Source organism: Saccostrea cucullata, unplaced genomic scaffold (assembly GCF_032062105.1).
Source record: "Saccostrea cucullata isolate Sc308-1 unplaced genomic scaffold, CSIRO_AGI_Scuc_v1 ctg365, whole genome shotgun sequence".
In the NCBI taxonomy this organism is placed as follows: domain Eukaryota; kingdom Metazoa; phylum Mollusca; class Bivalvia; order Ostreida; family Ostreidae; genus Saccostrea; species Saccostrea cuccullata.
This window is the reverse complement of record NW_026936150.1, coordinates 311840-416182: the sequence shown is the minus strand read 5'-3', so window position 1 is coordinate 416182 and position 104343 is coordinate 311840. Positions and strand designations below refer to the sequence as shown.

At 33.4% G+C, this 104343-nt stretch overlaps 5 protein-coding genes, 1 long non-coding RNA gene and 1 pseudogene across 6 annotated transcripts; 6 read left to right on the top strand and 1 right to left on the bottom strand.

Moving 5' to 3' along the window:
• Nucleotides 1–5904: 5904 nt before the first annotated feature.
• Nucleotides 5905–61614, top strand: LOC134244916 (sushi domain-containing protein 2-like). The gene is made up of 16 exons (XM_062727182.1): nt 5905–6166; nt 6238–6531; nt 6609–6746; nt 8909–9071; nt 11653–11910; nt 12277–12419; nt 12653–12798; nt 12903–13175; nt 15286–15578; nt 16041–16184; nt 16314–16472; nt 16562–16711; nt 16918–17043; nt 17173–17418; nt 60321–60660; nt 60912–61614. Exons 1-16 carry the CDS (start codon nt 5975–5977, stop codon nt 61045–61047), a joined length of 3201 nt encoding a protein of 1066 aa, XP_062583166.1. The 5' UTR covers nt 5905–5974; the 3' UTR covers nt 61048–61614.
• On the top strand, nt 20704–45004 carry LOC134244911 (protein mesh-like). The gene is made up of 16 exons (XM_062727150.1): nt 20704–21115; nt 21210–21503; nt 21679–21816; nt 22403–22565; nt 26439–26705; nt 34412–34554; nt 34747–34889; nt 34997–35269; nt 39499–39779; nt 40104–40247; nt 40350–40508; nt 40591–40740; nt 40984–41109; nt 42120–42365; nt 42487–42937; nt 44013–45004. Exons 1-16 carry the CDS (start codon nt 20924–20926, stop codon nt 44137–44139), a joined length of 3297 nt encoding a protein of 1098 aa, XP_062583134.1. The 5' UTR covers nt 20704–20923; the 3' UTR covers nt 44140–45004.
• Nucleotides 45539–60543, top strand: LOC134244913 (protein mesh-like). The gene is made up of 14 exons (XM_062727152.1): nt 45539–46904; nt 46983–47279; nt 47449–47586; nt 51454–51616; nt 51707–51964; nt 52465–52607; nt 52777–52922; nt 53087–53356; nt 53555–53844; nt 54338–54481; nt 54568–54977; nt 55247–55372; nt 59968–60213; nt 60460–60543. The coding sequence occupies exons 1-11, from the start codon at nt 46710–46712 to the stop codon at nt 54735–54737; spliced, it is 2214 nt and encodes a 737-aa protein (XP_062583136.1). The 5' UTR covers nt 45539–46709; the 3' UTR covers nt 54738–54977; nt 55247–55372; nt 59968–60213; nt 60460–60543.
• Nucleotides 61615–63482: 1868 nt separating the features above from the next.
• LOC134244882 (uncharacterized) lies at nt 63483–65799 on the top strand. The gene is made up of 2 exons (XR_009987310.1): nt 63483–63835; nt 65481–65799. It is a non-coding gene; the product is annotated as an uncharacterized LOC134244882 (long non-coding RNA).
• A 196-nt stretch (nt 65800–65995) lies between these two features.
• Nucleotides 65996–69901, bottom strand: LOC134244896 (uncharacterized). Its single transcript, XM_062727130.1, has 3 exons — nt 69868–69901; nt 66865–67569; nt 65996–66510 (listed from the first exon to the last, which is right to left on the bottom strand). The coding sequence occupies exons 1-3, from the start codon at nt 69899–69901 to the stop codon at nt 66098–66100; spliced, it is 1152 nt and encodes a 383-aa protein (XP_062583114.1). The 3' UTR covers nt 65996–66097.
• A 3222-nt stretch (nt 69902–73123) lies between these two features.
• Nucleotides 73124–76135, top strand: LOC134244881 (uncharacterized; annotated as a pseudogene).
• Nucleotides 76136–97553: 21418 nt separating this feature from the next.
• LOC134244880 (probable cytochrome P450 49a1) lies at nt 97554–103872 on the top strand. Its single transcript, XM_062727118.1, has 9 exons — nt 97554–97745; nt 97871–98096; nt 100314–100495; nt 100625–100812; nt 100921–101091; nt 102419–102582; nt 102774–102855; nt 103058–103264; nt 103638–103872. The coding sequence occupies exons 1-9, from the start codon at nt 97565–97567 to the stop codon at nt 103782–103784; spliced, it is 1548 nt and encodes a 515-aa protein (XP_062583102.1). The 5' UTR covers nt 97554–97564; the 3' UTR covers nt 103785–103872.
• The last annotated feature ends 471 nt before the right edge of the window (nt 103873–104343 follow it).

Below are 104343 nucleotides of genomic sequence, written 5' to 3'. Positions count from 1 at the left end.
TGCTTCAATAATGTATAACAAAATTTTCACGATTATTGAATTATTAAGAAAAAACTTTTGGCCCCTCTAAATCACTGACATTAGGGGCCAGCCATTTGATTATATTGGATGAAAGATATTGTAATTTTGCACAGGTTTTGTTCAGTATGTCTTTACAAATTATTTACAGGAAAAGAAATATGCAAGAAAAGGCTTTGAAATTTTTGACATTTTTAATATGCCTTTTTTTTCAGACGATAGCGAGCGCCGACGTGCGGCATTTCCGGTAAAAATGACAAAAGTTATACATATATACAAACATGGGTCTATCATATCTGAAAGTTTGATGTTTTTATATAGAGCCATTCATGAAAAAATCTCCGGACATCCCGATCCTTTATAAAGCATAAAATATAAAGCAATATCTTGGAATGGAAGTGAAGTAATAAAAAAAAAAGAAAAAAAAACGCATAAGGTTCAAATGATGATACATAAGTCCTGAAAGTTTCATGAAAATCCATCCAGCCGTTTTCGAGAAATCGCATGCACAAATCGGTAAGAAAAAAACAATATTTAAAGTGAAAAAAACCTAAGAATAACAGAAAGGTCTTCCGCTGAAGACGAAAGACCTTAATAATCTTAACAAACAGAATAAGTAGGTCTTGCGTTGGAAACGAAAGACCTTAAAAATGAAATTATCTTCACTTTTAGCATATATCTGTACATGTTGTACAATCCTCTCCCATTTCTATTCTGGAAGGAGAGAGCTATATGCAGACTCTGGCTTGAGACGATGACGCGTTAGACATTCAACTTTCTTTCGCCGCTACAGTATATTACAAAATAAAGGGGCATGGGCAGCTAAAAATGTATTTCAATTTTATATTTATTTTTTATGTTTACAAATACTTTACTACGATTTTTCTAATGATCGTCAAAATTTTGAGTTTTAGTTGTTGAGATACAGGCAGATTTAGAGCTCCAAACCTTTGCTATATAAACAAGGTCTGTGCCTTGTTTTTGTTTTCAAAGGTTAAATATGCTTATATATTTTCTCTCAAAGCAGATTTGTTCATTAAAGAAGTTAATTCTAATTACATTTAGCCAGTTTCTAGTGATTTTCTGAATCTCGTTTTATTATTAACATGATATTTTCTTGTAAACAAAAACAAGGAACGAGCCTTGTTTACCTTATTAAGAATTTTATGTTCTCTATCTTCTTTTTAAATCAACAAATGGTGTTCAAATATTTGCTGATCATTAGAATTGCCTTAATTATGCATTGAAAACATTAAGATTAAAAAATAATCGGTTGAAACTGTGGCCATGTCCCTTTGAAGTACCATATATGAATGGTTTAACTATGATACAACAAAAGTGGGAACCGACCAGCCTGTCTACAAACATTAATTTTCAACAGTTTGATGTTTCGTTTGAAAAATGAGTGGCAGGGGCACACTCTTGATCCCCCCAATGCCTTTCACATGCAGCAATATTTATACTTTTGTCACCTGCGGAGTTTATATATCTTAAGCCCGGTTTACACGCTCTGCTTTTGCAGTTACTCTGCAATGCAGACAGAGATTTAACACCGGCTGCTTACCATGCCTGCTCTTACATTTACCCATATAGTTTCCTATCAGAATGGTCAGTTACGTTTGCTTTGCAGACTGAAATAGAGCAAGTTCTATTCTGTTTGCTTGCATGACTGCAGTGCAAACCCCTGTTAACACGCTCTGCTTTTGCATCTCTGATTCAAAGCAGCTGCAAAAGCAGAGCGTGTAAACCGGGCTTTAGTTGATAAGAAACGGAATAGCAGGTTCTATATATGAACACTTTCTAAAACGAGGACAGTTATCGACAAACAAGTTGACAAAGGAAGAATTTCTCAGTCTCGTTTCAAACCATCGTTTTGTAAGTTATACATATGGTCGATGCATTAACCTTAATTGTCAGCAAATACAATTTAGCATTAAAGTAAAGTGCTGACTGATGTTTTATGCTGAATGTTAGGCCATTATTTACACACTGAGATGTCCATGGATTTTTCTAGGTTCCCCTGCAAATGACGAAGAGCACATGGCGGCTGTGACCTGAAAATAGGGGGTGCTTTTTCCTCTATGGCACCTGATCCCACCTCTTATGATTTGGAAGTCTGTGTTTGCTCCACTCCTATTTTGTAAAGTTTAAAGGACATCTGCACTCGAATACTCTTCATTATTTCCACATATTTCATGCAATATCAAACTGAAGTTATCGACTTATCAGAGTGTCCCTGCCCTTTTTAAAATCAAATATTGTGCTGTTTTAACAAAAAACTGCAATCATTTATTCCTATCTGTTATCCGCACGCATGTGAAAATTGTCAGTAAATTACACGTACATATATTATTTCATGAACATTATTTCCAGCTAGTGTGACTATAGAGAAACTTTGTCTATTGAATTAAATATACTGTATACCCAAGTGCAACTATTGCATAATCAACCTGCGCCAAATATACATAGTAACTACCAGCAAAATTTGCGTATGTGTAAGTTTAAAATTTTTGATTTTGTACATGATGAGTAAAAGGTTGATTTAATTGGGCTATATAGTTTCACTAAAAGCCAGCCAAATTAAGCGATCAAAATTTTATTATACAAATCTTGGCCTTTGAAAAGGAAATGATTGTAAGGAAGCTTTTGACAAACAAGAACGTTAATGTACCGGTGTTATCTAAACTTCGTATATAATTTTTATTGTACATGTACCATTAGTGATAGCATTTATATTATTAGTCTTAAAAACACAGGTGGCTAATAAAAACATGTGATAGGAATTTGTAATAGTTTGGATCTCATGCTTATCATGATTTTTTTTTTCTCAAATTAATGTAAACATAAATTAAAATAATATTTTATATATTGTTTAACAATTTAACAAATTTATCTGAATCTGAATTATAGTGTGGTGTCACAATCTATGGTATCTTTTATCAAAAACTCACCGGGATATATCGTATCGACTTGAATGGAAATTACCTCTGTTAATTGACAATGCGTCGTCGATATATCTAAATGTCGAGTTGAAGGTCACAGAAAGTGTTTCTTCTTTGGACAAATTCTGCGTCATATGAATACAAAAAAAAAGGTCTGCTAAATTCGGGCGGTACCCATGGGAAATCCAACAGACTGTTGGAAAATCTGATCTCTAAAAAACACAAAGGTATTGTCAATTAGAAACTCGAGCAACTTTTTGATATCGACTTCAGAGTACTTGTGTTTACAATCAGAATGTTTTTTAACAAAATAATTTTGCAAACGACCAATAACACGGTGAGTAGATCTACGAGTTCCCTTTGTATGGATAAAACAGAAGTAAATGATGTCAAAAAGCATGGACTTTAATTTATCGCGTGACATGGTTGTGTACATGTGTATAATGTCAAAAAGTCGTAAGTTTTTAATTTGTTGATTATGATAAAATCCTGTGATTTCAAATTTTTCCCAAAGGTCCTTGAATATTTAAGTATCCACATCTGATTTAAACCTCTTCTTAGAACTATATTGTTGCACAATACTCTTGAAGTTTCTCCTTCACTACTGTTAATATCTTAGTGAAGAGTAAAGAAAAAGGCTTGGTTGAACATTTTCTGGAACCCGCCATGTATCTTTGTTTGTAAGGATTTTTATGAAGATTCGGAATCCTATATATATTTATGTTAATTTAAATTCATTTTGATTCTTTGGGATATGAAAAAGATTCAAAACTAACATAATATGATTTTGAAGAATTTATTCCTTAGAAAGGGAACTACTGTATGAGTATAAGTTGGATGACCACTCGTAGAATTACCTGGTAAATTCAAGGTCTTGTGAAATACAATATATATTTGTCAGCAGGGAATGTAACCTATCTAACCTATCTTTTTTTCGACTTCTGGGGTATTGAATACAGAGGGATAGATGGTTTTCATATTGCCCCTCTTTCCTTTAATACAATCTTCTTATTTCACAATTATTGAAGGGCACGCTAGTAGATAATTAATGTTCAACACTTTGGCTTTTTTCCTGCTCGATAGAAAAAAAAAGAATTGTCTTAATTTTTACCTCCACCATTAACATCTCGGGGAACGGAGACAACAAAATTCATAAATTTTGATACCATTTATGTCAGAAGAAAAATTTTCAATAGAATTTTTATAACCTAAAAATTAAAACATTCTTTAATATTTTTACTTCTGTTAGCAGTTAGATGATTAAACTGCCATTTAATTGTCTGCTTGGTAGTAAAAACTTGTCACATTTCTGAATGAAAAAAAACACCATCAACGGTCGACAGATTTTGAGGCAAGAATGAAATTCTTTGGGCGACATTTGGCAGTTTAGAGGCCGTTGTCTTGCCCGATTTTGACCTCTTTTTTCATCTGGCGACCATTTTTTCGTCCTTTTGGCACAAGTTCTTTTCCTTTTCATGTGTCCTGAATTAAAGCAATTAATGAACAGTCAAATAGTAATTGACCACCCTCAATCATTATCTCGCTGACGATCATCAAACATTTTGTTAAGCCGGTCTTTGGTCGGTCGAGAAGAAGGTACTTGGTTTATTGTATATGTCGACCGACAATGAAAATCTAACTGTGGGTCAGAGCTTGAATTTTTAAAAATCATCTGTGTTACTGGGAAATAAATGTGAGTAAATAATATCTCAGGCTGACGGTTTGTCTAATTGTGTCACCTGAAAATACTTTGTTTTTGGTTTTTTTTGGCATGTGATCCCAAAGAACCTTTTTTTTTAAAAAAGCATAAGGATGTCCAACTTCAAAAATAATTTAACCTAAAACATGTTAATGCTTTTAACATTCCCTAAAGTTGACATGTTTAATATTTGATATGTAGGCCTTTTAACATGTTCAACTCATTACTGAAACCTTTTAGAGCAAATCCAAGGTATCTAACTGTTTATAAAAAAAAAGTCAGTTTTTAGCATTCCCCAAGTGTTTCTTTGCTGTCAGTAGAATTCAGTGGTTTTAAAATTTGGCACTAATGTTTAACTTATTTGCTATAAATTGCGGATACGTTTAATAACATATAAGTAATTTTTTGAATTAAAATAAAAAGTGATATCTACCCTCCTTTTTAGTTCTAACCTGATTATTTTTTTATACTCAGTCGTTCTTCTTCGTGCTTGATAACACAAATAAGATAATTAATTGTTGCATTTACTTGTAAATATAAATATATATTTATGTAGAAAGCGCAAAAATGCACACGCAAAAAACATGACATTACTATTTTCTTCTTCATAACAATCGTCATAGAGTTTTAAAAATATTAAATATATAGTCTGTTCCCATTCAATTCACCATGTTATTTCAAGTAGAGTGAAGACATTCTCCTTTTTTTTTTGGTCACACTTTTGTGTACAAAACAATGTAAGGAACCCTTTTGCGTACATAACAATACCAATGCTCCTATAAACGATATTTCAAAAATCGGAACTTAGATGGTCATTTTTCCACACTTGAGTTACCTGTCCTTAAAACACAACATCGTAGTTGTCAGCTATAAATAAATAAACTTTTTGATGTTTTGATAAAAGGAATGCATAAGTTATTATCTCATTTGATAATTTCATGTACATATAAATCTATATAAGAATTTTTTTTACCATATGAGCAACTTGAAAAATTAGTTGAGAGGCCTATGATGTTTGTTTGCAAACAAACTTCCCTGATTGGAATTCTGATTCAGTTAAGCAAATACTAGTAACTTGAAATGGACCCCGAAGTGCGTAGAAGCATTACGCTTAATTTCCTTTCAGCAGGTTAACTATTATATCTTTAAAATAACTATCTGTTTTACAACTGGCTAGTTGACAAAAGGGAAGTTTACATAATGATTAAAAAATTGATTTTATATGTTATATATTCTATTCGTATATGTAACCAAAGTAAGACTTAAAGTCATTATTAAAAACACAACGCAAGACGTATTAAGAGGATTCTAAAACATGATTTTACTTATGTTCCTGCTGTGGTCAGTTTGTCTGGTCCATGTGGAGAGTTTGACAGTCTCGGACTTCTATCCTTTTGGAGTGGACCACGGTGATACTACAATGGCAGCAAATGATGATGGGAGCTCTCCAAATATTCCAATTTCCACAAAATTCCCATTCTTCAATCACCAGCACGAAAAATTAATTGTAGGTATTTTAGAAGATCACTTTTTCAGTACAATGTTGAATAGTTGATCAGTATTGGCTTTTTGTTCTAGGTGAGTACTAATGGTGCCATTTCATTTCTGATCCCAGTGAATCAGTATACGCCAACTCCTTTCCCGTTGGGTGGGGACCGTAGACTTATTACTCCCTTCTGGGGAGACGTGGACACAACAAGAGGGGGGCATGTCAGATACAGAGAAACTACAGACCCTGAAATATTAGAGAGAGTTTCCAATGAAATCAGGGCGTATTTCCCCGAGTTTTACCGTTTCCATGCCGCTTGGGTTTTCATAGCTACGTGGGATAATGTGGCCTTTTATGGATGTTCGCCGACTGGTTGTTTAAAGGTACTTGTTCTTCCTACTCTGAAGATTGCATACGCTTTGTTGCAATTTTATCTTTATTTTTTTTAAAACCATTTCAGAGAAACACGTTCCAGGCTGTCTTGATCACAAATGGACAACATTCCTTCACCATTTTTAACTATGCAAACATTGTCTGGACTACCGGGACAGCAAGTGGTGGAAATGCAGAAACTGGGCTTGGCGGAACACCTGCACAGGTCAGTTATTTGTCCCCAGATGGATGTATTTAAGTCACTTAGTAAACCTACAATTCATGCGCTTGATGTTTTTAACCTTTCTTTTATAAATAAAGAAATTCCTAATACTATATTTTTATAAATTCATATTCCTTATACTATATTTTTATAAATTCGTGAATAGAAAAGGTTACCAAAAAAACGTCAAGTTCCTGTGTTCATTTTACGAGGGATGTTCAATAAATAATGTCCTCAGTGCTCGGAAAGAAGCAAAAGACACTTTTCAATGCTTAAATCTTAACGATTTAACTTTATATTCTCTTTTAATTAAAACACATGTCCGTAAAATTTTTTCATCCAATTTCTAATTGTTTTTAGAACTCATTTTTGGGTATGACCCTTTGTATACTGGAAAACGCAGATCTTAAGATTTCCTGGACTCGTTTCAAACAAACGTGGATAACTACAATTACTGATGTTTTAAAATAATTATTTAGATATTCTTACACGATGTCGTTTCCACTAATTTTTCACAAGATAGAGTGACCTTTGAGTACTAAGTTTTTTTTACTGTCAAACGTTTCTTTAAAACAGTGTGAACTACTCCCGAAATGATGTCTATCAAATTTGCTGTCTGTCTTATAGTCAATCATACATCATCAGTGATTATTTGTTGAAATATGGCAAACAGTCCATTGATTTTCATAGTTTTTGTTAGCAAGGACGGTACCCATTTTTGATGTCCATTATATTATGCTTTTTATCATTAAAATCCACGAGCTAATTTGTCAATAATACAGACATTGGTTGCCGTAAATTTTACATATTATATTATATTGAATATTTCTTTAGAATTCTTAACGAGCTTTACGGCATCTTTAATGAAGCGTTTAATTTCACTCTAGTTTACTGATTCTTTATCATTCATTTTTAATGCAGTGTCTCGAATAGCCCTTGTTTTCCAGCTTCTCACAATGAAACTATGTGATGAAAAGTAGTCACATAAATTGTTACAAATTCATTAAAGATACAATGATGCAAAAATGTCAAGCCTAACGTCATATGTTATCTGTATGTCATACAGTTCAGGAAATTATTTTTTGAACAGCCCTCGTATAATATTTTCACTTTCGGTAGTTTTTCAGAATAAGCTTTGAGGCTTTTTTAAAATATTTTATAGGGCAATTAAATGTATTTTTGCGATGTTTCTTTCACGTTGTTTATAAAAGCTTTTAGTGCACTTGCCTTAAAATGGATAAGAAGCAAGTTTACAGAATAAAAGAACACTCCGAGATTTTAGTATCTAAACTTATCATTATGGTCGTAAATAAACTATTAATGATTGAATTTATTAGGACAGCTTCGATTCATTGTGAATATTTGATAAGATGTTAAAAAGATTGCTTATAAAATAATAAAAACAAGATACATGTTTGTGAAACATTAATGCCTTCATTTGGCAGCTCATGACCATATGTTAAGGGCAAAAATCCACTATTACAAATCAAACTCAAAGGACAACAGATTAAATTTGTAGGTACCTTTAGATAGGTCTTTCCACAATATATATATTCGTAAGATATGAAATCATTATCACAAAGCCGTCAAAAGATAATCAAGGTGAAACGTATTACAGTTTTCATTGCAAATCTCGAATATTTGCACTGTTGACTGAAATATATGAAACGGTGGAGATGGGTAGTTGAGGAATTAGTCCGTACTCTGTTCAATGTTTTTCTGATTAATTAAAAAATTAAAAAGTAAAAAACAAATATCTAAGTATAACTAGAGTTGAGCTCGTTGCAAAGCAAAGAGTATGTCTTCCGTCCGATTTTCAGATGGACTGCTGGCAAGATGGGTATATAAAAATACTGCATTCTTTAAAAAGGCCTCCAGACAAAATATGAAGTTTTTCTGTATTTTAATGGTGAAAATCTCCTTTTATTCTCATGATAAAGGAATTTATAATTGAGACCGAAATTTGCCCCATCAGACAAATAATTGGATCGGATGTCTTGGTTGAAGTAAATCATTTTATTTTATGATAATAAATACAGAAAAACCATTCCATGCTTTTAAAAAGGATCTCTCAAAGTTAAGAACTTGTATAAGTTGAAAAATTGTTCATACATATTTTTTATCTTAACTCTTTATTTTTGTACAGTATTGAATCATGAATTTAGGTTGGTTTTAATGCTGGTGATGGGAAAGTATATTATGCAGTTAATGGGTCCCGAACAGCAGACATAGTCAACATAAACAGGAAGTCCAACGTGGATATACCTGGAAAGTTCGTATTCAGAATAGATTCATCGGAAATAGGAGGAGGAGGGTGTAACACGGAAGGTATAAGGTTATATATAACTATTACATACACGGTATATTATTAGTTATCCAGGTTCAATCAAGGGATTACGGGGATTTACCCCGGATTTTCTTCTATATACCCTGAGGCCTTCGGCCTTTGTAAATAAATTCGCTATTCAGGTCCAATCAAGGGTGTACGGGGATTTACCCCTGGTTTTATTCCATATATGGAATTTATTTTCTATGTACCCATAAAAACTCGATGTAAATATCAGAGTCTAATCAATTGTGTTTCAATCAATTGAAAAAATAACTACGCATTATAATGCATCGTGACGTCATTTTTTTTGGGGGGGGGTTATCGTAGAGAAAGTATACATTGTGATGTCACGTTCTATTTACTCCCGGCTCAAGTAGTGTGCACGGAAATTCACACCCGACTTCCGAACCAATCAAAGTTCGTGTTACAAGCTACATAGGAAATATTATCTGGAAATAAACAGTTGTATACTATAATCTTTAAGTGACCAGTAATTCATGTACTTTCACAGCACCCGATAACGTTAAAATGGGCAAGGATGTGGGTTGTAACAGGCATATTTTGTGCTTTTTATATATTGAAGTCCCAAGTTATACATGTATATGGAGATAATTAACATTGTTCAAACTCAAAAATCCATTAAACAATACAAAATAGGAGCAGAGCAAACACATACGGAACTCCAAAACATCAGGGAAATATATAGGATCAGGTGCTATGGAAGAGCGACCAGTGACTTTCGTCATGTCATGATAAGGAAATAACGGAATCCGTCGTCAATTCGGTGTGTAAATTACGAAAGTAATGAAGGGACATGGGAATTTTCAAAAATGTATGAAAGTAAACCGAGTTTTCGATTATATTATCCGTTCTCTTGGATTTATTTTTTAAAACGAATTGCCAATTCGTTCTCACAGATTATCAATTCGTTCCCTCAAATTACACAATCCGTTATCTCGAATTGTAATTTATTCTCTTGGTTTAAACAATTCGTTCCCTCGGAATGTAATTCGTTCCCACGATTTAATTATTATTTATCTTACATATTGGATATGACAATACGTGTCAAATGAAATAAAATATGAATAAGTTTTTACTTCTTGCTTTTTATTATATATCCAGTCATCAATGAGAAAATAACATAAATATTTTTCAAATCCATATGCTAGTACAGATATCTACACAAAAAAGTCTTAGATTTCTGTGTTACATGTGTAGTACAACCATTTAAAGTCCTGATTAACGTAAACATGGGTTTCTTTATTAATTATTATTTCTAGAATAAATAGATATGGCGTTTTAAATAGGAACATATTTTACAAGATTTTGAACACACATAACCAGATGTTAAATATACATCAGAAGATTTTGAATTTACATCACAAGATTATCGAATAAAGCAACATTTTACACGCTATGAATATACGTAGACTTAATTATATAAAAAAAAGTTGGGAAAGACCGGTAATACTGAAAAAATATATAGAACGCATTAAATGATACAAAGGATTGGATTTTCCTAACCTTTATACGTGTAGTCGGATATATGTATATGTAATGAAATTCGAGAAAACGGTTTGCCAAAATCATAAGACTGATTACATTGATCAGTGGAATCGGCCTGCGTTATTTGAAATCCTAAATTACAAATCGAGATCTCGAATTATTAATTTGTAAAAAACGAATTATATAAATCGAGGGAACGAACTAGTTAACTGTGACGACGATATATGTAATTCGAGATTACGAATTATAAATCGAGGGAAAGAATTGATAATCTGTGGGAACGGATCGTGTAAATAGAGATCTCAAATTAGATTTTACTTTTTTGAGAAATCGACGTGTCCCTTCAGGGCTTTCATAGTAAATAATGGCCTAACAAGAAGTAGGAAAAAAAGTCAGTCAGCAATTGGTTAACTGATAAATTGTATTTGCTGACAATGTCTAACAATTAGTATGAAAAACGTCAGTAAACATTTGACTCAATGATAAATTGTATTTGTTGACAAGGTCACTGTATCGACCATAGACCTTACGAAATGATTAATTTAAACGAGACTGCTTATTTTCTTGTTTCAGCAACTTTTTTGTCAATAACTTACTTCTTTTTAAAACTTGTTCATTCGTAGAGCATGCTCAAGATTGCATATCGAATCAACTGAAAGATATAAACCCGTATACAAGTGGTGAAGGTATATTGCTGCATAATTAAGGTAAATTGATGATTGAAAAGTTAAAGTCATCTCATTTATTTTTTTTCATACTGAGTTTTAGGCCATTATTTACTAACTGAGTGGAACATACGTTTTCCGTTATTTCACGATCATTGAACCCATGGGTATGACAAGGAGCACACGGTGGGTGTGGCTGGTCAGCAAGAGATGTACACTCCCCCATGTCACATGATCCCACCTCTGATGTTTCTGAGGTCAATGTTTCTTCTTTTTTTAATGGACTTTTGATCTCGAATACTGTTTGTTAGCTTAGCATATTTCAGATATAGCCTATTTGGGTCGTTATAATCCAATATTGAGATTGATTTCAAGTTGCTTCACTGTTCCCTTATTTATTCCTATTCAGGAAATGTCATCATAACGCCACGGAGCGGCCCAATGTTCGGTGGTCAACATCTGACATTCAGTGGACCTTGTATAGAAGAATACACTTCATTCAAAGTCAAGTTCTCCAACACAAGATATACATTAAGATGTGAAAAGGACTCACCTTACAGCTTTTATTGCATTACACCTCCGTTTGACAGCGCTGGCGATGTCCAAGTTGATATCATATTGGCTAATGAAAACAAAACCAAAACATTCAGTGGAAAATACACTATTTGTGAGTACATGCATATGTATCAAATAATGTTTGAATTACTAACTGAGTGAAATCACTGAGTTTGAATTACTCTACTGAGTGAAAAACTAGAACCTCACATCAAAAATGCACAGCACGGTTGAGATTGCATTAAATAATTATACCCGGTAGTTCATTTATTAAGTTAGGATTTTCTTTCATTATCCCTAGTTTCCTACCTATGATAATTCTAAAATATTGTTTTCTAGAGAGCATATTGAATTTCATCCATTATGTTGCATGCTAAATGCGTCTACTGATACATGTATGTATATAAACTTACATTTTAAACTGTGCATAAAAATTTATAGATAAAAGAACATATTATTATCTGCTAATTACTTTCAGTGAATCCTGCTTTCAGCAAAGTCCTTGTAAATCGCCAAAATGGAAACAGTTGGGGAAATGATGAACATAATATATCATGGAATGAAAACGTCAAAGAACTTCAAAACACTAGTACAGTAGATATCTACGTATACAAAATCAAGGTACAAGAGAAACAAAACACAATTGATCATTGCATACTAGTATATCAGAAATGGAAACATATTTAATGCTTTAAAAAGAGAGAATCGCTATACACAATCAAGATACAATCATTACAAAATCAGTAGTGCGGGATACATGCAAATAATTAAGGAACAAAATATTGTTGTAGAATATATTGTTTAAATATATTTTAGATAAATGTCATATGTCTTTCTTTTTCATCAAATCAAAGGAGGAAAAGGGTGAGATAAAATTAAACCCTTTTATTGCAAAGATGAATGTGACTAACTCAATCGCTTGGATGACTTTTAGTTTAAAGATGACTGAACAGGTCGCAATTATACGGGTAACATCTCGTGTGGAGACTGCATTCAAAATGTAAGTTACATGTAACATCAGGAGTTTACCATTTATTTGTTTATATAATTAATTATTTTATTTTTCCTTTTGCTACATGAATGTAATCTTATCTTCTCGGTCAGGCCACAAAGAGGAATATGGTCAGATGTGTTCCCACTTACCCCTTCTAAAGCTGAAGCAAAACGTCTTTGTAAAAATTGGATAGAAAAGGAACGTACTTTTACAAAGTTAAATGTTGCAGAACCTTGTCCATGCACCCTCCAGCAGGCACTGTTAGACATTGTAAAGTACCAGCCCGATCCTGACTGTAACATGCTCCACGTGGGAGCAGAGGGGCGGGGCAACTGTCGTTATAGACGTGATGCACAGCATTGTGTGAGACTGACATTACCAAGGTATCGTTTCCTCTAACAACAAGTCCCCACAATGAATTAGACATCATAGATAGCTGCTTTTTAGATAAAAATGAAACTCATAAATTTATTTGCCTTGTCATTGATCATTTGTAGAATTAAGGTATGTCACTCGTGAATTTGTTAAATCAAGGATTTATTGAGAAGTATATTTTGGATAGGTACTTATATAGAGTGACTCAAAATCGCTGAAAAAATAGTGGGTCAGTGTTCATCTTACTGATCTACGGTACAATGAAGTTGACCTTTTTGCACGTAAAATTTAACTCTCTGGTTAATTACGTATACCTCTTTTTTATTTTATCAGATGTAACCATGGCAAAAAATGTTATCTTATTATACGTAAAATATTTTGAATAATATTTATCATTGAAAAAATCTTGCAATTTAATGCGCGTAAATTATTGTGTGACCTTTTTGCACTAAAATGTAACATATTTTGGGGTATTAAAATATAAATAGGCAATAAAATATTTTCATAAATCCAGCTTTTTACGACTTAAGCGCTGATTAGTCACAAATATTGAGTACTTTAAAATTATGAAAGAAAAAGTTGGGGTCAGTGATGTTAATTTGAAATATTGATTTTCAGGCCAAAAATGGTGTTAATTTTATGTTCACTTATTTGACATATCTTCATTTTTTGGCAAAGTTTGTTGAAGGAAGTTGTAAAACTTGTTCTACAAATATAAATTAATACCTGTATTTAATATTCCTAGCAATATCATAATGGAAAATATTCTCCGAGTAAAAGTATGTGAGGCTAAAAGTCCAAGATATTAAATTTAATAAATGTGCAGATTTGCAGAATTATCTGCTAAACATCCTTCCACCACAAAAAATAGTCCTCACAAATCTTGCTTCTTTGTAGCTTTTTGAGCAGTTTTTTTTTTGTTGAATGTTAAAACATTAACATTGATGAAATTAAAAATGTTATAAAAATTGAATTTTGATATATAGTTTTGAAGTAAGAGGTACTGTGTGAACTTTTCCAAAAAGCTGAGGAGTGACCTACCTTAATATGTTTAAAAACTTTCTGATTGTACACAAAAATACTCTGAAAACTGTTATAAAAATAATACCGGAGTTTCTGATTGATAATATCCAAAAGGATTTGGGAGACCAGGTTTTGCACAATCTGTAAAAATTACAAGATACAAATTTAACCCCATAATTAGCAGACCTGTTATGAAGCATAATTTATTCAAAATTTCAAAATTTTATACATAAACATACGAAATTCAGATATATCCATGACATTTTATCACTTAACAATGCATACTTTCATTTTTATGTCGACACTAAATATACCAGTGAGCTTGAAATAAAAAGATTCAATGGAGTTTGACACATTTGTTTCATATTTGGAGTTACTAGAAAAGGACGTTAATGGTAATCTAATTACCAAGCTTTATAAAAATCTTGACGACGTAAATTTTTAAAACTTGAATTCCTTACCTATACAGCAATATGCCCTTATCACAAGAACATGTGGTTTATATCCCGCAGATGATCAATTTCGACTTTAACTTTTTTATAGATTGTCAAAGTCATATAAAAAAACATAAAACTTGTAAAATGTTGACTTAATGGGACAGCTGATTTCCTTGTTTTATCAAATTCATTTATTAAAACCTTTGCAAAATTTTGACTTAAAGGAAACTGTTGTTTTCTTTGTTTTATCGAATTCATTTATTAAAGTCATTATTTCTCAAATTCTATGGTCTTTATAAAGATATGTAAGCAAATAAATCCTTGATCATGGTTGGGAATTTTTTCATACAACTTATAGGCCTTTGTTTTATATTTAAATTGACTCTGTCACAAGGTTCAAAGTGTGACCAATCAACTGGGGATGTTTTTCCTCCTATAAACCTGATCTCACCTCTGAAATTTCTAAGGGTTCCGTTTATTATGCCTTCTTAACGGATTAGTGTAACATTTTTTTTATTTATGAGATCACTTTTTGTTATCTTCGCCTTTTTCATTTCATGTAACTCTAAACAATCTTAGAAATTTTCAATCATCCCGTCTTTTGGCTCTTCCAAAATAATCGTCTAAGTTATTTCTCTTGCTTTTCTTCTCTCTAAAGTGAAGATGGCACCGACAACGTCTGCTGTTTCAATGAACAAGGAAACCTAATAGACTCTAGATCCCACGAAGGCGGTACACAACAGCGGTATCATTATCGAGGTGACAACCATAACAATATGCCCTATGTGACAAACTTTTGCATGGACGTTGTTCCGTTTCTGCATTGCTGTCGTTTTTCTCAGACGTCCCTGAATGAAACTAGCGATGAGGATGAAACATACAGTCTCTGCCAGGACTTTCTGACGCTACGGAGATACAGTTCCTGTGAAAATTACGACCCTCCTAAACCAGGTAAAAAAATCATTATTTTGTGAACTGTATGTATACGTTTCCAGGAACCATAAAACGTTTTGTTTGAATATGTTAATTGTTAATGAATCCAAAGTTTAAACCAAAACGGATAGAAAAATTTTATCAAGGTTAAGCTTTGAACTCCATACAAGGCTTTCGAATCAAAAGGCACAAATGTGCATATATTAACACCTTTCCTTCAAAAAATACTTCTGTAACATTTTTTTTCTGCAAAAGGTCTATATAACTACTCAATTATTTATCACAAATATTAACACAAGAAATAAAATATGTCAGTTTTGAACATATTTAGGGATCGGTCACATGATCATACAGCTTAAAGAATTTATCGTATATTTGTAGATTATTATCAAAACTTTCCAGATCTTAGCATATGTCTATTTTAAATCTTTGTTATGTGTGTAAGTATGTGTAAATATGTAGAGTTCCTTTTTGTTTCAGCAAGAACTAGTGGTGACCCTCATATCACTACATTAGACGGACTCAGTTATACGTTTAACGGAGCTGGAGAATTCGTGTACATTTACATGGAGGATGACCTATTTAAAAGCCAAATCCGCTTTGAACAGTTCAGAAAAGTCGATGGTAGGGTCTAACAATGTACTTCTTGATAATTCTTGCAAACATTTCATGTTATAAAGAAATATATTAAATGTTCGTTATAAGTTATCTCCATATGCTTCATGGAACTAATTTACTCGTTCTTTAAACAAGGATCGCTTGTTAAGGCAACTGTAGCGACAGCCGTAGTGATGGAGTATGAGAATAGCTCTGATTGCATAGAAATTAGACTTAACTCGATAAGAACAGCTGATGTCCTCAGAAACGGAGAACTACTTGATTTTCAAGATTCCAGATGGTTAAACGTGAAAGGTGTTGTATTTATCCAATTAAATTGATAGAACAAATATTGATTGATTTCACTGATTATGTTTGTAATATTGGGGATTTTTTTTTTTTAGGTGCAACCATTGTATCACTCCCTACTAAAGGAAATAACACGGGCAAGTCATTAATGATCATGTTTCAAGATATCAAAATTGCATTCAGCATCGAAGCCTCGAAAGATATCTTAAACGTCATGCCAGTTGTTCAAGGAAAGGAACTGAATGGTACTTATTTGTTTTTTTTAATTGAAATGGTTCACAAAATAATGTTAGCTGAAGCTAAAAAAAATGTCCATGAAGAACTACTGTGAAAATTATTATCTAAGAATATTGGCCGCATAGTAAATTTATACACTACATCCTATCGTAATATGTTTTGTAGAAATGTGTTCATAAGGTTGAATAAGTCATATTTTAATTTGATTATGAAGGAACACTGAAAGGATTGCGGGGAAATTATGATGGCAGTCCATTGAATGACTTAATGTTTTCAACACATCAACAATTTCAGCAAAATGAAACTGACGATTCCTTTATTTTTGAATTTGGGATGTCATGTATGATTTTGTTAATCATTTATTATTTGTTTATAAACTGTACTTCTTTGAAACTACAAATTAGAATTTCAATGGACTATGAATATGGTATAATGTAACGGAGAAATGTACTGATTTTTTTGTTTGAAGGGGCCATCAACGAGACAGAGTCCATGTTCACGTATGAGCCTGGTAAGAGTTTTTCAGACTATCATCAGCCCTCATTCCGTCCCGTGTTTGAGTCCTCCGTGTCGGTTACAGAGGAAGTGAGGGCGGTGTGTGGAGAAGACAAAGATTGTATTTTTGATTTCTCTGTCACGGGATCACGTGACGTGGCAGAACAATCCCGAACATTCCAGAAACAGTTTCAGGAATCTCAAAAGGCGGCTGTGGTAGGTAAAATAGTTATCTATATATCAAACCTATCTATATGCATTAGATACATGTAATATATGCATAATTGTTACAAATGGATTTGTAAGCTAGAATAGCCATCCTGAGTTTTTACCCCATCTCCAAACACGTATACACTTTCATTACAGTGGTGACATGCGATGATTTGCCAACAATACCTGGTGGAGTCTGGGAATCAACCAATGGGAATCTGGAAAACTCGTCTGCCTTTTTTGTTTGCAGAGATGGATATACGATTTCCGATAACATAAGAAATGTTTCATGCCAAAATGGGCGGTGGGAACGATATGAGAACGTTTCTTGTCAACTGAACAGTCTTCAAACCACCTTGCCTGGTACCCAGCCTGGTGCAGGTGTCCCAATGAATCCGGAAATGTCTCAGAATGCGACGTTACCTATCTACATAGGAGTTGGGGTTGGACTTTTCCTACTTATCGCATTTATCATGGTTTTTATCCTATATCAAAGACAAAAAGCAAGGTGTGTATCGTTTATCTCCTAATCAATGCTGATAGGTCCAAAATAAAAAAATATTATAGTACGTGTAAAGTTGCAGCTCAACAGTTTTTTATTTTTCAGGCGTGGTCATTGGAAAGTCTTTTCTAATGAAAAATCTCTGGCTTTCCACAAAACTGGTAATACGGAGGAAAACAGTGTTGCATTAACTCAGCTACCAATGGAACAAAACACAGAGAAATGTTGACATTTTTGCCATTATTCGTTTAAATTGATTTATTGTCGCTATATTCTTTTGAACTGACTAGTCTGATTTACTCATGTATGCAAAAATATCAATTGAAATATCAATGGCTGTCAATGAAAAAATTTCACTGTGCATATGAAGCAATATGTTTCACTGATACACATTGTACCTCATCATGATCTTGGGATGACCTGCCTAATCAGCACGTATTAGATATTGTTGTACTACGGATATCTGTGTGACGTACCAGACTTATTGGGAAACCGAAAAGGGGTATACATACCCTATACATATACCTAGGTTCTATCATAATATTAATTGTAACAATCTCAAAATGAATTTAAAAGAGATTAAATTGAATTAACGTTCAATTCATTGGGATATAGGAATAATTGATTTGAATATGAGTATAATTATTAAATGAACGGAAAGAAAAGTAAAAATGAACTCATCTTCAAACTATTGCACCTATCTTCTAAAAGGAAATAAGGAAAGGTGCAATTGAGTTGAAGACAGGTCTTAATGAATTACTTGTCATTTAATAGATGTCACTCATCCATGACACCTGATCCTATCTCCGATTTTTTTAGGTCCGTGTTTGCTCTGCTCCTATTTTGTATTGTTTTATGAACTTTTGAGCTTGAATACTGTTTTTTATCTCCATATATTTCATAATTGAACTCTCCATATATTTCATAACAGAATCAAGGTTCAAATTAGTTATAGCTATTTTTGATTCCATGACAGATAAGTTCAATTCAATCAAAGATAGATTTAATTGAATTATACCTTTTTTTCATTTGAAGATTATGTACAGTTGATTTAAAGTTTGGAACAATTAATTTAAAACTAGGAACTATGAAGGTACATGTATAAATCAATTAAACCTAGGTTCAATTCAATTCCATATATTTAAAATCAATCATACCTATCAACAATTCTGGTATTAAATTTTTTATGCTTTTTTCAGATCAGTTATAACTATCGTCAAATAAATTGTACATATCTCTAAATGAAATAAAGATAGGTATACGTACTTGAAGCAAAGCATTGTTATTTCTACTGCAACTGATCTGTAAATGAGGAAAATTATTCGTATATTTCCCTCTCGCAATTGCAAAATAGATGAAGCACTACTTAGATGTTAATGGTTATTTAAAAGTTACCTGCATTATTTACTTTCACACTTTTTTTATAAAAGCTTTTAGTCAAAACCTGAAGCCTAATAAGTGTTCTTTAACTTTTCAAATTAATATCGAAACATGTGATCAAAAATGTCTTATCAAAAGTCAAGGCAAATACAATACTGAAAGAAAAAAGAAATGAATACTTTAGTAAACTTTCGAATTCTATTAAAACTGTTATTTAGATAGTTTTTCCAGTATTGTTATCAAATATTTTAATTCATCTTTTATCAACAAGTTAGCAAAATCTAGCGTGACTTTAATAATTCATGAATTATTGAAATTGATATGTCGATACCCCCCAAAAATTTAAAGAAAATTTTCATTTCTCTTGAGCATCAGTAACAGCCTTGATTCTCCCGTGAACTGAGTTCTACAGAGCATTTATCTTTCTCACAGGAATAATATTCAACCCTTCCGACGGAAGTCTTAATGGTTGAGAGTAACTGAAATATTCTAAAGCCAACAGATCCCCTCGCGAATTTTCGAATTAGGATAGAATTTACAGAATCCAGCTGGTTTGGTACACGTGAATGTTTGTAAGAAAGTATCGACAAACACTGGCTACATTTTCCCATGCTACGCGTGTGAGAGTAAAATCGACGTAAAGTTGCGAAGCTCACGGACAAAATTATAACAGGGAGTTTCTCTCAGTTTTAGCCTGAATGTTACGAGTATGATTGCCTTCTGTAAAGGAATTGAAGATCAAATTAATCAATTATACCTTAGTTCAATTCAATTCCATCTATTTTAAATCAATTATACCTATCAACAATTTTCGTATTTGTACTTTTTTCAAATAAGTTATAACTCTCTTCAAATAAATTGTATCTGTCTCCAAATGAAATAAAGATAGGTATGAATGTAATTGAAGCAAAGCACTGTTTTTTTTCTACCGCAATTAATCTGTAAATGAGTAAAATTATTCGTATATTCCCCTCTCACAAGTGCAAAATAGAAAAAGCACAACTTAAGATTTTAATTATTATTTAAAAGTGATCTGTATTATTTACGTTCACAGTATTTTATTTTCTTCCTCAAAAATGTTAGCCAAAAAGCGAAGCCAAATAAGTATTCTTTACCTTTTCAAGATTAATATCGCACAATGTGATAAAAAAGTCTTCTTATTAAAATTCAAGGCAAATACTACTAATCTTTGGTTAAGAAATACAAGGAGTTATTGATAAATTAATTCTAAAGGAATTTGAAGATATTTTTAATACATGCGGAAGCTTTCAGAAAATCTGGTCATTCAATAGAAAAATGAACTGATCATATATACTATTACTCAGTGCTCAGTGAAGATTGACCTTGAAATGAATGTTATAAATATCCTAGGCTCTATCAAATTGCAGCACAATTTGATAAAGAAACATGTCCAGAAGCATCTGGTTTCGGTTTCCTATCACTTGGAACAAATTCAGAGAACTCGAACGACTTAAATGAAAATGACATCTAAATGATTAATATGTGGAATTCCATAACATTTAAGCGATGCTCTTTTTTCATTGGTTCGTTTGCAAGACAGAATGCGTCTGAAATTTTTTTTAAATCAAAAAGATTTCAACACAAGAGCTGCTTGAGACGTTCATGACAGAATATGTTGTGCCTGTTGTATTTGTTGGGGATAAATTGTCTGGTTTTTGTGGACACAGTGAGAGTGTCCGATTTCTATCCTTTTGGTGAGGACGTGGGTGACACGACAATGCCTGAAAATGATGACGGGAGCTCGCCTAACATTTCAATTTCTGCTAAATTCCCATTTTTCAACCACCAACACGACCAATTAATCGTAAGTTCGTAAAGTACAAAGTCTTTGCATAAGTACGGAGACTTTTTAAGATAGAGAATATTGATTGTAAAAAGACTTATGTGTTTTCTGTTAGGTGAGTACCAATGGTGCTATTTCATTTCTGACCCCGGTGTCTCAATATACTCCGGATCCTTTTCCGCTGGACGGGGACCGTAGACTTATCACTCCCTTCTGGGGAGACGTGGATACTACTAAAGGGGGGCATGTCCGGTACAGGGAAACTACAGACCCCAATATTCTAGACAAAGCTTCTCATGAAATCAAGTCATACTTTCCTGACTTTGGTCGTTTTCATGCTGCTTGGGTTTTTATAGCCACGTGGGATAATGTCGCCTTTTATGGGTGTTCAAGTAGTGGATGTTTAAAGGTAATGAATTCTTCATTTTGTTTGTGCTATAAATTAAAAATTATTTTTCTTGCGTTTCATGTGATCAGTTCCGTATGGTATGTATCCATTATATATTTTAACGCATTGCATGATTTATGTCCCTGATGATATTCTTTCTTCTTCAATTTAATTCTTATAATATCATCTGTTGAAGCAAAATACCTTTCAAGCTGTACTGATTACAAATGGACAACATTCCTTTGCTATTTTTAATTATGCAAACATTGAATGGACAACCGGAACGGGAAGTGGGGGAGACAAAGACACTGGACTCGGAGGGAAGCCTGCTCAGGTCGGTTTGTCTGTCTGTCTCTCAGTCTGTTTAGCTGTCTGTCTGTCTGTGGAATTGTGAGTGCTCTATACAAAATAACATGGTAGCCTTTTATAAAGCACTGTTCATTTTATATTTTGTCTTAAGACTTTTTGCAATTGATATTCGCTATTTTTACCATTTTTACTATTTTCTTCTGAAGGTTGAATAGTTAGATAGTCTTATCCTTGTATTTATGAAGATTAATGTTACACTTTTCAATGTCTTTACACGATAATCTTAAGTTTGTAATTAAAAAAAATGTTAAACAAATTTGTTGTTTGTACAATGTTACATTAGGACACATTCTGGGAATGAGATATTGATAAAAACAGAGGTTATCAGTGAAATCATTACGAGTTTCCGTTTAGCGCATGTGTGTTTTCTTGAATTAAATAGGTTATCATTAAAATGCTATATTTTTCTCTTTTATCTTAACTTCCATTGATCATATATATTAAATTTGACAGCTGATAAGTCAGTAAAAATATATATATTAAATTATGCAACATGTTTGTTTTTGTTATTAATGTATTCTTGACAAAAAGTAGTTTATAATGATTAATAGGCAGGATTCAATGCCGGTGATGGGAAGTTGTTTTACGCAGTTAATGGGTCACAAACACCAGACATAATTACGGTAAACGAGAAAACCAATGTCAATGTACCAGGAAAGTTCGTTTTCAGGATAGATTCGTCGAAGGTGATAACAGGGGGATGTAACACCAAAGGTAAAGCATTAAAACATTATACACGAAATATGTGGAGATAATGAACAGTATTCAAGCTCAAAAGTTCATTAAACATCACAAAATAGGAGAGGAGCAAACACGGACGTAGTAAGCATCCCCTGCCGATCGGTCACATAAGTTTTTAAATACTTTTATTCAGAGAATGATTACAGTTCATCATCTTTACTTATTTTAATTGAGAAACTCTCACCATTGATCTGTATTTTTGCATTTGCAAATCGATTATCAATTCTAAATACATATCAATTTTCAATTTTAAATTTTTGCTTGAAACATGCAGAGATAACAAACAGTATTCAAGATCAAAAGTCCATAAAACATGACAAAATAGGGGCAGAGAAAACAAGGACCTCATGAAATACCGGTATTTGGAGATAACGAACAATATTCGAGCTCAAAAATCCATTTAACATTACAGAATTAAAGAGCAGAAAAAACCTCCAAAACATCAGAGGTGGGATCAGGTGCTATGGAGGAGTGAGCATCCCCTTCCGACCGGTCACACCCGTCGTGTGCTCCTTGTCATGATCGGGAAAATATGATGGCCGATATGAGCCGCCAAATTACAAGTAAGAGTAGTTTTATCACTGGCGGATTTAGAGGGGGCCAAGGGGGCCCGGGCCCCCCTTTTGTGTCCAAAATTTTTTTTCAATATTTGATAAATCAATGGTTTTTTTTTTGGTATGGCTGTAGGCCCCTACCCTGACCTCAAACAGGTCGCCCCCCCCCTCCTTTTCAAAATTTCTGGATCCGCCACTGTCTATTATGTACGCAGAATTATTTGACTTTAATAGAATTACCTGTATCAATTTGTACATGTATAGCTTTGTCAATGGCAAGACACATGTAGTTGTAATAGTAATTTGTACATGTACAAATCTTGAGACAAAATACACTTGAGACTACTTAACATTCCTTAGATTTATTGGGAAGATTATTTGTATACTAAGAAGGGACAAAATCAAAAACAAGTGTATCTACTTTTCTTCTATTTCCTCCAGTTCCTCTCATTTTTACTTGTTAAATTAATATTGTTTACCTTACATTAATTGATCACAAAATGAAATGAGATTGGGGTTTGTTGTTTTTGGTCTTTGATCTCAAATTTAATTTTTTTCACCATAGAATATTTGAAAGTGTCTTTATTTAGATTCCTCTTGGTTTTGTTAATTCTCTAACTTTAATAATAAAAAAAATCTTAACCTTCATTTGTAGGCCCAAAAATACTGGTGAAAGATTCCAGAAACAAAGGAGTTGCATCTTTATTGTTTGTTTTCACGCCAGATGAAAATCTGGTGCTTGGGGATCTGCGTAAAAAAATATGTTTATTTTTCATTCTATGCTTTGCCCTGTTTCCATATTACTTTTTTCTTCATTATTTTCTTTCTCATTGGAACTAGGAAAAAATATAACTAGGAAATACATAACGTTTTATATAAAGATGCAGTGATTTACGATGGAATTGGAAAAAAGACTCTCACAAAATATGCCTTCAATAATGGAAAAACCCGACAGATAAGATCACTGAAAATATTTGTAAGATCAAAGTCAGTCTTGCTGTTTTAAATATCATTAAAAGAATTGGAATACAACATTAACATGCATTTACCCACCCTCAATCAAAAAAAAAAAAGAAACAAACAAAAACACGTGTATTTATTTCAGTCTCCATCCCAAATTACAGATATCTAAGGAATATTTTCTCAATCGTTCGATCAAGGGACATATTTTCATCTGGCTGGAAAAAAAATAACATAAAGATGCAGCTCAATAGTTTATGGAATCTCTAATCAGTATTTTGGGGCTACGAATGGAGGTTAAGATTTTGTTATCATGACAGTTGAATTTGAAAAAAAAAAGAGGAATCTAAATCGAAGCAAAATATTCTATGATAAAAAAAAATAATTTTGAGATCAAAATAAAAAAAAACAATGTCGTTGCATTTTTTTGATCAATTAAAGTAAGGTACACAACATTTATTAAACAACTAAAATGAGGGAGGAGGGAACAGGAGAAAAAGAAGAAAAATCGGATAACACATGTTTTTGATTTTGTCCCTTCTAAGATTTTAGATAACCGTCCAAATAAATCTAAGAAATGTTAAGTAGTCTCAAGTGTATTTGTCTCAATATTTGTACATGTATAAATTGATATTACAATTACATGCTTTTTGACAAAGTGTACTTGTACAAAATGATACAGGAAATACTATTAAAGTCAAATAATTCTGCGTACATAATAGAGCTACTCTTGTAATTTGACGGCTCATATCGGCCATCGTAGGAAATAACGGAAAAATCCGTCGTCAATTCAGTGTATAAATAATGAACTAACAATCAGTAGGAAAAGCGTCAATCAGCATTTGACTCAATGATAAATTGTTTTTGCTCAGAAGGTCATTGTATCGACCATAGAACATTCGAAATTATGACGCCCCGTGGGAATCCGGGTTAGAATAGGTCCTCAGTACCCCCTTGCTTGTCGTAAAAGGCGACTAAATGGGGCGGTCCTTCGGATGAGACCGTATAAACCGAGGCCCCGTGTCACAGCAGGTGTGGCACGATAAAGATCCCTCCCTGCTCAAAGGCCGTAAGTGCCGAGCATAGGCCTAAATTTTCAGCCCTTCACCGGCAATGGTGACGTCTCCATATCAGTGCAATATTCTGGAGAGGGACGTAAAACAGTATACAATCAATCAATCATTCGAAATGATGACTTAAAACGAGACTGCTGATATTTTTGTTTTATCAAATTGTTTGTCAAGAATTTACCTTGTTTTAGAAATTGTAGTATATATAATGTAGTAAGTAATAATATATATCAACCCTAATTGTGTTTTTAAAAAATAGCAGCTTTCAGGACAATACCTCTTGGATTTACAATAAAAATCGTGATTTACTCGATAGCCTTTTTCAATTCTATTTAAATTTTTTTTAAGATAAATAACCCTTACGCTTTAAAATTGAGAGCAATTCTTTTAAGGGGGCCGACTATAGTTTCCATTGCGCAATATTTCGCGCATCATAGTAAAATGACGCGTATTTACTGTTTTAATGCAACTTTTTTTGCTTAATTATTAAAATTAAACAAAATTAAGAAATTATAGGTATAAAAATGTAATTACAATAAGATATAACTAGTTTTTTAACCGATTTTGCAATTAATAGGTAGGTTGACGTCGTTGCAGTGTGTTTTTGACGTTATGATAATCTGTAGCTCTTAAAGAAAGGGGTAATAAAATCTTATTAAGGAATAAGTAATAAACATACGCTCTTGAAATTTCAAACATAGAAATTTGAGAATATCTCCAATATTTTTATCATGTTTTCATGTGAATTCATTGTGTACGTCATATTTTGTAATACTCCATAAAAAATAGTAAAATTTGCTATTTTTTGCATTTTGAGATGCCCCCTCTGGTAACAAGACGGTAGAATTTTGTGTTTCTTACATATGTTGTATAATATAGTATAACTCATCAAATATTATAGTTTGAACAAAATGTCTATTGTAGTATTTGTAGAATTTGCTTTAAAGTGCTAAAAATTGGCATTCTCCTATATAATCCTATATTAAATGTACCTGTATTTTGAGACGGTCCCTAAAAAATACCTGGACAATAGATTTCCCACAAACTTTGCATGTACACTGAAGTTAATGTAAGTTATATATGGTATAAAAATGAAGAGTTTCGCTATTGTAGTTTTCACACAATAAAACTATAGTCGGCCCCCTTAAATACCATGTCAAGTATGAGCACATTTGGGCAAAAAAAAATATTTTTGGCAAGCTGTGTAATCTGAAAGCAATTTTATTGACATCTAATAAACTCCCAGTTACTTATAATTTCAGGGACGATGATCATATCACCGAGAAGCGGCCCTATGTTTGGAGGTCAGCATCTTACATTGAGTGGACCTTGCATTGATCAGTACGACGTCTTTAAGGTCAGGTTCAACGGAATAAGGAAGACTTTGACGTGCGAGAAGAAGAACCAGTATAGCTTTTATTGCATCACACCTAGGTTTGACACCACTGGAGAAATCACAGTACATGTATCATTACATAGTAAAACCAAACGGATGAATGACACGTATTTGAAAGGACACTACACTGTTTGTAAGTATTTAATTTTACTTAAGGATATTTACCTCTAGAAACCATCAATTTATTTGAATCAGCATGTTCTGGAGAGATCAAAATTTGAACAGGACTCCAATTCAGTAACGGAAGAATTCCACAGAAGTTAAATATTTTACTTATTTTCTCGTTGGCTTGCCAGCATCAATAACAGAAGATGGCACCAACTTTTTTAACAACTTATTTTATAAAAACAAAATCAAATTGCAAACGAATAATTAAGTTAGTATACTATAGGGTTATCGAATAAATATTGGTGAATAATGGCACAAGTTGGCTGTTCAAATGCACGAGCTTGCGAGTGTATTTGAACGCCATCGAGTGCCAATATTCACCAATATAAGTTCAATAACTCCTTTATTATATAGCTAAAACATTTTCCTCATATTAATAATAATTATTCGAACTAAAAAACTCAGATTAATGATTTTTTAGTATCAGTATTCAAATTAACGTTTGTCCTGTAAGTGATCAATATTGTATCATTCTGATGAACCTACCGAGCTATATGATTTGCTTCTTTGGGTTTTAATGGGTCATATACGTACTAAATTTTTATTAGATAATTTCATTTTGTGTGAAAAATAAACACATCTTACCTAGATGCCACTTCCTTTCTTTAATTTATCTCTGAGAACTTGACCAGACGACTTTTTTGGTTTACAACGGGGCGTTCGATATTCAACGCTCGTATTCGGAATATTTTGGTTAGCGTTAAATAAAATGTCAAGATATTGAACGCTAAAATTCTCTAGATTTCGGTAGTATTTTATTAGAGACTTTTTATTACCTATATAATAATTCTATTAATTAAATCTTGGTTCCATTTTGCAATTAACGCATCTTTCCAAAACCATTTAGCCGAAATATGGCTGAAATACCGGGATATTGCCGACTCGGCGTTAAACACCAATCAATCAATCAAAACCTTTTAATTCATTTCAACACGAACCATGAAGCTCAAAAATCAAATTTCTGTGGATTTCTTTTTACAACATCATGGGAAAAAATGAAGTATTTGCTCATCTGTTATATATCTTATCTTAATGCCTGGGCAAAGAACTTAAAATAAAAAACTCCTCTTCAAAAAACAGGAAGGGTTAAGAAAAAAACGTGTCTGAAAGATTTTAAAGTGTAGAAAATGCTCTTTTATCAGTTTTTGTCAAGACACTTTTGAGTGATTAGAGAAATGGTAGAGTTTACTTTGATTACGAGTTGATGGACATCAACTCAGTTATGCTCTTACAAATGTTGACCTAATTTTGACCAAAAAACACACCTCGTTTATTCAGTTCCTTCTACGATGAATTGTATCACATCTTGAGAAACTCCACATAAATAAAAGCGAACATATATATTGAAGACATGTCAATGTTTCTTTTTTGAAAGGAAATTTATTTTTTAAGTACCATAACATTTTCATTGACATGCCTTATTGTGTCGGTCTGACAAAAAAATAGTGCATTTTAAACCGCCGAAGAATGATAAAGTATTTCGTCATTTCATATATTCCTATATGTGCATATATGCCTTGTCGATTTTTTAAATTTTCAAACTAATTGCATAAAACATTGGTTAATTTTTCTGTGCCAAGTTCGTTGGGATTTATGCAAATGGCACATTAGGCCTAACATAGAGATGAACTACTTTTTCATATTCATACGCACCATGCTACTTTGCTTAGTAAACAAAAACACGCAAAATCGGCAGCACAACAGTGACTTCAAAAGAAATTGACAGGACTGTGGAGGCTTACTATAGTGGAAATTTTTAGAAGGTACGTAAACATGGTAAATGTAAATACATGTAAATTTAAGTACAGTTGCACGTGTTGCTCTGAAATATAAACTTAGCCAGTAGTTTATCGATAGGACTTCGTATGGTACTGACCGAGTAAACATTAGCGCCACCTTGTTTTTGCGGCTTTAGGGGCCTGATTCTATATAAATTTTTCTCTGTGTTTTGTCCGCAAAAGTAGCTTCCATTGTGGTAATGAGGCAACTGCCTCACTAGAAATATTATTTCAAGTCTTTGAAAACACACAAAACAGCAGTCGTGCGACAGGACATGCCATTGAACATGTTGAAATTTCTACTAGATTTCCACTTTCTTGAGAGAATCGGCCATGTTTTAGTGAAAATCGAATGAATATTTTTCTGCATGCAATGATACGAAACGAAATTATCCAAGATAATATTTCTACTTGTTGTATCATACGAAAAATACGATGAGAACGAAGCATCTGTTGGAACGACGCCATTTTTATTTTAGCCAGGAGCGGATCAAAATCCACCACACGCACCTGTTCATAATCAATCTGGAATAAGTTATTTTAATTGATTTATGTTTACTCATATCGCTTCAGAAAAATATAGACCACTTTTTTCATGTAACATAACAGGGTGAAAGTGTCTAATTTATTAATTTTCATTATAAAAGAAAAAAAATCATAAATGGGAATATGTGAAAAAAAATACACATGTTCTGGATGACATGCGAGTACACAGGCATCCTGTGTCATTAAACTGTGGAATTAACAATTTAAGATGTAAAAAAAAAAAATAAAGATCAGATCGAGATTTTGATGGTCTTAAAGATGATTATGTTGATGATGTCAAGGGCTCAAAAAAGAAAAATACAAAATTTTCTGGAAAATATCAGGTTCAAAGAAAAATTGTCAAAGCCAGTCTCAGCTATTACTTGCATTGCAGCAGATATGCATCAAGCATGAAACAATTTCTCAGAAGATAGTAGAGGTAGACAGTGTACGTGTTGCTAATGCACTTGTAAGCATTTTGTATAAAGAAGTGGTTTGAATTCCTACAGACGATTGGAATTCAAGTGATCTAAATTTATTGCTCTGGAAAGATGATGATTTACATTTAAGATGTCATAATGAATAAAATACTCTTCAAATCTTCCATTTTACTTGTTATTTTGTATGTTGTTTTAATTTAGAATTTAAAATTTGTTATTTTTCTAGAAGTATAAACCATAAGGGCCAGAGCATAATGGTTCCTGGAAGGATTTGTTTACGAAACCTTTTTCACTGCTTCTGGAGGTTTGTTGGTTAATTTCTCATTCCGGAGAAATTTAACTCCATCACTACCATGTTGGGGGTTCCCTAATGCCAGATAACATCTCCAGGAATTTAAAATGTAATAATAAATAAAATACCCTTCAGATCTTCAATTGTACTTGTTATTTATATGTCGTTTTAATGATAATGTAAAATATTTTATTTTTCTAGAGGTATACACCACAAATGGCAGGGCATAAAGGATGGCTGGGAGATTTGATAAACTTACTGTTGTAGGAGAACAATTTCAAGCATTGATATATATTAGAAAATTGTGCTGTCAGTCTTTTGAATGACTTGGAGGACAAGCTTCCCCTTGAAAACTGGAACAAATGTGAAATGAAGAATGTGTATCTTCATATTGAGAACTTTTCCTTGTAAAATCACCTCTGGGAAAAAGTTTATTTCGTATCAATTTATTGTGTTCATTGTCTTGTCTAATTTTATATTTGTAATTGTTTTAAAATTGCATGGCGAAACACATTTTTGCTCACCTGAGTCAAAAGCTTTAATGAGTTTTTTGATCCGATTTCTTTGTTGTCTGTTGTGTTGTAAACTTGTTACAGCTTAATTTTTGTTCAAATGATGCCCCTCCCCCCCCCCGGGGGGGAGCTTGAGACCATTTATAAAGTTAAACTTCTTAAAATGGAACTGACATATTCTTTTTTTCAAGCCAAGATACTCAGGTGATGTACAGAGTGTGTACTTTGTAGTGACATCAATTAGAAGCAATACCATTTTTAAACCGCAGTTTGATAGCAGAAATTTTATTTTCAAGAAAATGTTGGTGGCATATGTTTATTTATATCATATTAACTTCATGTTTGTGAATTTCAACACCGATTTCAGCTACAATTTACATTGGAAAAAAATGCAGTTGTCCAACTTGTGTCTATTGTGTGTCATGAAAGAAAAATCTTACAGCTTATTGTGATATGCAACAAATATTTTACCGTGACCATGTGTTTTTGCAACAGTTGTAAAGTGTATATGCTCAAGAGTATAATTATTAGTTTTCTCCTGTGTCCCAAATATAACAATAGTTATTGTCAAATTGATAATGAAAAGTATTTAAGCTCACCTGAGCCGAAGGCTCAAGTGAGCTTTTCTGATCACATTTTGTCCGTCGTCCGTCTGTCTGTAAACTTTTCACATTTTCGACTTCTTCTCAAGAACCAATGGGCCAATTTTCACCAAACTTGGCACAAAGCATCCTTGGGTGATGGGAAGTTTAAATTGTTAACATGAAGGGTCAAGTCCCCTTGCAAGGGGAGATAATCAAGAAAAAACAAAAATAGGGCGGGGTCACTAAAAATCTTCTTATCAAGAACCACTGGGCAAGGAAAGCTGAAACTTATGTGAAAGCATCCTTGGGTAGTGTAGATATTAAATTGTTAAAACCATGACCCCGGGGGGTAGGGCGGGCCACAATAGGGAATCCAAGTTTTACATAGAAATATATAGAACGAAGCTTTTAAAATCTTCTTCTCAAGAACCTCTGGGCCAGGAAAGCTGAAACTTCTGTGGAAGCATCTTTGGGTAGTTTAGATATTTAATTGTTAAAATCATGACCCCCGTGGGTAGGGCGGGGCCACAATAGAGAATCCAAGTTTTACATAGAAATATATAGAACAAAGCTTTAAAAATCTTCTTCTCAAGAATCACAGGGCCAGGAAACACCCCTACTAATGTTATTGTGATTTAAATTCAAGACACGTGATTTAGGTTGATCTATTCAAAGGTTATAGGGTAGAACCGGTTTTATAAATAAAATTGGCAGTAAACATGATATTGCTATAGCCTGTTTCTTTTGAAAACATGTCCTGTAATAAATGTTTCCAGACCTTTCTGAAAGACTTTCATGATTTTCATCACAAAAAGGGTGGCTTAAGGAGGGGGTGTTAAAATAACAATATATCTTATACTTTTCGGCGAAAATTAGAGCTCACTAGTGACCGATTCGCTGGTAAAAAATGTGTATTATCATCTACACTGACGAACCTTTGTTTGCCTTATATGGCTATTGTTATAAATGCGCACAGAGGATCTTACCACGAGCAACTGAACAATCGTTGAATGAATACAATGAAGCGCATTGAAGTGGTAAAATTTTCCGTTCGAATGGAACGTTTTGAGCTATTTTTAGAGTGTTTATTGTCATCTTATGACACGCCCATTTCTTTAGAAATGGATAAAACAGTCAAGTTGTTTCTTCAAATACCTGTAGAACAGGTTTTCCATAAATATAATAGCCAATCAAATTAAGGATCTAAATAAACACCAAGTAAACACGTGTCCGACCGAAACATGTGTTGTGGTAACTTCAATAGACATGATAAGTTAAAAAAATATGTACATATTCGTTGCAATTTGTGTTTTACAGAAGCGGGGAGTCTCTAACTCCCTCTTCTAATTTTTTTTTAAAGCTCCAATTCAGTGTAAATCATGATGCTTGTCGCGAAGAATGGGGTGTCCTAAAACTACGACGAATATTCCTTTTTCGTTTCTAAAGAAATGGGCGTGTCATTATGTTATTATTGGCGTTCAAAACATGACTCAGAACTTTTCACCCAAACGGAAAATTTTACCACTTCAATGCGCTTCATTGTAGCAACGTTTACACCAAATACATGTTTACATTTTATTTCGAACACGTAGTTCAGGTCAATTTAGGATCATGTCAATGGACTGCAAAATAACAAAAATATTCTTACGAACAAAATACAAAGATAAAAAAAAAACTATGAAAGATGTTAGGGGCGTTTTTAATTTGTTGTTAACTGAAAAGAAATGTTCAAGAAAACGTAGTTTGTGTCCAGTTCAGAATACCAGCGCTTCAATGGTAAGGAAAACGAGCAGCATCTTCTATGCATTTAAATGGACAAAACTTTGTTTACGTTCGTGATCACGTGTTCGGTCAGGGAATTCACCTGGCAATTGTATTCACCGATAGTACAACAAAGGAATTAATACAGACGCAAATCGCTTTTGCAGTACGACTTTCAGAAACCTAGACTTCCACCGCTTATTAAACAAATGAATTGTTTGTCATTATGAGCATGAAACTAATATTTTTAAAAATGCTTTTCATTTACCTTAAGATTTTCCTTTTTTTTCAAGCGTAAAATTCCTGTAGTATTCATAGTAACCCATAATGCAATACCCATTCAGCTGATTGGTCAGTTAAAATCATGCTGGTGCCTCATTTGCTAATCTGACGCCAAAAAATATAGTCCCGGTTCCCATGCAAAAATATTTGTCCAAAAAGAAATTTTAATTCATGACTGCCGAAGATTGTACTATGGAGAAAACTTATTTAAGTTTGAATGAATGAAAGAGAGATCGATTGATTGAAATACATTTCTACAGACATTATCATATTCTAGGGTGGTGAAAACTGAAACGCAACATAACTTTTTTGTTTACCATGCCTCCACGTGCTAGTCACTTCCTAGCCACATTTCCGTGAATAATTTACCCTATCTCGCTGAAGTCTCGCTAACTCTCGCCAGATCCACTGCCAGAGCTACTCTGAACTCATCGGGTTTTATAATTTACAGAACACCGAAAAATAAAAGGTTCCGAACACATTAGTAGGGGTGGGAAAGCTGAAACTTATGTGGAAGCATCCTTGGGTAGTGTAGATATTGAATTGTTTAAAATCATGACCCCCGGGGGTAGGGCGGGGCCACAATAGGGAATCCAATTTTTACATAGAAATATATAGAACAAAATTAAAAATCTTCTTCTCAAGCTAGAACCACTGAGTCTGGAAAGCTGAATCTTATGTGGAAGCATCCTTGGGTAGTGTAGATATTGAATTGTTTAAAATCATGACCCCCGGGGGTAGGGCGGGGCCACAATAGGGAATCCAATTTTTACATAGAAATATATAGAACAAAATTAAAAATCTTCTTCTCAACCTAGAACCACTGAGTCTGGAAAGCTGAAACTTATGTGGAAGCATCCTTGGGTTGTGTAGATTCTAAATTTTAAAAATCATAAAAGGGAAGGGGTTAGTGGGCATCATAGGTAAAGAAAGAGAGGGAATCTGGTAAAGAACTGCATCACCGAAGTTACTCAGGTGAGCGATGTGGCCCATGGGCCTCTTGTTTTAACGAGATATTACTTTTGCTGTATCCACATTAAGGACATTCAGATACTGTTGTACCATGATACACTGTAGGTATGAAAGAGCGTTTCATTTCATTTGTTAAAATAGGGCACTAATACACAATAAATGTATAATTATAATGTAAAAAGAAATGCTTTCCTTATTATTTCACATGACATTATTTGTTTATGGGATTTAATAATACAGTGCATCATCTCATGAACTTGACATCAGAAATCAAATGGAAGTCTAAATTTCTGCAATTTTTAAATGGCAATTTCATTTCCTTATCAGTAAAGCAGTGTTCAATTTATAAGCTTGAACAACCATCAACTCGTTTCAGTACTTTCAGCACTTTGATTTTTTATTTTAAAAATGTTTGTTTCCAAATTAACTTAATTTACGTTAATCACGTTGGATCAAAGTATCTGTGTTCGACTATGATTTTTCTTGCGATTATCATGTTTTTTTACAATGTCTAAATCATTGCAGTGAATCCAGTCTTTTGCAAAGCTAATGTAATTCGAAATGACCCGGACAATTGGAGAAATGGTTCACAGTCAATATCGTGGAAAAATGATATACCGGAACTAGAAAATAGTAGCACGGTCGATCTTGAAGTACACGCACTGAAGGTAATTTATACCCACATTAAATTTTGAATTTTTCTTGTTTTTAAATATGTTTTTATAAACATTTTACTGCTAGATAATTGTAATTTTTTAAAAGTCATATTTCTTATATTAATTGAAATACATCACATCAAATGTAAATTAAAAATACCATGGTGATAAATCAACTTAAAATCAGTTTTATTCTTATTTCAGGAAAAAAATGGAAAATTGGACTTCGAATCCTTAAATACAATAACAAATATTTCAAATTCAATTGGTACGACAAACTTTAATTTCAACATAACTCAGCAAGTCGCCTTACTTCAGATTAAGTCACGTGTAAAAAGAAGGGGAATGTAAGTTTATATTATTTTGGACTCCATATTTGACATATATCATTGCAATTGATAAACGCACACTCATTAATGTGTGCACTTGCAAAAAAGGAATTAAATTTTTGTAGGCCATCCCCTGGAATATGGTCTGATGTTTTCCTAATATCCCAATCAGGAGAAGAAGCCCGACAGATCTGTAAAAAATGGATCAATTCGGAAAGTTCCTTTCCAGCAGTGGACCCCGGTGAACCCTGTCCATGTACGATACAGCAGGCTCGTGTAGACAACGTAAAATATCAACCTGATCCTGATTGCAACATGTTCCAAAAGGAAAGAAATACAAAAGTTAACTGTCGCTATAGACGTGATGCGCAACATTGTGTAAGACTTCCAAGACCAAGGTATTTACCTAACAAAATATTCTATTGATTTTGATAATCATTTGTTCGTCCACATGACATTTCTAGTACCAGTTATTTTTCTTTACTCATTTATCATTACGTAGCAAACGGGACTTTTGGTAATATAATGAATAAGTGACACAATCTGAGCATTTCAAAAGTTACATTTCCCTTAAGGCGATCTAGCTTGTAAAATATACTATAAAGCATTGGATTGTTTTAAAAAGATAAAAGGGAATATATATTTAGGGAATATATATTTCAATCAACGTTTTTAGTCATTTTCTGAAAACTCGAGACTAAGGATTATTCTGTCTACCTGCTCATTACGTAACGTTTTACGGCGGTTCTGAACGTTTGACTTGGAATACTTACTCCTCCTAAGCATCTGAACGACCTCAGAAAATTTCGGGGTTAAAATTTTCATGCCATATTCACTTTAGTGTTGTTTGTAGGTGTTTTAGTTTGAATTCATTAATGTTCATTATCTACACTTTTTATACCCGCACTTTCTAAAGAAAGTTCGGGTATATTGTTGTTACTCATGTCCGTCCGTCCGTCTGTCACACTTTTCTTCCCTGAACTCCTCCTACATTTTACACAGTAGCTTAATCATCTTTTGGGAGATGGTTGGTGGGGTCATGTAGATGTGCAGTAAGCTTTTGGAATTTTGATTTTGCCCCGTGGGGTCAAATGGGGGTCGAAAAATGACGTTTTTTAAGCAAAAAGCTCCGTCTTCCCTGAACTCCTTTTACATTTTATTCAGCAGCCTAATCATCTTTTGGAAGATGGTTGGTGGGATAATGTAGATGTGCAGTAAGGTTTCGGAATTTTGATTTTCCCCCGGAGGGTCAAATGGGGGTCGAAAAATGATGTTTTTTTATGCAAAAAGCCCCGTTTTCCCTGAACTCCTCTTACATTTTACTCAGGAGCCTAATCATCTTTTGGGAGATGGTTGGTGGTGTCATGAAGATGTGCAGTAAGGTTTTCGGAATTTTGATTTTGCCCTGGGGCGTCAAATGGGTGTCGAAAAATGACTTTTTTAATGCAAAAAGACCCTTCTTCCCTGAACTCCTCTTACATTTTACTCAGCAGCCTAATCATCTTTTGGGAGATGGTTGGTGGGGTCATGCAGATGTGTAGTAAAATTTCTGAATTTTGATTTTGCCGCAGGGAGTCAAATGGGGGTCGAAAAATGACGTTTTTTATGCTAAAAGCCCCATCTTTCATGAACTCCTCTTACATTTTATTCAGCAGCCTAATCATCTTTTGGGAGATGGTTGGTAGGGTCATGTAGATGTGCAGTTAGGTTTCGGAATTTTGATTTTGCTCGGGGGGTCAAATGAGGGTCGAAAAATGACGTTTTTTATGGAAAAAGCCCAGTCTTCCCTAAACTCCTTTTTTGTTTTAAACAGTGGTCTTATCCTCTTTTGGGAGAGTTCACTCTTTTGAAATTTTGTTAAAACATCAAGGTCAAGGGGTAAAAAATCATAACATGTTGGGAGCATCTTGTTATTGGTAATGTTCACTTGAAATGTGAAAGTCGAATCTCTTCTCAATGAAAAGGAAATACAACATTAATGAAAACTAAGTTAAACTTCAAGGTCAAGGTCACAGAGTCAAAAAGTCATGATACATTTGGAAAGGTCTTATCACAGGTAATATGAATGCCCTTTCATTTATCTTTCAAAATGATCAATTCAAAGCAATTAATTTGTTAATGAAATTAGGTCAAACTTCAAGGTCATGGGTAATGAAAATCATAGTGTATTTAGAATGGTATTGTCCCATTTAATACTAATACACATGTTTAATATAAAAGTCTTGTCTCTTCTCATTCAAAATATATGACCATGATGACCAAGGTTAAATTTATTGTGACAGATGGGCAGATTGACAAACAAATGAGATTTAATGTACCCTACCTTTGGCAAAAATGGGGGACAATAAATGTCTTTGCTGTTCTTGAGAAGAAGATTTATGTTGGAAAAAGTCCCCTGCATATTTAAATGTAAATTGGTTGAAATTGGCCCAGTGGTTCTTAAGAAGTTAATGTGAAAAGTTTGCAGACAAACAGATGGACAACAGAAATCGGTACATTTCAGAAAACAGTATGCTTATAAATAGTTAATCAAGGTGCTTTGGGTAGCAAAATAAAGCTAAACTGGTATATATAATTCATCCGCAGAGCTTAGTATATTTTAATATTCACAACCTTTTCAACTCTTATCATAATTATTTTTTAAAATTTATATCACCATGTCTCATTCAAGGGAGAACTAGAGATATGACCAGATGTATATCTGTTGAATATAAAATATGTACATGTATACTGTGTTTTTTTAGTAATTTGTTTGATTGTTGTGACAGCAACTGTTATGGCAGCTTTTGGCAAAGGTTGAAGTTTTTCAAATGTAAGTCAAACTCCAAGGTCAAGGTCAAAGGGTCAAAATTGTTGGTATCAAAGGGAAAGTCCTGTCACAAGGAATACACATGTGAAAAAAGAAAGAAATCCCTAGAACTTCCTCACCTGTTCAAAAGTTATTGCCAAGGTTAAAGTTAAATTGGGTTCAACTCTAAGGTCTAGGTCAAAAATAATTATACCTGTTGAAAGTTCACAATGATTACACATGTTAGAGTATGAAAGTCCTAGTACCACCTGTTCAAAACTTAGGCCAAGTTTAAGGTATTTTTCTTGTAAAAGTGGGTCAAACTCCAAGGTCAAGAGATCAAGAGGTCAAAATTGGTGGTACCCATTAAAAGGTTTTGCCAAAAGAAATTTACCTATGAAATATTGAAGCCATGTGTATAGCCCAATCCACTTAAAAAATATGGGCAAGGTTAAAGTTTCCGTGAACAGACAAACATACATAAACATAGGAAACAAAATATGTATATATACTAGTAGTCAAATGAAAAAATTTTCTACTATTATGGAGTCATAAGATCAATTGTCATTTCAGGTACAGGGAGTCAGTGGCTAGGGAGATCAGACACCCCTCCCCCCATGGAATTAGCAGTTATTTAAATAAGACTATGTACTGTAGAGAATAAAAATGACTTTGGACATCCTCCCCCTTAGAAAACAGGGACTCCACCATCATTGTTTTTATTATTATTTTTTATTTGCTTCTCAGGAAATCTTGGGCTGATTTTTTTGACTGAGGTGTGATACCCCCCCCCCCCTTTCTGAAAAAAAATTCTGGATCTGCGTCTGTATATACTGAATGTCCGCAACGGGAGATAACTTGACAATGTGATATTTGTCGACTGTGGCATGCGATGATCTTTGACCCTTTTTGAACTTCAACCTAACCATTTGCATTTATTTATTTTATGCAATCTATACTAAATCTTGTACTTACCGAATGTCATAGGTCGTGACAACGAATTCATGAAATATAATCCATGTAAACCAATTAAAACACAAATGATTTTAACTGACCACACTGCATCGTCAGCATACATGTGCTAAATAATCTCATTCGACAAACCTTTGCTGATTCCGTTGTCAGTATGAATCGGCCGAGGTGTGCCGAGAGGTGATATCTATAAATATGATAATGGGTGACGCAAACCCAATGTGAATGTAGAAAATAAGATGTTCACACGTAAAACTGTCTAGTACAAGAACAAATTTCAAACTATCATAATAAACTATGTTTTAACATAACTTTGTCATCTAGGTGTATTTTTAAAAAATGTGAGAGTGAGAGAGTGTGTGTGTGGGGGGGGGGAGAGGAGAGAAAGAAAGATATGCATTGACAAATTAATCGGGTTGTATTTTCAATGGGTTTTTTTCCCGAGCAAGTACTAAAATCAGTTTGCACATTTTGATAAATTCATCAAAAACGCTTTGTACTAAAATAATATTTTATGTCGTTGAGAAAGTAAATTTAAAAAGTTCCAAATTATTGGCAAAATATTTATCTGAATCTATTTAAGTAATTTACTTCAATCATTAATTAAATTCTGTTATTTCAGACTGGTAATGAATTAAGTATTCAAAATACATATGTGAGGCTCATAGATCATATTATCTACGGGTATTACTGTCTCATGACAGCATCTAGTTTCATTTTAGATTGCATCTGAATGTATTGTTCATGATTTATTTAATTGTTTAATTATTCAAAATAATTATTTTACAACGTTTATCAATTATATCACTTGTATCAAAATTTAATTCAGATACGAGTTTAGTTATTTCAATTTTCATTTTTGGAAAGCAAAGGAGGCAGTGACAACGTTTGTTGTTATAATGCAAATGGGAATCTAATAGACTCCAGGGTAGAAGAAGGAGGTACACAGCAACGATATCACTATGTTGAGGGTGTTCCTTACGTCAGCAACTTTTACTATGACGTCATGCCGTTTATGCAGTGTTGCCGTTTTTCACAGACGTCCGCGAACGATACTACTGATAAAGAAGATACGTACAGCCTCTGCCAAAATTATCTGAAATTAAGGAATTATAGCTCGTGTCAAAATTACGAGCCTCCAAGGCTAGGTAATTAAATTGAATAAGTCACATATTAAACTTTGTGTAATAAGAGATAGTATATACTTTGTCTCCGTATATCCCCTACTATAATAGCACTTGCTTTTGTGAATACAGCAAAACAATCAACTAAGTTTACAAAGAATATTCTAAGAGAATTGATTGATAGAAGAAATTTACTTTCCTCACAAAAAGCACACAATCGCCATTTAAATATATATATATATATATATATATATATATATATATATATATATATATATATATATATATATATATATATATATATATATATATATATATATACCATTATTCTCATTAATTGGTTTTAAGCTAGAACGAGCGGTGACCCTCATATGACTACCCTTGACGGGCTCAGTTATACATTTAACGGAGCCGGAGAGTTCGTGTACATATACACAGAGGATGACCTATTTAAGAGCCAAGTCCGCTTTGAGCAATTCAAAAAATACGACGGTAAGATAAAAAGAGATTACCTCTTTTGAGGCATTAGCTTTTAAAAGTACTATGGATTATAAAAAATATCTTCATCTTTGAAGTACTTTTATTTATAAAAAGGATCGTTTGTTCCTGCAACTGTAGCGACGGCTGTGGTAATGGAGTATGGAAATAGTTCCGGTCGTGTAGAAGTTCACCTTAACTCGATCAGAACAGTTGATGTTCTCCATAATTCTGAACTTCTAGTGTTTGAAGAATCCAATTGGATGGATCTCAACGGTATTTAACCAAAAACTTTAAGTTTATTGACGCTACCTAATGTTCTACGCTACATTTTTTCTTATCATTCATTGATTTTTAGGTGTGTCCATCCTCCTGCTCCCGGCTGAAAGCAATAGTTCAGACGCTTCACTGATGGTCATGTTCAAAGATATCAAAATATCTTTTAATATCCAAGCCTCAAAGAGGATAATGAATATTCTACCGATTGTTCATGGGGATGAGATCAAAGGTTTGTATATGAATTGCAGGAGTCAAGTCATAATTACTGGTTAGGTTGGCTATAATATAGAAATCATTTCCTTCATTTTAAGACATTGTATAAATTTTGAATCATCTTTATACTATAAAATAGTTTTTTTTGCTCTTTATAGCTTTTAATTAGTCAATGTACATCAAATTTATTTTTTTTTCTTTATTTCTAATTTTTATATTGCATTTGCATACTCCTAAAATTTGTGTTGTCCATTTAAAGGAAAATTAAAAGGGCTGCTTGGAAATTATGATGAAAACCCATCAAATGATCTTTTCTCCTCGGATGATCAACTATTATCGCCGAATTCCAGCGATGTCGTGATATATAATAAGTTTGGAATGTCATGTATGTTTTTTTTTTCTTTTAGTTATCTTTTTTGCAAAACTGTTCGTTATCCCCACATATTTCGTAAGGACAATTTTAAAATGTATATTTGATTAATATTTGTAAACATTTCTAATGTAATATTAAAGGTAATATTAAAGGATATACAATAAGGGCTAAATTAGGAACTCATGTATAATCTTTGGTTGCTGGATGATTTCAAACATACAGTTCTGTGAGAAGTGGAGACCGGTCCCTTATATGAGACTATATAGACCGAGGCTCAGTATCGCAGTAGGTGCTGGCACTAATAAGACCTCTGACTGCTTAATGACCGTAAGCGCCGAGTATAGGACGAAATTTGCTCTTCACCGGCAAGTGTTGGCGTCTCCATATAAGTGCAAAATTCTCTAGAGAGACGTTAAGCTGCATACAATTAAACATACTGTTTTCCAATTTACTTTCATTAAGCCCCTAGATAAAAAGCCCTGCCCTTAATACCTGGTCCGTATACCCCGTCATGCGGGTTTTACCAGTCGGCAGGGGATGTTCACTCCTTCATGGCACCTGATCCCAACTCTGATGTTTTGGAGGCCCGTGTTTTCTCTGCTCCTGTTTTGTATTGTTTTATGAACTTTTGATTTTGAATACTGTTCGTTTTCTCCATATGTTTCATGCTTCGAGAAACAGACTGGGGTGCAAGCAGCTTAAAGGTTTTCAACCTAATCGTGAAAATGTAACGTTATAAAGGTGGAGAGGAAAGCAAGATCCCTTCCAAAGTCGCCCCAGATATTACGGGCCTTACGTTAATTTACGGATTAAAATCAATGGCCATAGTAACAGATTCCCATTATTAAGCTTACTGTTCAAACTTTTGAATTTATGGGAATATTTTTGACATAACCACGATCTTTTCCAATAAAATTTGTCTCTTGTTCATAACTTCTTATGCAAGAGAGTGTCTTCAGCTTACAAAGACCTTCACCACTCCCTCAAATAAACTAGCTGACTATATAATTTCATCATTATAGGGGCCATCAACGAGACGGAGTCCCTGTTCACGTATGAACCTGGTAAGAGTTTTGCGGACTATCATCAGCCATCATTCCGTCCTGTGTTTGAATCCTCCGTGTCGGTAACAGAGGAAGTGAGGGCGGTTTGTGGGGAAGACAAAGATTGTATCTTTGATTTCTCTGTTACGGGATCACGTGAAGTAGCGAAACAATCCCGAACATTCCAGAAACAGTTTCAGGAATCTCAACAGGCGGCTGTGATAGGTAAAAATAAGTATATATTTATCAAACATAAATTACATCGTTATCCTAATATTAGATAGTCTAAATCTTAATAACGGAATTTTATCTGCTTATGAAGACTGAGTATGTATTTTTATTGCAGTAATTACTTGCGATGACTTGCCAACGGTCGCTGGAGGCGTGTGGAAATCGACCAATGGAAATCTAGAAAACTCGTCTGCCGTCTTCATTTGCAGAGATGGATACAGTTTGTCTGGCAGTTCAACAAATATTATATGCAAGAATGGGTACTGGGAACCTTATGGAGATATTTCATGTTTACGACATGATAGCGTTGTTAAAGATCAACAAACCAACGCCTCGTCCACATCTTCACCAATCACTTGGATTCCAAATAGAACAGAAAACACATTATTAGAGAATGTTACGGAGTACACTGGAGATGGCGGAATTATTTCCTCCACTCTGGGTACGAAAGGTACAGACACTACACCTTCAACAAATGTTCCCGTCTACATTGGAGTTGGAGGGGCACTTCTTTGTATCTTCATCTTTTGTGTAGTTCTTTTCATATCTATGATGAAGAGACGGAGGTAAGTAGAGTTTAATAATACCTGATAATTATCTTCAAATAACGATTCCCCCGTGGGGATCGGGGTTAGAATAGGTCCTCAGTACCCCCTTGCTTGTCGTAAAAGGCGACTAAATGGGGCAGTCCTTCGGATGAGACCGTATAAACCGAGGCCCCGTGTCACAGCAGGTGTGGCACGATAAAGATCCCTCCCTGCTCAAAGGCCGTAAGTGCCGAGCATAGGCCTAAATTTGCAGCCCTTCACCGGCAATGGTGACGTCTCCATATCAGTGAAATATTCTGGAGAGGGACGTTAAACATTATACAATCAATCAATCAAATAACGATTAGAAAAAGAGAGATTGGATAAATATTACTTAATCCTTTAAACTATGCTATTACTTGATATTTTTGATTGATATATTTTCATATTGATCAGACAATATGTTATTTTAATTTATGATTTAATAATACAATATGAATGTGCCTTTTCAGTTTTTCTCGTTAGTATAAAAAATTGAATGTTTTAAATCATTTCAAATATTTTTAAACATTGGAAAATCAAAGTTCTGTGTTATTCAAATGAATTGATCTTTGTTATTGGTACAAATAGAAAACCTTATCAAATGTTACAAATATTAAAATTAAAAAATGCTTCCACCTGCTCTGCTGGACTAGCGATCACAATTCGCTATTGTCATTTTTTTAATCCCATGTTTTCCCTTTTATCCCGTTGTATGACTCATTTTCTTTTTTTTTTTTCATATCCCACACTTAAGTACAAATATGACGTCGCAATAGTTTATGCGTTAGTTTGATGAAGTAAAATAAATTGGAATCCTATACAAAAACAGTGTAATATTTTGGTTGTGAATTATTAAACATGGGATGAAAAGAATCTCCCGTGATTTAGTTAGATGTGACTTTTATCCAACTTGTTGCGCGTTTTACCCCTCCCCCAAGGCTCAGGGATAAAAAAAAAAACAACAACACACAACTCGTTCGATAAAAATCATATTTAACTAAAAATCTTGGGATATCCTATATTTATCACACTATTAATTAACAATGCAGGATTAATGCATTCTTATTTACAGGTTTAGGGAATTGAATATCCATTCTGGAATCGGAACATCGAAGATCACCCAAGAAGCCCAGGAAGAAGGTTTAAGTGCAGAGTTATCTCAAATGAATGTTGATAAATCAATGTCTCCTGCAAGTTAATTACTTTTTACAACTTAAATATTAGAAAATGAAATCTTCATTGACATTTTATTCTACAAGTGTAAGATTTTGAATAGAAATGATACTTTTTTTATTTACTTTTTTGTATACACTTTATAAGAATGTTCAGTTTGCTGTTATGTTTTGCTGAAAATAAACCTTGTTTTTAACCAAAATATATATTTCTAGGGAGATTGGATATGAGATGAAGAGGGCGATATTAAAATCAGTATTTGTTATTCCCATTAGCGTATCAAGTATGCAAATATCTTTTACTTTTGAAATTAAATGATTCAAATCTTGAATTGTTTTTTTTTTTCTGCTTCCTTTTTTCTTTATCTCTTTGGATTCAGAGAGTGTTTATTGGATCTATCTGTTTCCATTCTTAGTGGTCATTATTTACAAAATTAACCCTATCTTCTAACTGTAGGACTATGCTATGTCAAATATTACTTATAACTTTTCTTACTTTTGATGCAATAGACAATTCGTATTTTGGAAGATGAATGGGAGTGTTCTGTAGACATAAAAGGATGTTCTGGGTATTGCTTATGATCACGCTCAAATCTACATAACTTGAGAATCCATTCCAGATTTGTCTTTTGTGTTCCTGAGAAAAAAATAGATTCTTTTTAATTTATCCTGCAACTTTGCCTTTTGAGGCCCAACCCTTCCGTTTGTGGTCATTGCATTACGTAAGAAAAAGCTTTATAGGAGTTTCAACTTGACTTGTCCAAAAGACTTGTAAAGAATATTTTTATTCATATAAAAACGCGTGATGTGTGGCTTCAACCTATTGCAGGTTATTGTGTTTGAATAGACTTGAATCTGTACTTTGCAATAAAGCTTTCAATTAAGTTTTAAATTTTTCTAGTCCAGTTCTAATTGAACAAACTTTATCTTTATGCCACCGTGGAAAACTTTGATCACCCGGGGACATACTTACAACACTTGAAGCTACTCGACAGCAGGATTCTTTCATATTCTTATGATTAATTATTCATTCCTGATCATAAGAAAATGATATGTTTTTCATTCCAGTACAATTCAATGCTTTAAAAACTATGATCACTAATTTTGGTTTCTATCCGATACAATGAAGCTTTCACATAAATGTAGACTTGTCTAGCCCCGTAGATCCTGAGGGTGTGACAATCAGGTAAGCTATTTGGTCCATTAGAATCTGTAACTATTTTTCGTAGATTTTAAAAAATCGTGTGATTTAGTTTTCACTGGAACATTCCCAGATGAGCTGCCGTGTGAGCGATACACATTTAGAGGGAAGCTGAGTTTTGCAGTATAGGCAGTACATTTTATGCACTAGTAAACGTGCAATATCACAAGCATAAGAAGGGCACGGAAAGCCGATTGTGGTAGGTATTTTGTATTTTTTATTGAGATTTAGCGTGTATTTGTAAGTATTCTTGTTTATCAATGAGTATTGATATAATTTTGGTTTTTAATAAGATGTGTAACATACCTGCGTGAGCAGAGATAAGTTACTTAAGTCTTTCTTGTCGACAGAATTTTGGTTGAAACTTGTATCACTTCTGAATGTTTCTTTAAGTTCAATTTTTCTGTTCGATTTTTTATGGATAAATTATATTAAATGAATTGGGCGGAAGTAAATAGCCGGAAATTGATCGCGATTGTTTTGATTGTACAATAAAACAGTTCATTTTATTTGCCTAATTTTTTATTTGATTGCTGAATTATTTACAACGACATATATAATTAATACTTTAGTTAGATATAACATCATTAAGTGTTGCCATCGGAATGTGTTGCCTAACTGGATGTCTTGAAAAATTGTAGCGTTAGGACAAATAGTAGCTGAGTTTACCAGTATTCAATGGGGGATCTTATAAGAATATAGGAAAGAAAGCATGTACAAATGTGCACGAATGTGAGTGTGCTTATGAAAAAAATATATAAAGTTTTTTTGTTAATAAATTCTGTTTTTTGGGTTAGTTTTGGAGATGTGTAGCTTTGCTCAGCAACGTTTCAGAAAAGAAGATTTATAAAAATATGACATATTATGTATTTCACTCTTATCTCCCCTCGAGAAAGACTAGAAATCCAAAAGGTCTCAAGATAGAAATTCACAAAGGTTAGTCTTTAGTAGAATTGCCCTTAAATTTCATTTAACAAAAAGGGCCTTAAACAAAAAATAGGATGTGCACACTGTTTTCCTTTAAAACTGGTGTCGCATTGCACATTCGTTAATGACGTGAAAGAACATGTCATTCATTTCATTCCTCATCAAGTGCTTTCTTTCTAACGTTTGATTGGAAGGTAAGAAAGATAAACAAACGTCGGCGGCTTGAGTTTTTAAATCCCAGGTAAAACACAAATAATGCACAAAGTTTAAAAAAAAAAATAACGTTTATGCAATCCTAGTAGTTTCTCGTTTTGGGGGTAACAGGATTTGACCCGATTCAAAAACCTTCTTTATTTCTATCTGTGACAGGTGACCGTTAAATGATATGTTCTAAATCTATTTTTAACAATACAAACTGCATTAGTCATGAGAGTAATTTAGACGACTTGCTCCATTTTATAAAGGTGCTATGGATATGCTTTACCTGTTAATATCATGGACAATTTTTCACGTACCTGTTGAGTCACTTTCAGTTTCGGACTTTTATTCTTTTGGAGGGATTAATGGGGATACTCTCATGGCTAAAAATGATGACGGAAGTTCTCCAAATGTTTCAATTACCACAAAATTCCCTTACTTTAATCATCAACACGACAAATTAATTGTAAGTATTTTGACAAAGATCATTATCTCTAGAAAAAAATGTTAAGAAATGTTAAGATAGCATTGGTATTTTTTCTAGGTGAGTACCAATGGTGCTATTTCATTCCTGACCCCAGTGTCTCAATTCACCCCGGATCCTTTTCCGCTGGACGGGGACCGTAGACTTATCACTCCCTTCTGGGGGGACGTAGATACAAGGCAGGGAGGACAAGTCTGGTATAGAGAAACTACAGATCGGGATGTGCTAGACAAAGTTTCCAATGAAATCATATCGTATTTTCCAGACTTCTACCGTTTCCATGCAGCTTGGGTTTTTATAGCTACATGGGAAAATGTCGCTTTTTATGGATGTTCTGCGAGTGTTGGTTGTTCAAAGGTACACTTTTTTTACTTTAAAAATACAATTTTATTTGTACACATTCATGGCATGGCTTAGTTTTTCTCTCATTTTTTTATAGTTTGAAGTTTCAATGGACTTTGAAATTGTTTTACTGTTTATTATCTTCACATGTGTTGTTACGTATTGATTTTAAAATATTTTCCAGAGAAATACCTTTCAAGCTGTACTGATTACAAATGGACAACATTCCTTCGCCATATTTAATTATGCAAACATTGAATGGACGACAGGAACGGCAAGTGGTGGGACTGCAGATAGTGGACTCGGTGGGAAACCTGCACAGGTAAGGTATCATGGGGATTTCAAATAAATTTCCATATGTTATTACTTCGGTATCTTCATAATGTATGAGCAATAATTTATCTCAGATGATCAGAATGGTCTTATTTCGTTATCTTGATTGTATTCAACTTCTCCAGAACTACGAAGTTAATTTCAACTAAACTTGGCACATAGTGTCCTTAAAACAGGGACAGAAAATTATTGTCATCAAGGAAAATTCCATTCAATATATATATAAAGATTGCGAAAAAAAATTCTCTGGCAATTAATTGAAAAATAATGCATTTAAACTTTTATTATGAGCATCCATCAACGTTTGGCTTCGTGGTAGATTGTGTTTGATGACATGGCCGTTGTATCGACAAGAAAATTCTACAACGTTTGACTTTGGGCAAGACTGTTGATTTCTTCCTCTCATCAACTTCTTTGATGTATTTTTTTTTTTAGAATTTTTTCGGATTTAGAACATGATCTGGTATATAAAATCAGCTGGAAGACATACACGTCATATGTAGATCTGGCTGATCATGGGATGTTGTAGTATAAATAATGGATACTTTGGGTTTATCATAAAAAATTGTTGTTAGGTTATTTCTTAATTATATCTTTTTCTCGTAATTTTTTTTAAAAATGAAACACGTGTGCCAGACTCTGTGGTATCTTTATTTTGAGTTTAAATTAAGAGACAAAATCGTATCTACATGGAAATAAAAATTAATATTGTTAATTGATAACACACGTTATATTGAAGTGAAGGCCAAAGAACATTCTTTTCTTTAGTATTCGTGTAACATTGGGTTTTTTTTTTAATTCTGACTGGTTTGACTGCAATCAAAGGTCTGCTAATAACAATTTGGATTCTCCTTAATTAGTTCATTCTGAGATTAACGAGATTAATTAATATATTTACCTTAACAATTTTTGCTATTGCACTCTGTGCTACAACTTTTACAATTGTATAAAGGATAAATTGTCAATACTATGTCCTCTGTGCCCCCCTTTTCTACGATGAATCATTAGAAAAATCTACGATAATTCTATTAATTTCAAGCAAGAGCACAGGTAAATGATACTTTCTAATATAATAGTGTCGAGAATTCGTTTTGTTTATGATGTTTTAGAAAACTGCACTATCTTTGAATTCTAAGTCCCTAAAATAGCAAAATTCGGCCTGGTTTGTACAAAGATAAATAGCATAGGCGCGCGTCTGAGTAAAATAGAAGGATATTCATATGAATTTGCCTTGTATGGCTATTGTTATTATTTCGCACATAGTTGCTTACAGAGAACGATTGACTGAATGACAAAACATATGCTGGTTTACTGGATGTTTATATTTTATGACAAACACATTATTCCTAGTACATTTTCAAATTTTAAATGATCAACAAAGGATTTTTAAACATGACAATACGCATGAAACCTTAGCGTCTATCGTGTTGTACCAAGCAATGCACATGATATAACCAAATGTATGTTATCATTTGTGGACGACTGCTACATTTTCAAAGTTGCAAGTAAAAGTATGTAACATGACATTCATTTTACTTTTACAATACTCTTATTCTGAGACAAAACATAATCAAAATAATAAAAATAAAACAAGTACAGTGTAGATATGAATTTTAGTTAATAAATAGTTTAGGGCTGCTTTTCCCGGGATCCAACTTGAAAGTGAAATGTGCATATTATAAATTTAAGGTATGTATATCATAAAAAAAAATATCAAAAAAGACGTAGACAAGACGCACAAATAAAAAAAAGTATAAATTAAAGACACGTGGGGGCTCGAACTCACAATTACCACATTTATATTTCTGTATTCATTTGAAGCAGAATTTGTTCAAAATCTTATGCATGAAAAGAAGAAAACACTTGCTAAGGCCTTCAAATCGACATTTAGCTTTATTCACGACGTATTATCAACTAACAAAAGTAATTTTCATTATGCCGATACGATATATCCTGTTGAGCTTGAGATAAAAGATACCACAGATGACACATATGTTTCATATTTGAATATTTTACTTGCAAAAGACGTTAATGTGTATCTATGATAAACGTGATGATATTAACTTTTTTAAATTTTTGCACTTCCCTTACTTAAGTAGCAATATACCTTAATCACCTGCACACGGATTTCATATATCTCATTTGATTCGATACAAAAGCACGTTCTACGTATGAACAATTTCTTAAACGTAGTAAATTGTTGGTAAACAAGTTGATGAAACAGGCAATCATCATTTCGTCAGTTCAATGGTGGATACAATGACCTTGTCAGCAAACACAATTTGTCATTGAGTCAAATGCTGATTGACGTTTTTCATTCTAATCGTTAATAGATTATTTACACGCTGAATTGACAATGGGTTTTTGCGTTATTTCTCGATCCTGACAAGGAGCACAAAGCGGGTGTGACCGGTCGGCAGGGGATGCTCACTCCTGCATGACACCTGATCCCATCTCTGATTTTTTGAATGTCCGTGTTTGCTCTGCTCCTATTTTGTATTGTTTTATGGATTTTTAAACTTGAGTACTGTTTGTTATCTCCATATGTTTCATTCTGCATTCATACCACCGCGCCAAGAAGTCATTGATATTGTATGGATAAACCTAAGACAGATTGATAAATCTTCAGATAATATGAAAGTAAAAATTAAATATGCATTTTCATCATTTTCTATATGAAGATCACCTTTAACCAAAATTATCTAAATGTATTGAAGTGCAGTCATGTCAATATGAAATTATTTTATTTATTTAGAAGTTATTTTTCTGGTTAAGGGTGGTCTTAGCAACAGTATGTCATTGGTTATGTAGGTAACTCAATATTTACTGTATACTCCATATAAACTAAAGGATTTTCATATTTATTGTATGACGGAACTATTAACATTTAAGTATCATTTCATTTTTGTGTGATCTGACCCCAGGGCTATGAAACAGACTTTGACTTAAGTCAAATTTTAAATCGCCTGTGAAATGTTAATTAATTACTTACCTGGGTAATTTATCTCAAAATTTGTAAATAAAACACGTAAGTGAATCAATTCTAAAACATATTTTAATTCTGATCTGCTTGACTTCCACAACATTTAAGTACAACATGAAGATTTTTACTTAAGCTTAAGATGCTTCATGATCTTGGGGCCTGGTTTTACTCATGTACAAACTTAAATGTATCACAAAATTTTGGTTAAACAATGTATTTAAGAAAAAGCCCTAACCCTAACCACAACCCTAGCCCTAACACTAACTCTAACCCTAACCCCAAATAACCCTAACCCCTGTTAACCCTAAAATGCGCTATGACTCTGTGTATTCACAGATACATGGAAATACATGTCACATAGCCATTTGTACACCCTTTGCTTTCCAAAACTATTTAATCATAGAATATATGTTATCAATTGCTTCTTATTGTCAGCTTGGAAATTGCAGATTCGTATTTAACAAGTGATTGAAATGCCTATTAAATAACCCTTGCAAAGCAAGTAAAAGAATTTCTTTTTCAAGCATTAAATTTCCCAAGTAATTTTTGTAGTACTCACTCGTAATGCATCACTCGACTGATTGGTCGGTTGGAAAATCACCCAAATGAGCATCAAAGGCCTCAATTAGCGTATGAATTTATTCTTAAAAGTACATTCCTCGTTCTGTTAGTAATTCACATTTTAGCTAGACTATTCCTTAAAATTCCATCATTCGTGGGTTCTAAACGTTTGTGCAATACTCTGTTTTGTCTTCGTCTTGGAGGAGTTGATAAATGTGAGTTGAAAATTCCTAATAATTTCTCTTGAATGACCAATCCATAACTATACTACCGAAATCAGTTAATTCAAATTTTTATGTTTTGGAATTATAGGTTGGTTTTAATGCTGGTGATGGGAAAGTATATTATGTAGTGAACGGCTCACGTACAGCAGACATTATCAATATAAACAAAAAATCCAACGTGGGTATACCCGGAAAGTTCGTCTTCAGAATAGATTCATCGGAAATAGGAGGAGGAGGGTGTAACACAAAAGGTATATTTATTGTATAGAGGTAAGTATGTAAGTGTTAGAATAATAAGACTTCTGGTAAGTATTTTTTAACTATGCGAATTATCTGTTCAGGTAATGTCATCATAACGCCAAGGAGCGGGCCAATGTTCGGCGGTCAACACTTGACATTCAGTGGACCTTGTGTGGACCAGTACACCTCCTTCAAAGTCAGGTTCTCTGGTATTAAGTGGGTAATAAAATGTGAAATGACGTCACAGTATAGCTTTGTCTGCATCACACCAATGTTTGATAGTGACGGCGATGTCCCAGTTCTTATTTATCTCAGCAGCCTAAGTTTGGATCACTCATTCGAAGGAATGTTTTTTGTTTGTAAGTGTTAATTCTATGAAAAAGAATTTTTGGTAGAAGCAACAGAAATACTTCAAAATACATTTAAAATAAAGTATTGGTTTTGAAAGAAGAATAATCTGCAAACATTGGTCTTTGTAAAAACTTTTTCAACATTAGAGTTTTCCATACAGAGTAAGATCTATTTCTGATTGCAAGAATGCTTTGTAAATAATATACAATTATGGACTGTTTAGAAGGGAGACATCACCAATTATCAGGTCTGAGTAGGGTTGTCACCCGAGGGCGCATGGGCTTTTAAACGATGCTTTTAAATGTTTTAAATATATTTTCTGTCAGAAGTCAAAGTAATCTTCCACTAGGTGTATTTTTTTATTTCATTGAATATGTATACTACCGTTGGTTTTTTATCAATGCAAAAGACTAAATTTGAATTCTTGCAATCATGTTACATTAAAACCGACTTTATGTTTGATTTTTTTTTATGTTGCAGTATATACATTAATCATGTTTTCATTTAGTAAATCCTGCATTTAGCAAAGTTCTTGTGAATCGAGTTAATCCGGACATCTGGGGAAATGGTGAACACCTTATTACTTGGGATGAAAACGAGGCAGAACTTGAGAACAGCAGTGCCGTTGATCTCCACGTATTCACTCTTCAGGTAAGCACACACAGTGAGTAGATTATCTAAGAAAGTGGAAAGATACTTCGTTCAAAATTTAACTTTAATATTTCCTTCATAATTTGTCGATAGTTTAAGTATATATATATATATTAAAATCTATTGCATTAGCAAAGTTAACATAATTCGATAATGGTGTTTATTTCAGCTAGGAAGCAGTGGTTTGAAGTTTGAAAGCTTTATCGCAAAAAAGAATATTACTAAATCTGAGTGCATGACAACTTTCAGTTTGAATGTGACACATCACGTGGCTTTACTGCGAGTTACCTCTCGTGTGGAGACTAAGTTTAAAATGTAAACTTCATCTCTTTTATTACTGTCAACGTTTTGTTACTTTTTTAAAATTGCTTAGAGACATTGTCTTAATGCTCGTTACTTAGAATTAATCATATTTTTCCATGAAATAAAAGTTAATCCTTTCAACATATTGACAATATAATGATAAAATCTTTGGTTAGGCCACCGAGAGGAATCTGGTCTGACGTATTTCCAATATATCAATCAAAGGATGAGGAAATTCGTGCATGTCAGAACTGGATTAAGAGTGAGACAGTGTCTACAGACTTAGATGTCGGACCTTGTCCCTGCACACTCCAGCAGGCCATATTGGATATTGTGAAATATCAACCCGATCCTGAGTGTAACAGGTTCCAAATCAAATCAAAACAGAAGGTCAACTGTCGATACCGACGAGATGCCAGACACTGTGTTAGACTTTCTGGACCGAGGTATTTCTCAATATCACTATTTGGCTCATATGAACAGTTTCTTTGTCTCACTTTCAAAAGCTGTTCTTCATATATTTCATTTGATAAATCTGTCAGTCAAAAAACGCTGCTCATCTTCCCTTTATTTAAGGTAAAAATCACACTTTTAATTTTTTTTTCATAATAATAATTTGTAAATGAAGATGGTATTTCCTACAGCAAAAATGGAATGGACAACGTATGCTGCTTTAATGCCAAGGGAAACCTCATTGATTCAAGAGTCCAGGAGGGCGGCACACTTCAGCGATTCCACTATCTCGGAAAGAAACCTGAAAACGTTCCATACATTTCAAACTTTTATCATGACGTTGTGCCGTTTTTGCAATGCTGTCGATTTTCACAGATGCAATCAGACACAAATCAGGAGAATACCACGTATAATCTCTGCCAAGACTTTCTGAAAATACGAAAATACAGCTCCTGTCAAAACTACGAACCTCCAAGGCCAGGTAAGATACTTTTATCGAACTTACGGTAGCATATTAGACAACTTTCATATTCCCCACTTAAAGTTGTAAATGAACAAATGCTATATTTTTAATTCTATGATCGGTAAATTTATACTTTTATCACTAAAATTCACCATATAAACTGACAATTTGACACTTTAATTGTACATGTATCATGAAAAAATACGCAATAATCTTTACATTCTCTCAACTTAAGGATAAAAAAGTCAAAGCTTTGGGAACTTTCAGAAATAAGTAATATTTCTCAGCAGAGATTTAAATTCAGATACTTAGCCTGAATAATTTTTGCCAGGAAATATGGGAGATTTTTTTGTCACAATGTTCAGAATGGGGAAACATTCTAGCTAACATAGCTACATATAAACATTTAAGGAATATTATTTTACTAAGTTTCCTATTAAAACAGGAACCTATTCATAAGTCCCTGGTTACATACAGCTATTTTTTCATACCAGGTTCTCTTCTGTTTCAGCGAGAACGAGCGGTGACCCTCATATGACTACCCTAGACGGACTAGGTTATACGTTCAACGGAGCCGGAGAGTTCGTATACATATACACAGAGGACGATTCGTTCAAAAGTCAAGTACGCTTCGAACAGTTCCGGAAAGATAATGGTAGGATTATACATGTTCAAATCTGTGTTAAAGAAATTGTCAGTGATAAGATATTGGAAATTGAAAGTTTTTATCTGTATTTTAAGGAGATTTAGTGAAAGCTACTGTAGCGACGGCATTAGTGATGGAACATATCAACAGCTCTGATCGAATAGAAGTACGACTCAACTCGATTAGAACAGCTGATGTTCTTAGAAATGGACAGCTTCTTGATTTTGAGGAATCTACTTGGATGAATTTAAAAGGCTTCGTATAACAACATCGATCAATTAATTTTGGCGCTATCGTATTAATAAGAATTGTGTTTAGATTTGAATTTATTTATTTATTTTTTGCATTTATATAGGTGTAACCGTAATATTACTTCCGGTGGAAGACAATAGTACTGACAAATCACTACTGGTATCATTTAAAGACATAAAAATCGCGTTTAGTATTCAAGCATCGAAGAAAATAATAAACATTTCTCCGGTAGTTCAAGGAGAAGAAATTAAAGGTATGTTTCTTAAATTTGTATTTTATTTTGAAAAATCTTGACATTCTGAATAAATGGAAGTGTACACAAATGAAAAAATGTTGATATTAGAGTTGTCATTCTTCTGAAAAAAAAGATGCAGGAGCACTGAAAACATATACCTTTTAAAATTTAATTTTCAACGTATTTACAAATTTCTTCATGAGGTTATAAATCATTCCTAAAACTTGAAAATTGTCATTCAAAGAATTAAGGGAAAAAATCATTGTAGTTTTCGTTTTATTTTTCAGGAAAACTAAAAGGTTTACTTGGGAATTATGATGGAAATTTCTCAAATGACCTACTTTCCTCTACACATCAACAACTACCTGAAAATGCAACAGATGTGTTGATATTCAATGAGTTTGGAATGTCGTGTATGTGTAATTAGTTAGTTTTTATAATGTCCTATCATTTTAGAGAAAATCAAGAAAAATATCTAAAGTGTTATATATAATATATCAAATTGCGAATGGATTACATACAGCATTATTCAAACAGGAATGTAGAAGAAGCCTAATGTTGATCTACTTTGAAAGCAATCCTTTTAAACTAACATGAACTGAAAGTTCGTGAGCTTTTCCGACCACCCATTATCCGTCGTCCGTCTGTCTGTCCCTCTCCTCTGTCTGTTAAGTTTTCACATTTTCAACTTCTCAAGAACTACTGGACAAATGAACCAAAACCCTTGGGATGAGGGGATATTAAATTATTTTAAAAAACGTAAACGACAAAACCCTCTTACAATGGGAAATTATCAAGAAAAGACAAACATAGGGTTGTGTCACTTAAATCATTTCTTCTCAAGAATCATGGGTCAGAAAATATATAGGGAAAATTATTAACATCTGAAAAAACACAGGGTTAGAAATGCTTAATCTTACATGGAAGATTTCTTGGGTAGTTTAGATTCTAAGTCGCTCAAATCAATACCCCCGATGTATCACTGGGTTATTTAGTGATAAATTAAAAGCTTGAACCTGTAAAATAGGACAGGAGACGTCAGTAGAATTTAACGTGTTTATTTCTTGAAGTCCGAGGAAAAAGTGTATAAGATAATCATTGAGTCACAAAATAATACTAGCAAATGCCACTGTAAAAATTTAAACATGCGGTGGCGCAGATAATTTTACTGCTCAGTACACCTTTAAAACAATAATTAGGTTACACATTTGTTTACAGATAATTAGCATTGCCAAAATGTATTATATAAAAGCATACTGCAAGTAACAAAATAAGATGTGTGGTGACACAATAGTTTCATGTGTAAGGGCACCATTAAAACAAAAATGCACATCATTGACTTTACAGATATTGAGTGATACAAATGAAATCTTATAAGAATGTGAATGGAAATAAAATTTAAAATGGGGAAATTTACTCAAACAATAAAACTTCGCTTGGCATTGAGAGATATTATTTCATACAGATGAATACAGACCAAAACATAAGCACATGGCTTTGTTTACATTAACACTTAATGACTTCCGGTGAAAAGATCTTAACTTCCGGTAGCTTAGAAAAGGGGGGATGATTCTTAAACAAACATACAAATAAAGGACGCTTCAACGAAATCTACACAAACTACATGAAAAATGCTACAAAACTATAATACTACTTGGTTACATGATAACGAGAAAAGTACATATGTACTGAGCTTTGAGGTCGCATGTAAAACAATGAAATCTTACAATCTTGCAATAGAGATCAGCATTACAAGTTGAATGAGCATGTGAAATACTAATTAAACAATAAAAGTTACTTACAATAGAAAAACTTGCATACTGAATGCCAGTTAACGATTCTTTTTGAAAGCCGAATGTTTGTTGTTTCATTTTTGTACAGGATGTAATTGTAAGAGTGAAAATCAAAATGGCTGAATATCGCTTTTCCGAAATAAGGCGTTTTAACAATTTACAATACAAAACTTGTGTTCAATAGATGAAATATATGATTTTGGGTAAATTTGTAATGCAAATAAAGAAACTAAAATTCTAACAATGAATTATCACAAAATAAAGCCTACAATAAACAATTATGAATTTCGACAACTTTCCGAATAAAATGTTCTGTTAACAGAAGTATTTGCATAATGAAAATTAAACATATAATATTGTACAAGTTATAAAATGTAATAAATGTTGACAAAAAGATAGATAAGTAAAACATAATTTACCTGTAAAATAGGACAGGAGACGTCAGTAGAATTTAACGTGTTTATTTCTTGAAGTCCGAGGAAAAAGTGATCGGACAATACAAGATAGCGTCCCCTGTCCGGAACTTGAGTTAATCTTGTCAACATAATTGCATTGAAAAGGTGAGAAGAACAATGGGCTCAAAAGTGCCATCAAAAAGCGCGATTTGCCTAAGGGCTTATCTACGATATCGAGAAAAAAGGCGAATGACACAAGTGCGAAATTAAGTTTGTTTAATAAATTAACAGAGTGAATCGGCTTCTTTGATTTGTGTGACACTAATTGATTTCTCTAGATTTCAAAGGAAAATTGTCAAAAAGAATGTAAGATATACTTATCGCAATATAATTCAAGAGTCTGTACACAACAAAGGAATTTAAGTAAAATGGATATTAAACAGATATTAAAACTTGAAAATAAATGAATTTATAGAAAATTAGAATTTAATGAAATAAAAGTGTTTCAGTTTAAAAATTAAAAATAAATGTTGAAATGGATTTCTAAAAATAGAAAATCTGGGAGGGTCAATGGGAACCTATGATAATTCCCAATATAACCGGTAGAAATACACAAGTCGGTACTTCGTTTATTAATTTATTAACGGTCCAAACTTGGCATATTCTACACGATCGGTATGTCGGCGTGGACGGTGCAATGTCCAGTTTCCAACTGAAGATCATTGTATTAAACAACCAATTTATAACAATGATGAAGTAAACAATTACAATCGAGATTTACTCAAAGCAGAAGGACATAATTGACATAATTAATTTAATTGAATAATAATCAGCACTTTCACTCAGGTACAGGTGGCATCAAATGTCTTGCGGTCACGGTCTTTAATTATGTTTTACTTAGCACTATCAAAGAATATAATTGTGACTCAAAATCGGCTCATTTCACACGGTCACAGTACCCCGTCGCCCCCCGAAACACGTCCTCGTGTTTCGAAGTTTGTCTACTGTTGGTGGGAGCTCTTCTGGCAACATTTGAATTTCTTGAATGCTGGTTTCGGCCTCCACGGGGCGGACCACTGTAAATTGCTCTTCTATAGGCAAGAAATGGTTCAGCATGCTTGTTTTGCTTGAGCAGGGAAAAAATCTGTGATTTTTGGTCTTGGCTTGAAAACTCAAAGTCAGATATGGCTTTTATAGCTTTCTTCGACTCCTCAAGCTCAGTTGACGCAGCTACAAGTTTTTCCTGAAGTTCTCTGATAGTCTTGTCTTTCTCCGATAGTCGAACATGAGACGTTTTCCGCTCGCACATCCATTTGTTTTTATAAAGACGAACATCCGATTTGTAGAGAGCCGCCTGTTCCCGGAACTTTTCAGCTTGTGTTTCCAAAGTTTCAGCATGAATTTCAACGACACTTACTGAAGAGAAAGGCATTTCACTTAAAGATTCTTTTTCTTTGTGGGTTGTCCGAAATTTTATTATTCTTTCTCTGTCTCTGGTTTGCTTCCTTTTTGATTTCTTTCGCACCGTACATGTTTTGTCAGTCTGTGTTTCGACTGAGCGCGTCGGTAATGAAGAGACGGCACAGATGGTACGGGAAGTCCGTGTTTTACACATTCTAGCAAAGTGTCCTCTTCTTCCACACTTAAAACATGATGACGTCAGTGCGTTGCAGACGGCCCAGCCGTGTCTTAATCCGCAGCGTCCACATTGTTGCAAGGTGAAGCGCTGTTGGACTGGTCGCATCCAAGCAGGAACAAATGGAAATAAGTCCATGATTAGGGGAATTCTGGTATGAAGTCGCTTAGCTGTATGAGAGTACTTGGATCTAACTACAACAAAGTATATGCAGTAGCCCTGGGTAAATTACCCTTAGGATTCTCCACCAAATATAACCACGTAGTTTGGGTCTAAAGGATGTGTCGTTGATCGGGCAAGAGGGAATGTTGGCAGGGGAAGTGAGTGGCGTCGTTGGCCGGAAGTAGTAGAGCCGTATTCCAAGGACTCTTCCCGATAACACATATAAAGGTCCAAAGTAACGAGTAATCTGGTTTCCGAGTTTATTAATAAGTGCATGTAATTAAAATTATGGACAACAATTTTAACATTCAAGAAATACAAGCGGGGAACACAGACGGAAGTGGCCAGTAATGCGTCGGGCCTCCGAACTGATAAGTAAAATTTGACAATGGTATTTATGGGAAAATGAACAATGAGTTAAAAATGACAGGTGTTTACAATGAGTTAAAGTGATACAGTAAACAAATAATTAAATGCTTTGATGACATGGACATAAAGAAGGCCGATAATTGAATAAGTACATGTTGTTTGTAAAAGTGATTAAAAAGTCCTTGGGCATAAACGCCTTTGGTAGCCGACAAGTGTCACTCAGTAATTAAATTATCAATTAGCAACTTAGCTAAGAAAGATAGGAAAAATCCAATTTGTGAAAGAAAATAATTTCAGATTAGAAATAATATTAAAACAAAAATTAGATATAAACATTTAGAGTCCAAAATGAATTTAAAGTAAAACAGTCAATTTCACACGGTGATAGATGTATCACTATGTATAATACAAAGGGGCAAAATCTGGTGAAAAAAAAACCGCAAGGCCAAAGTTACTAAAGTCAACATTGTGGCCCATGTACATATGAATTTACTTCTTCATTTTTTCACTTCTTTATACCATAATTAAGGTTTTACAATTTTTTCAAAAATTGTTCAATAAATATTACTGGTAATTTGAAATTCTTGTAAATCAGCACAAAGAGCACATATGCAGTATGAGAAACACTTGTTTTCGTTTGTATAATTATGTAGGGGCCATCAATGAGACGGAGTCCCTGTTCACGTATGACCCTGGTAAGAGTTTTGCGGACTATCATCAGCCATCATTCCGGCCCGTGTTTGAGTCCTCAGTGTCGGTAACAGAGGAAGTGAGGGCGGTGTGTGGAGAAGACAAGGATTGTATCTTTGATTTCTCTGTCACGGGATCACGTGACGTAGCGGAGCAATCCCGAACATTCCAGAAACAGTTTCAGGAATCTCAACAGGCAGCTGTAATAGGTAAAATAACATTCACATAGTAAATACATTTTATATGATTTTAGAAGAGACCAGTACCTGAGACTTGGTTAACTGTAATGAAATTAAAATATACAATCCCATTACAGTTTTGACTTGTAGTGACTTGCCGACAGTTCCTGATGGAGCCTGGGAATCCACCAATGGAAATCTAGAAAACTCTTCTGCAGTATTTGTTTGTGGAAATGGCTATATTGTATTAAGTAGTGTAAACAATGTTACCTGCAGGAATGGAATTTGGGAACCTCAAGGAAATGCATCTTGTATAAAGAATGGCACGGATCTTTATACAAGTAGCACGACTATGTCTACTCCTGCTTATTCAACTTCTTCGGATGTATCTGTTTACATTGGTGTTGGAGTCGGAATTCTTCTCATTATTATTATCCTTTTAACTATTTCGTTCCTCTTAATACGGAACAGACAGAGGTTTGTATAATTGATTTTTTTATTTATAAGTGCTCCTTACAATAATGGTCTATTAACACATGAATAGAAAGATGAAGGAAATCCGGGTTAAAATTTATACTGTTCGAAATAAACTTTTATGATACTTTTTTATAGAATAAATAAGCGTTATTTGGATCGGCTATCAGGACACTATTACACTTTGATTAGCTTTGAATTTTTTTTTTATTTCTTTGAATATATTTTGCACTTTTTACACATATTCTTTGCAGATCTGGAGGATTCAGTATCTTTGCGAGGTCTACAAATTTAACTAAACCTGACGACGCAGATGATCACATTACTGAATTATCTCCGTTACAAACAGATCTAGAACAGAAATCATTTTCTGAGTCTCCTTCTAAATAATAGTTTGAATTTTAAATCTTTGTTGAGTTTTGCAGCATTATATTTTATTAATGCGGTTTTTATACATTTTCGGATGGTATAAAACATTATAAGTATTCACCTGTTGATTCTGAAATTTTTACCCGTGTTGTGTTCTTGATGTTGATATACATAATGTAAATTAAATTTAAAATAAGAAAGATAACAGATACAGGAACACAATGGACATACCTAAGAACAAAGAGAACGTGAAATATGTTTATAATTAAATTTATTTGTATATCATACATGAAAAGAAAAGTGTGCTAGCTTTTATACTTTAAAACATGTTCCAATACTTGGTATTATGCTTTATAATTATCAGTTTAGTTATAGCGTTTAACATAGAGGTTTGGTGTTACACTAACATTAATAGCTTTAAGTAGGAATACCCAAATATGAAATAGATATGTTAGCCTTTGTGGTATCTTGTTATTTTATTTCACACTCACTGGGATATATCGAGTGGACATATCTATGAAAGTAACTATTCATTATTAAAAATACTTCATCGATTTATCGAAATGTCGAGTTGAAGATCACAGCAAATGTTTTCTTTTCATCTGGAAGTTTTTCAATAAAGTCCGCTTCATATGAATGCAAAACCATATCTGCTAATAACTTTGCCCAATTGAAACCCATTGGCATTCTAACAGGAAGACCAACCATTTTTTATGAAAAAGCAACTTCCTTTGATGCCAGAAAGTTATATTTCAATTTCTCGTGGTGAATGGTTGTATAAAGTGCTAAAAAGTAGTAGATTTTTCAGCCGGGACTATTCATGAATAAAGGGAGATCGCGTAACAAGTCTACTAGACATATTTTGCACGTCAATAACTGTTTAAAGTATACTCTTGTACAGTACTCCTGAACTTTCTCCTTCATTGTTGGTAATATTTTAGTGAAGTGAAATATTGAAGATAACGAACAGTATTCAAGCTCGTAAGTCCATAAAATACAATAAATACAATATAGGAGCAGAGCAAACACGGACCTCCAAAACATCAAAAGTTGGAAAAGGTACCATGGAGGAGTGAGCATTCCCTGGCGACCGGTCAAACCCGCCGTGTGCTTTTTTGTCATGATCGGGAAATAACGGAGAATCCGTTGTCAGTTCATTGTATAAATAAGAAACTAAGAATAAGTATGAAAACCGTCAGTCAACATTTGACTCAATGATAATTTTATTTGCTTCTAAGGTCACTATATCGACCATAGAACTTACGAAATGATGACTTTAAACGAGACTGCTGATATTCTTGTTTCAACAACTTGTTTGTCAATAGTTTACCTCGTTTAAGAAGTTGTTTATACTTAGAGCATGCTCTTGCATATCAATTAATCGCCCTTCTTAACAGAACAAAACCATAATTTGAGATTTTGATACAAAAGCATTCTCTGGTACTGTAGACTCAGATAACCCCTGTCTCGAAAACCAAAAACTGAAAATAGACTTAAGTCAAAATTTTAATCTTGGAGATGGATGGACAGCAACAGGAACCCAAATTTTTATCTAAGATATGATACGTAATAATTTTAAAATATTGCTCTCAATACCTTAAACGTAAAAAATACAGAAGCATTCTAATACAGCTAGTGTAAACTCAAAGTACAAATCCTAACTCCCTGAAGCAGGCGTTTGGTCATATTACTGGCTTTAAATTATACAAACGTTAAAAATCTTCCCAAGATTAAAACCATGATTAGTCATTTTAATATGAAGCATCATACGGAGTTGGAGATTCAGTTTGTTCAAAATATCCAAAGGACAGGGATGATCATAAACTATTCCATACTGAATGAATCTGTTCTCATAGCCGAAGCATGTAGGCGTTTTATTAAAAAAAAATCTGGACTGGTTATGAATCGTGCTGACTGGACAGAAATTAATTCAAATCAGAAGAGTGGATATTTCATACCTGGGAATTTATGCTGAGGCATAGGCAAGTCCCTTTGAACGCGTGTACCTTGCTTTTCTGTGTGGCCTGACCAATTAATTAAATATTCAGAAAAATTATCATTCTTAGCGATTTCTTAATTTACTTTTCAATCTTTCACTTTTTGTGATTTATATATGTATATTTATATTTGACTTTCATCTTTATAGAAACACAAAATAAAAACGATGTAATTCAGTAACACTACGATGCATACTATTATTGCGAAGTGATTACATGAAGATTTCCTTCTGGCAAGTTATGAAGGCAAGGGCTCTGGGTCTTACAAAACAGGATGATGAATGGCTTACTCTGAGGTGTAGATGACAGCGAATAGAAAATAATAGAAACGGAAGGACCTGATTTAAATATTTATCACTGACAAGTTGTATCCTTCCTTGTAATAGTTATATTATACAGTTTAGAAGTATTTCAAATCGATGGGCAGTTATGGAAATACCTCATTGTAAATTAATGGTAACTAACTCTCTCTCTCTCTCTCTCTCTCTCTCTCTCTCTCTCTCTCTCTCTCTCTCTCGTCAAGCCTTGTGATTTTCTGTTATGCTTATTTTATGATGTTACTGTACGTTTCTTGATGCAATCTGAGCTTTAAGATCTCTCTGTTTACAGGACTGTCCTGGTCGGTAATGTTACAGTTCCTCGTGTTATCATTATTTGTGATGGAGGTTACCGGACATTCCACAACAGTTGATCTATGCGATACTAACAACACAACTTATGTCAATGGCTGTACAATGCCTCTTGACCTTGACATTTGGTACACAGACCATTTTGAGGACGCCTGTAAAATCCATGACATTTGCTACTTTTGTGTAAGATATGAATTTTATTCAAATCAATCGATTCACAAGATTTCTATTTTCTTTATCAATGTTAGAATTGAAAAAAGAACGTTTTAAAGAAAGGTTTTATTAAGAAGGGATTCTTAATAAAGATAATGAATATCGATAAAATCAGTAAGACAATATCCCTAAGCGATGGTATCAGATTAACTCTTTACAACTTAATGAATTGTTTTGCAACATACACTGAATCCTCGCGTCATAGAAATATTACGTTACCATTTCCCCGCAAGCACTTTACAGCGGGGTACAAGTTTCTCTAAAGTTTAGCGTAAATAATATTATGAAGTAATATTTTAATCAGAAAATAACTTTTCTTATTTTATGAGATTTAAGCAAGTATAAAATAGTTGGAATTTGACAATAAATTGAAGATTAAGTGAACTTTTTAAAGTGCGTGAAAATGCGTGATTGCGGGGAAACGGTAAATACATCATTTTGCGTTAGAAACAGGAAATGGTATATGCGTTAAAATGCGTGACTGCGGGGAAGGGGGTTAAAGGATGAGTGCACTTAAGCTATGAGAGTTCGGTCCTGGTGTTTTGCGCCAAATAAAATCCCGAATTTCATATACCTATCTTTGGTATCTTTTATATCAAGATCACCAGGATATATAGTATCAACACAGGAATGGAAATTCCCATTGTTAATTGACAACAGATCTTAATATATAAGACATATAAGTAAACATACTTGGACAGAAACCATGCACACAAGAGTCCCTCCTCACAGTTGATGAACCAAGAATTTCAGCAGCCTCGTCAATACAGTTACTTTGTCAGATTAAGTACAATCCATCATTTAGTCATATGCTGACTAATGTCATACAAATTGTTAGGCAACTATTAACACTCTTTTTTAACGGACCTTTCCATTATTTCCCGATCATGACAAGAAGCGCGCGACGAGTCTAATTTGTGGGCAGGGCTCCTATGTATTGACCAGGAAGGCGGGGCAGGCCGTTGTCAGTTTAAGTGTAAAAATAAAGGCTTACTATTTAGTATTTAAACAAATGTTCAACACAGACAATCTACTAATCTTCAAGGTTAGACTACGGTGAAAATACTTCTAATTTTAATAGGGTATTTGCTTCATGGTAGTTAATGTATTTAGGCAGACTGATCGATTGTATGTTGTTTTACATCCTATTCAAAATTTTTCACTCATATAAAGAGGTCATGTTGCTAAAAAAAGCTTCAAATCTACACTTTCACTCGACACTCAGGGCCATCGGATAGTTTCAGAGGGATTTTTATCGTGTCGAAGCCTGTCGTGAGACACCGGGACCTAGGTGTTTAAGGTCTCGTACTAAATTTCCGCAACTTTTACTTCGAAGTTCCAAGCGCTTGGCGCAGAAACATTTGCATTTATTATTGACTTAAGTCTGTAGAAGCTGGATATCGCTACAATCTCCCGATCACTATTTGGATGCTTGTTTATTTATTGCAAAAACGTGCATATATATATGAACAAACTTATGACAAAAGACTTTAAAATTATTCTTAAACTTCTAATTTTCAGGGGGGAAAGGTAGAGATGCATATATAACTGCAAAACTTTTATGTTTTCATATCAAAAGTATCAAAAGTTAATAAATTGTTTTTATCTTTCATAGGGCTATGATTTCAACAAATCTCGCCAGGAATGTGATTCTCGTTTCTTTGAAGATATGAACGCTGCATGTTGGGAGCGAACGACGTATTTCGAATTGCCTCTTTGCTTACTTTTCTCTTCTTCGTTCTACGTGATTGTGAGGGTTATATCAGAGAGCTACTTTATAAATAGCCCTTCGACTTATTGTTCTGTGTCATGGGTTAAACATTGTATAGATTTGATTTAGAATTTTGAATATAAATATACGATTTCTTAATGTGGGCCATTTATGTAGGTACTTTAATTCAATCAAGCAATAAAATGAAAGTCTTCATTGTGAACTTGAGTTACCATGATAATTTTTGCACTGTCTCATTCACTAATGTTGATTAATCATGTATTTCTAGTTTATAAAATAAAATACATCAATCCTATTTCATATAATATCGTCTATAATATTCCCTCAAGCCAGGTTAGCTGAAATAAAAATATACGAGTACTTTTGTATACTTTTGTATACAGCATGAACACTAGACCAACCTTTTTGTTACAATTAATATTTATTCAGAAAAATAATCTACAAATGCATGTTGCAAGCTTTACGACATTAACAATCTCAGAAATAACAATCTCGGAAAGTTATGTACTGATAGTGAAGAACCTAACACCTTGTTTTGTCTTATATTTTGTTGGAATTAAGTCAAAAAGTGAACATTTTCTGACATCACTTCCTGTTGACGTGAATGCAAATGACATACATCCATACACACGCAGACACAGTCGAGCACAAGTTTTCAGATCAACAGCGTTGACTTCGCTAATATTGGCAATAGTCGGAACTGGTTCTGTATTCTGATCGTACAAACGGAAGTAGGCATTATCTTTCTCGCTGTTTTTCCAATGAAATCGTTGCCGAATCTCTTCCCACTTCCGCTCATTTACAAGATGGGTCATCGTCAGCGGTTGGCTTGGTGACGGTTTACTTGTTGTGGGCTCAGGTGGATCTGATTTACAACGGATTCCTGTTGTTTTATCTTCAGGACCAAAGTACACTAAACAAAAATCATCTTTATTATGCAATAAAATAATAGTTATTAGATAAGAATACATTATACTTTTATTTCAGACAGATTGCAATTATTGTACACAATGGCAATTCCCTTTATATGTAACTTATTATTTCTTTGTTGCTTATCCTCCAGAAGAGAAGGTGTAATATAAGTTTTTCTCACAGGAGATGAAATGGTTATGAAAGCAGCATTTTTCTTTCAATTTACATCGCATTCACTTTCCGTCCTCGTTATAATTTACTTTGATTAACAATAAACGTAAATGAATAGGAACATTTTCAATATTTTTAAATTAATATCTAAGGAACTTATTTGCGATCAATTAAGCAATGTTACCTTGCGAGCTCGGAGCCCACTCCTCGGGAAGACAGAACTTGGAAACCTCTTTGACATCATCCGGCTTCAGGTTTTCTGTAAATATCTGGAGACAGGACACATAACCTTTAAATTGTTGATCTCCGTCGGAGTCTGGTGGGTCTGTGTTCCCAATCCGGAGGGTACCTGAAGCCGGAAGTGAAATTTCGTCCTGAAATTCGTCATCTTCGTCCACCACTTTCTGGTCATTAGCGTAAACAGTAATCCGTCCTGTTTTATATGAACGCTGGATATAAATATGAGTCCAGCGGTCTGCAGGTGCCAAATTATCAGCCACAACAATGCCTGCCGGGATGTCGTATTCATCTCGGAAGGAAACCACTGCAAAACCGTCATAAGGGTCGAAAACAATTCTTATCTTCTCTGCTGATTCCGATTTGTATTGGAGAAGGGTCCCTTTGGGTTTACCATCGGGTTTGACGTACATTGAAATTCCAAGATCCCGAAATGACTTTGGTTCATCTAATACAACCGATAGATGCGGATTGTTGGGGTCTCCAATCTTCATAGCTTGGTATGGAATGCTCTTGGCATTCTCGCCGAATATGAAACATTGATTGCCATTGTTTACCATATTAGGTCCGTCAGAAAGAACCTCTAGCAAACCAGATTTGTCTCCAAGTGGCCATACGTACAACGGCTTTGGGACTTCGCCAGCAATGATTCCTGAATTCAATTAGAAAATGAAATACGTTATATATATTTTGCGTGGAATTCATCAGCATTGTTTGGGATGAAGGATATGCAGATAAAGAATTCGAACAGTATTCAATATCAAAGTCCATAAAACAATACAAAATGAAAGCATAGCAAATCCGGACCTCTAAAACATCAGAGGTGGGATCAAGTGCCTGGAAAAGTGAGCATCCCCTGCGGACCGGTCACACATGATCGGGAAATAAAGGAAAAATCCGTCTTCAATTCAGTGTGTAAATAATTGACTAACAATTAGTATGAAAAACGTCAATGAGCATTTGACTCGATGATATATTGTATTTACTGACAAGGTCGTTGTATAAACAAAAGAACTTACGAACTTACGTGTTGATATTCTTGTTTCATCAACTTGTTTGTCAATATTTTACCTCGTTTTAGAAATTGTTCATACGTAGAGCATGCTCTTGCGTATCGAATCAACTGAGATATATAAACGCCGTATGCAGGTGATGAAGGTAATTTACTATATTGCTGCATAAGTAAGGGAAGTTGACGATAGAAAAGTTAAAGTCATCAAGTTTATCAACGAGCTTGGTTGTTAGATTACAATTAACGTCTTTTTCAAGTAAGATATCCAAGTATGAAACAGATGTGTCAGACTCTGTGGTATCTTTTATCGCAAGCTCACCAGGATATATCGAATCGACATAGGAATGGAAATTACATTGTTCATTGACAATTCGTCGTCGATATACTAGTATCTAAATGTTGAGTTGAAGGCCACAACAACAGTTTTTTTTTCATTTCACGCATAAGATTTTGCACAAATTCTGCTGGGATGTTATAGCTAATATCTATGAAATGACAAAAGATTTAAATGAAATTGTAAATATTACTTCAATGATGAAATTTGAAAGAATGATTTAATCTTTTTCTAGGCAGGGAATAAGGGAAGTTAAAATATGCAGTTATGTTTACGTAGAAAGATATTCTTCATAATTTTGAACAAAATTTATTTTGATATGAAATAAAGGGTTCTTACTTACTTGTAGAATCTTTATGACTTTTAAACAATCTTCTATGATATTGATGTTTGTTAATTTCATTTTCAAAATATTTATTTTGATATGAAATAAAGGGTGCGTTCTTAAGCGTTACTGGGTTATGCCTAGAATCTATATGACTTTTAAACAATCTTCTATGATACTGAAAGTGCTTGTTAATTTCATTAAAAATTCAAAATATATTCATTAAAACGATGTTCCAGGATAATCGGCCGATGTATATTACATTGTACATTATAATTTGCATGCTACGGGCCATTGTTTGGTCGAACAAATAATCGCCGTTATCTGTTGAACACCAGTGTGTTTCAACGGATATTGGACGATGCTCGGCCATACATCGCTAAAGATGTGTTAATGATGGGTTGCCGATGAGGAGCGATGTGAGGCATCGTTGGAGACATCGCTGAATTTTAACTACGAATTATTTCCTACCGATGACCCCACCGATTCGTAAAATGGCCTCAGTCACCGTGCGATGTCTAGTGGTGCTCGGCCGGCAACCACGCCATTTTCATTAAAAAACGCATCGGTTTCTCATCGTATACCCCATCGCTGGATAATGTGACTGATACTTTAAGCTACGCTCTTGAACTGACTCCTTAGTAATATCTTTGCAACACATTTGATTTTAAGAAAAAAAATTAATACACTTTATGTCAAACATAGCGACCTTGCTGCGAAATTTATATGTAAAGTAAGTTTGAAAAGGGCTAGTTCAAGATCACTAAGTTAGTGTTCTTATGCCTAATGAAAACTCTTGTTACATATTTAATATTAACGACAATATATTTCAAAATGTATCAAAAGTAAGATGAATTTAAAAGGCCATGGGTTCAGGCTTTATAAAAGGTTTATTAACAATCAACAAGTTATGGATGAAACGGGCATTTTCAAATAATCAATTAATTAATCAAGTTTCAATGAACATTACAATGACATGGAAAGATAAAACGTATTTAAAAGATTTTAAAGGTTAAATTCACGCTCAAGGACACAAGGTCAATAACTCCTAACTGTCCATACCTTGACAATTAATAAGACAGACAGATATATTTCAGGGAATGTAACCCCAAAAGTTGAAATGCCATCAACGCTGAATTAAGGAATACTTCTTCAGAAACAATTAACAGGTATTAATACATACGCATGTGTTTTTTTTTAAATAAAAGTACAATTTTATGCAACGTTTTTATAAAGATTTATAGATTTACGAAGATTATGTACAAAATTGATTGCCTACCTGTTAACGCAAAGAAAATAGCCAACCTACACATTTTGTTGAATAAAAGCTTGTAACCAACTGACAAAAAATACATGACTCTAACATAACAGTCACTGATTCCGATGTATCTTAACATTCCTTTCGGCATTACAGAAAGAAGATTTGACTTTGGAGGAGTGAAATTTTCTTCTTAGTAACGACAAATTGAAAGATGATCAATGATTTCTATAAGACTGAACTTAAGAATTAGCCGTGACTGGTTCAAGGAGATTAGTCAATGTCCAGTTCATCAGTTTATTGAAATTAGGGGATTTGCATTGTCTTTCGATCTGAAAGAAAACATTGAAGACAAAAACCCTGACTATTATTTATTAGAAGAGCTAATTATGATAGTATTTAGCAAGCAAATCATTTATATATAAATAAACCTTTTTAAATTATTTTTTAATAAACGATATCTTAATTCACGTAGTTCGAGTACTGATGATTTTCTGTCAGAATTGCCGTACAATTTCTGTACAACATAAAGACAATGATCGAATGAGCTCAAAAGTCCATTGGAACGATAAAATCAGGAGCAGAGCTTTAACCGTCAGATGTAGTATAAAAAAACAAGGAGAAATAAAAATACACTGTTGACACATCCGCAGTTAGTTTCTTGTCAAGACCGTCCGAAAGGAAAAAAATGTTAACAACTCAAATGGAAATAATGGTTGAACTATTTGTATGAAAACTTTAGTCAGCATTCGATTTAACAATGCATGGTATTTGTAAGCAAAGCCATTCTTTTGTCAATAGAATTTGCGGATGATGATTTGAAACAAGACTGTTGGGATCCTTTTTTATCAATTTTAATGTGTTTCGTTTCAGAATTCTTTTTGCTCGTCAAACATACTCCTGTGTATCAACAAACATGATGTTGTGTATCAACGCACATGATCTTGTGTATCAACGAACATGCTCTTGTATATCAACGAACATACTCTTGTGTATCAACAAATATGATCTTGTGTATCAACTAACATGATCGTGTGTATCAACTAATATGATCTTGTGTATCAACTAACATGATCGTGTATATCAACTACCATGATCCTGTGTAACAACTAACATGATCTGGTGTAACAACTAACATGATCTTGTATATTAACAAACATGATCGTGTGTATCAACTAACTTGATCGTGTGTATCAACAAACATACTCTTGTGTATCAACAAACATACTCTTGTGTATCAATAAATGTGATCTTGTGTATCAACTAACATGACCTTGTGTATCAACAACCATGATCTTGTGTAACAACTAACATAATCTTGTGTATCAACAAACATAATGTTGTGTATCAACGCACATGCTCTTGTGTATCAACAAACATGATCTCGTGTATCAACGAACATGCTCTTGTATATCAACGAACATACTCTTGTGTATCAACAAACATGATCTTGTGTATCAACAAATGTGAACTTGTGTATCAACAAATGTGAACTTGTGTATCAATCTTGTGTATCACAACATGATCGTGTGTATCATAATATGATCGTGTGTAACAACTAACATGATCTTGTGTAACAACTAACATGATCTGGTGTAACAACTAACATGATCTTGTATATTAACAAACATGTATCAACTAACTATGTGTGTATCGTGTGTATCAACAAACATACTCTTGTGTATCAATAAATGTGATCTTGTGTATCAACTAACATGACCTTGTGTATCAACAACCATGATCTTGTGTATCAACTAATATGATCGTGTGTATCAACGAATATTATCTTGTGTATCAACAATAAGGGAAGCCGAATCTGAAAAAGTTGAATATATCACTCTTATCATAATGTTTTGTTGCTTGATAACTGTTAACGCTTTTCCTATTAAAATTTCCAAATATGAAACGGATGGGTCAGACGTTGATATTGCTTTGTAAATCAAGTTCAAGGGAAATACCGAATCAGTGAAGGAATGAAATGTTTATTGTTTACAAGAAGTCATCAATATATCTAAATGTTGAATTCAAGGTACCAGCTAGAAACCTCTTATTTTCATATAAATAGAAGTTTTTTTAAAATGAATTATGCTTCATATGAATACAAAAAAGTCTACTTATAAGTATCGTTTCCATAGTAATGTTCCTACGCCAAGCAATCGGCGTTTTGATTTGAAGACTTTTGGTTGAGTCTCAGTGGTATTGAATTTCCGTGTGAAGGTCTATATTGGACGCACCTTTGTAGATATCTGGTGACGTCTCTATTTGAGTGAAAATCCTCAAGCGGAACGTAAAGACAATACACAACCAATCAATGAACTTATTGCACTATACATTGACTTGATTTAGAAATTACTCCTTCGTGGAACATGTTCCAGCAAATGGAATCAACTCGGAGACGTAAACTTATTTTAATATAATATTGCAATATAATGTTGAAACAGGTAGGTTGCCATAAATGTCTTTTTCTAGCCATATAATATTATATATTTCCATTTCTTATTTTTGGTAAAAGGGAATTAATTTCTGAAGTCATCATGTTTATGATAAAATTATGTTGAAACAGGTAGGTTGCCATAAATGTCTTTTTTAAATCTATGTTTACATTTTCAAAATATAAATCTACAATTTTATTTCACAGTGAAATGGAAATATAAGGAATCCTTAAATATATCATATCTACATGTAAGAAACATATGTCAAATTTATGGTGAATTTCATGTCGATTTAAAAGAGACATATATTCATCTACATCTATAACCCATTTATATAGCTGAAATAAGAAGAAAATAGAAATTCAATGTACACTGTATCACACCAAAGTATGGTATGAAACATATGGAGATAACGAACAGTATTTCAAAATCATCAAAAATCCATAAAACAATACAAAATAGGAGCAGAGCAAACATGAATTCATACTTTCAAATTTTGGGGTGGTATATTTGGGTTTCAATAAATGTTGCTTTTGTTAAATCTTTTTTTTCCATTGTTTACAAACTTTTTTCAGATGTTCCAAGTGTTCCTTTGATGAATCTATAGCCACAAATAGACGAGGTATATTCAAATTATCTTGTACATTACAAATGCATGCATTATATGATTGCCAAGATTTCTATTGTTTTGGCATGATATGACATGGTTTGTTATCATTGTATAGGTTGCGTTTGTCCGTGTGGTATAGTTATCTCTCATGAGAGTTAACATTGTGGGAACAGTACTGGTATTGAGTGAACGTATAGACCTTGTCATTCCTGAGTTAAATAATTTGAATTACATATCTGACCGACTTTTACAATCTCTGGGATTTGGTTCTTATCTGTGTTATACAAACCGGCAAGATGGGACTAAATTTCCTTTCGTTGTCAATTTTATTGTAAGTTTCATCTTTCTTCTTTCAGAGGCTTGTGGTAAATAAATATTATCTCTACAGTATTTATTAAGATGAGGCTAAATAACACTAATAATTAAGGTTTTATTGTTGCATTTTCAACGTTTGATTTTAAATACTCAGTACTGAACGTCTCTTGAATAAAAAAAAGTTTCTCAAAAAATACGCAATTTCAATTAGTAGATTTCTTGTTCTTGTCATTTGTATATAAGTGCTGGTTCTTTGTAACTGTTAGATATGTTTCAAATATTTCCATAATTCCTTCCAGTCTTACTTAGTTGATCTTGTTGACCTTTTTTTAAGGTTGGTCCATTGCGTGTTTGGGGATGGCGATGGACATAAGCATTGTCCTGCATTGTTTGACCAGTATAATGCTGACCACCAACATGGCTTGGACAAAGCAGAATTCAAAAAAATATTTCTACCAACATTTGACACAGAGTTTCCAGGTTTTAAACATTTGAAGCCTCTATTATGTCAAAGTTAAATAATAGAACCTTTCACGAAAACTGCGGTACTGCTCTTTGGAAGTCAAAATGATATACACTTTGGTGAAATATGACGTAAAAGCGGTTGTTTAAAAACTTTATTTAATCATCTATCAGTAAAAACTCTACCAAACGTTATTAGTTTGCCCTGCAGAAGAGTAGTACCTTAGTTACTGTGAAGGGACTAATTGATATCAATTATTACTCTTCTTGGTAATCAGCTGACGGGCAGTTGTCACGTGACGAAGTGGTCAATGGCTGGAGGAATGGACATTGTGACTTCCAGGATACTAGGACAGAGATTTGTTTGTTACAGAGGGAGATCTAGACAATGTATTTGCTGGATTCGACAATGGTAAGGAAACCAGTTTTCAATTTTCCTATATGTATCCAAAGAACTATATGCGGTATATAGCTTATATTTGCCCCCACAAAAGTCAAATTTTGAAAACTTCCTGAAATGTGCTGAACTCAATAAACTGCGTGAGAAATAAAAATTAACAGAAAATATTATAGTGTCAAAGCAGTGTATCCACAATTTTTGTTTTTATGACGTCACAAACTACCTTTTTCAGAAAGAGGACAAAATGACAAAATTTCAACAATTTTAGCTTTAAAATATATAGAGCGCAATATATTGACATATTTCATTGATATTATCATTCTACACATTATATCAAAATATTGATCCTGAACACACATGCGCTCGGTGACTTTTACTCAAAATATCGACGAAATATGTACATTGTTCCGTAGAATTCATTAAAAAAAACTTAAATTTACGTCATGTTTGTGACGTCACTACGTACATATAGCGTCAGTAATTTTGAAAATATTCAGTGCCTTGAAGTCAGCATATACTCCCCTGTTTAAGAACTTTATTATGTATATCTCCATCAAAGTTTTATTTGGGGGGCAAATATTGGTTATTACCGAATAAAGTTCTTTGTCTACAGAAAATATCCATACTTCTGTTTTCTGTTATGTGATTTTTGAAAATTAATTAATTAAAGAGTTGAAATACTTGAAAATGAAATTGATACAGTATATATATATATGTTATAACGAATTACAAGACGTTGATATAAAAATTAAATTCCTTATAAAGACTTTTGATAAATTGTATCAACAAATAAAAATCGATTAAGCGAATTCGATTAGTTGTTATTTAAAAATTAAAAATATTGTGACAGGAGCTATGAGACCAAGTAGATAATTTCCCAATTTCTGGTGATACAAAGAGAAATTGAATAAATGTAGATTTAACAACTTGATACTTATTTAAATCATATTGTCAAACTTGTTTTCACCTTTCAACAAAGTATTATATGTAATGGACTTTTACGAGAAGCACTGACTTCTACAGTTGACGGTTTACTTGGAAATTTAAACTTGTATCATGTACGGAAGTACAAAATTGATAATGCATAAGAAAACCTTTCTAGTGGTCATAGGTATGGTGTTAGGGGCACTAACATGTGAAGACCAGGAGTTGAGGGTATGGTGGCTGTCGTTTTCTTCAAGGACAACTTATATGTGCATTGAAATAACCCGTTTTTTTTCGTTTAATTAAATGTTGAACTAAATATTCATACCATAAAAGAGCTACCGTACATAGCCCTAGTGTAAAAGTAAGCGTCAACTGTAAAAGTCAGCGCTCCTCGTAAAGGACTTTTACGAGAAGCACTGATTTTTACAGTTGACTGTTTACTCGGACATTTAAACATTCACGTCTACGGAGGTACAGAATTGATAATGGAAAAGAAAACCTTTCTGGTGCTCATGGTAATGGTTTTAGGGGTACTTATACGTGAAGGCGTGGATTGGAGGGTAGAATGGTTGTCGTTTTCTTCAAGGACAACTTATCTGTGCTTTGAAATAGCCCGTAATACTTGTTGAATTAAATGTTGATCTAAATTATTATATCGTAAAGGAGCTTCCGTAACTGTCCAAGTGTGAGAGTAATTCGTCAACCGTAAAAGTCAGCGCTTCTCGTAAAAGTCCAAAAGTCCAATACAATGTCTTCAGCACCTACAATGATCTTAGATCAAGGCTACCGCTCTTGATCCTCGAAAGTTTTTGGCGCTCTGGCTGTCTGGTGTTTCAAGCCAATGTTTTGTTTGATTCAATTAATAATGAAACCATTCACGATGTTCCTTTTCCTTGTATGTACGACGAGGGTCAACAGAGCAATGTTTTAATATTCTTTTTACAGATAACAATGGATATTTGTCTCCTAATGAGTTTCTGAACGGATGGAACGCTAGATACGGCCGAGACACACTGTACTCTGTCGCCCATCATCATGGATAAAGTCGGGGACACTTCCATTGACGTCATGTCGTTATGTGTACATAAACATGCGATAATAAACATTATATTACTTTGTATTTTGAAATATATATGACATTACGTGGATTGTTCGTAAATGTCGAGTTGAAGGTCACAGCAAATGTTTTTTTTCTTTTCACGCATAGGATTTTCACAAATTCTCCTTCATATGAATACAAAATAGGTCTGTTATTAACGGGACACAATTGGTACCTGTGGGAATTCCAAAATATTGTTTGAAGACCTGGTCTCCAAAAACAACATAGATATTGTCAATCCGAAACTCAAACATCTTTTTGATGTCAACTTCAGAATACTTGTGTGTACAATCAGAATAAATATTTTTAACAATGATTTTGCAAATAACTAGTGACAAGGTATGTAAATTTACATTTTTATCAAAATATGTAGCAGCTGTCAATGATATCAAAAAGCCTGGACTTTAATTTATCGTGGGGAATGGTTGTGTATAAAGTTGAAAAGTCGTAAGTTTTTAAGCTATTGATTTTGGTAAAATCTTGTGATTTCAAATTGTCCAACAGTTCCTTGCAATTTTTAAGTAATCATTTCTGATTTACAGTACCCGCATCGTTATTCTTTACAGGATACACGATACGATAGGATACACGCACGATACGATAGGATACACGCACGATACGATAGGATACACGCACGATAGGACAGGATACACGCACGATAGGATAAACGCAAAACACGATAAACGCAAAACACGATACACGCAAAACACGATAAACGCAAAACACGATAGACCTGATAAACGATCTACACGATAGGATAAACGCAAAACCTGATAGGATTGTTTCAAAATGCGGAACGTTTTTTGACAAGACGAAAAGATTATTTTGAATTAAATTTAAAGATTAAAGATTATTTTAATTAAATTATATTTTAATTTAAATACTCGCAGAGCTTCAAATCTAAACTATAAAGTACATTTAATTATAATAAAAAGAACCTGAGATCTCTGTATTAATTTTACAAAAATTGACAGTGATTAAATGGATTTTCATTAAATGGAGACTATTTTTTTGTTAATTTCTTCTCAAGTGTGTGACTTTTGAAACTTTATAAACAGATTTATTATTTATAAAAAAATATACATTTTAATTTTCTATCTAATTAATTTATCTACAAGTACCAAGCTATTTCACGGTAGAAATTTACGCAATGAATTAAATATTTGTATTTAATGTCTAAAGCGTACAATCTGCGATGTATCCAAAAATTGCAATTAAATATTAATATCTTAGAAAATAATACAAGTAGAAGACTGGCTGAAAAAAAGGTTTCAAGAAAACGGCTTTAACAAAATTAATAAATTTAACATAATAGATCTATCAAGAACGAAACAGCTCAAGAAAATTAAATTTTCTGAATAGAAATCTAAATAATTATTAAAATAATGGCGATCTGCATTAATACATGTAAACTGTGTCATGAGAATATGAATCTGCTACAACTGCATATGTACGTTTATGCTAAGCTCTGACTTATGTACATGTAAACATTTTACATTACAGATACTTAAAACCTCGTATTTATTAACGAACATTGAATGGTTAAATACTTTCTTCTTTAAAATAAAAAACAGAAAAATTAATTAACAAATATTAAAAGAGTGAAATGCGACTTTTCCAACTAAATAATTATAAATCATTGCTATTAAACTCTGTGTGTACTATTTCTAATAATAACGAAAAATTGGTTTAATTCGGCAAATGAATTATTAAACCTTAAAAATAATTTTACACTGACCGGTAATCTCATATTAGGCATATCGAAGGGCGGTATTTTGAAAGTCCGCAACCAATTTACAAGATGTAACCTTATAGCCAAATATAATATTGAATTCTTAAATAAAGTTATATACGTATGGAATAAAATCGATTAATGCTATAAATTGATTGGGTGCAATACATTTACTCTTCTTGCATGGTCACGGCCGATCAGACGACTCCTTTTGTTTTATTTTTATAGTAAGATACCGTGAAAAAATATTGCGTGCTAATTTTCATAAGTTTAGAATGTTAGAACTTTTTCATCCGTTTCTACGATCAATGAAATTGTTTAATTGTTTCCTAGATTTAATTTTGTCCGTTTTACGTAGAAAACCCGAGTGCACTTACCATAAGTGCAGTATATGTTTTATGTTTATTAAAAGACTTATTCACATAAACATAATGGAAACATTGTACGAAATGAAAAAGAATCAACGGAGTGAGTTTAGGGACTTCATTTCATTAAATTGATTTATTTGAATTTTTATTCAACATTCAAGATGATTTTTTAATCCATAAATCGTACAATTATTTAATTTATTTTGAATTAAATCTTTGATAAAATTGATCAAACAAGTTAGGAACAAAATCCCGAAAATAAGTAGATGCGTTTCACTAGAACCAGGTAGTATTCGAGGTTAGTAATTGACCCCGGGTGAGAAATCAGTACATGTATGTTGACGGTGATCACACATACACGTGCCGAGGTGTCAGTTAGGGGAGAAGGGGGAGGGGGCGGTTGACCGCACAGGAAGACAGTGTGCTAATTAGAGAGCTACACATACTTTTCAGTTTTCTTGCAAGGAAAGGCCTTCGATTTATTTAGATTTTTGGCATTCCGATGGATTATATTTTGAGTTTATTTCCACGCCGAAAAGGTAAGCTGTTAAAAAACTTAATGTTTTCCCCTGTACATGTATATATTATTTTATGTTATCTAATGCTAGATAAAATTAATGAAAATCTTCTATTTTATAGTTACAGCCATGGTGTGATAAATTGGGTAGAATATTTTCATTGATTATATTTAATAATTTTGATTTCTTTTAATAATTTAGAAATATGTAAAGGGATTTATAATTTGAGCGTATACGGCCAAAATTGTTGTTAAAATCATCTGGATCATTGTCTTATGTTATATTATATTTGTAACATCAAGACTTTAAATAATAATTGTGCATATATGCAGGTCAGACGCGTAAAAATATTTCTAACGTTATCAGACGATAAACAAGGAAAAACAGAATATTGCATGAAAAAAAGATACATTTCAATATCCTGCTTATTATTTATTTATTTGCTTTTTGTCTACGCGAACATCGTAGCTTACCAAAAATCTTTCTTCGGTAACTCCGATTCATTTGAGAAAATCATATTAATAGTATTAAATTTTGACAAAATAAATCATACAAATCGATAAATTATTTCTTAAAGAAATAAACAAGTTGATCGATCGAATTTCATTTCCGATTAATAGAGTTACTGTTTAAATTTTGATAATTACTCTCTGCTTTACCATGATATAATTATTTCATTTAATTAATTTATTAATTATTAATAAATCAATTTATTCATTTATGAAATACGCTATAAATTATTTTTTCCTTCTACGCTTTAATATTTCTTATATTGATGAAAAAGAACGGGATAAATCTTTATTATCTCTTTTTCGGTTGAATTAATCTTATTTTTATTAACAAAACGAAAAAGAAAAACAGTAAAGAGGGTTTCCGAATTTACACGATAAACGCAAAACACGATACACGATATAACCTGATAAACGATCTACACGATAAACGCAAAACACGATAAACGGAAAACACGATAGAAAACGCAAAACCTGGTAAACGGAAAACACGATACGATAGGATACGATAGGATACACGCACGATACGATAGGATACACGCACGATACGATAGAATACACGCACGATAGAACACGATAGAAATGTAAAGAATAACGATGCGGGTACTGTACAACACTTCTTGAATATATTGTTGCACAGTTATCGTGATGTTTCTCCTTCACTACTGTTAATATCTTAGTGAGGAGTAAAGAAAGAGGCTTGGTTGAACATTTACTGGAACCCGCAATGTATCTTTGTTTGTATGGATTTTTATGAATTTTCAAAATCCAATATGGTCCGTCTAACACTTAACAATTCAATTTTTAAAAATGATTTAGAATTTTAGAATGTTAATATATTAGTTGAAATTTCTAAATTTCAAAACCTCAAACTGATTAGGTAAATTTATATTTATGGTAGTTGTAATTCATTTTGGTTCTCTGGGATATTAAAAGTATTCAAAACTGACACTGTGAGTAAAAGTTGGATTACCACTTGTACAATTAAATCCAAGTTCTTCTAAAGTACAATTTATATAATGAGCCTTACAAAAGAAGACAATGTTGTTACCTGGTTTGTCAGCAGGGACCAGTACGTACGTATCATGTAATCTATCTAATTCTTTTTTTTCACGTCTAGATTATTGACGATAGAAGGATAGATGGTTTTCATAATGCCCGTCAATCTTTTTATACGCGATTGTAACATGGATCGGGTACATTTAATCCATTCTGACAAGTGGCAACGTTTTTTTTCATATCAGGCCAATCGTATGGCGTAATCTTCTACAGAATCCATAATATTTTATAACATTCCGACGCCAGTTGAAGGATCGGGGTTCTCTATATTTTATAACCTTTCAATATAAGTGGTCCAAGGTCCTATATTTACGTCACATTTAATAACGTGTCCAGCAGGACTATAGTTATAAGGTGAAGAAGAACATGAACATGCTTGCTGCTCCATGCCACCTGATTCCACCTTTGAGGTTTCCTGAGGTCCGTGTTAGTTCTGCTCGCAGTTTGTATCGTTTATGAGGACTTTTGAGCATGATTGTTGTATGTTATATTTCTATTTAAATTTTTCAGTAAATTTTTACCTTAAGGTAGGGTTCTTCTCACATTTCTTGTATTTAAAAATTAATGAAATTTTCACAGAATCAAGAGGACAATATCACTAAGTAATGGTATCAGTGAGATTAAATTTGACCATTTAACATTAGAGGCAAGGTCAGGTCAAGGTCATTACCATTTTCCTGGACATTAAGAATAAAAAAATACAGTTTCCAATCATGCGATCCCTACTTGTAATTTAAAAGATTGAATGTTTTTCTATTTGCATTAAAGAAAAAGATACTACTATATAGGGCCTATAAGATGGCATGGATAATTTAAATAAAATGGATATTTGCTAATCCGAATTTCCTCTACTTTTCTTAAATTTTTAGGATTTATTAGTTATTTTTAGATGCTTCCTATATTTAACTTTTTCCAATTTTCAAATAAAGTTGTCACATAAAGGTACAAAATGATACAAAAACTAAAAGTTTTGATCGTTTTCTAAGAAAGAAATAACACTTTTTACGGATTTTTGGCTCAAATCTGTACTTAGATTTGAAGCATTTAAAAGCCAACATAGTTCTAGTATGTTAAAATCTTATTTATTTGATATATTTTGAAACTTTAGTCCCTTATTATTAATTTAACTTACATTTGAAAATTTCGTCTAGTCTTTGATTGCGTAAAAATTATAACTAAATTCAATGTTCTATAATAATTTTGAGAGGCAGAAAAGAAGATATTTTCATACGCCACCATTCCGCCAAAAATATAGTCCCTGCTAGTTTTCACACGCAGTTTACCTTTTCTATTTAAAGTTGTATAATTGTGATGAGGAAAGAAAAATATGGTCTTTTAAATCTCTTACATCTAAATATATAATACATATCAACAAATGTAATTTGAATATTCCATCTAGTCAGAAACCAGAGACGAATCCTACCTTAAATATATTTTCCTATCTTTTAATAAAACTAACTTTCTTTTCAAATGAAGCCTACTCATTTTTCAAAAGCATGCTCTAGACCTAAAGTTAACATTTAAAACAATCAAATTCTTCACAAATTATACCAATAAAACCCTCGAGAACCTGGTCATTCGACAATCTGTTGAAATTCTTATTGACACACATTATGTTATTTTTTTAAGCCGACCTGGTTTTTTAATTTCTTATATACAGAATTTTTAAATCAAAAGGTCAACACGAGGAGAAGAAAAAAAAATATTGTGTTGACTTTTTGACATTTTGATTCTTGAAGGGGTTTGTTTACTAATAATATTTAACTTTAATAGGTAAGTGTCCCAAAATGTCTAAGTCAAAGGGGAAAGAATAATACCACAGAATCTGTACAAAGTCTGCTATTTTTGTTTTATATTTGGATAATTACATACATGTAAGGCAAGGAAAAGTTCGTTGCTTGGATATGAATATATCTTTGGTGATTTTGAAAGGAAATGAAATAAATAATCTATCCCTTAACTATAACGAAATTTTAAGTTTTCTTTTGTGTTTATAGCTTATATCGTTCTCTGTGTACAAAAACGATATACTGTACAATCTGTACAAAACTGGTATATATTTTTGACATTGTTACAAAATCTTACAATATTCTCTAATATTACCTAAAAATAGCATTCAAGTTAACTATTTGTATATTAACTCATGAGACATATTGCTGATTTATGAACATTTTTCACCCAAACTAGTTTAATCTTCAGAAATATGTCCAAAGTCAACCATTTGAGACAACTGACGAATAAGCTGATATCGCATCATTTCAATAGTCGTGTTAAAAATCTATAGTCGTTATAATGACATTTTTTTTTTTGCAAAATACCGTTGAACAAACAATCTACCTGTTTCAAATTACAGGTAATTGGAAAATCATTGCTCTCATACTATTGACTAGGGTTAACTCCCTTTTCCTGATAAGGCTGTTCGGATTTTTACGATCGACAAAGGTTACTTTTCCTCTGGTAAGAATCTTTTCCTATCTCTACTGTTCCTGGATTTTGTGTTTTACCTTGTTCCGTTGCTTACAGGGCATTTATCACTTTAATTCTGTTTAACTGTTTGGTTGATGCTCTCTGAACTTTATTTCTTTCTCCCCTTTATAAAAAAGGCTATGATTAACGGAATGCATAAGTCTGAAAAAAAGTTTCCCTCAATACGATTTCGTTAGGTAAATATAAACATGTTTTTGTAAAATTGACTGGTGCGTAAAATTTCCAATAAAAGTAATGTACAAAAATAGATTTTCTTCGAAGAGGGGCCAATAAATTTTAGTCAGGTCAAGGTCAAAAAATTGTGATCATGAAAGCATGACAAATATGGAGTTCCTATAAAAAATGATTTGAGGCTTTTTTATGAAAAAGCAATTTTGCAAGGTCAAATTTTTTCTGTATCATTATCCTCACAGAAGACGTTCACTTTTTAGAACTTAAAAAATTTAAGGATTTGAGGATAGATTTTTTTTTAATTGTACGTGAAAACAAAATGTGCAAATTTCAGACCTATATATCAATCTGAATATTAGTTTATTAGTTTTTGTATTCTTATAGACACTTAAAGATTTAATTAATTTTTATTTTATTTCTGGCAAGTGATGCAAATTACATTGCAAATAAAACTATCGATAGAAACGTATTCTCTGAGAAAGGCATGTTAGCAGGTATGGGCTATAAATAGTAGAGTTATATCACGTACGACGTTTTTTCATTGGACACGTCAAGGTCATTAACATGCTGCTAATTAGCTGTGATGAAATAAAGACAGGGCTTGTCAGTAAAATCATATAAAGGAGGAATTCACCTGTGTGTAGTAGGTTTTTATTTATTTGTTTTTATGCATTCATTTTTTTTTTCTCATTTTCTTATTTATTTATTTATTTGTAATTTTTACCTCGTTATTTAATTCAAATCTAATTCACTTAAATTTTATTGGCGTGAATACTAACAATGATATGAAACTTGAATTGAAGAAAATGAAATAATAATTTCTTTGACATCATACTTCTCCATCAAAATAAAAATCTAACTTTTATAGAAATAGGAACACCTTCTTCAGTGCTTTATTACAGTTAAAAAGGAAAAACAACCTATTATCGTTCAGTTGTGAATCCATTTCATTTTCTATTTTTTTCCCCCAAATAACCAATTCTATTCCATTACTTTTTGTCAAATAGAAATACATACCATGAAAATATCAAATATTTTTAAAATTAGAAGAAATTGAATTGCATTTTTATTCATTTATTATTTTAGGTAGAACCTCAGTAAAGTTTTACGTATTCTTTAAATGAATTATAAAAGAAAAACTAATTTTTGAAATAAAAATAGAGGAAAATTAGATATGATATACTGAATATAATATATATAATTTAGTCGCAGATCCAGGAATTTTTTCCAGGGGGCACCTCTTTTCCGCGCATGAAATTAATAAAATGCTAAAAAAATATAATGAATTTAAATAATAGTCGACAATATTTTAGAAAGATTTTTTTATCTCATTCGATGGGTTTTAAGACCATTTTATTTATTTTTTTAAAATTATTGATATTAACTGTTAGATCATGAAAAGGCTTCGTAGCCATAAAACATTGAAAATGTTAACTTTAAAGATTAAATTAGAAAAGTATTGATAACGATTGACGTCATTAGAATTTTATTATGAAATTAAAAATTAGAATTGATTTTTTATATTAAAAACAACTGATTTAAAGACATTGGTTCCTCAACTGATTTTCTATACAATTCTTTGTCTGTTTCCTAACAAATAATTTGATTGGAAGGGGAAAGAAAACATAAAAATCTAAGAAATGTTACCCCGGAAGCTGTCCAGACGCCTGGAGCTCTGATATTCCTTTTAACACATACATTTACATGTTGTTTGATCATTTACTTATTACTCACAGTTGAATGACCATAAGGTCTTCTAGGTCTAAGACCGCAGAGCATTAGAATGTAAACAACAACCCACATGCAATAACTGTTAAGTTTTAATTATTAAGGAATGTTCATGTGCCTATTTGATATTTGTAATTTTAAATGTAAATTAACTATTATACAATAAATTTCGCACACTTATGGTTGTGCATGACGCATAGTACTAAATATGTAATCATGAAAATTCAGCTTAGAGGTGGTCCATATAGAGCTACTGCTAGAAATCAACCTCATTTAGTTTCAGGTTGAGGTTTTGATTTTTTCACACAAACATGCCTTCATTTATTAGTAACTTAATTTCAAAAAGAGAATCTTTTATTGATATAATTGCGTAGAGTGATCTTGGATACACGGAAAAAATCATCACTCCCTAAAGTACCATTTTATAAATAATAGTTATTTATCTTGTCATCATACAAGAAATAAAAACCTTTTTATGCTTCCTTTAACACCTTTACTCGGCATTGAGCAGTGGGGGTCTTTATGAAGCCAATGCCTGCCCTTACACCCGGCCTTGGTGTTTAAGATCTCATCCAAAGGAATCGCAGCCCGAACTACAAAATGCAGATGACTTGGCAAAGGAACAGTTTCTACTTATTGCTCCAGGGGCAGTTGACAAATATTGTCGGACGGTCTTTTCAAGCTGAAGTCTGAACTCTAACACCTAATTATGTTCCCCAAACGAAGTTGGGGAACATATTGTTTTTACTCTGTTTCTTATTATTATTATTATTATTATTATTAAGGTCTTCCGTCTCCAACGGAAGACCTTATTGTTTTCGTTCGGTTTCTTTTTCCCTATTATTATTATTATTCTTCCAACCGATTTTGTGCAAGCGATTTCTCAGAGATGGCTCGTCCGATTTTTACCAAACTTTCAGATCTGAAAGATATTTAATTGATCTTGATAGGTTTTTTTGCTTTTTGATTATCTCACTTCCGGTCGTGAGATATGGACGATTTTCTGATTTTCAGAGGGTCGGCTTGTCCAGGAAACTCCTCCGAAACGACTTAAGATATCGACGTAAGATTTTCAGTGGAAATAGAGGAAGGTTTGGCGAGTTGTAATTGGGTCTGCAAATCTTTCTAGCGCAAAAGGCGCCGGCGCTCGGTAGGGCCCGAAAAATGTCTCAGAAATATCTCACAAATTTTAACACACTTTGTTTCATATCTTCACACCTGTTCATAATTTGTTAAAGAAAATTGAAGAAAAAATGTGCAACACCACAAGACCTTTCATTTGATATCAACAAAATAGGGCTGACCCCTCAAATTAGGGGCTCAGAGGGGCCAAAAGTCTTTTATCTATAACTCTCTGATGATCAATATTTTGTTATACATTACTGAAGCAAAAGTATTTATCTTAACAATTTAATGCTTTCTATATAAGTTGTTTGAATATTGGGTAATCTGAACTCTAGATATTAAGATTGGAAAATCTGAGGCGGGCCCAAGATGGCGGCTGTCTCTGTCAACTCCGCCATTTCGCGAGTAGGGGTTTATGGGGGCAGCTGAGCGTTTGGACAAACCATTCTAACAAAAGGACACATGAAATGTGAAAAACTACTTGGACTTTCACGTAGTAGTACGTTGCAATTCAGTGTCAATTGTAAAACTTAATTTCCGTTTAACTGCTTTAGTGTAACAGGGTACGATATGTAATGTGTACAATGTGTTAAATATACTTTCTTTACGTTGAAATGAAATAAAGGCGATAAGAACGTTTTATTTATTTAATTTCACTGAAGCTAAAAACCTATTTAATAGATCAGTCTAAAGAAAAGGCGCGAATACTTACTCCTGGCGTTTGGCGCGAAATTATGAAAAGTGCCCCGCCTTTTCTGATTCGTAGTCAGGTGTACTGTTTCAAAAGTATACACAAGTATATTTAGAGCAGTACTCCCAATGGCTTAATGGTTTGCGCATTGTGGATAAAAGAGAAAAAAGCGCATTCACATTGGCGTCCTTAGTTCAATCTTCCTTGTGACCAAAATTTTGAATCACTTTTTAGTTCGATTTTACAAGGTTTTTTTTTTTTGTGAATCGGACGGAAGACCTCTCGTTGCTCGCAACGAGATCGTTTCTAGTATTCTTACTATTTTCGTATTGACCAACTTTTGGAAATGACCTTTGTCCGGTCCATTTCTCCAGAACAGCTGAAGATATGAAAGTTTACTGTGTCAGATATCATAGATCTGGACTTGAAGATGTGTCGAACAACATTTTTTCCGTCGTCAATTCTTCCGGTCGTCACAGAAAAGGGGATTAAAAGTCGATTTTTTAAATTTCTTTGTCTTTCTTTCTATCTTTTTCTGTGATATTCATGGCATAAGTAAAGGCCCCTATTTGCTGATTTTACGTATAACCAGTTTCTTGATTTGATAAAGAAGGAATTAAATATCTTTGAATGTCTAAGAACTTTTGCAAACGTAGGTTCAACGTTTCCTTAAACACTAAAAAATATTAATTATTTTTTTCCTCATAAATAGACTTCGCGGGGGAAAAACCCATTGTGCAATACCCAAGTGTGCAGGTAAAGTCTTTGACGTCGCGATGGCGAAAGGACCGGTAGAAAAACTTCCATGGTTCAATTGAGACGAGATTTTAGTAAATAAAGTGTGTATATTATATATATCATATGTGTTCATCTTATCCCCCCCCCATTTCTTTTTTGTGAACTGTAAAAGTCCTATCTCCCACCTTTCTCACATATTGAAATGAATGCCAATTCGGCTTTAATTTTTACATTTTACATAAACTGACCTTGACATTTACATAACAAGACACTCTTCTTAAAGTAAAGAAAATGATAGGGCTTAATTCTTTTAACAAAATAATGGTAATTTACAAGTCTATATTCAAGACTCCCCCCCTTCCCGGAAGCGCGCAGACAGGTAGACTTCGCAGATGTAACATCTACAACGTACAAGTAACGTTTTAAAAGTTTCATTCATAAAAATCAGTTCCCCTGATGTCATCTGATAACGTGCCATCATTCATTCTTCCTATGTTTTGTTTGTAGAATTTATAATTATTTAATTTATTTTTTTTTATCTTGAGAAAATAAAGATTTTCAGCTGCATTTATTAGCATTCCGCGTTTTCTTGTATATATCTATTACTTGCAAATGAATAATGTCATTAAATAATACAGAACAAATCAAACTTTATTTCCATCTTTTTTATTTATTCATAAATCCTAAGATCCGCTCCAATAGTTGCGCGATGCCCTCACCGCTACTGTAAACAAAACATTCATAACGCCGAAAATGTCCATGATTCCGCTGAACTAAGAAAGTTTACACGTGGTTTATCATCTCACAACAAACATCAGGTCTATCTAATGCAGGATTGCTCGAGTTAAAGAGGAAAATTCAGGAATTATTTTGCGTCATCCATATTTTGCCGTGAACCTATGCGACATTTTGTAATATTCTTACTATTTTCGTATTGACCAACTTTTGGAAATGACCTTTGTCCGGTCCATTTCTCCAGAACAGCTGAAGATATGAAAGTTTACTGTGTCAGATATCATAGATCTGGACTTGAAGATGTGTCGAACAACATTTTTTCCGTCGTCAATTCTTCCGGTCGTCACAGAAAAGGGGATTAAAAGTCGATTTTTTAAATTTCTTTGTCTTTCTTTCTATCTTTTTCTGTGATATTCATGGCATAAGTAAAGACCCCTATTTGCTGATTTTACGTATAACCAGTTTCTTGATTTGATAAAGAAGGAATTAAATATCTTTGAATGTCTAAGAACTTTTGCAAACGTAGGTTCAACGTTTCCTTAAACACTAAAAAATATTTTTTTTTTCCCTCATAAATAGACTTCGCGGGGGAAAACCCATTGTGCAATACCCAAGTGTGCAGGTAAAGTCTTTGACGTCGCGATGGCGAAAGGACCGGTAGAAAAACTTCCATGGTTCAATTGAGACGAGATTTTAGTAAATAAAGTGTGTATATTATATATATCATATGTGTTCATCTTATCCCCCCCCCCATTTCTTTTTTGTGAACTGTAAAAGTCCTATCTCCCACCTTTCTCACATATTGAAATGAATGCCAATTCGGCTTTAATTTTTACATTTTACATAAACTGACCTTGACATTTACATAACAAGACACTCTTCTTAAAGTAAAGAAAATGATAGGGCTTAATTCTTTTAACAAAACAATGGTAATTTACAAGTCTATATTCAAGACTCCCCCCCTTCCCGGAAGCGCGCAGACAGGTAGACTTCGCAGATGTAACATCTACAACGTACAAGTAACGTTTTAAAAGTTTCATTCATAAAAATCAGTTCCCCTGATGTCATCTGATAACGTGCCATCATTCATTCTTCCTATGTTTTGTTTGTAGAATTTATAATTATTTAATTTATTTTTTTTTATCTTGAGAAAATAAAGATTTTCAGCTGCATTTATTAGCATTCCGCGTTTTCTTGTATATATCTATTACTTGCAAATGAATAATGTCATTAAATAATACAGAACAAATCAAACTTTATTTCCATCTTTTTTATTTATTCAAAAATTCCTAGATCCGCTCCAATAGTTGCGCGATGCCCTCACCGCTACTGTAAACAAAACATTCATAACGCCGAAAATGTCCATGATTCCGCTGAACTAAGAAAGTTTACACGTGGTTTATCATCTCACAACAAACATCAGATCTATCTAATGCAGGATTGCTCGAGTTAAAGAGGAAAATTCAGGAATTATTTTGCGTCATCCATATTTTGCCGTGAACCTATGCGACATTTTGTAATTAGGGTCTTCCGTCTTCAGCGGAAGACCCTTCTATTATTCTTCGGTTTCTTTTTTACCTTTATTATTATTATTATTAGGGTCTTCCGTCTTCAGCGGAAGACCCTTCTATTATTCTTCGGTTTCTTTTTTACCTTTATTATTATTATTTTTATTCTTTTTTCTTCTTACAAATTTTGTGCAGAAGATTTCTCGGAGATGGCTCGTTCGATTTGCTTCAAGTTTTCACAGTCGATGCGTTGTCATCTGAAGTTAATTCCGGCAAATTATATTTTTGAAATTCACTTCCGGTCGGAAGTTATCGCCCTTTGATCGAAATTTAGAGGACCTCCTTGTCTGTGATGGAACTCAAAAACGGCTCAAGCTAGAAAGCTAAATTTTTTAGTGATGATAGAGGACATGTTGCCATGTTGCAACATGGTCAGGATATTTTCCGGAAGTGACTAGTATGGAAGCTCGGTAGGGGTCAAAATTTAGGACACGTTTTATGCGTGATTTTTTGAGACATTTTGCATAATATCTTTTAAAATATAATTAATTTGTTAAAACATACTGAACAACATTTGTGCAAAATATAAAGATCTTTAATATGACATCAAGAAAAATGTGCTGACTCATCAAATTAAGGGCTGAAAGGGGCCAACAGTTTTTACTCAATATCTCCTTCAAAGTCAATATTTTGTTATACATTACTGAAGCAGAAATGTTAAGCTTAACAATGTACAACTATATATTATGATTTTCATGTCGTATGGTACATAATTAGGGGCCACAAGGGGCCAGAATACTAAATCTTTGACGCTTTATATCTCGAAAGTAAGAAAAATTTTGATAAGTAGTATTGAACAAAAGATGTTCAAAATCATGTTTTGAACAATATGCAACCTTTTATTTTTCGCTAAACGTCCCCATTAAGGAGTTGAAGGGTTGGCCCCTAAATATTTCTTATGCAAATAACTCGAAAAACAAAAAAGAATCTCTGAATAGTTGTTGAACAAAAAGTGTTCAAAATCCAAGAAACTTTAAGATGAAATCAAGAAAAAGGGGCTGGGCGCTCAAATTAGGGGCCAAGAGGGGCCAGAAGGCTTCAATGAATAACTCTTTATGGGTTAATATTTTGTAATACATTACTGAAGCAAAGATGTTTATCTCAACCATTTACAACTATATATTATGATTTTTATGTCGTATGGTACATAATTAGGGGCCATAAGGGGCCAGAATATTAAATCTTTGACGCTTTATATCTCGAAAGTGAGAAATATTTTGAAAAGTAACATAAAACAAAAGATGTTCGAATTCATGTTCTGAATAATATGCAACCTTTCATTTTTCGCTAAACGTCCGCATTAGGGAGTTGAAGGGTTGGCCCCTAAATATTTCTTATGCAAATAACTCGAAAACGAAAAAGAATCTCTGAATAGTTGTTGAACAAAAAGTGTTCAAAATCCAAGGAGCTTTAAGATGAAATCAAGGAAAAGGGGCTGGGCGCTCAAATTAGGGGCCAAGAGGGGCCAGAAGTCTTCAATGAATAACTCTTTATGGGTTGATATTTTGTAATACATTACTGAAGCACAGATGTTTATCTCAACCATTTACAACTATATATTATGAATTTTATGTCGTATGGTACATAATTAGGGGCCACAAGGGGCCAGAATACTAAATCTTTGATGCTTTATATCTCGAAAGTAAGAAATATTTTGATAAGTAATATTGAACAAAAGATGTTCAAAATCATGTTCTGAACAATATGCAACCTTTCATTTTTCGCTAAACGTCCCCATTAAGGAGTTGAAGGGTTGGCCCCTAAATATTTCTTTTGCAAATAACTCGAAAACGAAAAAGAATCTCTGAATAGCTGTTGAACAAAAAGTGTTCAAAATCCAAGGAGCTTTAAGATGAAATCAAGAAAAAGGGGCTGGGAATTCAAATTAGGGGCCAAGAGGGGCTAAAAGTCTTTAATCGATAACTCTTTATCAGTTAATATTTTGTAATACATTACTGAAGCAAAGATGTTTATCTCAACCATTTACAACTATATATTTTGATTTTAATGTCGTATGGTACATAATTAGGGGCCACAAGGGGCCAGAATACTAAATCTTTGATGCTTTATATCTGGAAAGTAAGAAATATTTTGATAAGTAATATTGAACAAAAGATGTTCAGAATAATGTTCTGAACAATATGCAACCTTTCATTTTTTTCTAAGCGTCCCCATTAAGGAGTTGAAGGGTTGGCCCCTAAATATTTCTTATGCAAATAACTCGAAAACGAAAATGAATCTCTGAATAGTTGTTGAACAAAAAGTGATCGAAATCCTTAAAGCTTTAAGATAATATGAATAAGAAGGGCTGATTCCTAAAATTAGGGGCCGTGAGGGGCCAATAGCGGATTTTTTAAGTCTTCAATGTTCAATGTCTTTTTACACATTATGGAAAATCATTATTTTAGAATGAAAATTTCAATCAAAATCTTATCTCATCTCATCAATAATTGGACGGAAGACCCACTCGTTGCTCGCAACGAGATCGTATCTAGTTATTATTATTATTCTTATTTTTCTGACTTTCTAATTTTGTGCACGCGATTTCTCGAAAACTACTGGATGAAATGACATGAATTTTTCAGAAAAGATGTGTCGTAACATGAATTTATAATATCTGAGAGAAAATTTGGAAACTCACTTCCGGTGCCAAGTTACGGACAATTTTCTGAAATTAAAATGACATTTGTCCACGATTGAACTCGAAAACGGTAAAAGATTTCAACATGAAACTTTCAAGGATTAAAGATCGTGATATATACCATCCAGGACGCGACTCTTCGTTCGTCGTCGGTACTTCCTGTCGTTAGGAGAAGCAAATTAAAAAAATCGCATTTTGTAACTTTTTTGTTTTTCAATATTTTTTATAAATTTTTGGAATGATAATAGAGACTCTTTGATTGATGCTTACTATGTAAGTTGTTTGGATATTGGTTTGTCTGAACTCTATATATTAACATTTGAAAATCTGAAGCGGGAACAAGATGGCGGCTGTCTCTGTCAACTCCACCATTTCGCGAGTAGGGGTTTATGGAGGCAGCTGAGCGTTTGATTAAACGATTCTGACATAAGGATACATGAAATGTAAAAAAACTACTTCGACTCTAACGTAGTAGTGAAATGGTTGGAGGAGTTACCTCCCGTTACTTGTTTATATTATAATAGATAATCAATGTAAATATTGTAATTAATTGGTCAATTGACAAAAGAATTATACAAGTTTTATTGATAAATGATGTTCTGTTAGAAAATAATAATAGTGTTGCCAAAAGAAAGGCATTCTGTAGTATTTTATCAATATGATATCTGATAACTTATGATCATTGATTAAGTTGAGGTACAAGAGGGCAGTACAGCCAATTGGCTTGTGTCTTCACTTTGGTACAGAAACCAATTAGTGTATCAATCTAATGGAATTGTGCAAAGTTGCCGTAGTCAGTGACTAGTTTAAGTATAGCTTTGTGACGTTACCTATATGTTTGTGATTAGGACAGAGAAGCTCTTACAAAGTTAAATACTGTGTAAGTATATTGTAGCTACTTGGCTAGAGTTATATAGGCAACTTGGTAAGCAGTAAGACACCAGGCAGGTGTTAAAGGCTAAATCGAGAGGCACCAAGCAGGTGGCTGTTGACTTATATAGTCAGTTGTATGGTGAGGCAATTGTCATATGGCACCAGGCAGGTGCCGGCATTAACTGAAGATATATAAGTGTACAAAGCACTTAGGTCACTTGATTTAAAGACACCAGGCAGGTGTCATATTATTATCTGTAAATATTGCATTCAATCATATCTCCAGTAAAACTCGGTAATCCGAGCACGGACCTACTGACCGCTCAGGTCCGACAAGTTACAGTAGTACCGGTAAGTTGCAATTGAGTGTCAATCTTAAAACTTAACTTCCGTTTCACTGCTTTAGTGTTACTGGGCTAGATACAATATGTAATGTGTATAATGTGTTACATATACTTTCTTAACGTCGAAATAAAATAAAGGCGCTAAGAATGTTTTATTTTTAAAATTTAATTGAAGCTATCATACCTATTTAATAGATCAGTCTAAAGAAAAGGCGCGAATATTTACTTGTGGCGTTTGGCGCGAAATTATGAATGTTTTTAGCTCTACTGGTCAGAGACCAGAAGAGCTTATGCTATGGTAATGCGTCCGTCGTCCGTCCGTCTAGCTGTCTGTCTGTCTGTCTGTCTGTCCGTCTGTCTGTCTGTAAACAAATTTTCTCCTCCTACAGTTTTGGTCTGATTTCAATATAACTTGGCACACAAGTAGACTACACTAAGGTACATAATTCTGTGTATACGGTGAACGGTGTTGCCGTGGTTACTAAAAATAGAAATTTCTGTAAAATTCTTTCAAAATGCTACTCCTCCTACAGTTTTGGTCTGATTTCAATATAACTTGGAACACAAGTAGACTACACTAAAGTACATAATTCTGTGTATCGGTTTTTGATTTCGATGAACGGTGTTGCCGTGGTTACTAAAAATAGAAATTTCTGTAAAATTCTTTCAAAATGCTACTCCTCCTACAGTTTTGGTCTGATTTCAATATAACTTGGCACACAAGTAGACTACAATAAGGTACATAGTTCTGTGTATTGGTTTTTTACTTCAATGAACGGTGTTGCCACAGTTACTAAAAATAGAAATTTCTGTAATATACTCTCAAAATGCTACTCCAAATACAGTTTTAGTCTGATTATAATATAATGTGGCATGCAAGTAGACTACACTAAAAACATAATGAGACTTAATTAAGGATCATTATCCTATTTATTGCTGTTGTAAAGTTTCAATTCCCAACTGCTTAAGTACTTTTCTCTTCCTTTGCTATATAATAAGTACAAACCAGTAGAGCTTCAGTCTCGACAGAGACTTCTGGTTTATAATTCTTAGACAGGTGAACTGTTGCAAAAGTATACACAAGTATGTTTAGAGCAGTACTCCCTATAGCTTAATGGTTAGCGCGTTGAGGATAAAAAAGTAAAAAAAAAAAGCGACATGGGTTCAATCCTCCTTGTGACCAAAATTTTGAATCTCTTTTCAGCTCGATTTTACGTGGGTTTCTTTTCCTAAAACGGACGGAAGACCTCTCGTTGCTCGCAACGAGATCGTATCTAGTTATGTCGCCCCGAACGAAGTCGGGGACGACATATTGATATTGTACGCATGTTTTTTTTATCCAGGCTGTTTCTCGGAGACGGCTGGGACAATCTTCCTGAAACTTTCCTTCAAGGACGATCACTGGTTGTAGTTGTGCAGTGAGGTCGTTCAGTTCCAATATGTCTACCGTTGCCATGGAAACCTGTAAAAAGCGACAAATTTTGTCCGAGAGTGTTCTCTCTGGTCCCTTAAACGTTCGTCATGAAACTTTTCTTATTTTAATGATTAGTATCTGTAGTTCTGCAACTCGTATTTAAAATTTTCATATAATCGATTATTGCCATGGAAACCAGGTGAAAGTTAAAATTCTTTAATTTCGATTTTCTCAATAACTACTCAGGCAATCGTTTTGAAACTTTCAATGTTTATTCCTTGCAATGTGTCAAAGTGATTTCTACTTTCAAAATAATTGTAATGAGTCGCTCACGGTTGCCATAGAAACGAAACAGAAAAAAAGATTCAGATGTACACATGTGTTCTCCAAGGTCTAGGTCAAAGGGTCAAAGTTCGTCGTATCCAATAAAAGTTCTTTTCACAAGGATTACCTATTTGAAATACGAAAGCCCTAGTACTTACCGTTCAAACGTTATGGCTATTTACTATGTTCAAGACGCCCCCCCCCCCCTCTTTTTATGAAGCACACAGCCAAGTAGAATACACAGATATAACATATACAACTTACAAGTAACTTTTTAAAATCTTCATTCATAAAATTCAGTTCCCGTCATGTGATATTTTGCCATCATTCATTCTCCTTCTGTTTTGTCTCTTGAATTTATAAATATTTTATTTTATCTATATAAAAAAAAATAACGATTGTCAGCTGCATTTATTATCATTTCGCGTTTTCTTGTATATCTATCACTTGTATATTATTCATTTCATTAGATAGTGCAAGTATAAATTAAAAAATTGGTACGTCATTTCCATAGTTTTTATTCATTCATAAATTCTTTGATCCGCTCCTGATGGTTCGCAAAGCCTTGATCACCACTGTATACAAAACATTCATCTCGCCGAAAATGTTCATGATTCCGCTAAACTGAGAAAGTTCACACATGATTTATTATCTCATAACACACATCAGCTCTCTGCAATGCAGAAATGCTCGAATTGATGGTGGCATGTCAGATTCGTTTTTCGGTAGAACCTCTAAAATGAAAGTGAAAGAGGGAAATTTCAGAGTTCTCACTGGCGTTACAATACACAAAATAATTCGGCTGATCTTCTTCATAAATTACATTTCCCAAGCTTTTATCATAGGAAAGATACTGCCAATTAACAAGTATGAGGCTCAGTTCAGTACATCTGCCAGATTTCTTTTATGCAAGTCTGCAAATTGAGGAACTTGTAATTTTCCTGCACTACTTTCTTCTCCTACCGATTCTAAAAATAATGAGTGGGATGTACCGAATTAAGGTCTTCCGTTTCCAATGGAAAGGACTGATATAACTCAATGGTTGTTCAAACTTAGCTTATGGACTTTTGTTTTAGTGATGATAAAAATGAAAGTCTTGTCTAATACGGGGCGACATATGCTATTGCTTGCAATAGCAGACTTTCTAGTTATTATTATTATTCTTTTTTCTTCTTATTTCTTCTCCGGTACTTTTTTGTCCGGAAGTGTTCTCAGAAACTGTTCACCAAACTAAGTTAAAACCTTTTTAGGGTTAGTAGGCATGTTGTGTAGATGTGCCGAACGAAGGTCATTTTGCGTGCATTCGCATGCACGTGCGGGCGCGTGCAATGAGTAAAATGACTGATATATTTAATATGGTTGTAACTTTTATATTTTTTGATAAAATGTTTTGAAACTCATTATATAAAGATATATAAGTTGTGTAGATAAGATGACATGGTCAAATTTGCATGAACTCACGCGCATGCACGTGCGCTTTGCTCTGATTGGCTGAAACAGAAATCTTAATATCTTTTTTGTTTTATGATGAAATGCTTTGAAATTTATAACATAGACATGCATTAGGATGTACTACAATATGATATATAAAATTTTTCATGAAATCACGCGCATGCACGTGCGCTGCGATCTGATTGGCTGAAACTTTAAATGAGTATAACTCCCTTGGTTTTCAACCAAACAGGATGGGATTTAGAACATAGATAGACATAAAGGACTCCTACAGGATGGTATGGTCAACATTCACATGCATGCACGTGCGCTTTGCTCTGATTGGCTGAAACAAAAATCTCAATATCTTTTCTGTTTTTTTACAAAATGCTTTGAAATTTAAAACATATGCATACTTTAAGATGTCCTACAATATGATATATAATAATTGTCATGAAAATACGCGCATGCACGTGCGCTGCAATCTGATTGGCTTAAACTTTAAATGGCTATAACTCCCTTGTTTTTCAACCAAACAGGATGGGATTAAGAATATAGACAGACATAATGGACACCTACAAGAAGGTATGGTCATCATGCACGTGCGTGCACGTGCAAATGAGTAAAATAATGTAGACAAGATGATATCGTCATCACGCTCATGCAATCACATGCGCACGCCTGCATTGCTTGGTATACTTTTGGGAAAACGTTGTTTACGTCTTAAATGCATAGATTTTGCCTTCTTTAATGAAACTTACAGGGAATATGGCACGGGAAGGGAGTTGGGGAGCGTTTGGGGAACATCTGTAACGGTTCCCGTTACAATTAGCACTAGTTAAATTTGCAAACAAATTTTGATTTAGTAAGAAGAACATTATGCAAGATAATTTTTTTAACTTTAAATTTCATTCAATTTACGGTATTTTGAGATGTTCCAACATCCTACAATGTATTATTTATTTGTATTCTCTTTTTTACCTGAAGTAATAATGTCTTTTTAGGTTTTACTTTGTTATGTTTTTCAAAAATGACGTCATTCGGATGGTGTATTCGGTTCCTATTCGGCTGCTTTCATCATCCTGTCTTGTTCCGGAGCAAGCCTTGAAGAAAGTCAGACCATTTAATGAAATCCCGGGTCCTTCTGGTCGTTACAACATGCCTTTCATTGGACAAGTCTTTCACTATGTGCCTTTTGGTAAATTTTGCTTTTCATCAAATTCAAACATGATAAGAAATTAACGTTTAATTAGGGGAAAGGGGTGTTCCTAATCAAACAAATAAATTCCCATCGTATTCAATATGTTTTCTTCTGTGTTTTAGGTCAGTATTTACCCAGCACTTTCACGGATTTTCTGTGTGATCTGCGCTGTCAATATGGACCAATTGTCCGCCAGAGGGCAGGCATGCATTGGATGGTCTTCCTGTTCAATCCTGACGACATACAGCACATTATGTTTCATTATGAAAAATATCCCCTCCGACCAACGTCTCATTTAATGTATTCATACGCCAAACGAAATAATATTCCATTAAGTATGGCATTTCAGTAAGTATGCCGGCATTATACTCTGCACGATAATGTTCTTTGTAATCTATTAGTTTTGGAATTCTTTATAATGAATTTAAGCGAAATATTTTGGATGGAAATTTGTCTGTGTGGTTTTTTTTTTTTTTTTTTTTTTTTGGTTATTGACATGTACAATTTCCACATTTTTATTTTCTTTCAAAAACAATTTAAGTTAAAGCCGATTAAGATTTTACTACTCCGTCTTCAGATCTATATCTGACGTACACCTGATGGCGGAATGGTTAAAACCAGAAAACTCTAGAAAATGTACATTTTCTTTTTCTTATTATTTTTACAGTGTGACATTAACTATTTACTACTTTTGATGAAATATGGAGATACCGAAAAGTATTCCTGTTCAAAGTACATTTTAACAATACACATAGGGAGCGGGGCGAACACGGACCTCTAAAACATCCGGAGTGTTGACAGGTACCATGAAGAAGTGAACATCCCCTTCTGGTCGTTCACATTTGCTATTTGTTCCTTGTCATGATCGGGAAAAAATGGGGAAAATGTAGAACATTTTAGGTGTAAGTAATGGCCAAACAATCAGTATTTAAATATGTCAGTCAGCATATGACTAATTGAAAATTTTCACTTGCTGACAAAGTCATTTAATCGACCATGAAACTAAACAGGAGACCGTTAATATTCTTGTTTCTTCAACTTGCATTGCATGCTCTTGTGTATCGAATCAACTGAGAGACATAAAACCTATATGCAGGTGAAAAGGGTAATTTCTTACATATTAAGTAAGGGAAGTTGACGATTGAAAAGTTGAGGTCATCACGTTTTTTCACAAAGCTTGGTTGATAGATTAACATAAACTTCCTTTTATAATACCCCAATATCAAGCAGATGTATCGGACTCTGTGATATCTTTCATTTTAAGCTCACTAGGATTTATCAAGTTCAAATATTGATTGACGTAACTATCGTTCATTGATAATATGTTGTTGATCTATCGAAATGTCGGGTTGAAGGTGACAGCAAATGTTTTGTTTTGTTTTTTCTCATGTAATTTTTTAAATTAAACCATGCTTCATTTGAATACACAAATAGGTCTAATAATAACAGGCAATTGGTATCCTTGAAAATTCCGATTGATCTCAAAAGTCTAATTATGATATAAATCAAAAGCCCACCTGTGTTATACAGCTAGTGTAGCTTGGTACATTTCATTTGAATCTCTTTCTTGATTGACAAGCTTTGGTTCCTTAACACCTACTTCTGTGTTGTGTGTGATGGAACCTTATCCTCAAACATCTTTTTAATATCAATTTCAGAGTACTCATTTATATAATCAGAATGATTCTGTTAGTAAATATGACCAATGACAAGGTTAACACTGATAGTAAAATTGGAAGGTTTATTCTTATTGGAAAAATAGCTGTCTATGAGGTCAAAAACTTTATAATAAAATCAATTGCTGAACCACGAGACCTTTGATACAAAGACCTTGTCAAAAAATACAAATTATCATTAAGTAAAATACTGAATTACTTTTACATACTGATTGTTAGTCCATTCCTTACATGCCGATACGATATATCCTGTTGAGCTTGAGATAAAAGATACCACAGAGTCTGACACATCTGTTTCATATATGGACATAAAATGAAGACTTTAATTCTTCAATTTTCAACTTCCTTTACGTATGCAGCAATATGCATTCATCACCTGCATACGGAGTTTATATCTCTACGTTGATTCGATACGTAAGAGCATGTTCTGCGTATTTACAATTTCTAAAACGAGGTAAATTGTTGAAAGGCAAGTTGATGAAACAAGAATATTAGCAGTCTCTTTTAAAGTCTCTTTTAAAGTCATCAGTTCGTAAGTTTTATGGTCGATACAATGACCTTGTCAGCAAAAACAATTTTTCATTGAGTCAAATGTAGACTGACGTTTTTCATACTAATTGTTAGGCTTTTATTTACTATCACACTAAAATGTCGACGGATTTTTTTTTTTTCGTCAATCCCCGATCTAGACAAGGAGCACACGGTGGATGTGACCGGTCGGCAGGGAATGCTTACTCCTCCATGCGTCATGACACTCCTCTGATGTTATGGAGGTCCGTGTTTGCTCTGCTCCTATTTTGTAGCGTTTAACGGACTTTTGAGCTCGAATACTCTTCGTTATCCCCAAATACTTCAAGGAGTGTAACATTAAATATGTGTATATTAAAAGGAACAAAGAGAAGTGGGTCGCAGCACGTAAACCCATTCAAGAAGTAATCCTAAAACCTTGTGTTGTTTCCAAATACTTCAGTGAGTTTACAGACATAGTGGATGACTTTCTGATGCGTAGAATTGGGAGGGACAATCGGATTTCTGATGTTCTGGAGGAACTCACGCGACTCACAATGGAAAGTAGGCATACAGTCGTCTTTTTGTTTCATTTTAATTTTTCAATTAAATACAGAGAAAAATCACGCAAAAAAGTGGAATAGATCATACTGACGTTTTTTAAAATGATTTACAATTCCACCCTTTTTGCAGATTCTGGGATTTTGTGTTTCAACAGACGCCTTGGTAGTTTTTCCCTTGATCAACAAGAACTTCTTTCAAACATTAAAGATGTGCACGCTTACTTGGGCCAATCGTTTGACATTTTTCCGTGGTACCGCCTGTTTCCAACTAATTTCTATTTAGATTTTGAAAAAGCCTATGATACAGTTCGAAACACGGTATATTTAGTTTTACAGAATAAGACAAGTTATCTCTCTTTCCTTTAGTGGAATAAGTCTACAAAACGACCAATCATTCTCGCTATGGCATATTTTATCCACAGATAGACACGAGAAAGCCTTCATGGGTGTCTAGAGACAATCAACTTCAAACGGAGGATGCTCTCCACAGGCCTGAACAATGTCACGTTCTTGGAGAAGTTACTATTGGATAATAGAATGTCACATGACAGTGTGGAGAGCGCCATAACGGATATGTTTATTGCTGGGACGGACGCGGTGAGAATTACCTTAAATTCAGCTTAAATATTACTTTACACAGATATATATTTGATTGATTATATATTGTTTTGCGTTCCTTTCCGAAAATTTTCTCTCTTATAGAGAAGTCATCAAATAGCACTGAAAGCCTCCAATTCAGACTTTTACTCGGTACTCAGAGCCATTGAGCAGTGATGATTCTTCATCGTATCAACGTCTATCGTAACACGGGTTCCTTTATTTTTGAAGGTCTCGTCCGAATGACCCGCAACTTTCACTTCAAAGTTATAAGCGCTTGGCAAGGAAATAAATGCTGCCTCTTTCTCATCGACCTGGGTCAGTCACGGCTGTGATTCGAACACAGACCTCCACTCACGGAGCGTTTTAATGACTGGGATAACCTGACGATAAAATTTATCGAGAAGATATCAAGATGTTCAATTCAAATGTGAATTATTGTGCAGTATTTAATTCAAAATTTGTTTGAAACTATTATTATTAATTTGTATGCGACATAAATGAAGATAACGAACAGTATTTATGCTCAAAGTCAATAAAAAAAATACACATCAGGAGCAGAGCAAACACGGATCTCCAAAGCATCAGGTGTGTGATCTGATGCCATAGAGGAGTGAGCATCCCTGCCGACCGCTTACACCCGCAAAATGCTCCTTGTCCTGATCGGTAAATAAAGTAAAAAATACGTCGACACTCATTGTGTAAATAAGGTCCAAACAAGTAGCATGAAGAAGGCCAGTCAGCATTTGACAATGACAGATTTTATTTGATGACAAGATTGTATCGACCATAGAACTTACCAAATTATGACTTTAAATGAGACTGTTGATATTATTGCTTCATCAAGTTGTTTGTAAATAATGTACCTTGTTTAAGAAAATTCATGCATAATGTATGCTCTTACGTATCGAATCAGCTGAGAGATATTAACCCCATATGCAGTTGATAAGAATATGTTACTACATACATTGTAAGTAAGGGTAGTTGACGACTGAAGTTAAAAGGCATCATGTTCATCAGAAGGCTTGGTTGTTGGGTTATCATTTATTCCAAGCTAATTCCAAGATTTCTCGTATGGACATATAGAAATAACTATTATTTATTGACAGTACATTGTCGATATATCTACATTTCGAAGGCCATAGCAAGTGTTTTCTTCTTATGTATAAGACTTTGAATAAATTCTTCTTCATATGAATACAAAAATAGGTCTGCTAATCAGGGGTCCAATGTTTTTAAGTTGCACCTGCATTCTACATTTTTGATTCCATATAAGTCACTTCTTTTGATCTTGAATACTGTTCATTATCTCCATGTTTCATTCCAGACAGCCAACGCCTTGTCATTTGTCCTGTATCATTTAGCGAAGAATCCCTTGGTGCAGGACCGACTCTGTGAAGAGATAACGCGCTGCTGTACACAGGACCTGATCTGTGAATCCTCTTTTGCTGACATGCCTTATCTAAAGGCTTGTATTAAAGAATCTCTCCGGTAATTCATTTTGCACTGTACATTTAAAACTGTACTTGTTAAATTAAATTTTTACTGTGTCGCACGCATAAAATTTGAATTGTTACTGTGTCGGAAGCATCAAAGTAAAACAGCTCATGGAGAACCCTGAAATAATTACACATTGAATCTTCTTTCTTGTTATGAATATTTTTTTGATTAAAATATTGCAGCCTTGTTCCTCCTTTGAGAGATGGCGTGCGTCGACACGTGGAAAAAGACACAGTGGTTGCAGGGTTCCATATTCCTAAAGGAGTAAGTTACTTATAAGATACTAAAGGGTATCACTGTGCGTTCAGAATTATATATATTCTCTTGTTTTACACCAGCTTGGGTTACGTAGTTTTTTTTCTAAAACAAATTATAACCTTACCTTGAGAAGCGGTAGCGATTCGTAACATAGATTGGTAGATCACAGGCAGATTTATTTTAATGATATTGCGATGCTTCTTTGAAGACAACGTTGGTGTTTTGCAATAGCGTCATATCCTCTGACGAGAACTACTTCCCGGAAGCGCATAAATACAAACCTGAGCGGTGGCTGCGGAATTCGCCCCTACGCAGTAGCATCCATCCCTTTGCAGTTCTCCCATATGGTTTTGGTCGGAGAAACTGCATTGGACAAAGATTTGCTGAACTTCAAATGCGCATATTTATTGTAAAGGTATAACAAACTTGAAATGTGTAAAGGTATTCTTTATAAACTGTTCGGATGTACCACGTTGACGTATGATGTACATTTATTTTAGAATCTGTCATTTAAATTTTTATTCAACTGTGCGAAAGTTTGTTAGAGTTGAATACTGAAGTACTTTGCTGGAATGGCATACATAATTTACTTCATATACCACTACCTACTGGTTTGGATGAAAAGTTTTTTAGGAAAAATATATGCTTTTTGTTCCTTTCACTTCGGATGTCATGGAATTTTGACAAATGAAAAATTCTATTATACTTATTTATATTAACTTTCAATTTTTCTTAATTTTCATATCAATTTTCAATTTAGTGATCTGTCCTGTTATGTTCTGTTTTAGCTACTTCAGGAATTTTCAGTAAGTCTTGCTGAGAAAGACGAGCACCTGCCATACATATACACGATATTTGCTGCACCTTCAAAAAAGTTCTCTTTACAACTAGAGAGGAGAATTGAGAAACAAGACGATACCAGATGCGTTGCATAGGGGTAAAAAAAAAAAGAGAAAGCAAAGATGTGTTTTGAATAGTTGTTTCATTACAATGAAGATAAAAACTAAGCCCTTTCTGAGCAAAATTTCCTAGGGAGAGAATTGCATTCATATGTTGTTCGATTTTCTGCATGTCAAAAAAATTAAAATTCATTATAAGTAATAATAACGGTTAATCTGGGACAATAATGAGTGCCAGATTACATCCTGGTACAGTATCTAGTTCTGTCCCAGATGAAATGCATGTCATTATTATTCTTAGCAATGAACAATTAATCTACATAAATGTGCATCCAAAAATGTACGTAAACATCAGTCTTCAATGATAATGTCAACTATGGATATTTTTTCAAATGACAGAAAAAATGTTCATTTTTATTACTTTTATTTGGCAATATTTTTGTTTCTCGGGTGATACAAAAAACCTAGACAGTATGATAATTTGCATAAACCACTTATACTAGAATAAGTACTAATAAAGACTCTTTAAAATCTAATACATAAGTATGTAGATAAAATAAAAACATTTTTCCTGTAATTGTATTTTATGATAGCA

Bases quoted from the DNA above. Each gene is read 5' to 3' on its own strand.
- LOC134244916 (XM_062727182.1), top strand. From the start codon at position 5,975: ATGATTTTACTTATGTTCCTGCTGTGGTCAGTTTGTCTGGTCCATGTG. The intron at 6,167-6,237 runs GTAGGTATTTTA...TTTTTGTTCTAG, and splicing joins ACCAGCACGAAAAATTAATT to GTGAGTACTAATGGTGCCAT. The intron at 9,072-11,652 runs GTATAAGGTTAT...ATTCCTATTCAG, and splicing joins AGGAGGGTGTAACACGGAAG to GAAATGTCATCATAACGCCA.
- LOC134244911 (XM_062727150.1), top strand. From the start codon at position 20,924: ATGTTGTGCCTGTTGTATTTGTTGGGGATAAATTGTCTGGTTTTTGTG. The intron at 21,817-22,402 runs GTCGGTTTGTCT...AATGATTAATAG, and splicing joins TCGGAGGGAAGCCTGCTCAG to GCAGGATTCAATGCCGGTGA. The intron at 35,270-39,498 runs GTATTTACCTAA...ATTTTTGGAAAG, and splicing joins GTAAGACTTCCAAGACCAAG to CAAAGGAGGCAGTGACAACG.
- LOC134244913 (XM_062727152.1), top strand. From the start codon at position 46,710: ATGGATATGCTTTACCTGTTAATATCATGGACAATTTTTCACGTACCT. The intron at 52,923-53,086 runs GTAAACTTCATC...ATCTTTGGTTAG, and splicing joins GTGGAGACTAAGTTTAAAAT to GCCACCGAGAGGAATCTGGT. The intron at 53,357-53,554 runs GTATTTCTCAAT...TATTTCCTACAG, and splicing joins GTTAGACTTTCTGGACCGAG to CAAAAATGGAATGGACAACG.
- LOC134244896 (XM_062727130.1), bottom strand. From the start codon at position 69,901: ATGTGTAGGTTGGCTATTTTCTTTGCGTTAACAG. The intron at 67,570-69,867 runs GTAGGCAATCAA...AATTGAATTCAG, and splicing joins TATTTTCTTTGCGTTAACAG to GAATCATTGCTGGCGAAGTC. The intron at 66,511-66,864 runs GTAACATTGCTT...ATTTTTGTTTAG, and splicing joins GTGGGCTCCGAGCTCGCAAG to TGTACTTTGGTCCTGAAGAT.
- LOC134244880 (XM_062727118.1), top strand. From the start codon at position 97,565: ATGTTTTTCAAAAATGACGTCATTCGGATGGTGTATTCGGTTCCTATT. The intron at 97,746-97,870 runs GTAAATTTTGCT...TCTGTGTTTTAG, and splicing joins CTTTCACTATGTGCCTTTTG to GTCAGTATTTACCCAGCACT. The intron at 103,265-103,637 runs GTATAACAAACT...GTTCTGTTTTAG, and splicing joins TGCGCATATTTATTGTAAAG to CTACTTCAGGAATTTTCAGT.